At 41.4% G+C, this 144179-nt stretch overlaps 4 protein-coding genes and 2 long non-coding RNA genes across 8 annotated transcripts; 5 read left to right on the forward strand and 1 right to left on the reverse strand.

Annotated features, from left to right (window-relative positions):
- Positions 1-535: 535 nt before the first annotated feature.
- anos1a (anosmin 1a) lies at positions 536-23605 on the forward strand. Its single transcript, XM_028571444.1, has 14 exons — positions 536-730; positions 4191-4244; positions 8305-8370; positions 9492-9714; positions 12593-12777; positions 15275-15404; positions 15860-16063; positions 17874-18008; positions 18359-18466; positions 19417-19505; positions 20093-20264; positions 20837-21063; positions 21801-21942; positions 22525-23605. Exons 1-14 carry the CDS (start codon positions 536-538, stop codon positions 22575-22577), a joined length of 1983 nt encoding a protein of 660 aa, XP_028427245.1. The 3' UTR covers positions 22578-23605.
- A 12631-nt stretch (positions 23606-36236) lies between these two features.
- Positions 36237-51074, forward strand: sts (steroid sulfatase (microsomal), isozyme S). Its single transcript, XM_028571879.1, has 10 exons — positions 36237-36260; positions 37668-37828; positions 38357-38478; positions 39275-39397; positions 40097-40508; positions 41805-41941; positions 42580-42717; positions 48558-48717; positions 49442-49563; positions 50084-51074. The coding sequence occupies exons 2-10, from the start codon at positions 37689-37691 to the stop codon at positions 50434-50436; spliced, it is 1707 nt and encodes a 568-aa protein (XP_028427680.1). The 5' UTR covers positions 36237-36260; positions 37668-37688; the 3' UTR covers positions 50437-51074.
- Positions 51075-52985: 1911 nt separating this feature from the next.
- On the forward strand, positions 52986-54486 carry LOC114550685 (tripartite motif-containing protein 16-like). Its single transcript, XM_028571445.1, has 2 exons — positions 52986-54374; positions 54466-54486. Exons 1-2 carry the CDS (start codon positions 52986-52988, stop codon positions 54484-54486), a joined length of 1410 nt encoding a protein of 469 aa, XP_028427246.1.
- A 13841-nt stretch (positions 54487-68327) lies between these two features.
- On the reverse strand, positions 68328-81340 carry pnpla4 (patatin-like phospholipase domain containing 4). Of its 2 annotated transcripts, none has more exons than XM_028572400.1 (7): positions 81215-81340; positions 80047-80235; positions 74051-74145; positions 72787-72922; positions 72309-72374; positions 71497-71649; positions 68328-68834 (listed from the first exon to the last, which is right to left on the reverse strand). In XM_028572400.1, exons 2-7 carry the CDS (start codon positions 80224-80226, stop codon positions 68700-68702), a joined length of 765 nt encoding a protein of 254 aa, XP_028428201.1. In that variant the 5' UTR covers positions 80227-80235; positions 81215-81340; the 3' UTR covers positions 68328-68699. The 2 variants fall into 2 exon arrangements, with proteins under 2 accessions (XP_028428201.1, XP_028428204.1); XM_028572403.1 differs by having other exon boundaries at positions 81166-81340.
- On the forward strand, positions 73563-74242 carry LOC114551233 (uncharacterized). 2 transcript variants are annotated; one of them, XR_003691882.1, is made up of 3 exons: positions 73563-73855; positions 74024-74124; positions 74191-74242. It is a non-coding gene; the product is annotated as an uncharacterized LOC114551233 (long non-coding RNA). The 2 variants fall into 2 exon arrangements; XR_003691883.1 differs by having other exon boundaries at positions 74035-74124.
- LOC114551232 (uncharacterized) lies at positions 75607-78727 on the forward strand. The gene is made up of 4 exons (XR_003691881.1): positions 75607-75699; positions 76581-76710; positions 77232-77380; positions 78495-78727. It is a non-coding gene; the product is annotated as an uncharacterized LOC114551232 (long non-coding RNA).
- Positions 81341-144179: the final 62839 nt, after the last annotated feature.

Below are 144179 nucleotides of genomic sequence, written 5' to 3' on the forward strand. Positions count from 1 at the left end.
GGGTGATTCTAGGATCAGACCTTTAGGGGGGCTCAGCCCCTAATGAGAATGTGACACGGATACATAGTGCCTTGCTAAAGTGTTAAGAAATTTAAAAAAATGACATCTATTGGGGCTTGAGCCCCCCTTAAAAGGGGCTAAAAGACCACACAGAATAACAAAGTGAACAGACAAATACTATCAAATTACACTGAGTATGCCAGTATGAGTATGTATATGTTGTGTACGTGTATATATCTGTTACTGTATTTATTGTTTATTTCATATTTATGTTTAATATATGTTTGTTTTTGTATGCATGCAACATTCACCGAGGCAAATTCCACGAGAGTAACTTATTGTGGTGATTCTGATTCTTTGTGACTCTGCTGCCTGGGATGAAAGCCTCTGAACATCCTGACCCTAATTGTGTCCGCCTATATTCCCTAGCTCCTCCTTCGGCTATATAAACTCTAGTTTAAACTGGACTTCCATCAGATTGCTCCCCACTGCATCCTCTTGTTTCCCAACCCTGAGAAAAAGAAGAAGAAAAAAGATGATGGGCACCACAGGCAGCGCTGCAGTTCCCAGCCTTTCTCTGTGGATTATTTTCCTCCTGGGCTCCGGTGTGTGCGCCAGGAAGCAGCACAATGATGCCGAAGATGAGGAGTCGGAGAGTGTTGCCAGGGCGACGTGCTCGGCGCGGTGCCTCAGATTGCACAGCGTGGTGGCGCTCTCCACCCCGCTGCTGGTGAGTAGTTTGGTTTAGGGTAAGGGTTAGGGTTAGGGTATGGGGGTCAGCAACCTTTACACACTTAAAAATAACAAAAAGAAATGTGTCTGGTAAGTTAAGTCATAACCATAACCCCACTGCCGGTGAGTAGTTGGGTATAAACTAGGGTTGCATGATGTGAGGAAAATATGCAATATGCGATTACGTTGAATATCGCGATAACAATATAACTTGTGATTAATAAACAGATATTAAAGTGTCCTCAGTTCTGCTGCTTTCAGTGTTCTGCTAAAATACATTTCTAGTTGAATTTAAAACAAATGAAAGGAAATTATTTCCATATTGAACATTGAATTGAATATAAAGGCAGCTCTAAAAAAGAACATTACATAAGTGCAGTTTTCTGCTGATATTTTTTTTCAACTAACACAAAATACCTCTGAGTGTTTTTCCCGATATATAGCCTTTCGCAATGTGTTTATTGCAGCAGTTGATATTGCAATGACAATAAAAAACTATATATTGTGCAGCCCTAGTATAAAGCGTCAGTATATAGTATAAACGGGTCAGCAACCTTTACTATCAACAAATCCGAAAAAAACCCGAATCTGTCTATCTGAGCCACCAAACTTATTTTAGCCTTCCATTTTTTGGGGACTTTATCCAGTTCTTAAATGTTCTTCTTCACAGCAGTTCAGAAATCGCTCTCTTTCTTTCATCCCCATCTGGGTTCTTTTCAGAAAATGCAGTGTGCTTGTTCTGGAAATATCTTCCAAATACTGTTTTTTTGTTTGCCAATTTCTCGCCGCAGACCAAACATAAAGGCTGGCTAGCAGCGTAGGCGTTTGAAGCAAACAAATCAGTCCACTCACCATTAAATTCTCAGTTTTCCTCCCATAAGTATGTATATATATATATATATATATATATATATATCTCTACTTATTTTTTTTTTTTTTATGTGGAATCCATTGCCAGTCTAGCAGGGGTTTTGGTCTGTTTGGGAAAAGAGAAATGAAGCTGGTGACATCCATAGTCTATGATGCAATAACTGTTGACCCTTTAAAACATTACCATCTTTATTTTTTGGAGAGGAGCTGAAGAAGAGCAGAGCTTAATATTAGAATGCAGCGAAGACTCCCAAAGTGTCAGTTGACTTTTTTTTTGTTACGTAGGTTCTTAACTAAAGCCACAAATGTTATTATTCTAACCCAAACTAGAGCTGCTAGATTATGGAAACAATCATAATCACTGTTATTTTGGTCAATATTGAAAATCACGATTATGTAACAGGATTACTCCTTAACTTCTGGAAAAGATTTTTTTTATTGAACTTAAAAAACAGTAAGTCTCCATCTGTCATCTTCAGAAAACAGGAGTGCAGATTAGACACCAGTGCACAGTAATGTAACTAAGTACATTTACTCCAGCACTGTACTCCAGTCCAAATGTTGAGGTATTTGTACTTTACTTGAGTCTTTTCTTTTCATGCCACTTTCTACTTCTTACTCCGCTACATTTCAGAGAGAAATATCATACGTTTTACTCCACTACATTCATCTGTTACAGCTTTACTTACTAGTTACTTCAGTTACTCCACTACATTCATCTGTTCCAGCTTTACTTACTAGTTACTTTAGTTACTCCACTACATTCATCTGTTCCAGCTTTAGCTACTAGTTACTTTAGTTACTCCACTACATTCATCTGTTCCAGCTTTAGCTACTAGTTACTTTACACATTAAGATTCCTGCACACAAAACACATGTAGTTTATAAAATCTGATGTTTGATTCTAAAATAAACTAGCCGACAATATAACGGATAATTGGATCCTTTACACTTCCTCCAATGGTGTAATACTTTAACTACATTTTCCTGATGATACTTACAGACTTTTACTGAAGTAACATTTTCACTGCAGGACTTTTACTGTAACAGAGTACAGTGTGTGATTGTTACTTTTACTGCAGTAAAAGATCTGAATACTTCTTCCATCACTGCACCAGTGTGCCTCTGGCGTCACACTGAAAATATAAATCAACTGTACTAGCATCTCCTGTGACCTGACCAGTGATCCTGGATCTGCCCTCATTATTTTTCAGCAAACGGCCTCAGGCTCCCAGCATGGAGCCGTGAAGGACATCAAGCCCCACAAACCGGGGAGGAGAAACTACAGAAGCAAATAAGAGAGATTAGTATTTGACTTTTAACAGCCACTGACTGAGTTTTCAGTGGCTGTTAACATTTTTTTATTTTTTATACTTATGTCTCTTATTTGCTTCGGTAAGAAATTTGTCTTCATACAGAAAAACAAAACAGTTATGTGAACTCTGGAGCTCCGTGTTCTCTTGACAAACTAATTATATTGCCTGTCTCCAGGGACCAATTTGCCAGGGGGGATGCGTGGTATTTCCCTCTTTCTGGTCTACATATCTTTGCCTCTGCTGAGTTTTTTTTTTTTTTTCCCAACTTTTTTATTTAAATTTTCACAACAAGCAACATATAGCACAGGCCATGGTGAACAAAGCGTAGCTGAGTTATTTTTTATCCCTGATGGTGACAAAATGTATTCCCCCCCTCAGAGTGATCATCTACTTAACCAATAGACCATATATTATACACCTAAAATAGGAGTATTTTAAACTAAGTGTAGCGCTGTAACTAGAACACATCCGATCAGCAGTTGCTGGCTGTATTTAGCCGCTACAGAGCTCCGGGACGCCGGCTATCAGCGGCAGTTGTTTAGCTGCCAATAGGTGACTGTGAGTCGGCTACAGGCTGCCAGATGACGTGTTTTCAGGGGCCGTGGATGGTAGTGGAGTTTAGCCAGAAAAAGTGAGCGTCATGGGCGACGGCAGTTAAGTTTAGGCACCAAAATGACTCGTTAAGTTTAGGAAAAAGATGGAGGTTTGGGTTAAAACACTCCTGAGGAACGAACGAGCGTTTCCTGGATGAAAGTATTTTGCGAACTCCACTCTCCAGCTTGAAAGCGGTGTGTTTTATGTTGACACCACGATGTGCTATTTCATTTTCCATTGGATATTGAAGTGCATACGTGTTTTGGTATGGCTGGCCGTGTATCACTATATCCAGGGTTTCAGAAGGGGGATTTTGTTTTGTTGTGCATGATCAAAAAAGCTCAGCTATGGGCGCCCAGATAGCTCAGTTGGTAGAGTGGGCGCCCATATACAGAGGTTTACTCCTTGATGCAGCGGACCAGGGTTTGACTCCGACCTGCAGCCCTTTGCTGCATGTCATTCCCCCCTCTCTCTCCCCTTTCATGTCTTCAGCTGTCCTGTCAATAAAGGCCTAAAAATGGCCAAAAAATAACCTTAACAAAAAACTCAAATCACACAAATCTCACCCTGCCTGTTTCTACTATGACATCACTGTAATTAGGGCATTACAATTATTCTTCTTCAATGAAATTCACCTGTGCATCTCTCTTTGTCTCCCTTTTTTCCTCTCCTCTTCAGAATGGCTTTAATGGATCCCTGGGCTGGTGTCGTAGTCATAACCAATGTGCAAAGGTAGGTAGCCAGGGTTTTCCAAAACCTTTTAAAGCTTGTACATATATCATGCAACCCTAACCCTATCCCCACCCACCATCTTTTCCATGACCTAACTGTCCCGTTCTCATGCCTCATGTCAGTTAGACGTACGTCCTGACCCAGAGTGTCAAAAATTGACGCCAAGAGTCCCGGCCCAGAGCGTCTAAATGCTGAATGAGACCTTTACCGTCAATTGCTTTCCGACGTGGTGGGAGTGAGAATGTGTTGGTGCAGAAAAAGTGTGTTGGTGTGAGAAAAAAGCCTTTGCTTAACGTCTGCTCTTGCTCATCCACAGATTATTTTGTTTGTACGCCTTCTGATGTTTCGGAGAATACTGCAACGAACAATGCATTGTGCATAAACGTCTCCGTGCATGCTCGTAGTGCACACACTACCTACGGAGGCCCACACACGGTGCCGCTCCCAAGCATAACCAAGCCTCTATCCCCATTGTTTTCAGATATTCAACATCCCCCACGAGGAATATTGCCTCCTCATTGAGCACTGGAGATATTAACACGCCTGAGCAGCCTCTGACTTTGGTACCCGTGCGATCCAAGTGATGGGTAATTGTTCTGACATGTTAGCGCATGAGACATCTCCCCATGCAGCTGCATTATTAAAAGCTTCTAAAGTGAGATATCCAGACCTTTTAATGCATGATCACAGGGAGAAAATTGTTAAATTATTCCATGATAGGATCTTACTCTTTAACAAAAAGGTCTATCTCTGTAGGGATCCTGTCCATAATGTTGTCAGACACTTAGAATAATAATCTGAGTCTGTCAGCAGCAAAAACAGAACTTTAGTGGATGTAGACTGATGCTGAATATTAGTCCTGTAGGGTTACATCACAGCCCGGTTCATGGCTGACGGTCACAGCGTTCTTCCTAAATACTGGACCAATTTCAAAGATTGTTGTTCCCATCAGTCACTTAGACACAAAAACATGGGAACATGGGAAAAAAACGGTAGTTACCCTTTAAGGAGCATCAGCGTTGGCTTCACTTTTTAGACCCGGAAGATGTCGCTTGGCTCATTCATACATAAGTAGATTTAATGAACAATAAACCATACATGGAAAGAAAAGTATAACTTTTTTTCTGGACACTTTGCTGTCACTATCAATAAGTATTTCTGATGCTTTATTTCAGACCTGAAACTCTCCATAATGTGGCAATCCCAGTCCTGATACATTCTTCATTTAAGCTACCGTAACATTTTAGTTTAACTAAAATCTGCATCACAGCATACGTACAACAGGGCCATAAAAATGGTTACAAACCATCATATTATTAACTGCTGATTTAGACTTAATATGCTGTTATGTTCATTATGCTACTGAAATATGTTTCGCGGCTCCAGACAGATTTCCTTTAAGATTTTGGGGCAAAAAATGGCTCTTTTCATAGTAAAGGTTCCTGACTTCTGGGCTTGTTGAAGCTTGTTGATGCGAGACAGCCCATCCCTTTTGGCTCGAGATCATTTTGGCCCTCATGTCGTCCTTGCGGACCCTGGTGGTAATGAGTGCTTGTTAATCCTTCTGTCACTATCTCCTCCAGGCAGACAGCCATTTTGCAAAGTGCCCGAGTTGATTAGCGACACACTCCCACACAGTCTGGTTAAAAGAGCTCAAGATGGCACTACTGTACAGCATCTAGTTCACAACGACGTCTATCAGTCGCTCTTGGCAGCCATCGCTGGACCTCAAAACTGCCTACAGCCTTGTTGTGATGTTTTGACTGAGAGCCAGACATCCATTTCTTTTAGCCCTCCTCGCACTATACTCCCATTTTCAAATGTATAAAAAGTACTTGTGAAACAAATTTGCTCGCCGTTTGTTCCTTGGGAAAAGCCCAGGTCTTTGTCTGTGGAAGTTAAAAGTCTGGAACGCTTTCAAAGACAAGCATGAGTTGTTGGAAAAAGGAAGCCTGGGACAAACATGAGGCCTGTTCTGTTTCCTCTCAGAGGAGTTTGTCTGGGCAGTGAATCAAACCGTGTCGAGCACCGAAAGAGCAGCATTTTTACACGGTCAGCAGAGAAGTTGTTGGCTCCATTATCTCTGGTTGGTCACGGAGGAGTGCTGTGAGACACACATACACACAGCTTTACAGCGCAGCCAAATAAACACAAGTCACGTTCTGTGACCTCAAAGAACAGCTAGGATCCAATTTGGTTCTAAATTCTGCAGCCGAGACAAAAATATCTGTTGTCTTGGCTACCACTTGGGACTGACACCGCTAAGTTTTGGTTTTTAAGTGTTAAGTTTTGAGCCAAAAGTGATCTCTGTGTTTTTATCTCCAGTACAAGAACTAATCTCTGTTTAAACTAACACACCCAAACCTCATACCTCATCAACATTCTGGTATAGTGGATAGGAGGCAGTGTGGAGACTCAGCCCGCTGCTGGTAGTTGCCATGGTAACGTTAGTAGCTTTAGTCTCAGAGAACGGGACATTGTGACCAATAAGACCCAATCAGGAGGAGAAACGTTGGCGTCAGTGTCGGCGTTGCCAAAGGTCTCTGTTTGAAACACAACCCCGCAGATTCAGAACCAAAACGGGTCAGAAGTGTTTCCAAATGTCTCCGGTTTAGGGGCTCGGAAACACCAGAGCAGGGAGAATGAGAGGGGGAAACACCAGAGCAGGGAGAATGAGAGGAGGAAACACCAGAGCAGGGGGAATGAGAGGGGGAAACACCAGAGCAGGGGGAATGAGAGGAAGAAACACCAGAGCAGGGGGAATGAGAGGAGGAAACACCAGAGCAGGGGGAATGAGAGGGGGAAACACCAGAACAGGGGGAATGAGAGGGGGGAACGTAGCAGAAGATATTCCTTTTTAAATCAGAATGTAGCAGTGTAAATGTCGCCTTAGGTGCTTTTACATCACAAAGTTCCCCGCAGTCAGCTTTATTTCCGACATAGTGGAATTCAATGCTTGATTTGAGTTTGAAATGGGGCGGAAAACTGAGTGACGCCGGGCACGAGAGTGGGGACGTCAGTCTGGATTAGTGGACAAGTTGTCCAGTGGAGAGTGGAGAGTGGAGAGGGGAGATGGGAGATGGGAGATGGCAGGGCTGGCACAGGGCTATCAGACATGCTTCACAGAGTCTTCATCGCAAAGCAGGAAGAGCTGTGTACAGTGTGGTCCATTTGGCAGCAACTTTTCCCCCCTTTGTAGACAATATATAAAAGTATCCAAACTCCTGGGACATACATCAGACATCAATCAACACAAGTTTGTTCAGAGTTTACAGTATTCTCTAGCAGCGTTCTTGTGTTGCTCTCCTCCCCGCTGTTTCTCACTACAGCATGAAATTACAATAAATGTACACTAGCTCCCCTGGGCAGCCTCTGCTAACTGGTGCAGGATGCAGCTTTATGGTGTAGAGGTTGATGCTTTTACTTGGTGACACACTCCAGAAACAGCTTAAGAAAGCCAGAAAACTTCAGCTTTTTCTTCACGTCTTTCTCCCCTCCAGGAGTGCTGTGTGGACTAGCTAGTAGACCTTCCTTGAGGAGAAAGATCTGGCAACGCGAGACTAGCGTTTACATGATGGGTATTGAATGAAGTAGAAAGGATACCCAGCCCTAGTTAACACCCAGGATGTGTTATTGGTTAAAGGTGCAGTAGGTAAGACTTATAAAACTAACGTTCTGTCATATCTGCTGAAACTGTTCCAGTAGAACTACATGAAGCAGGTAATAAAAAACAAAAGCAGGCTCCTCTGGCTCCACCTACAGCCTGGAGTGAGATTTGAAAATCCACCGCTCCCTGTTCAGATGCACCAATCTGACTGGCAAAGGCAAACCCCTTACCTCAGGCTTTAATAATATAACTCACAGTCTGAATGATTTGTGTCAGCATACTAGAGGAGTTATTGTTACCTGTAATAGAGGTCTTTGAAGGAAATTATCCAACACTGACTCAATTCTGTGGTAAGAGAAGCTGTCTGCCAGTGACACATTTTACTCTTAATCTAGAGAGAATTTAATTATTCTATTATATCATTGTTCACTCTTGCTGTGTTCTCGTCCACAGTGCCTGGAGCCCTGCAAAGATTCCTGGGAGATGAAGAGGAAAAGTGATTGCAGAGAGCTGTGTGAGGTACACTGCAACGCTGTATTCTTTCTGTGCACTAGTATTATGGGATCAGGAACTATTGATTTAACTTGAAATCAGAAAGTCTGTAAAACATGCGCGTGTTTTCCCGGGGTAGAGCTGAATCAGAACAAACAATCAATCACAGGGAATATGGTTAGACAATCTGTATCAACAATCACCCTTTCATTTATATACTGTCAATAGTTTAGTGTTTTGGATCCAGAGTGAAAGTGGCTAGAGTTTTAGCAAAGATCAGGTAAATTGAACTGGTCAATTAAATCTGATTTAAATGTAGTAATCTAGGGTTGTTGTATTGTCCTTGCTTTAAAACCTAGAATGATTCTAAATGTTCAAACCATCCAAATCATTTAGTTTTCTTATCTTGATAAATCTTTAATGATGTTGTGTATCCCTAACAGTCTTTGTGTGATTATTAGATTTGAATGTATAACATTCTTATACTTATATTTCTGTTATTTTTATATAATAAATATACTACAATCAATTACAGGCATCTAAGCAAAGAGATATAGGATTAAAGAAAGGCTTGGCTTTGTCAAAACATTCAAATAATTCATTTGATGAATGCGTAATAGTGGACGCCCTGAGAGCAAAATCAGTCCACATCACCATGTAAACAGTTAAAGTAGAGATGGTTCCATAGCATTTTTTGCTTCCAGATACCGATGCCTGAACTTTCCTATCGGCTGATACCGAGTACCGATCCGATACCAGTGTGTCATATATTTGATCATGTTTTAACAGTTGTGTACTAGTAATAATAGAGTGGATGTGATATGATTTCTATCTTGGTTCTAGCTCAGATTAAACTCTTTGTGAAACATGAACAAACACAAACAATAAATGCCGCAGAACTTTCTTTTATTATCCAGTTTGACAGTGAGAAAAGAACATAAATAAATTACTTTAAAGTAGAGTTTCTTCTGGTCTGAATTAGGTGTTATCTGATAGGTGCATGAACTCTAGTACTTTCTGATATGAATACCAGCATTTTAGGCAGTATCTGAGGCTTTTCTGATACTGTATCAGTATCTCTATTAAAAATGTAAATACATTACCTGTCCTATGATGCTAACCGCCCGGCCTCCTTTCAACCCATCTAGCGGGTGTTTCCCAAGAAGCACTGGGAGTGTGTGACCAGCTGTGAGTTCCTTCAGTCAGTGTTGGCAGTGAAGCAAGGCAGCTGTCCGCCTCCGGAAAGAGCCAGCGGTTTTGCAGCGGCCTGCGTAGAGAGTTGTGATAATGACCGAGAATGCCCCGCTCAGAAGAAATGCTGCTCCAATGGCTGCGGCCATACCTGCCAGTCTCCCAAAGACCTTTACAAAGGTAAGTAGAGCCAGAAGAACTGCAATTTAGCACGTCATTGATCTACTTAGGAGTAAGTGCATTTAAACGGGTCATTTTGTTTTCGTTTTTCAACCTGGATCCTATTTTCCCAATGCATTGGTGTCTAAGTAACACTGTGTGAACAAAAATCTTTGAAATTGGTCCAGTATTGAGCTAGAACGCAGTAACCGGCAGCTGTGAACCAGGCTGTAATGTAACCCTACAGGACTAATGTTCAGCATCAGTTAGAGTCCACTAAAAGTTCTGTTGTTGCTGCTGACAGACTCAGGTTATTGGTCTAAGTGTCTGACAACATTATGGGATGGATCCCTACAGAGATAGACCTTTTAGTTAAAGAGTAAGATCCTTTTAGTTTAACATGAAACAGCTCAGAAACTGACATCGCAGTTAAATAATCACTACTTTTAGCTTGTATAGAGCCAACACATTTTCACATGTAAATCTGTAAACTATTGGCGCTACCCACTGCTAGTAACTGCTTGGCTCAACTCGACTCGATGCCCTGTCCTCCATTTTCCATTGCAGATTTAATACCGCCTTGTGCGTGAGGCGAGCATGGCTGGTCGTCATAGCGACGCCGCAAAAAAAACAACGCTGGCTAAACTATTTAAAATTGGCTGGTTTGTTGTTAATGAAGTGTGTTTTACGATGATAAAAGTCCTGATTATTTACATAGAGTCTAGTGGGTGGGGTGATGGTGATTTTGGGGCTGTTTCATGTGAAAGCTGTGGTGTGTAACTTTTTGATATTAATAAATGTATTAATGAGTTGCTACAAAGCTAATTAAAACTATCAGCTCCACACAACTCAGGATTTGTCAGTATGACTATGTTCAGAAAATTGTGTCGTCTGGCGACTTTCACATGCAGAAACTCGAGTGAAGATAATGAGGAGAGTCCATCATGTTCTTTTAATCCTCCATGTCTCCTTGGTTACTAGCAACTGTGTGGAGGAATGGGGGGGCGTGCTTGTATCATGTGGATGTGCCGACATTTTCGATGTCATTAGAATTCCTCAAACTACGCACTATAGTTTTAAACAAAAAGGATCTTACTCTTACCAAAAATGTCTATATCTGTAGGAATCCATAATGTTGTCAGACACAGAGTTTGTCCAGTTTATGTAGTGATGTCCAAATAAAGCTTCATGAACCATTTTCTTCATTTTCTGAGGCCACTAGAAGGCGCTCTTGGTAAATAAAAAGGCTCAAAGAATGGTAATTCAGCGTGCTTTCAACCCTTTGTTGAACAGAGAGCGTCATCTAGTGGGCTCAGAAAATTAAGAAAATGATTCACGAAGCTTCATGAAGCTTCATTTGGATATTAGATCACTAATTTAATGCCAAGATGAGCACCAAAAATTGCACAGCACCAATAAATCAATACATTTCAAATCTTCCTGTTTAATTTAAAGATGTTTTCTATTATAGAGCTAAATTTGTCAGAAAAGTGCTGTTATTATTCTTATTATTTTTAAGCATTTTTTACTGTGGCACACTTAAACTGTCATAAACGTCTTGTCAACCTAAAACAAATGTCATCCCAGCCTCCCTTGGGCCTGTACTCAGATAAATGAGGTAATTCCAGGTGGAAAATCTCTCGCTAACAAAGTCTGTGCCGCTGTGCTGCTCTGAGTCAGGTGGAGCTTGCCCTACTTAGGCTTCATTGTCAAAAGAGGGGTAGGGTAAAAAACGATCCTGTGAGCTTGCAGCAGTGTGTTCAGGCCACACTGATGCCAACACACACGATAGGAGAGAAATGTGTGGAACTCATTTTGCCGTCTCACGCCGTGACACTGAGTGAAGCTGTGAGTCGCTACAGCCCCGGGGGACGCCGACTGACCCGGCTGACAACTCAATGTCCTCTCTGCTAGGACACAGACACTATGTGCTGAGAATAACAATAGATGGTGGGGAGGGATGTAGAAACCCTAATCACAAGAGTTTGACAAATGTCAGGTCAGATCCGACCAGGCAATCTAATTGGTCAACTATACATTTAGAACGTGCTTAAAGCGCCATTGAAACCATACCCAACACATCCTACCCAGCTCCACCCTCTTGTCAGAAAAAGTCACATCTGCTTCCGAAAACCAAGATGGCGATGGCCGTATTGCCAAAGTCAAGGCTTCAAAACGTCCAGTCCACAAACCACTATTTTTACAGTCTATGATATATGTAGTAACAAGATAAATTATTCTTGTACGCTCACAAAATATCCCCTCAATTTTATTCTGTTTGACTTTTGGTGGAATGAATGAATGGATGAATAAATATTTTTTTATTGTGTCATGCACAGAAAAAGTATGGCCAGCCCAAACAGACTTCCAAGACACCATTATTTATAGCAACGGACCAGATACCAGAATAGCAACATAAATCTTGTCTTTTTTTGTCAAATGCAATTTCCCCAGACATTTTGTGTCTCTTTGTAGTCGTGTTGTGTCTCTTTGTGGTAGTTTTGCGTCTCTTTTTCACATCACTTTGGACCATTATTATCACCATATCTATATATAATAAATAAATACCATTAAAAAAGCTTAAAGAAAAAACTTGCTAAAGAATTCCGACTACAATTATTACATCTGAGAAAAGTTTTTTAGTCACATTTGGCTTAGGTACTGCCCAAAACGGCTCGGTGCTGCAACTAAACCTTACATGGTGGGAAATAAAATGGGACTCATTCTCAACTTCTCCTGATTCACATAGTTGGCACAACCTTTTATCTTCTTGGATGCTTTTAAATCTACCAACTTTAAGGGCAAGGAGAAGGATTCCTGTTCTCAACCGAGCCACGAACGACTTCTGACTCCTCGATACGTTTGCTGTAACATAAAGTTCAGGATGTTTGTATTCCAGGTGTTCCTCTGAAGCCGAGGAAGGAGCTGGGCTTTGAAGAACTCTCGTCTGGTCAGCTGACGGTGCGTTGGTCTTCCCGCTTCAACATCTCGGCTGAGCCGGTGGTCTACATCCTGCAGAGGAGGTGGAACTTTGGCATCCAGCCCAGCGAAGACACTGCCACTAACTGGCAGGTGGTTGCACAGGTTAGTTTAGGGGTTTGTAACAGAGATGCTCCGATACCATTTTTTGATTTATATCTTTGTTGTAACAAATACAAACACTAAACGCCCCAGAACCTTTTTTGGTTATCATCCAGATGACAGTGATTTATGATGGAAAAGAACACAAATAAACTATTTTAAAGTAGATTTCATGGGTCACCGTTAATTGACAGATACGTTTAGGCACCTAAAGGAAGTAATCGCCAAATGAAGCTTGAACCATTTCTTTTTTTTCTGAGCCCACTAGATGCCACTCTTGGTTTACAGAAAAAGGCTCAAGGAAATTCAGCGTGCTTTCAACCTTTTGTGGAACAGAGTGCCATCTAGTGGGCTCAGAAAATAAAGACAATGCTTCCTTTGGACATTACTACATTTTGGTCGTTACATCTTGGTTTTTTGGAGCCAGAAGTGACCATATTTGGACGAGAGGGTGAAGCTGGAGAGCACATTTTGTTTCTAAGGATAGCGACTGAATTTTTTACCTAGACCACACCCCAAACTAACTACTACTAATAAACAAATTTTTTTTACTAGTGATGGCACTTTTTCTTAATTTTCTGAGCACACTAGGTGGCGCTCTCTGTTCAAAAAAAAGGGTTGAAAGCACACTGAATTGCCATTCCTTGAGCCTTTTCTTTAAAAAAAGAAAATTAAGAAAATAAAAAAAAAGCTTCCTGAAGCTCATGAGGTGTCTTTTGTTCATCACTACCAAAAGGTGACGATTAAGATTAGTGTTAAGTTTGTGGTTTGGGTTAAAATAAGTACTTCCAATATTTTGGATTGCTATTTTAAAGCAAACATCAATGTGGTGCATACAGTCATAAATATGTGGAATACATACAAATAATGCCTTTCCATTGATGAGGACAGCTTGCCCAATGTGTGTGGCCTGGTGTTCAAGATTAAAATCTTGGGACATATTCAAGTACTCACAACTGCAATCATGGTACTGTAGTTCCAAACTGGACAAACTAAAACTAATGGGTGAGTCTGTCCTTATTTATGACTCCCACATAGAAGCCTCCTAAAAACTTAGTTCAGAAGACTTCTAAACCTCTGCTGCTGACAGCCTTGTAATTGGGCTTTTAAAAGGCTTAATGGCATTTGGCTTAGAAAACTATTGCTTTAAATGAGTATTTTGATTGAGGGTAAAGGTAATTATGCTACACTGATGAACAGAGGAAGATCTCAGTCGTCCGTGGGTGGATTACATACGTCATCATTAACATTGTTATACCATTAAATACCCTCTCTTAAATCCCATAGTCCCACAATACATTTTTATGGCTCTGCGCTGGCGATAGCTGTGGGCATAATGTTTCTGGGACGTCTGTCTGTCCCAGACATTGTAAACATTCAGGGCTGTTGTTGAGGATGACTCAATAACTTTTGCTTCCTGCCACCTAAAGAGAGGCAGAATCTGTCAGATGTTTTTAAGTTCCATAACGTAGGTAGGGTGGCTGAATTCATTTTCCGGTCCAGTCAGAGAGACTCAGGGGAAATTACACAAAGTTGAAGTTATTTTAAAAACGTTAAAGATTTGGCTCTTTTGAGGAAACATTCAGGGCTGGAGCTCCAGAAGCTCCGCCCCTGGGCCGACCCATTCTTGCAAATATGATATCTCAGGAAACCTTCAAACGTCCATTTGGACTGAAGGAGGAACATATTGACTGATTTTGGTGGTCAGACGTCACTGTGACCACACAGAAGTGCATTTTTTCACTTCTGTGATTATTCTGACAAAATTTCTCACAAATGTCTAATAGGATAAAATAATGAAGTGATGACATTTCATATCCAAAAGGTCAAAGATCAACTTCACTGTGAAATCATAATGTTCTGCAAAAATGCTTTTCTAGGAGTTATTCAACGCCATAACTCAGGAACAGAAAGGAAGACATTTGGTCAGACACTGAGTTCTTGAAGCTGGTGATTCTTCACTACAGGTGTTATATAGGTCTGGACAGACATGGAGGCAAATACCGCAATGCGGTAATTCTAGTTTGATTGTGGTTTTTAGGTTTTGGCCAACCACATCAAATTACAGAAGAATAAAATAGATGAAATATAATATAAAAGATGCAGAGACAGCCTCATGCACATCACTGTAATACCTGTTGAGTTCAAGATGGGGATGAAGACACAGCAACACTGACGCTACAATAGTCTAAATATGGCATTCACCTGAACTGATATAGATGTTCCACCACACTTCAAAACATCCAAAGTATCCCTTAAACCAGTTGAGACTTAGCAGCAAAAACACCTTTCCGTCCCACTGCTGAAAATGTTTTAATTTAACTAGGTGCACTTTGGTTTTTAGTGCGTAAATGCCAAATTTATTGCTAATTTTCTGTTTGTGTTTGTCTTGAGTTTGAAAACCAACATTCTCTTCTGAGATTGTAAGAAGACCAACAGGAAAAGAATGCAAACATCAGTGGGTTCATGTTTGCTTTATCCCAACTCTGATTCATCGTAGACCACAGAGCAGGGAGCGAGGCTCTCTGACATCCGGCCGGGTCGCTGGTACCAGTTCAGAGTGGCAGCCGTCAACACCCACGGCACCAGAGGTTTCACCACGCCCAGCAAACACATCCACTCCAGCAGAGGTAAGACAGCTAGCCTGTGTTTCTGTTTGTTGTTGAGTCACTTTAAGTATAACAGCCTGAAGCCCAGTTCAGACCAGTTTGGGAACGAAATAAATAAGTGGTGGCCACGTGTGTATTAAGGCGTGGGAATGAAAAGTGGCATTGTCTATGGTATTATGTATTGATTTGGCTGGAGCAAAAGTCTGTTGTTCTGGCTCCTTTCAGATACAATTATCTGGTCCCCACGCCTTATTAACGCGTGGCTACGACTTATTTATCTAGTTCCAAGGCAAGAATAATTAGTGGCCATAAACACAAGCCTCCCAGGCCTCTGGCCACACGTCGTGTCCCTGAGCAAGACACTGAACCCCAAGTTGCTCCTCGGACGCTGTATGTATAGCTGTCCACTGCTCCTAATAATAAGTGTCCTATTAAGGAATACAGTTTAAAGTTTAAAAGCATCCCCTCACCCGCAGACCCCTCCAATCCTCCGGCTCCCACTGAGCTCAGCGTGGCCAACATGAGCTTTGGCAGTGGCAGGACGGTGTCGGCCAGGCTCCGGTGGAGCATGCCTGCTGACCTGGATGTTCCCGTCCACCACTACAAGGTCAGCTGGAGCTGGACTGCAGTCGGACAGCCCTATGCTTCATCCCTGACCAAGAGGAGGAAGATAGTCCGAGAGGTGAGGACGAACACTGAAAGTCTCCTGATGCAGAGGTGGAAAGAGTAAAAAACTCATTTTCTTTTCTTGTGTGCAGACAATATGTTTTTGTAAAAACAGTTTACAGCTTATAACTATTTCAACTGTTAGCTAATTATTTCTAACCGTCAGCTTACTTTTTCAACCGTTGGCTAACTATTTCAACCGTTATTATTTCAACTTTACTTTAGCTAAACATATGAACTGTTTAGCCATTACTCTTCACAAGGCTTCATCTGGCCATCACTACTCCTTTGGGAGACTGAAAATGCAGTTGAGAACAATGGTCCTTATTCACCAATATCTTCCTAAGTTTTCTCTTAAATATGTTCTTAAGAAGGTTCCTAAGAAAAATCTACGTCGGATTCATGACGTGTTCTTAAACAGCAGATTTGTTCCCACCTGTGTTCTTAGGATTGATGAATCCCACGTCTTCCTAACTGAAAGCGCGTGCCAGTTGTTCCTAATTAGCTTAACAAAACGCCCCGCAAATTCCCATATAAGGACATGACACTTCCTGTGCACCTCCTGGGAGGCAGGTTTTCGGAGATTGTCGGCGCCGCGGTGGAGGAAGTAGCCTACTGAATCTCAGTACTTAAATAAAAGTACAAATAACCAGAAACATATTTACTTTAGTAAAAGTAGAAGATGTCCACTACTACAAACAAGGCCTGGCTTTTAAAAGAAGTTCCTATCCTAACCAGCATAAAACGGAAATGTGTTGTTAGAATCGGAATGCGGTTGGTTTTATTCATGGATGTATTTTATTTTCTTTAACCATGCAAGTAAGCAAATAAAGTGTGTGAAGCAGCGGACATGGGGAGATGTGAAGAGGTCCAGCAAAATGAATAAGATATGAACGCGTCTTATGCAGCCTGGCGGATGAGAAAACAACGCTGTGGAGAGAAATAGATATAGCAACTTTGATTTAAAAACGGGAATAATAAAAACAAACATTTTCATTTTCACTTTTACCGGAGGCTGTATTACCGAGGGTCAGCGGTGCTGCGCCCGGGCTCTGGAGCACCGGAGCAGGCTTGGATCGGCAGTGCCCCATATATACAGTATCTATGGCAACCCATATATACAGTATCTATGGCAACCAAACTTCACTGGTGAGACAAACGTGTGACGGTCTGGGAGACGTTTTGGCGGGGGGGGAAACTGATCAGAAAATGTAACGGAACATTGTAGAAATGTAGTGGAGTAGAAAGTATAGATAATTGCTGCAAAATGTAACAAAGTAAAAGTCAAAAGTAGGCTATGCACTATTGAGTCTACTTAAGTAAAGTACAGATACGTGAAAAATGTACTTAAGTACAGTTAGGACGAATTTGTACTTTGTTACATTCTACCACTGTATTTTGGCCATATTAATAGCGATCAATCACCAAATAACACAGGATTTAATCAGTTTAATTGCTGATGTAAATTGCAGTGTTAGTGTTTTTTTTGCATAATATGATTTTTTTTTCAACAAATGATCAGAAATACATTACAGTACAATACTATCATTGTAAACGACTGTAGAATTAAATAAAATGCAGTAAGCAATCATTTGGAGCAAATTGTCATCACTCAAATGTGCGTAAGAGTGCTTTTCAGTGTTCGTAGATTTTGTTCTTAGCTAAGAACAAATCCAAGTTAAGAAAACATTAGTGAGTGCCAGAATCTTCGTAAAAAGTGCGTAAGAAGGGTTTAAGAACACATTTCTTTGTAAGAACGGTTGGTGAATGAGGCCCAATATGTTTTTATGAAAACAGTCAGCTTGACTGCCATTTTCTTTTCTTGTGTGCAGAGCCAGGTGGAGCTGGACAGCATGCGGTCTAACAGGAGCTACAGTGTGGAGGTCCAGGCTGTGTCCTATTGGGGACAAACTCAGCTCAAAGGACCCCGAGCTGTCCTCCACTTCCCCACACAGCACAGTATGTCTTATATTACATCATCATAAAGGATCATTTTCATAACCTTGTCAGACACTTAAAATAATAATCTGAGCCTGTCAACGGCAAAAACAGAACTTTTAGTGGACGCTAACTGATGCTGAACATTTGCCCATTAACGTTAGATTGTAGCTTCTTTTGTCTTGTCTCCAATTTCAAAGATTATTGTTCCCATCAATCCCTTAGACACAAGAACATGGGAAAAGAGGGTCTGGGTTGAAAAGACCCGAAGTCACCCTTTAACACTCTCTATAGCTGAGTTTAGTGTAGCAGTAGTTATGTGTTGCTCCAACAGGCCAGTCCTCAACCATTACATTTTGTCTGTTTTATAGGCACCAGTACTACTCTAAGAAACCCTACAGGTGACAGTCTGGATGTGGGGACACCATTCTACCAGGACGGACAGCTCCGTGTTCATGTTTACTGGCAGAGCAGCTCGGGTATGTACAGTTTATACATGAGAGAATGTGAGCGTCTGCCATCAAGATAAATGAGGCAAACACTTGCTGACATGTGGCAAAATGAGGCAAACACTTCCTCTGACATAGCTTTACTCTTTACTCACTGGGCTCTGCTGGTTTTTCGGGGTATTTACTGTATTAACAAATCGCCCAAATTAACATCAATGCTGTCAACAAACCTAGAACCGTACATTCAATTAAATTCAAATCAATTTTATCTATAGTATCAAATCATAACACGAGTTATCTCGAGACACTTTACAGATAGAGTAGGTCCAGACCACACTCTATAATTTACAAAGCCCCAACAATTACAGTAATTCTCTCAAGAGCAAGCAGTGCGACAGTGGTGAGGAAAAACTCCCTCTTGGGAAGAAACCTGGGACAGACCCAGGCTCTTGGTAGGCGGTATCTGACGGGCCGGTTGGGGATGTGATGAACAGTGATGTGTATAAATTATTTATATTTGCACTTTGGGAGCGATCTGCAGGTTCCTAGCATTTTGGATGATGTACACCACTTCTATGTAGCATTTACTGTTGACTTGTTGTCTCCCCCTGAACATCCCCTGTCCCCCATGCTTCTAAAAAGGGGGGTGCTTAGAGTTTAAAGCAACAGTCCAATTTGTGGGGTAATATGTTTTTTTTGCCATCTTACTCTATTGTAGAAGAGAGGAATCAATATCAACTTCATCTCTGTTTGTTGACTGCAGTGATAGGTCTGGGATGTTTTTAGCTTTGAGAAAATTCTAGTCTTAGGTAGAGGTTACAAGATGTGTGCTGTGGATTTATTAGAGGATGTTGCTCTTTTAATAGAGCTACATGTCCAAGACCTTTCTCCGTATGGAATATCAAACTTATTTTCTGACTCTGGGTAAGACAGGGAGAAGCATTAGGACACTGTTGTAAAAGCGCTCGTTGTGTTTATAGATTCCTCAGCTGAATTCTACAGAATCCAGTGGGGACCAGAGTATTGTGGACACAACCAGACGAGACCCATGGAGAAGACCAGCACATGGGTAACCTATAAAAATAAAACATTGTCACTGTGAACATAAATAGGGCACCATAAACTGCGTTGTCATTCGGTCCGGTAAAAGGCTGGGTCCCGAATTCAATACTTTTTAGGCACTGACGGAATTGTCTCCAAAGTGCCGCGTATTGAAAAATTCCTCGTCATGCAATACCTAATTTCAATACCTAAGGACTAAATCTCATCAGCGTCAATGAGCCAATAAACACGCAGCATTTTTATAACAATATCTAATAATGTTTGTGATTGGCTGTCTAATGTTACGTTAACGCAGAGAAACGCAGGAAAAACTCTACGGTCTCACGTAGTCGGAGCTGGAAAATGAATAAAAAGATTTGTGCCATAATGTTGTAAGTTTTTTAGGAAGTCGTTTAGGAACCAATATCAAAGTCACGGTATTGGTATCTGTACCAGTATCGAACATTTTTTAACGATACCCAGCCCTGGTCCGGTATATACCGGCTGTTAAGGAACCGGTGTCATATTGGCACAGGGTTTCAATACCCAAACCTAGTAATAACGCACGTAGAGAGCAGATCTTCATGATCATTTTCTGCCTCTGTCTGATTTTAGGAGAGTTTTGTGAGCCTGCGGGGCTTGCTCTTTTCCTGTAAGTATAAAGTCATTCTGCAGCCAGTCGGCAAGAAGAGTCATCTTCCGTCAGAAAGCACCAGCTTTTTCACGCCTTCCTGTGCCACCATCCAGGCCAAGAGTCCGAAACCCATCACCTGTCCTGGAGAAACAGGTGAGGCAACCGGTACCTCAGGTCTTGAAAATACTATTACGGTACAGCATACCGTAAAGGACCTATTAGATAGAAATCAATGCATTTTCCTGTTATTTCTGACAATTTGATAAACAAAAATGTATGTTATGCTTGAGTAAATGAAACACCAATTAATAAAACTGCCATCCCTTTCCTTGCTAGCAAAATGACTGAAATGCATTGTTTTCCCCGGAGACCTCCTCCCCCACAGCCACCACTTATTACTCATAATTACTTTGATGTTAAAAACATACAATATGTGCAATTAACTGTTGTATACTACCAACACTTTTACTTTGATCCTACTCAAAGTAATTGAGGAAACATTTTACAAATCAAGTTTAAGTATGTTTAGTGAACTCCTTAAGGTATTTTGAGTCCGACAAACACAATACTACACAGTAACTGTAAGAACAAAAAGCAGCTTTGGGTTTCACCACTGATTTCCTGAATCGATTTGATTCCAATACACAAGGTTGTGTGGACAATGCGAGACTAGAAAACCAATGCCAGAATTTTCATGTAACCTCTGGCTGTGCTTCCTCCAGCAGTGTCCCCTCAGAAAGTACTGGTGAAGGCAGCCAACCTGACGGCGTCCTTTCAAGTCTGGGCCGGAAACGTGACGGCCATTTTTAGCTGGGATTTGTCCACAGCCCCACCGCACCAGCAGCTGACGGGTTACCAGGTAACCTGGGCGGAGGTGATCTCCACCAACCACCACAATAACAACAACAAGCGGCCGCACAGCCTCATCTCCCAGTCCCAGATCCTGCCCCCGGTTAGTGCTCGAATAAACTGTCATAAATCTTGAGTTTGGCTATAAACCAGTGGTACTTTGAGTTATGCATAAATTAAAGACAGGGCTGTAGTTACTAATCAGGAAACTGAAGTCATGCCCTCTATATTTCTTCTAGGAATTTAAGAGTTTTATAGGAGTTTGTAATAATTTACTTTGCAGGTACGTGATTCCCTAATCATTTTCTAGGTCTAAGTCTATGAAAAATAAGTGTGTAATATTTTTTGTATAGGGGACAGTAAAAATTGACTTAGGGCAAGTACAATTTTTTCACTTCAGAGCTGAGAATAAATCAGCAGTTTTCTTGTTAAGTGGTAGTAAATGTACAGCATAAGTTTCAGTTTGTCTCTGAATAAATGCTGCAGCTGTAAAGTTCATCCCAACAAAACAAAAAGAGCCGCGGCAGCACAGGGAGAGCAGCGGTCAGTTGGAAACACTCTGACACAGAGAGAGGAGATGAGAGGACGGGGAAGCCCGTCTACCAACCAATCAGTTACAACTGTCGGGAGACGCAGCTTATGTATGTTATAACAACAGGATGTAGTTTTGTCACGTAGAGATCTTAAGGGCGCTTGCATAACTGCAGTGTACGTTGGTCCGGACCTTGGTTCGGACTTTCAGGTGTGAAAGCCCCCTTAAAGGCCGGTTGGACACTCTGAGCATATTAAACTTTGTCTTCTGCCTCCTCCTCTCACTGAGTCCTTTCTCGTCTCTTTCAGGATGGAAATGTCCTGGTGGTGCCAGGCCTGCATCCGGCCGGTCTGTATCGGCTGGAGGTCCAGGCCATCACAGCAGAGGGTGAAGGTCCTGCAACCAGCCGCACCTTTCAGACCCCTGGCCACCAAAGCACCGTGAAGCACAGTAAGGCTACTTTTATATTGCTACGTTTTGGTTTTTAAGCATCAAGTTTTGAGCCAAAAGTGATCTCCGTGCACACAAGTGTTTTTATCTTCAGTAGAAGTTAAGAAGAACTAATCTCTGTTTAAACTAACACGCCCAAACCTCTTACCTCATCAACATTCTGGTATACTGGACATAAACAGGAGGCAGCATGGAGACTCCGCCCGCTGCTGGTAGTTGCCATCAGAAATAGAGGCAGTTTGCTGAAAAAAGCATAAAAAAATTAAAACAAAAGCCAAAAATAGCGACAAAACCATCAAAAAACGATCAAAAATCTGTTTGTTCCCGAAACAGAAACAGCTCTGGAACAAAGTTAATTTTCTCCTGATGTGTCCGTCTGAAAAATTCCAGTTCATTGTCCGAATGTTCTGGAGATACGTGGCCTGTGAAAAAAAATGGGTCCAATATGTACTTTGGTGACTACCTGGAGAAAGAATTGCTCAAAATCGTGAGCCAGATACAGGAAGTTACTCTGAGCTGGGGCGTCTCGTTTCCAAACCATCTTTGAGTTTACTAACAAATGCCTTGTCTTCCCTCATTCAGGAACCAGGCTGAGGAAGCAGCACCATAAACAGCCAATCATTGAGAGGCACTGAGCCCAGACAGCCAATCAGCATGCATGAACCAAGTCTCCCAAACTCAGGATGATCAGGAATCCACAGAACAGGAATCAGTAGTGAAGAAACGTAGCCTCGCCAGCTTTATGATCCAGATGAATTCTCCCAAACAACTAGCAACCATTTGAATATCTTCCGGTGGACTGACCGCATTACTCTGAAACAGCAGTAAAGTTGTGAGGAACTTCCTTTTGACTCCCAGCTGAGAGTACATCTCAGCACTTGTTTGTAATATGTGGGTGTACATCATCATAGCATGTAGATGCAGTAGCTATACAAATTGTGTTACCTGTAGGGCTGGGTATGATTACATTCAGGGCTTTTAAAATGGCACCCGCCAAATGCGGGTGAAAATTAACTTTGGTGGGTAACATTGTAAAGTTATTAGCCAGTTTGGCTGGTGATAAAAGAAGCAAAAAACACTGCGTCTGTTGTAATCGGCTGGCTGCAGAAACAATGTGACAGGTTACCAGTTTAGTCTGTTTTCCACCAAGAAATTTGGGCGGTTTTGTGTGTGTTTGGCTTGGAAATGTAATCTTTATCTGGCAACACTACTCGTAGTACTAATCCTACATTTCCCATAAACACTATGTCGTGACCATCGGCTACATGCTAAGCGTGCAGTACCGATTACGAGCTACGCTGAAACGGAGAAGACAAACCGTAAAGTAAAATTAGTTAGGAAACAACAAACAAACATGGCTAGTGGAAAATCTGATTGGCTACTAACTTAAAAGATCTACTAGCCGTGTTGGCTGGTGATCAAAGAAGTTAATTTAAAGCCCTGATTACGTTACATTAATACATAAACCAACTTTTATTACCAAAACCTAAAGAATGAAAGCTTGTTATTACATAAAAACTAGTTTTCTTAGGAGGGCTATTGGAACTAATACTGGAAGTCCACAAATTCCATCTCTGGCCAACAAGCGCTTGGACATCTTTCCAAACAAGACTTCTCCATGAGTGAGACTTGGTTAGACACAACAACAAAGTGAAAGGTGAAGAAAAAAGTTTTATATGTCTGTAGGGATCCTTTCCATAATGTTGTCAGACACTTAGAATAATAATCTGAGTCTGTCAGCGGCACTTTTAGTGGACGCTAACTGAAGTTGCGTAATGACCCCAAAGGATTAAATTACGTTGTTGTTGCCTGCAGCATTCTTTTTCAATACTGGATGAATAAATAATCGACAGATTAATTGACAATGAAATCATCAGTTGCAGGCCTACAATTTAAGTCAGTTCTTTATTCTGCTGACACAATTTGTTCTCTCCTCCAGAAGTATTACGGTTTGATACCCAGCCCTAATTCCCTACTGTACCTTTACAAAATCCCTTTGATGGAATTGCATGCAAACACCCGAATGTTAAAAGTGTTGTCGTCAGCACAGAGTGCTATCTTCTACATTTTAAAACCTGAGAAATAATTTCCTGCGACTAATTCCCTGATGAGATTTGTTGCTTTGACATGTAGCTCCCCTGTAACTCTGTAAATGCTGTATATAGTGTTTGTCTGTATTTATTTGTGACTGGACGAGTGTGAAACACGTCTACTGTGTGTGTGTGTGTGTGTGTGCTTAGTCGTTATAAACCTCCAGAGACGCTGTACAAAGTTGTTTTTCCAACTGAAGATAAATCCCATGTCGATATGTGTCGACTTTGCACGTGAGCTGTTTTTAATTTAATATTATTTGATCTTTTGTCTTTCTGCTCCCTCATCAGCAATTTTTTTTGCAGTATCCAGCAGTGACCTTTGTCCGTTTAGAGAATTTCTAATGATGGTGTAACCGAGGCTGTATTCCTGCGAGGAAAAGCAAAGCCATGAGAAAACAAAGATCTGCACTTTAATTCTACCTCCATTATTCTTGTGTTGGTGCGCAAACAAAAGGATTAAAGAACCCCCCAGGCATACAGTATGTGGTAAAGGATGTGTGCTCTTCCACACACACACACACACACACACACACACACACACACACACACACACACACACACAGAGCTGGGAAACTCAAGGCTCAGAAATGATTGCATCATGCGTCATTCCTATGCATATCCATACACTGATGGTCTTTGTTATTGTGTGTGTATGTGTGTGTGTGTGTTTGATAGGTACAGGTTTAACGCATTCTCATGAACGGGTTTATATAATATCGTACGAAAATCTTATTATATCCTACAAAATTAGGCAACCGGTCACGTGACAGTTAAGTTTAGCGGTCTTTACAGTTACATTTAGCTGGAAAAAAGGTGACTGTGAGCCTTTCCGGGCCCTTTACAGTTGAGTTTAGCCGACAAAAAGTGACATTGCCTAGCTGCCATGTTGGTACTCCTGCCTGCTTCTCCAAACTGGGGGCATCCTGACCGCCATCTTCTGTAGGTAACACACATTCATTTCCGGGATTGCTCCGGTGCCGCCGGAAATTCCTTCGGATATCCCTCATTTGGGCCGGATGTAGGTCACCTTCCTCTTTCTTTGTGTTGGTGTTCTAACCTCCGGTGGATTTGTGAGGACTATGGTTAACTGCTCCTCAGATCTCTGCAGGGTAAATCCAGACAGCTAGCTAGACTATCTGTCCAATCTGAGTTTTCTGTTGCACGACTAAAACTACGTTAGAACGTCCACATGTTCCACCAAAACAAGTTCCTTCCTGAGACTATTTAGCAGAGGCACCGTGGCTCCGTCTGGAGCTTAGCCCCGCCCACGATGATTGCGATTGGTTTAAAGAAATGCCAATAAACCAGAGCACGTTTTTCTCCCATCCAGGAATGCTGTGTGCACCAGCCAGACCCTCCTCCACAGTACTGTGGATAAAGGTCTGGCTATGGGAGACTACTAACACTCTGATGGAGAAGTAGCTCACACTAACATCTGAACTATCCCTTTAATACTCCTCACACATTGTCCACAGAAAAAAAACCTGTGTACCTCCCATAGACATAAAGAACATAAATCCATATCAGAGGGTTAGGAGCAGCTATTTGGTCTCCTTAATGCTCTGCATATGTTAATGAAGTCCCGATCATCTCTATGATGGAATATCATCTGAAACACTTGGCTGCAACATGACAGAAGATGGAGGTGCTGCATACAGAACAAACTGTGCAGGGAGTCCATTTGGAGAAGGAATAGCTCAGCCTGGAGCGTGAAAAAAACATCTTTACCAAAGGATTTATGACCATTTCAAGATTCTTTTCCCCAGCCGGCCTAAACATGTTTACCACGCTGCAGGGAGGGACTCGGAGAGGAGGAACTGCAGATACAAGAAACCAGAATAACTATTCTTTGTTACAGTAAAGTCACTCTGAAGAGAGAGTGTAGATGAAATGTTAAAGATAAATGAAATGACAATGTGCTTTTTGTGTAATGTCTTCTGTACAACAATAAGCAATCAGGGAATAAAGCCCTGATACAGACTATTGTTAGCCTCTGCATACTAACACACTTTTATGACCCGTGGTGCACACAAAGGAAGTCTTGTTGAGGAACTTTAGAATTTTGATGGAACCATTTGATCGTTTTCCCCCCAGAAATCTCACAAGGGACGGCTAAATCCGGGGTCAAAAAGAATCGAAAGACCCACAATACCAGTACTGATGTACGTGTGGGTGTGTAACATTGTTGACGGTAACTTTCTGGGTAAGAAATGTGCATTTAATTTTCTGCCTCCTGAAATTATTGCACACCAGAGAGTTTGCAGATTCCACTGGGTGTTTTTCAAAGATTGCAAAATATCTCATGCATGGTGTGAGCTCAGAAGAGTGTGACCTCTCTTTCGCGAACACTCACAGAAGTTGGCCTGGGTCGAAAGGACTCGTTTAGGAAGAAAAAAAAATTGACTTTTGATGTTTTAAACATCAAAGTTCTTCCTTGAAATGGACCGTATGGGAGAGGAATTTAAAGGAAATTGGAATGAGATGGTGGCCCGCTGCGTTCTATGTCTATATGTTTGTTAGAAATGCATTATTTTGATCATGACTGCACTTTAATCTGATCACACACATCTGTTGGACACACACACATCCCTCCTTTCTCTGTGAGGCGTTCATTGAGTGTTTCGTGTTCACATGGAGAACCATGATTAATTGAAAACAGCATCCAAAATGGTGCTCCATTCGTCATGAAGTTATTGAATATAAGAAATGCAGGCGGCGACTTGGTGCTACTGTTACTTATTTAGTAGTGGTGTGAATAGTTTACAAGGAGAGAGGGGGACGATGAAAAGGCGACAAAAAAGGCAACAAAAAAGGCAACAAAAAAAAAATTGTTGGGAAACATATGTACAGGTAAGAAGGATATATACATACACGTTTTGAGCCCACTGAACGGTTATTTTTAGCTCTTTGGGGGGGTCTACTTTTTGAGGGGGGACAAATCCCCCCTGAAATCTACGCCTATGGATAACCGGACTCATACACTGGCTTTATAATAAGGCTGGACACTGATATTTACTGGAAACCAGAGGCTTTGGCAGCGCAGGGGTTTGGTCTGTGAATAAATGTTGACCTCTGTCCGTCTGTGTTTACCTCCAATCAATATAAAACTGCTGTAGAAAACACACCGCCTCTTCATTTGCATGCCCTCCAGGTAACTCGGAGGGGGGGCAGCTTTTGTTCGGGAGCCTTGGGTCTTTGTGTGAGTCCTTGGCCAGCAGAGTGAGCCACAGCGCTGAGAACAAAACCCTGGATTCATTGCATTTCTCCTCACATAAATGCAGGCTGGTGTATGTCAAAGGCTATGATTTCACTGCATTACACACACAGCATTCTCCAGAGTTACAGGTTGAAATAATAAGTCCTATTTAGAAAAGACAACATAAATAGGTTAATAAGAATATATTATATTATTTTGCATAGCACCTTTCATACATTACATGCAGCTAAAATTTCTTCACAGTATGGATTTGAAAACAAAACACAATAGAGGAATGCAGCCGGTCCTCCAAACCATGCGAGGATAACGGTTGCTTGTTCCAAACCCTCTAATCCGACCCTCAGGAGCGCTTTCCGTCCTCAACCAGAGCAGGTCGCGGTTTTAAACACGTGGTTAACGTTGTGAAACGGTCCCAGTGTGGTTAGGTTTAGTTACGTTGATGAAAATATGGAGGTTTGGGTTCAAATCAGATGTGACATCACTTCCTGAATATTACAACGTGAAGCAGAACGTGACGTAGCTCCGTTTGATCCCTAAAAGTTTCCTTTTCTCTTCTGACGGGACCTGAACCCTGGTCTCCTGGGTCAAAGTCCTGTGTTTGTTTGACCCAAGTTGGGTTATTTTGGTAACCCAGCAGCTCTAAGAGTGAACCAAGCCTTTTTACTTCCTGATTTGGGCTACTTAACACAGTCCCCAAGCCTATTAAAAAGTCTCTCTCTCTTGAACTTAGGTTCTAGTATCTCTGTTTTGTCTCAAAATCTGTTTTAGAAAAGCGGTAACTGTAGAAAATGAAAAGTTGTACGCCCCTGTTGGCTCTCTCCATCTTGCCACCATTGCACACAGAAACCCCAAATCGCTGAAGAGACGCTAACTGAAATAAATGGTGACACTCAATTCTTCATTTCCCATCCTGCGCCTCCTCCTCACCGGCTGCTTCCTCCACACCGGGCTCAAGTGTTAAGCAGATGGACTGTGAGAAATAGCTGGGAGTGTGTGGAGCAAGCACAAAAGAGGAAGGTGCAATCTAACGTATGTGCAAATGTGCGCACATAAGCAACTACATGCCGCTGTTGTGTGCAGTAATCCCCCAAAGATCCAAACAATGGGGTCTTTGAAGTAGTGCTGTCTGGCAGTTTTTCCTAATTGATTTCCTGATTTGTGTTTCCGTGGCGGATCCATCGCGGCTTCAGGTCCTCTGGGATCCACAGATTCACTTGCCGGCTGTAAGAGGGAGGGAAGAGGGGACTCGGACTGAAATTGATTGTTCTCAGGCTGAACTGCTCCGCCATTAGAAAATGCTTCAAAGTACTACGGTGTTACAGGAAGAGCAGCACCAATTGTTCTTGTTAATGAAACATACTAGTTGTGTTGGAAACCGTTCCCTATCACCAATCAGTGCACTATATATATATATATATATATATATATATATATATATATATATATATATATATATATATATATATATGTATATAGAGTTCAAACTCTCAGCAGTTCATTTCATTCACTAGAAAATACCCACAATGCCCAGCTATTTTGAGCGTATATATGATGTACCCCACATTTTACTAAACACACTAAACACTATATAGGGAATAGTAAGTGAATGGTTTGAATCTGAGAGGGGGGAGCTAAGCCAGTGGTGTTTATGGTTACATTATGCTAAAGAGGGAAAGTTGACGATTTTTTACCTTTCTGAAGCGAGTCATCCAACGGAGATTTACCGGCGGGTAAACACAGATTTTTTGCTGCTTTTTTACGCTTTTTTCTAAACTTTTTTGATATTACATTTTTTTAAAGCTTTTTGGACACTTTCTTTTTGTGACACGTTTAAAGGAGAATTCCGGCCAATTTTTACGTTAATCTTGATCGCTATAGCTACGCGAGTACTTTCGATAGAAAAAACCCCGACCCAAATCAGTGCAGGTAACACGGAGAAGCTGCAGCTACGTACTACAAGCGTCCCCTGAGCTAAAACGGCAGTGCTTGGGGGAAGTTTTAGAGTGCCTTTGTGCCTCTTAACAGACACAATATGCAATTAATATGTCTGTGCCACATGAACAGGGCCCTTATGTGTCAACAAGATGTGTTTTCAACTCAGACATTGTTTAAATTCACCTACCCTGGTCCCTGTCTCGATCCTGCCAGTAGCTAGCTTGCCCTGCTAGCTGATAGCCGTTAGCTGCCGTTTGGTGAGTGTATTCAGACAGGCTTCTGTGATAATCATCCCAATAACAATCCACGGAGCGGTGGTGGTGTGGCTACGTCCTACAGAGGACAGGTCATGTCATGTCTTGAAGTGTATTCCCCCCTAAAAAAAACAATAGTGCTGTAGTAGCTGTTAGCTGCTAGCTGCCCTCCGGTGAGTGTGTACAGCCAGATAGCTGTTAGCCGTTAGCTGCTAGCTGCCGTCCGGTGAGTGTATTCAGCCAGGCATCTGTGATAATCATCCCAATAAAAATCCACGGAGCGCCCGGTGGTGTGGCTATGTCCCCCAGTTACTGAAGGCTACCTTTAGCTTGTGCTTGGAGCAGCAAGTTCATCTGCCTGTTTCCCCTCTGTCTGTCAGTCTCGTTCTTTCCAACTCTTGAGGCTAGTTCTTCGTCTGTATACTCTGGTTCGAATAAATAAGGATGACCATCAAATGCAAAAGGCTCTTCCGTGTGTTGCATATCTGCTATATTCTTCATACTCCAAGCTTCTTCCGTTATAAACAACTCCGCTTTTCACTCTTCACACACTCTACGCTCCAATCTGCAAATTACTGTTTACCTTTTTCTGCTACAACTGACTTCCCAGGAGACCGCGCGATGCAACAGCTAGGCTTCAGTAACGCTATTACTGTGCAAGCCACAGACATCGTTTATCCCGTTTCCATGTAGTTACATAGTCACTGATATGGTCATAACCACTACAGTGCTCAATTACCTATTTTGAGGGGGAAATAATCTAAACCTTTCGTTGCAAAGGCATGATCTGTCCTATGCAGGATATCCACCAACCCACCGGGCGCTCCGTGGATTTTTATTGGGATGATTAGCACAGATGCCTGGCTGAATACACTCTCCGGACGGCAGCTAGCAGCTAACGGCTAACAGCTATCTGGCTGTACACACTCACCGGAGGGCAGCTAGCAGCTAACAGCTACTACCGCACTATTGTTTTTTTTAGGGGGAATACACTTCAAGACGTGACATGACCTGTCCTCTGGAGGACATAGCCACACCACCACCGCTCCGTGGATTGTTTTTGGGATGATTATCACAGAAGCCTGTCTGAATACACTCAATTTAAACAATGTCTGAGTTGAAAACGCATCTTGTTGACACGTAAGGGCCCTGTTCATGTGGCACAGACATATTAATTGCATTTTGTGTCTGTTAAGAGGCACAAAGGCACTCTAAAACTTGCCCCGAGCACTGCCGTTTTAGCTCAGGGGACGCTTGTAGTACGTAGCTGCAGCTTCTCAGTGTTACCTGCACTGATTTGGGTTGGGGTTTTTTCTATCGAAAGTACTCGCGTAGCTATAGCGATCAAGATTAACATAAAAATTGGCCGGAATTCTCCTTTAACTGTTTTGTGGTTCTGTTGACTTGAAAGCAACAAGCTGAGATGAAGGAAAGAAGAGCTGCAAAGATGAATTAGTTGTCGATTATTAAAGGAATCCCCAACTATTTTGATAATCCATTAATCATTTTGAGTCATTTTTTATGAAAGCAACTTGTGTGATGTCAGCTTGTTAATTGTGAGTATGTTCTAGTTCCTTCTCTCCTCTGGGACAGGGAACTGAAGATCTGGACAAAACAAGAATTTTGAGGACGTCATATTGGGCTTTTGGGAAACACTTTTTAAAGAACAAACTACTCATCCAGATGATAACCCATTAATCCACAGTGACAATAGCCGTTAACAGTTGCAGCCCTAGTTATGAATGCATCAGAACGGGTAAGGAAGAGACAGCTACCCTCATTTCCCAGCTTCTCTTCCCCAGAAAAAAACGTTGATTTTCTGGTGTGGAAGTCTGCTTCATTTAGCAGTACACCGGTTTATATTGGCTCAATTAGAGTGTCAGGGCTTTGAGCTTTGATTTCCATCGAATCTAAAAAGCCAGAAATACCCAGCAGCCATATTATAGTTGTGTCTCAGTCTTTGATCAAAAGCTGGCTGGCTCGACAACTTGCTGCTGCTGCCGGAGGATGATTAGGAGTAATTGATGTTTCTGACATACTGCTGACACCATACATCAGCTCTCCCTACGAGCATTGGTAGGGAGAGGGGGGGTTATTGATATATATTAATGATTAACTGGTGATATTATGGCAAAACCTTAATTCACTTTGAGCCATGCAGTATTACGACTGATGGTCTCCATCAAACTGCATTCACCAATCAAAAAAGACCTTTTCAGTGATTAAGAGGAAGTAATGATGATGTCTATAGCCCCGTCTACTCTCGCATGTCCTGCTCTATGTCCACAATGCTGTGGCTACACCACAGATGCATTCTGGGATAGGAGAAAAATTATCCGCTCTGGGTTGTTTGCATGCCAACAGTCTTGGGCAGTGCTAAACTCCAGACGCAGCGACGGTGGCTCTGCTAAATAGTCTCAGGAAGGACCTGGTTCCGGTGGAACATTTGCACCTCGCAAAAGAAAACTGCTCATACAATATTAAATGAAGTTAACTGTTGACACAACACAGTAACGTGATCTATTTAAATGAGCTGTTAAAAATGTTAAACATCATTGACTCTTACCAGTGTATCTCCGTGTGCACCTGGTCCACAGCAATCCCACCAATCAGTCCCAAAACCTCCCAGTTAGAGAGGAAATGATCTAAACATATTCTTTATAAAACCTCCCAGTTAGAGAGGAAATTATCTAAACATATTCTTTGTTAATCTTTATAATCATTCCCTAAAAGAACCAAGCAGGCCTGACTTGTTGCACCATCCACATTTTCTTCTAAACTTGACATTTTCAGCGAGTAGCTCGCTAGCTCAAAGTTTGTTGTTTCCTGAAACCAACGGAGTTCTGCGAGGCGACCGACATCTGGCGGAAGATATGGTGACGGCGGCTGGACGGTCAATGAACTGTCGTCGATCCAGATTTATCGCCACCTCAGAAAACTAGCTTCAAGAAAGTAACATGACTGCAACAGTTCTGACCTCTCATGAAGTTAATACCTGAACATATCTGATGATAGGTTCAAGTTGAGCCGTGGCTTTCGTTTTAATCAACTCTAAGTAAAACTACAAGTTTACAAGCTCCTTAGCTACAAGTTTGTTGTTTCCCAGAAAAGACACAGATACAGACGGGTCGAGAACGGGACATGAACCCAGGTCTCTTGGGTGAAAGTCCTGTGAAATAAGTGTGTGTTTATGTGGGATATGAAATGTATGTAGTTAGAATTTTATTGGGGGAGCTTAGCAAAAAAACTTAAAAAAACTAGTCTTTAGCACGTTCTGGGCTCAATTGACAACAAATTGAAGTTTTAAATATTATAATATAAAAAGTAAATGCAATTACATGTAATATTTTACTGATTTTTTAAAAGTAATCACTAAAACATTTGATAGAAAGTTCGTAGAGCCTTGGAACCAAAACCCGCCTCCCCTTTTCAAGGGACGGGCTTTTCAATGGTACCACCCGTGTTTACGCCACTTCCTGTCCCACGGAGTAGCTAAATCTAAGGAACGGAGGGTCTAATCACCTGCCGGTTTCTTTTCCAGTTTCCAAAGATGGCTTCTCAGATGGTTGCGTGTTAACAAACCATCTGGCGTGTCAGGTTCAGTCCAAATGAACCGAACATCGGTTGAATTAGTCTGATTGTGGCTGTCTCCTGTGATCTCTGCAATCTACAAACACTGGCAGACACTAATCTGAAATCAAAAGCCATACACACCATCAGAGAAAACAAACTACCGTGAAGATTGACTTTATTTCTGTCAACAAAGAAAGATATTTTCAGTTTTATTAGATCTTGGCGTCGCAGTGAAGTTTCCTTTGAAAGACAGAACTCAAACTGATTCTCTCCGTGTGAGTGAAAACCCAGAGGCTCCAAGTTTTGATCAAGTCTGTTTTTCTTTTTCTTTTTCTTTTTGTGTTACTGACTCACGTGCACACGTACATCTGCATCTCCCCGCTATCACACGCACGCTCTGCCCTAATTCTGTGCTCCGACACACACACACACACACACACACACACACACACACACACACACACACACACACACACACACACACAGGGGTACATGCGAGCTCTCCCAAAGTGCTGCAGGCTGCAGATGCCTTTCATCGCTCTGACCTGAAATGTGCATATTTGTGTGTGTTTGTGTGTGTTTCCAGCTCTCAGCTCAGCTTTAATGAAGCAAAAACCACAATATGGCCTCAGATATCACTCTCGAAATAAGAGTTTCTCATGAAATATATATCGGGACGACTTCACAGCGACATGCGACTCATACCGCAATCTCTACAGGAATGCTGTCTCATAATTCCATTTTTTTTATATTTTATTGAGTGTTTTGATATAGCGTGTGAGGGAAATCAAAGCCGTCAGCCATCTGCTGCGGTTCAGACCGCCTCTCTACAGTGCAACAGCAAAAGAATTGCGTTTTGAAAGTATCAACTGAAGAGAAGAATCTCAATTTCAGTCATTACGTTCACAGAAATATCTGTGTAGCAACAGCTGTATGACTGTATATTTTAACAGAAATTGTCTGTAGAACTTAGTTCCCAGTTGTATTTCTGTTTATTTACATTTGAATTGCATTATGGGATCTTTATCTGTGCTTCGACAACTTTTGGCACCAAGGGCGTAGTGGACACGGGCTACGCGGGGGACATGTCCCCCCCACACTTTACATGATGGTGCCCTCCGTCCCCCACACTTAGAACACGCCTGAGTTGATTTGAACGCACCATAAGTAGTACTCAGGTTATCTCATTACCCTGTGTATTTAGTCTGTGTTCTGTCTTTGTATCTTGTCGGATTATTGTTTTCTGTTCAGTGTTCGCGTTGGTCTCAGTCAGTGGGTTGCTTGCCACTGTTCTGTGTTTTTGCCTGTTCCTGTTTTTTGGGGATTCTGCTTGTTTCCATTTTTTGGATTTACAATTAAACCTTTTAACACTACACTGCCTGCTGTCTCTGCAATTGGGTCCACCACTTTCTCTGAAGACTCTGACAACAAGTACCTCAACATTTGGACTAAAGTACGGTACGGGTGTAAACGTACTTAGTTCCATTCCAGCGCTGCCTGTTGGATGATGTCCCTGTCCAGTGAGTGTCCTACTGTTGTATTTTGAATTGCGATGCTGTGGTGATGTGTGGAGAGGAAATCCGCTTGACACTGTACTTTTTATTACATGAAGTTTCCAGCATCAATGACGGGTCTTGCAAAACCTGGAGAATATGAAGCCAATATGTACCCTGACTTGCTGCAGCAAGAACATGGTTTGTAAGGGGTACGTTTAGGTAACATGTTAGATAAAGTAAACAGTTGTGAGTTGGCAAGTAAAGGTCTGAGTCCCTTTGAGGTCAGAGTCTCTTTTAGTGGGGGGGCTCCAACACTACATATAAAATCATTGATCTCACTCAGCCAACTAATCACAGAATCAAATAGAACATCCTCTTCAACACATCACTCTGCTGAGAGGAAAATCATTAAACTTACATCACTAATACAATGCTCAGCACATATGAGCTTTATACAGACTTTAACCTTTATAGGCTCTTCAGATACTACACTACTAATACTGTATTTTCTATCCACCGACCAGCCCTGTTGCCTGTAGTGCTGTTTTAATTCAAAGTGCTTCAAAACAAAATGTCTCTGCGTCTTCTCGTGTCCAAGCTACCCAAACCTGTGAGCCTTTTTTGTTAGAGACCGCCTCACAGGGAAGCAGTCTTTGAAGAGGTCTTGAAAGAAGAGCGAGCCTTTAATGCATCAGATAGTACCGACAAGAGAGCCGTGTCGCGGGGGAATGGGACTCGACTTTACTGTCCCTGTTCTTTGAGGCGATGCTTCTTAACTTCATACTATGCTTAACATCCTTCTGTACTGTATACATCTTGTTTGTAGCACTGACTGCACACAACACTCTGTGTAGTCCGATAGCACCGCTCATAGGTGTCATTTCCAGGACGGATAATCCATTATGGGCTTTTCCCTAAGTTTTTGGACAATTTTGTTGCTTCTTTCAGAAGTTTTTGTCACTTTTATTTTTATTTTTTTTAATGAAGGTGTTTTTTGTTTTGTTTTTTTTTATAGTATAAAAAAAGTATAACACGCCTTTTCTGACATTTGTCGCCTTTGACATTGAGTTATTTTTGTGACAATTCTTTTTTCTTTGTTTTTGTTGCTTTTCTCAACACATGCAGACATGTTCCGGGAACACCCAAAACTTTTTGATGCTTTTTCCAACACTCTTTGGTCCACTCCTCCCTTTGTTTCTTTGCAGATTTAGATTATTAAAACTAACTATAATCAGCTAATAACTGATGTATTATTATAGATGAATCTACACATATGTAGATCTCTCAGGAAGAGAAGAAGAACAGATTGCTCTGAAAACATCATCCGTTAAATCCCTGAAATGAATAAACTCCAAATGTACCAAATATCTCTATATGTTGCAAAAAAAAAGATCTGACCAATAAAATATCTTGAAACTAACAATTACTGTGTCCATCCTTTTTTATTTGTTTATTCATATTTATAGTATGGTTTAATCCATTTAAAATGTATACACCTTTTTGTTTTGTCTGTAAAGGTTTTATGTCTCATGTGGTGTCTGTTCAATGTAGAGGATGATCATTCTTTAACTGTAATGATTGCCTTACTGTTTGTAAATGTATCTTGTGAATAAGAACAAATATTAAAACCAAATTATTTTGAAACCTAAGACCAAGCTGTGATTGACATAACCAACTCAAACTTGACGTATCATGGGATTTGCAACTCGCTGTTCCGGAAAGTTGGAATAGTTGGCGATGTGGGGCGAAGGTAAGTCAACATCTGTCTTCTCCGCGTCAATAACGGTTACCGACATTTTACACATTTATCGCTTTTAAAGACGATTCCGCTCATTACGGTTAATGTTAGCGTTAACGTTACTCAGGTCCTTTACTTATTTATTGACAATTGCGCACCCACCAGACATGTAAATAATCACTACTTTTATCATCGTAAAACACACTTCACTCAAAGTGGACAAACTAAAAACTACCAAAAGCCGTGTGGGTTCATCTTTCCACTGTTCCAACAATCACCACTCTGGTTTGGTTGAAATAAACCCTTAATTCACCCATTTACATGTGGAGATACGCTGGCTCTATACACGCTAAAAGTCCTGATTATTTACATGGAGTCTGGTGGAGATATGCTGGCTCTATACACGCTAAAAGTCCTGATTATTTACATGGAGTCTGGTGGAGATATGCTGGCTCTATACACGCTAAAAGTCCTGATTATTTACATGGAGTCTGGTGGAGATATGCTGGCTCTATACACGCTAAAAGTCCTGATTATTTACATGGAGTCTGGTGGAAATATGCTGGCTCTATACACGCTAAAAGTCCTGATTATTTACATGGAGTCTGGTGGAGATATGCTGGCTCTATACACGCTAAAAGTCCTGATTATTTACATGGAGTCTGGTGGAGATATGCTGGCTCTATACACGCTAAAAGTCCTGATTATTTACATGGAGTCTGGTGGAGATATGCTGGCTCTATACACACTAAAAGTCCTGATTATTTACATGGAGTCTGGTGGAGATATGCTGGCTCTATACACGCTAAAAGTACTGATTATGGAGTCAGATTTTTTTTTTTTTGGGGGGGCTGTTTCATTTTAAACTAAAAGAATCTTACTCTAACTAAAAAGTCTCTCTGTAGGGATCCTTTCCTTAATGTTGTCATTTTAAAGCAGCACTTTTAGTACGTTGACCCCCTCCCCCCAATAACCCTTTAAGTACAGTATTTGAGTAAATGTAGCCTTAGTACTTAGTTACTTTCCACCACTGCTTAAACCTTGATCCCAAAATGTCAGATCAAGTAGAACATCCCGTCCTGTTCCTGTATACATCTAATAACTCAGTTATACTGTCTAGGTCAGAGTCGTGTTTGTAGGCTGCTACTTCATCAGTGGTGAAAGGGTTTGCCCTATTCTGAGACTTCACTTCAGTAAAAATATGTAAAAATACTACATTATTATTATTATTAATAAACTGTTTGGATCCTTTCCACTTTCTAAAATGGGAGGATAGTTCTTTACTTTTAATACTTTAACTACATTTCCCTGGTGATACTTACAGACTTTTACTGAAGGAACATTGTCCCTGCAGGACTTTTTACAGTGTGTTAGTACTTTTACTGCAGTAAAGCATCTGACTACTTGTTTCTCCTCGAGAGTCTCTCTGTTTCTGACAACATGAAGTCTGCGTGGCTGCTGCTGCTCCTGGACATCAGCTGCGTGTCTCTTCAGGAGAGCAGGAGGCCTAACTTTGTCCTGATGATGGTGGACGACCTGGGGATCGGAGACCTGGGTTGCTACGGCAACACAACACTGAGGTAAAGACGTGGCGCTGGACGGCTACGGTGCAGTGTTTCTCCTGGGTTCACTCTTACTCTGAGTAAATATTAAATGAGTTGCTTTTACGAGTAGATTTTTATGCCGGTTATTTTACTTGCACTTAGGTAAAAGTTCATCAGAGGAATAGTACTTGAGTAGAATGTTTGTACTCTTTCCACCTCTGAACGTGATTGACACAAGTTAAGGTTGAATTGATTTATTTTTTATACCACATCTTTGGACAAAAGTTTGGGCCTTGAGCGCAATGGAGCATTCTTGCAGGTTTCACATTTAGGCATGACAGGGACACACAGACGTGTTGTTAAGACAAAAGGCATTGATTTGTTGAGTTGCATTCCACTATTATCGTGTGTGTCAGTCAGAGTGAGATTATTCCCTGCAGGGTATAATCAGGAGACACACAGTTGTTCCTTGGTCTCTCAGTGGTGATCATGTTTGGTTCTCGAGGCTCTTTCAGCCTCTACTGGCTGATTTCTTAGATCTGTAGATGAATTGTGATTTTGCAGGACCCCCAACATTGACCAGTTGGCGCAGGAGGGAGTGAAGCTGACGCACCACATCGCTGCAGCCAGCCTCTGCTCTCCCAGCAGGGCAGCGTTTCTCACCGGACGATACCCGATACGATCAGGCCAGTTCAAAGACACACACACACACACACACACACACAAAATCAACGTTACTGACGGACACGGTGCTAAATGTTGCTCCGTCAGCGTGTTAGTAGTCTGGCATGTCTAGACCTTCCTCCACAGCGCTGCGGAGGAAGGTCTGGCTAGTCCAGACAGCATTCCTGGATGGGAGAAAAACATGCTCTGGTTTATTGGCATTTCTCTAAACCAATCACCATCAGCTTTGGCCGCGCTAAGAGCCGGACGGAGCCACGGTGCCTCTGCTAAATAGTCTCTGGAAGGAACTGGTTTTGGTGGAACATGTGGACGTTCTAAAGTAGTTTTAGTCGTGCAACAGAAAACTCAGATTGGACAGATAGTCTAGCTAGCTGTCTGGATTTACCCTGCAGAGATCTGAGGAGCAGTTAACCATAGTCCTCACAAATCCACCGGAGGTTAGAACGCCAACACAAAGAAAGAGGAAGGGGACGGACATCAGCAAAAGTTCCGTGCGGCACCTGAACAATCCTGGAAATAAAACGTTGTGGATCTAGACTAGTCTGCAGGCTACGATGTCGGATAATACAACTGTTAAACCCTTCGTTAAAACTCTGGGCCCATTGAGGAAGACCCTCGTTGTCAGTGTGGCTGAGTGCACAGTATGCATTTCAGCAATTAGACAGTAACATTTCAGTTACAAAAGACAAAAACAATCTTTTTTGCAAAAAAGAGTTTTTGAAAATCACACGCTATGTGATTTTCAAATGAACCCTAAAGTGTTGTGTGGTTTATAATATTTAGTTTCCTCTCTAACAGGTATAGCGGGTGATGGCAGAAACTGTGTCTTTACCTTCATCGCTGCGTCTGGAGGACTCCCCAGCCAGGAGGTGACCTTTGCTAAAATTGCCAAACGGCAGGGCTACGAGACGGCTCTCATCGGTACACATATCCCAAATATTACAAGTGTGGCTCTCAACTGCATTTACACTCGGTGTGTAAAAAGCTGACACAGGCGCTGTCTTTCATTATGTTCTTCTTATATTCTTTAGGCTTTTACTTGTTCACAACGCATGGACTTTGTAAAATTCTTCACTCTAATGTTAAGGATCAAGGACATGGATTATGTTATTGTATTTTATGGTGTGATATCAATATTGTTACATAGTAATCAGTGGGTTTTTTCAGTTTTTGACATTTAGTCACTTTTTCTGACACTTTTTTTTTCTAAGCTTTTGGTGCTTTTTTTCCCAAGGGTTTTTTTCGGGCATTTTATACGCTTATTAAGTGTTGTCATTGTCAATTTGTCAAACTTGTTTCCCATTTCTTTTATCAAATGTCTTACTGTTTTGTCGCTTTTTCTGATGCATTTTGTCATTATTTTTGGTGTTTTTTTTTTATATAGCTTATTAAGTGTTGTCATTGTCACCTTAACTTTACATTGCAGCTTGTTTCTTGCTTAATACTGGACCAATCAGTCACTTAGACACCAATGCTTGGGGAAAAAGGGTCCAGGTTGAGAAAAAAATAAAACATAGTGCCCTTTTAAAATAACATTTTCTTGCCTCAGTTTTTTTCTCTTTCATTACTTTCAGTATCTTTTTTATTTATTTTTTAAATCAAATGTCTTCTCTCTCCCAGGAAAATGGCACCTGGGACTGAACTGTGAGAGCAGCGAGGATCACTGCCACCACCCCAGCGTCCACGGCTTTGACTACTTCTTTGGGATCCCGCTGACCAACCTGCGGGACTGCCAGGCGGGACATGGCACCGTCTTCATGATCTATAAGTATTTACCGTACAGGACGCTGGGCATCGTCTGCCTCACTGTGGCTGTACTCCACTACGGCGGCGGCTTCATCCTCCGCCGACGGCTGCTTCTGAGCCTGCTGACCCTGGCGGCTGCCGCCGCAGGTCTGATAGCGGCGCTCATCGTGATCATGCCGTACATCAACTGCGTTCTCATGAGGGACCACAGAGTTGTGGAGCAGCCGTTCACGTCTGAAAACCTGACGCAGAGGATGACTCAGGAGGCCGTGGACTTCATAGAGAAGTACATACTACATACTGAGTACTGTGACATTTTTAGACTTCATAGAGAAGTAAATACTACATACTGGATACTGTGACCTTTTTTATGTACGGAATACTGGGATTGGTTTGAAGGTCCCATATCATGCTCATTTTCAGGTTCATACTTGTGTTTTGGGTGTCTACTAGAACATGTTAACATGTTTTAATGTTAAAGTCATTCTTTTTCTCCTTCTCTCCGTCTGAATATATTCACCCTTTGTCTGAAACACTCCGTTTCTTTAAGCCCCCCTTCCCCGAAAGACAAGCCCAGTCTGCTCTGATTGGTCAGTGTTTCTGGGTCTTTTGCATCTGTGTACTCTGCAGTTATTGCAGCCGGGGAATGACTGTAACGTCACTGTAACGGCCCTTTCTACCTATATACAGTTTATATATAGTCTAGTTGTGACGTACAGGAAGTCCTGACGGCTCGTTTAAAGTCTCTGAATACGGCGGTGGGCATTTCTCTGTGGATTCAGTGTGTTTTGATACTTTCATAGTATTTATGTATAACCTTTTTGATTTTCTTTGCTTTATTACAACCCTGCTTTTTACAGCTTTTTTTACGATATACTATGATTTTATTTTAAATCAAACTATCACTTTTTATGTTTTGTTGTGGCTAACCATCACGTTTTTTTACATTTATTTTTTCACGTTCTATAACATACTATGGCTTTTTGACTTTTTTTAGGGCAAAAACCGAACTACAACATAAGAAACATAGATAGACACTAAAACATTCTGAATTGGAAAAATTATGACGTATTAAATTAGGATAATATGGATACAAAAGAACAACTATGTAAAGTAGAAGTTTGGAGGTTTAAAACCAGATTTTTTTTTAAGAAAGCGTTGTAATGTTATTTAGTTCCAGGAGTCTAAAACTAAAAGCAGTTTAGTTTTAGGTACATGTCGGATTTTTGCATACTATGATTTGTTACAACATACTGAAGTTTCTTTGACGACGTACTATGACTATTTTTTTGAAATTTTACAAGACTGCTTCCCTAATCCACATTTATCAGAGAAATCTTGTTTAATACTCTCCGAAACATTTGGAATCTACGTCAGGTCACATGGGGGGGGATTTTAAAGAATTTGACGCTAAAACATTCGTACTTCTACCAAAACAATGAATCCATCAGACACACTTTACTGAGGAGCTACAGGATGATATAAAAACCTCAAAACTAAACAATGGACTTGCCCTTTCAAGAAAAGGGTTTATTGATTTCTTTTCATGCTGGTGATAAATCACTATCTTCTGTTTCTGCAGGAACTCGGCGAGGCCTTTCCTGCTGTTCTTCTCTTTCCTCCAGGTGCACACGGCCATGTTTGCTTCAGCGGCGTTCAGAGGAACGAGCCGCCACGGCATCTACGGAGACGCCGTCCACGAGGTGGACTGGAGTGTAGGTACGTCGGCGGAGCCTGGTGGGGTTCTGGGTTTCTGTGATTTTACAACCAATCAAACAAAACGACATAACCGACTATAAATGACTTCCTGTCTCTGGCTGTGGCTCCAAGGCTCCATCGCCACCGCTACATTTGATTTAATAAGGAATATCTTCTGCTACGTTTCCCCTCTCATTCCCCCTGCTCTTGGGTTTTCCCCCTCTCATTCCCCCTGCTCTGGCTTTTCCCCCTCTCATTCCCCCTGCTCTTTTATTTTATTCTTCAATTAATACAGGTTGCACACCCAATGTTACCCTTAGAAAGAATGTTAAATAACCATACAGACTAACAGACGAAAGACAAGATGAGGGGGAAAATAAAGGTACATAAATCATCGTCCTCCAAATTATAACTACGGTAACACTTTTGAATTTAAAAAAAACCTTGAAATATGATTTCAGTATAGTCTTCTCCTCTAAAATCTATTTGCTTCTGTTAAAATAATCCTGAGAAATTGTGAATCGAATTGTGAGTTGAGTGTACCGTTAGATCCCTAAAACTCAGTCATCGTTTCATTTCAGTTTCAGCAGAGTTCCAAAGAAAAGAAGAGATTGTGTCCAAACACTTGCATGCTCTGTGTATATTATGTCTGTTCTCAGGTGAGATTGTGCAGACTCTGGACAGACTCCGACTGAGTGAAAACACTCTGGTTTACCTGACGTCAGACCAGGGCGCTCACCTGGAGGAGATTTCGGCCAAAGGAGAAGTCCACAGAGGATGGAATGGAATATATAAAGGTACAGGGATTACCTCTGGGCCTGCACTCACACTGCAATCATTACAGTCAGGGCCAGAGCACGCTTACAAATCAAATCTAGCTTTCTTTGTCATTGCGTGAATACAGTGTATTAGAACAACTCAAGGTGCCACTCCAGATCAGTGTTTAAAAAACAAAAGATAAATAATTAATGAAATATGTAACAAACAAACACCCTCCCCATCCCCTACATACATTCCACTCTCTCCTTTCTCTCTCCCGCACACACACACACACACACTCACCCACTCACATATACATCCCTCCCAGACAACACACACCCTCCTGCACACATACTACTGTATGTATAAGATAGCAGCAGGTTTCAGCATAAGAAGAAAGTTCACAGATGAGATAATGTCCAGAGGTAGTGTGGTTGGTCATGGCAGGGGATGGGAAATGGGTTGGGGTGGGAACTGGCCATTATTGCACAGGGTTATTGTTCAGTGAACGTATGGCCCAGGGGAAAAAGCTGTTTGTTAGTCTGGCAGTGCGTGCTTTCATTGACTTATAGTGCCTGCCAGAGGGAACAGGTGGTGAGCAGGGTGGGCAGAGTCTTTGAGAATGGATCTGGTTCTGTTGAGGCAGCGGGAGTTGGCGAGCTCTTCCAGGGAGGGCAGAGGGCAGCCTATGGTCTTTTGGGCTGTGCCTATGACCCTCTGCAGAGCCTTCCTGTCTGCTGCCGAACACCCCGTATACCATGCTGTGATGCAAAAAGTGAGTAGACTTTCAATGATTGAGTGGTAGAAGGACACCGGCAGCTTCTGTTTAAGATAGTTTTTTCCTGAGAATTCTCAGGAAGTGTAGTCTGGGCCTTCTTTGTCATTTCTTAAGCGTTAGTGGACCAAGAGTGATCTTCAGAAAGGTGTACACCCAGAAATTGAAAGATTGAGCCCTTTCCCCACAGATGGCGTTGAGGTGGAGTGGGGCGTGGGCTGTGCTGTTAGGTCTATGATGAGCTCCTTGGTTTTTCTTGTGTTCAGCAGTAGGTTGTTTGATGAGCACCAGGTTGACCGTTGCTGGACCTCCTCTGTACTCTGTCTCAGCTCCACCTGAAATGAGACCAACCACCATGGTGTCATCTACAAATTTTCTGATGAGGTTGGAGGGGTGAGAGGGGGGAGCAGTCAGATGTGTAAAGTGTGTACAGGAGTGGGCTAAACACACAGCCTTGGGGGGGAGCCAGTGCCGAGTGTAAGGGGGGAGGAGAGATGGTGTCTGAGTCTCACTTGTTGTGGTCTGTTGGAGAGGAAGTCTTTAATCCAAGCGCAGGTGGAGGGGGGGGTAAGCCCGAGAGTTTTTTAATCAGAATGTCCGGGATTATTGTGTTGAAGGCTGAGCTAAAATCTATGAAGAGAAGTCTTGCATAGCTAGCTGGGTGTTAGAGAGGTGGCTCAGCGTTGAGGGGAGGGTAGTGGTGATGGCATCCTCAGTGGAGGTTTGCCCTGTAGGCAAACTGGTGAGGGTCAAATGATGGTGGGAGGCAGGCCTCGATGTGCTGGGCAACCAGCCTTTCCAGGCACTTCATCATCACCACTGATGTGAGTGCGATGGGCCTAAAGTCGTTTAGTCTTTTACAAGCTGATGTTTTTGGAACTGGGATGATGATGGTGGATTTCCAGCAGGATGGGACGATGGCTTGGGTCAGGGAGATTTTGAAGATCTCCGTGAGAATCCCCGTTAGTTGGTCTGCACAGGCCCTAAGTACTTTCCCTGGTACTCAGTCGGGTCCAGCCGCCTTCCTCGGGTTCACTTCCCTCAGTGCTCTCCTCACCTGATGTTCCTGGAGGGATAGCGAAGTGTTGGTGAAGGCTGGGGGAGGCGCTGATTGTCCGTTCACCTCAAACCGGGCTAAGAAGTGGTTTAATTCCTCTGCCACTGTAGCATCAGGGGAGGTAGATGTGATGTTGTGGCCCTTGTAGCTGGAGACGTGTTGTAATCCCTGCCACACTTGAAGTGGGTTGTTGTCCATGATGTATCCCTCTATTTTCCTTTTTGTCTGCTACCTTAGCAGCTCTAATGCCCTTCTTTAGGTTAGCTCTGGCTGAGCTGTACTGTCCCCTGTCTCCTGACCTGAATGCTGAGTTGCGGTCCCTGATAAGGAGCCGCACTTCACTTGTCATCCAGGGTTTTTGGTTTGGAAAGACCCTGATCAGTTTTGTGATGGAGGATAGGACAGTCTCTGTATACATCATTACATTCTTCTGTATGGTAACAACCAGACCCGGGCACGTTTAGACCAAGCAAACCGAGCCCTGGCCCGCCTCTTGTAATGGTGCCAGGGCTCGGTACGGAGCGATCACACTAGTCAAACCAACGGGACTTTGGTGGCAAACATGCTCGGATGCGGTTTTACAGCACCAAGTGTGAGGACACCCTTATATACTTTTATTTTTTTAAGCAACGTTTTTGACTCTTCCAAAGAAAATTCCGCTTTGTCGGGCAATGCAAATGTGGGTCTACTCCCGTCTTTGAATTGACTTTGTATGTAATTGCACCACACAATTCCAGGAAAACCAATCGTTTTTTTTTTGTGTGCAGCCGAACAGCTTCCCTCAGTTTGTTAGTCTGACGTTTATTTCTCTGATTGATTCTCCGTTGCTTTTTGTTTTGCTGTTTGGAGATCAGACATGCAGAGTTCCATCCATCCATCCATCCATCTTCGTCTGCTTATCCGGTGTCGGGTCGCGGTGGGAGCAGCTCCAGCAGGGGACCCCAAACTTCCCTTTCCCGAGCAACATTAACCAGCTCCGACTGGGGGATCCCGAGGCGTTCCCAGGCCAGGTTGGAGATATAATCCCTCCACCTAGTCCTGGGTCTTCCCCGAGGCCTCCTCCCAGCTGGACGTGCCTGGAACACCTCCCTAGGGAGGCGCCCAGGGGGCATCCTTACCAGATGCCCGAACCACCTCAACTGGCTCCTTTCGACGCAAAGAGCAGCGGCTCTACTCCGAGCTCCTCACGGATGACTGAGCTCTCACCCTATCTCTAAGGGAGACGCCAGCCACCCTCCTGAGGAAACCCATTTCAGCCGCTTGTACCCTGGATCTCGTTCTTTCGGTCATGACCCAGCCTTCATGACCATAGGTGAGGGTAGGAACAAAAACTGACCGGTAGATCGAGAGCTTTGCCTTCTGGCTAAGCTCTCTTTTAAATCAACGGTGCGATAGATTGAATGCAATACCGCACCCGCTGCGCCGATTCTCCCCACCAATCTCCCGCTCCATTGTCCCCTCACTGCAAACACAACCCCAAGGTACTTGAACTCCTTCACTGGGGGTAAGGACTCATTCCCTACCTGGAGAAGGCATTCCATCGGTTTCCTGCTGAGAACCATGGCCTCAGATTTAGAGGTGCTGATCCTCATCCCAACCGCTTCACACTCGGTTGCAAACCGATCCAGTGAGTGCTGAAGGTCGCAGGCCGATGATGCCATCAGGACCACATCATCTGCAAAGAGCAGCGATGAGATCCCCAGCCCACCAAACTGCAACCCCCCCCCCACCCCGACTACGCCTCGATATCCTGTCCATAAATATTACAAACAGGATTGGTGACAAAGCGCAGCCCTGGCGGAGGCCAACCCTCACCTGAAACGAGTCCGACTTACTACCGAGAACCCGGACACAGCTCTCACTTTGGTCATACAGAGATTGGATGGCTCTGAGTAGAGACCCCCTCACCCCATACTCCCGCAGCACCTCCCACAGTATCTCCCGGGGACCCGGGTCATACGCCTTCTCCAAATCCACAAAACACATGTAGACCGGTTGGGCATACTCCCAGGCTCCCTCCAGGATCCTTGCGAGAGTGAAGAGCTGGTCCGTTGTTCCACGACCAGGACGGAATCCGCATTGTTCCTCCTCAACCCGAGGTTCGACTATCGGCCGAACCCTCCTTTCCAGCACCTTGGAGTAGACTTTACCAGGGAGGCTGAGAAGTGTGATACCCCTATAATTGGCACACACCCTCTGGTCCCCCTTTTTAAAAAGGGGAACCACCACCCCAGTCTGCCACTCCTTTGGCACCGTCCCAGACTTCCACGCAATGTTGAAAAGGCGTGTCAACCAGGACAGCCCCTCCACACCCAGAGCCTTGAGCATTTCTGGACGGATCTCATCAATCCCGGGCTTTGCCACTGTGTAGTTGTTTGACTACATCAGTGACTTCCGCCTGGGAAATCGACGACAATCCCCCATTATCCTCCAGCTCTGCCTCTAACATAGAGGGCGTATTAGTCGGATTCAGGAGTTCCTCAAAGTGCTCCTTCCACCACCCTATTACCTCCTCAGTTGAGGTCAACAGTGTCCCATCCTTACTGTACACAGCTTGGATGGTTCCCCTTCCCCCTCCTGAGGTGGCGAACAGTTTTCCAGAAGCACTTTGGTGCTGACCGAAAGTCCTTCTCCATGTCTTCTCCAAACTTCTCCCACACCCGCTGCTTTGCCTCTTTCACGGCAGAGGCTGCAGCCCTTCGGGCCCTTCGGTACCCTGCAACTGCCTCCGGAGTCCTCCGGGATAACATATCCCGGAAAGACTCCTTCTTCAGTCGGACGGCTTCCCTGACCACCGGTGTCCACCACGGTGTTCGTGGGTTACCGCCCCTTGAGGCACCTAAGACCCTAAGACCACAGCTCCTCGCCGCAGCTTCAGCAATGGAAACTTTGAACATTGTCCACTCGGGTTCAATGCCCCCAACCTCCACAGGGATGCACGAAAAGCTCCGCCGGAGGTGTGAGTTGAAAGTCTGTTGGACAGGGGCCTCCTCCAGACGTTCCCAATTTACCCGCACTACACGTTTGGACTTACCAGGTCTGTCCAGAGTCTTCCCCCACCCTCTGACCCAACTCACCACCAGATGGTGATCGGTTGACAGCTCTACCCCTCTCTTCACCCGAGTGTCCAAAACATACGGCCTCAGATCAGATGAAACGATTATGAAATCGATCATTGACCTTCGGCCTAGGGTGCTCTGGTACCAGGTACACTTATGAGCATCCCTATGTTTGAACATGGTGTTTGTTATAGACAATCCATGACTAGCACAGAAGTCCAACAACAAACAACCACTCTGGTTTAGATCAGGGAGGCCGTTCCTCCCAATCACGCCTCTCCAGGTGTCTCCATCATTGCCCACGTGTGCGTTGAAGTCCCCCAGCAGAACAATGGAGTCCCCACTGGAGCCCCATGCAGGACTCCAGTCAAGGTCTCCAAGAAGGCCGAATACTCCGAACTCCTGTTTGGTGCATATGCACAAACAACAGTCAGAGTTTTGCCCCCCACAACCCGCAGGCGTAGGGAGGCGACCCTCTCGTCCACCGGGGTAAACTCCAACACAGCGGCGCTCAGCCGGGGGCTGGTCCGTCGAGGCCCCTGACCTTCACTGCCACCCATGTGGCATCGCACCCGACCCCAACGGTTCCTCCCACAGGTGGTGGGCCCATGGGATGGAGAGGGAGTTGCCACGTAGCTTGTTCGGGCTGTGCCCGGCCGGGCTCCGTGGCAAACCCGCCACCAGGCGCTCGCCGACGAGCCCGCCCGCCTGGGCCTGGCTCCAGACGGGGCCCCGGCTTCCTCCGGGCAGGGTCACTCCATCTCTGCTTAGCTTTTTCATTGGGGTTTTTGAACCATTCTTTGTCTGGCCCCTCACCTGAGACCACTTGGCCTTGGGAGACCCTACCAGGAGCACAAAGCTCCAGACAACACAGCCCTCAGGTTCACAGAGACACACAAACCTCTCCACCACGATAAGGTGATGGTTCACAGAGAGGACATGCAGAGTTCTGCTTTTTAAAGACTTTCTCTTCTCTCCTCTGAGCAGCAGGGAAGTCCACAAATTTTGAGGGCGGGATCCGCGTCCCGGGAATCCTGCGCTGGCCGGGGAACATCCCCAGCGGCAGACAGATAGACGAGCCCACCAGCAACATGGACCTGTTTCCAACGGTGGTGCAGCTGAGCGGAGCGACAGTCCCACAGGACAGGTTAGGCTTCGACATGTCCGTCAAACTAACGCAGCCTGAAATCTCAGAGTGAGAGAGAGAGAAAACCCTTGTTGTCCTTGGCTCAAATTACCAGTTCACTACTTTAATTGAATTTGGGTGTTTTATTCTAATGTGTCCTAAAAAGCTTCAAAATTGTGGGAAAACGTCAAAGGTGCAGCACAAAAATCAACATTGGAAAGAAAACCTGAATGAAAGTGACAAACATCAGAGGAAAAGCAACAAAAGTGTCAAAAGACGTTTTTGAATTTTAAATTTTGACCCAGAAAAACAAGAAGTTGTGAAGACAGCACAAGGGTTAAAGCTGCGTTCGCTCTCATTTCCAGCAGAACAACGTAGTCTCTCTGTCTCACTAGAACTTGTTTTCGATTTGGATTTTTTGTACCTTTTGCGTGTTTTTTCCAACTTTTTTGTCACTTGTTTTTGGTCGCTTTTTCTGTCTTTTGTCACTTTTCCAATCCCCCCCCGCGCTTTTTCCAGTCTCTGTGACAAAAGCAAAAAAAGTTGAATTAATAAAAAAGTCAAAAGGTGAGACTCCTGGCTGTAAAACGTCAGTCCACAAACAACGTCACTGATGCTACGTGCATTATTTTTACATTCTATAAATAATCCAGAGTCTTTAATAATAATAATAATAATAATAATAATAATAATAATGTAATGCAGAGGTGGTTTTAAAGTTTCCTCCCCGTCCTCTGGTCTGCAGGCAGATAGATGGTCGGGACCTCATGGATCTGCTTCAGGGGACAGTTGAACGTTCCAACCACGAGTTTCTCTTCCATTACTGCAACGCCTACTTGAACGCAGTCAGATGGCATCCCAAAAACAGTAAGTCCAAACAATCACCCAGTCAAATGTATCCAAATATCTATCTATAGAACCATACCATCACTTTTACATTTAGCCACTAGATGGCGCTCTCTGTCCAACAAAGGGTCGAAAGCAAACTGAGTTGGGCCTTCTTGGTTAAACCAAGAGCGCCATCTAGTGGGCTTAGGAAATGAAGAACATGCTTCATGAAGCTTCACTAGTAGAAAGCAACCTGTTCCATACCCGTTCCCCATGGGTTTCGGAGCTTCTTTGCTACTTTTTAGAGCTTCTTCAACATTTTTGGCACTTATGTTGCTTCTTCTGTTTTTGTCTGGGTTGTTTATGCATTTTTATGCGCTATTTTTCAATCGTCGTTTTTTATAGGTTTTTTTCTTCTTTTTTTCTTTTTTTTTAGGCACATGTTGCTTTTTTGAGATTTTTTACATTTCTTTTTCAATGCTTTTTTCAATGTTTTTGTCGCTCCTTTCCATCCTGTTTAGTATCTAACTATTGACTTTATGCGTGATGTTTTCTGCAGGCAGCTCGGTGTGGAAAGCCTTTTTCTTCACCCCAAACTTCTACCCAGAGAACGAGACGGCGTGTTTCCACACGCATGTCTGCTTCTGCACGCCGGACTACGTGACGTACCACGACCCTCCGCTGCTCTTCGACGTGTTCAGGGACCCGTCGGAGACGACACCGCTGACTCCCGACACCGAGCCGGCCTTCCACGCCGTGCTGGCTACGATGGAGGCGGCGGCCGAGACGCATCGCAGATCGGTGGAGCCGGTGGAGAGCCAGATATCGCCGGGGAACGTGATGTGGAAGCCCTGGCTGCAGCCGTGCTGCTCCACACTCACACAGCTCTGTCAGTGCCCGCAGGACGCTTAACTATCTTCACACTCATTCCTAACAGGAAACTCCAGGAGACTTTCACTTAGAACTAATCTTCTCATATTTCTATAAAAAAATAATCCTAATATGTTGGTCTATGTCTGTGGAGCCAAAGTGGGTCTTCAAGGTATTAATAAAGTCTTCATTTAATATTCTAAAGAGGCCATGAAAGTCTTAAATGAATGATGTCTTGTCCTTTGGTAGGATTAAATAAAGGTGTTTTGTGTGCGACTTTTTTTGTGGTTTGAATGGAGGTGACATCACACCATTAGTAATAACTGTAGCCATTGGCTCTGTATATACTAGCTGTAACCACTGCCTAAAAAGGATGGACCGAACCCAAATTTCTCCAATGTTTGAAAGAGGAAAGCAAATTCAACTTTATCTAAAGCCTTCTCCACATCTAGGGAGAAGGCAACTACGGGGTCTATATCATTCCTGGTTTTCCACATTATGTGTAATGGAGTTTATTGTAAAGATATATTCATACTGTTTTATTTTAGTTTTCTATGTCAGTGTCCTAAGCCACTGCCGTATGTTTTGGATAATTTTGTGTTAATTATTCTTTTGGTTTAGGCCTTTCTGCCAAATTGAAAATATTGCCAATATAACTGAAATAAACTAACCCCGAAGAAGTTATTGTGTCCTGTGTGGGTCTTAGTTCAGCAGGCTACATTACAATTCTTATGTACTCACAATATTCCTCACTATTTAGTAATAGATTATTGAAGCGCCGCCTCATCGTAGATTTTGTGTTTTCTGTAATAGATACGGCTATATCCACTGGAGCATGGTCAGTTAGAACTATGTTACCAATCGTGGCACTAAGAGTCTGACTCACCAGCGAGCGGGAGATCAGGAAATAATCAATTGTGGAATAGGTCGAATGCGGACCAGAGTAAAATGTATAATCTTTTTCTTGGGGATAGAGTAGTCTCCACACATCCACCAATCCCAGCTCTTCAATCATCACATCTACAGCAGCGCATGCTGGGTCATGAACTGGCCTAGGTTGGGAGGATTTATCCAAATGCACATCCCTAACCTGGTTAAAGTCTCCTCCAATTATGATGTTAGCATTCCCTATACTCCTTACTATATTGCAGACTTCATGAAAAAAACTCTGGTTGTGATGTGTTAGGCACATAGACATTTACAAAGGTTATTTTCTGACCCTCTAACAAAGCATCCACAATTAGCCATCTACATTCCTGATGAGAGTAATGTTTCAGTACTCAAAAATCTATGTTCTTCCTAACCAAAATGATCACTCCTCTTTTCCTATAGGAATAGGCGCTAAAATAAACTTGACCCACCCAATCCCTTTTGAATTTTACGGATTCATCCTCATTTAAATGCGTCTCCTGAATAAAAGCGAGGTCAGTTTTCTTCTGTTTCAAATAGATGAGGATCTTTTTCCTTTTCACACCATTGTGGCAACTTGCTATATTCCACGACACTATTTTAAACATAGTCATCTGGCAGTGTTTTATTATATCTGTCTAAATAGGCAGCAACGCCCACAGAGCTCTGTCTGCCCAATCCACGTAGTGTTATATCTAGTTTCCTGGTAAAAATCATTGGTAAAAATGTTACAACATTGTAGGCACAATAAAACAAACAGAAAAGAAAAGAACAGCATGGACAGCTGGAACCGTTGGGTTAAACTATAACTCAATAAACAAGGTTTCTGCAGGTCAGCAGTACTCAAGGATCCCATTTGTGGCTCCCTTCCTCTAACTCGCCCATTCCAATCCCTCACTCATTCGCATCATACAGATTATTAAATTCGTTGAGTTTACTTAGATCACCCTCAAACTGTGGGAGAACTAGAGCTAGGTCTCAGTCCGAAAACACTCCACCCTTAAAACATACATTGACACCTTCACACATACAATATATTATTGTTGGAGTTACATGGGGGTAGAAAGTAAATTAAATCATATCTTACCCATTCAGTGAAGAACAAACTAACAAAAAGCAAAAAAAAAAAAAACAAAGGGAAAACCCTCAGACAAAATCGAGCGCATTGCACACAATTAACTTCAGTCTCAGCTGATCATTAACACATCAGTGGGCCATGAGTGTATCCCAACAGAAAAAAAAAGAAAAAGCGCTCATCCAAAATCCAAAATCAGACCATCTGAGTCCAGTTGTCCCCTGCATTGTAGGCGGTGATCATAAATCAGATTATATATTTAGATTAATCCACACCAGACAGATTCAGCCTTTTTTCGCCCATGTTGAGTGGCACCTGTCCCCCGCCGTCCTCTGCTGGACAATCCAATGCTTCCTGACGTTGTCCCACACTGTTACACTTTCTGTTTTCATTCAAAATATCAACTGAGTTAAAATCTCATGTTTATCTCTCTCTCTCTCTCTCTCTCTCTCTCTCTCTCTCTCTCACCCCCCCCTGTATCTGACGCTGAGAGCCACTGCCCAAGCCAAGTCAGTATTTGACTAGTTGGGAGTGAGAACAGGTTGATAAGATACCTGAAATAGTTGCTTATAACTGATCTTATGCCTCCTAAATCCCAACAGGTTAAATGGCGCAGAAAGGAGTTCAACTGGATCGGGAAACCTTCTCTTGCTCCATCTGTCTGGATCTACTGAAGGATCCGGTGACTACTTCCTGTGGACACAACTACTGCATGAACTGTATTAAAGCCCACTGGGATGAAGAGGATCGTAAGTACATCCACAGCTGTCCTCAATGCAGGAAGACATTCACACCAAGGCCTGTCCTGCTGAAAAACACCATGTTAGCAGATTTAGTGGAGGAACTGAAGAAGACAGGACTCCAAGCTGCTCCTGCTGATCACTGCTATGCTGGAGCTGAAGATGTGGCCTGTGATGTCTGCATTGGGAGAAAACTCAAAGCACACAAGTCCTGTCTGGTGTGTCTGGCCTCTTACTGTGATCCACACCTCCAGCCTCATTATGATTCACCAACATTTAAAAAACACAAGCTGGTGGAGCCGTCCAAGAATCTCCAGGAGAACATCTGCTCTCGTCATGAGCAGGTGATGAAGATTTTCTGCCGTACTGATCAGCAGCTTATCTGTTCTCTTTGCCTAATGGATGAACATAAAGGCCACGACACAGTCTCAGCTGCAGCAGAAAGGACTGAGAGGCAGAAAAAGCTCGAGGGGAGTCGACTGAACATCCAGCAGAGAATCCAGGACAGAGAGAAAAATATGAAGACACTTCAACAGGAGGTGGAGGCGATCAATGGCTCTGCTGATAAAGCAGTGGAGGACAGCGAGAAGATCTTCTCTGAGCTGATCCGTCTCATGGACAAAAGAAGCTCTGATGTGAAGCAGCAGCTCAGATCCCAGCAGAGAAGTGAAGTGAGTCGAGTCAAAGAGCTTCAGGAGAAGCTGGAGCAGGAGATCACTGAGCTGAAGAGGAAAGACGCCGAGCTGAAGAAGCTCTCACACACAGAGGATCACAACCAGTTTCTACACAACTACCCCTCACCGTCCCCACTCAGTGAAGCTACATCCAGCATTGATAGCTGTCCTCGGCGCTACTTTGAGAACGTAACAGCAGCCGTGTCACAAGTCCGAGATAAACTACAGCTCGTTCTGAGAGAGGAATGGACAAAAGTTTCACTGGCAGTGACTAAAGTGGATGTTTTACTGCAACAACCAGAGCCAAAGACCAGAGCTGACTTCTTAAAGTATTCACGTGAAATCACACTGGATCCAAACACAGTCGATACATGGCTGTTATTATCTGAGGGGAACAGGAAAGCAACAGTAATGAGTCAACAACAGTCTTATTCTAGTCACCCAGACAGATTCAGTGACAGGTGGCAGGTCCTGAGTACAGAGAGTCTGACTGGACATTGTTACTGGGAGGTGGAGAGGAGAGGATACAGAGTTTATGTAGCAGTCACATACAAGAACATCAGCAGAGCAGGGAGTGAAAGTGTATTTGTACAAAATGACAAATCTTGGGCGTTGTATTCTTATCAAAACAGTTATAAATTTTGTTACAACGATGTCCTGATTCGCGTCTCAGGTCCTCGGTCCTTCAGAATAGGAGTGTACCTGGATCACAGTGCAGGTATTCTCTCCTTCTTCAGTGTCTCTGAAACCATGACTCTCCTCCACAGAGTCCAGACCACATTCACTCAGCCTCTCTGTGCCGGACTTTGGCTTTCTAGTGATGCTGAGTTGTGTAAACTGAAATAGACAGAAGTCATTAAGGGTTCAACTCTGTGTTTTAACTCAACTTATTTAGTCTCCATGTTTTTTGCTCAGAGTTGATTGTTTTGGTGTTTCTTCACTACACAGAGATCAGCTGTCAATCAACATTCTGGGATGTCGTTTCACATCTTGTCATCACTTGTTGTAAATGTTTGACACTCCTTCCTTCATCTGTTTAGTCACTTCTCATCATGATTTCTATCTGGAGAACGTGAACTCAAAATGAAAACTTTTCTGGGCTCTACATGTTTGATTTTTATCCTTCATACTTTATTCTCTCTGTGGACATTTGTAACCAAATATAGAATCACATTTATATAAGTTTGTATTTCTACTTTTACTTCAATGAATTGTTTACATGTAATGAAGTTAGTTCACTGTAATATTACATACATTATACATTATTAGGGGCCAAAATTACACATCCAGGGGTAATATTTCTAGATTGAAGTTGTACATTTTCGAGAAACATGTACAAGTGTAACGTGTAAAGTGCTGCTCCTCGTCCTGGAATGTAGAAGAGCGGTACAACCCCTCCCTGTATTGTGTAACAACAATAAAGCTGAACCTTGAACCTTAAACATAACTTAAGATAAGACCGTCGTCACTGATAATGAAGCCGACTGTTCAGCAATAACGCCTCCAATTTATATCACAAATGATCAGAGTGACATTTGAAGGAAATACGGATCATTTCATTTGGCTGTAAATTTGAAAAAAACATTTGAAGTAGGAGGCTTTTCGTTTTGGGGGATATTTTGGCCATTAGGGTGGTCCGTGAGTTTATTGTGTAGAGGCCAGTAGATATTTGACAAAGACTGCTCTTTAAAGTATATACACACGTACAGAACACAGCAGTGTTTCCCCTCGGTTTGTGGAAGACTTAGGTGGACGTATTTGGCGGGGGGGTTTAGGAGTCCTTCCTCAAGAAAAGGTTACATTTTTCAACAAAAAATCCTTTTAGCCCATACATTCTGGGTCTCTTTGTAGTTGCTTTGTGTCTTTGTGGTAGTTTTGCATCTCTTTTTCACATCATTTTGGAGCATAATTATCACCATATCTGTCTGGTATAGTGGTGGTGCACGTGCTTAACACTAAGTCGGCCTACTCTGAGTTGATTGAACCAACTCAAATCAGCTGTTCTGGAACCGAAAACTCAGAGTTTCCCATCTCAGTGTAAATCAACTCAGAGATCAGGGTTAGACTCAGAGTTTGTTAAACCTCCTTCCTGGAACGGGGCCCAGACCTCCATCCTCAAAACAATGAAACACAAAAGAAGACAGCTTTGCTTCAGTCCCAGAGAGTCCATCCCTGTCTCCCAGGGCGTTTCCCAATCTGTGTTCCTCTATTGACTTGTGTTCTTGTGTCCCTGTGAAACGTCATCTCATGTTGCCAAAGTACTGTCCCAATCATAGACAGTATATAATGGACCAATAGACCCCGTTGCTCTGGACGGAGACCAGTGAAGGCTATTAGAAGCACTTTTCCGGTGATGGCCAGCTTTACTGCGCAGCCTCCAACTGAGAGAATGTGACGTGAGCAACGTGTCTGAAAGTTGTAAGTCTTCTGGTAGCTGTGCCAAGAGAAATCTCAATCATTCCCAATCTTACAGATACGGAGAGTGTAGGTGTATGTAAGGAGATAACATGGGCACAGGCTAATTATTGATCACTAACATGCTAGTTAACATTAGTAATTAAACCTAAACATCTCATGTAAGTCGAAACTGCCTCAAGAGCTTCTCCTGTACTATACGGTAATTCCTCTACTATGCGACAGTAAGTCACTTGGTTATGACACAATCGTTAGCTTATTTTTACAAAAACGTCTGCTACGGAGCCATAACGTGAGGTACAAGGTAATGAAGCCTTTTATACATTGTCGTGTTTCTTTGGAACTAAACAACGGACAAATAGAGTCTCTAAACGCTTCAGATGTAAAGTTATTCGCAGTCAAGTGACGTAAAAAAAAAATGGCGGTCAGCGGAATGATAACAGGAGGTGATGGCCAGTTAGCAACAAAATGGCGCCATGATGGCTCGAGTTCTGAAGCGAAGCTTACCCCCTTGGTCCCAATACACAAGTTCCCATTTCGCCAAGAACAGTTAAAATTCTTGTATGGTAACTTGTATGAACTTCGCAGCACCTGTATCCCAACATTCATTTCGGCATTCAATGATGGTTGGATTTCCAGTACATAGACAGCCCAAAAACGGGATAATTTTAACAATTTTCGCCATCTTATTCATCACTAAATTCACTTCTGAGAACATTTTAGGCGAGAAATGAATGGTTTATATTTTGAATATAGGCAGTCTTGCGAAAATCTACAGTACAGCGATTTTTCGCAGCTCCATAAAATGACGCGGCCGCCAGCTTGCACCGGCCGGGGCCGCTTGCTCGGCGCTCGGACAGTCACACTCGGAGATCCCGCTGTAAGATGGAGGTCTTTTAGACCGGTCCCGTAAATAAGAGGCTTTTATTTCGCCGTTTCGGATCGTTTGTGTAAATATCACAACACATGTGGTTAACTGTCTTTTCGGAGTTAAACTCAACAAACAAACACAAACACACACACACAAACACACACACACACACACACAGAGGAGAGATATACCATAGATAGACTGTATATTATTAGTCTATGAGATACACCCGTTTCTTTTCGGGAGACTTGTTTAAATTATGCCATATGCTATAGCCTACATTATATTTTGTAGTTAGTTCATATTTTTGGTGTATTTGTTTTCTGATTTATTAGAAGTTGAGTTTCAGTCTTTATGATAAATGAACAGTTGTACATAAAGTGGTAACATCTTATGTAGACTTAAGGGGAGACACCAACCTTTATAATTTGAATTTCTAATTTCCATCTCCCTGGGCATATACAGTGCACTACAATAATATAGAAATGATAATTCCACATAACACTAATAGGAACACATAGGACACACCAGTGCATATGCCTATTTATTTGTTTAATTTAAACTGACTTAAACTGATATGCTAATAATAGTAGGGATCACGTTCCACTCTTTTTAATAATTAAGGGGTGTTTGAGCTAAACCATAAACAATAAAATTAAAGCTCAATTACTTTTATTTTTCAATATTATTGATTATATATATATTCAATAGTTGTAGCATTATAAGGTTTTCTTGTCCGGAGATTGTTTTAATACAAAGTGGTTCTATTGTTGTGGTTTTTATTTCTAGCTGGTATTTTGGAGCCTTGCAGGTAGCCTTTGTGCTGGCAGTGTTGAGCAATAACAGGAAGAAGGCATCGTCTCAAACTGTTAACAGCGTTTTCTGTGCTTGTGAACTTGCGAGTTAATTCTTCCAAGAACAACCAGCAAGAACGTTCTCCCCAAGAACACAAGTCCACAAGTCCGTAGCTTGCATTCTTGGTATTGAGAAACGCCCAGAGTTTGTTAAACCTCCTTCCTGGAACGGGGCCCAGACCTCCATCCTCAAAGCAATGAAACACAAAAGAAGACAGCTTTGCTTCAGTCCCAGAGAGTCCATCCCTGTCTCCCAGCCTTCCTTATATACAGGGGGCGGGGCCACACTGACAATCAGGAACACCTGACATGAACAGAGAGGAAGAAGAGAGCAGAACAGGGCTGCACCTAAACCTTCTAATGGCACCGTGTATTAAATACTCATTAAGTCTCTTTAATGCTTCCGAGTAAAGCCCTTAGGAAACAGGTTTGTTTTTCCAGTAAAGGATGGATCTCCCAGCAGCGCCATGGCTCAGCAGGAACCTCCACTGTGGTAGAAATTAGATCACAGGCCGCAATCACATTCCCTAAAACGAGTTAAGACGTGGGCAGAAGCACAACACGTGAATGTTAGTGCCCTGCATACAGTATAGACCTGAGAGGATTTAGTTTGATTCAGTCCACGCTCTGTGGAAATCACTTTGTGCTGCATTTATTTCTGATGTTCTCTGCTCCTCAGTGGTTTCAACATGCCAATCAGGGTTAACGTTCTGCAGGTGTGTGCAGTTTTGCAGTGAAGTCAGCAGCTGAATAATTAGGCTAATAAACGGGTTACTTCAGCTAGCTTGTTTCCAGACAGCAGCCCCTTCAGCGTTTCATTACGGAGGGTGAAATTTCTGACAAATCGAGCTGAAACAAAAATATATAAAAACCAAAAGCTGGGGAAGCTTTTCGCCCGGGGTGGAAACTGTAGTTTAAGGGAAGCCTTAATTGAGCCTCATTACCAGAACCAGCAGGTGGGCTTACATAATACCATTGGGGAAACTGTGTGTGTGTGTGTGTGTGTGTGTGTGTTTGTGTGTATATACACTTATTTTAAATATGAAAGCTGTTTTAGATATTTAGATGTAATGCATTTAAGATGCTTCACAGTCAAAACAGGCCTGAGTATCATTTGACATGTTTTGATACTAGAGCAGAGATTATTATTATTATTATTTTCATGATGGATTAATGTGTGGATTATTGTCTGGATGAATGGATTAGTTGTTAGGTCTCTAAAATGCAGATCAGTGTTTCCCAAAACCCAAGATGACGTCCTTTGATGTCTTGTTTTGTCCACAACTCAAATATATTATGGCAAAAAAAAGTCAAATAAGCATTGAAAAAAACATGTAAATGCTTTGAGTCTCCTAAAGTGGGTAGGAGTCCCTCGGGACTGTTTGACAAAGAAAGGAACACCAAAGTACAATGTCCAATCCAAAGCCCTACAGTTGTCCCGCTGTACAGCTGTGCTGTAGTAAATTAAAGAATTGATTGATTGATTGAAAACTTTGAGGTGTTCAAAAGGATAAAAACCCAATAAAACCCAAAGGCTTGTTTCCATTGTGGTCCTTAAGATGGAAGGGGAGTAACACCACATGGACTAAAACACTGAGGACAAAGGGGAAAGGGGTCAACTAATAATCAAAACCAATAAAGTAAAACAGATCAAAAACACAATAAAAAAACAAGGACTAAATTCCCAGACAGACAAGCAGACACACAAACAGACAATACAGTACAGATAACCGTACAATATTCCTAGTACTTCAAGGATCTTTTGATTTTGTTTATGGGTTTGATAACCATTTTTTTTATTGAAGATTTAAAATGAAAGTAGGAGGAGCTCAACAATTTAAGGTTGGAAGGTAAGCCATTCCACAACACAGCTGCCGAATACAGCTCTTAAAACGGCTGTAATCTGTGGAACTCCCCCTGGTGGAATAGCTGTGCCTATCACTAATTTTAGAAAAGTAATTAAATAAATACTTGCCAGGTTATTTCTTATCTTATAAACTAAACACCGTGTAAGTTGGGAAACTCTCTCCTCCACTCTGAGCCACCTAAGACTGGAGAAATGGTCAGGGAGAAGATGAGTTCACACGCCGATTTATTGGGAATTTAGCTTATTAACCGTAACTCCCAGAGTTAGACAAGTCGATACATACCCATCTCATCTCCGTGTGTGTTGTAACGCTGTCTGACGGCTCCAGCGGCATCAGGCCAGCACAGAACATGCAGGTGAATGGTTCCAGTAATCCTACTGCTCCCAATAAGTGACAAAATAACTCCAACATGTTCCTATTTACATGTCGTGATTTATAGAGTCACAGCGTGTACAAAAAACAACGTAACATGAGACACAGCCATCTTCTAACAGTAAACAAACTGGGAACTATATTCTCAGGTGGAAGAATATAGTACTTGGGCGGAGTGATATGCTCGCAGCAAGCCTGTCTGAGAATATAGTTCCCGGTTTGTTTACTGTTAGAAGACGGCTGTGTCTCATGTTACGTTGTTTTTTGTACACGCTGTGACTCTATAAATCACAACATGTAAATAGGAACATGTTGGCATTATTTTGTCACTTTTGTCACAATTCGGAGCAGTAGGCTAGTTGGAACCAGTTACCTGCAGGATCTGTGTTAAGCTAAGCTAATGCTGGAACCGTCAGACAGTGTTACAGCACGCACGGAGATGAGAAGGGTATGTATCGACTTGTCTTACTCTGGGGGTTACGGTGAATAAGCTAAAGTCCCAGTAAGTCGGCGTGTTCCTTTAAGGATCACTCTGATCAGTTTATTTTGACAGATCTGTAGCTTGTCTTTGAGGCCTTTAGTAGTGCCCGTGTACCAAGATGTACAGGCATAGTCAAGATGGCATTGAACAAGAGCATCGGCCAGGATTTTCAAGATCTTACTATCTAAGAGGCTGGGTATTCTTGCCAGGAACTTAGTCCTTTGGCTTACCTTTGAGATAATTTTTCGGGCCATAAACTCCCCTGATAGTTTGTTGTCCAGTTTACAGCCCAAGTAAGTGACAGCTTCCTTGGCCATAATTTCAACATCACCTACAACTACCCTAAACCCCATAGACTTTTTCAGTTTAACTCTGGACCCAAAAAGAATCAACACAAAGGTAAAGGAGATCTATACTAAGCAACCTTTCCACCTCTGATTTCTCTTTATGAGAGACTAAGAATTGCTGAATCATCTGCAAATAAAAACAAATTACAATTAATGGCTGACGGTATGTCATTGACATATAACAAAAAAAGGAGAGGACCTAAAATGCTCCCCTGGGTAACTCCACAAGTTAATTTAAGTGGTGAGGACAAGGTCCCTTCCACATCCACCACCTGTTCTCTGCCAACCAGGTATGACCTCACCCACTGAAGAGATGTATGAGAAAATCCCAGAGCTCTGAGTTTGTTCAAAAGGATATCATACTGAACCGTATCAAAGGCTTTTTGAAGGTCTATTAACACCATGCCACAAACGTTCCCCTTATCTACCTCTTTCCTAATAAAGTCTGAAAGATAAAGCAGGCAGATATCAGTGGAATGGGCTTTTCTAAAGCCTGATTGGAAGTAAAATAAAAGGTTCTGCCCTGCTAATTAACTGTCTATTTGCTCATAAATGATAATTTCAACAATTTTTGATATTGAAGAAAGGATAGATGCAGGGCAGAAATTTCCAGGATCAGATTTGGGCCCCTTTTAATATAAAGGTATCACTCTTGCCACCTTAAATTTATTTGGAAAATGGTTATTTTCAATGGATAAATTAATAAGATAGGTTATGACAGGAGTTATTATTTCAGCAGCATCCCTTAGAAACCTGGGAGGGGTGTTGTCAAAACCGGTAGCCTTGGAAGGATTCAGGCCTTTGAGTTTTTTTAGTACCAGCTCCTCTGTTACTTGTTTGAAATAAAAAGTGTTTGGCTGGACTCCCTTTTCTTCATAAAACATATGCACCCTCTGTGGATCACTAAAAACACCAGAAGTAGATGGAAGCTTCTGCACCAGATTTCTTGCAATTGTTGTGAAGAAACTATTAAAAGTATCTGCCACCAACTTTTTATCATACAATATGGACCCATTAATATCTAGGCCTATTTTACCTTGTTTTTGCTTAGGGTTCTCTTTCGTCCCCAAAGGCCTAAGAGTTGCCCACAATTTCTTGGGATCCTTTTTATGTTCCTCAATTTTAGACATAAAGAAATTATGTTTCGCCTCATCCACCATTTGCTGTACCTTATGTGTGTATATATATATATATATATATATATATATATATATATATATATATATATATATATATATATATATAAATATAAGTATTTTATATTCATTAAAAAGAGCAGGCAGTTTGGTTCTTTTAAACTCACTTACAATTTTATTCCTCAAGTAAATGGTGTCCATGATATCATTATTTATCCAAGGCTGAGATCTCTGTTTAATCCTGGTCTCTTTTAATGGGGCTATCTTGCCAAGTACTTCCAAGAAAATAGATTGAAAGCGATCCCAAGCTATATCAACTTCACATACAGTACAGGCCAAAAGTTTGGACACACCTTCTCATTCAATGCGTTTCCTTTATTTTCATGACTATTTGCATCGTAGATTCTCACTGAAGGCATCAAAACTATGAATGAACACATATGGAATTATGTACTTAACAAAAAAGTGTGAAATAACTGAAAACATGTCTTATATTTTAGATTCTTCAAAGTAGCCACCCTTTGCTTTTTTTGATAACTCTGCAAACCCTTGGTGTTCTCTCAATGAGCTTCATGAGGTAGTCACCTGAAATGGTTTTACCTTCTTTGTCAGGGTTCATTAGTGGAATTATTTCCCTTTCTTAATAAAAAAGCAAAGGGTGGCTACTTTGAAGAATCTAAAATATAAGACATGTTTTCAGTTATTTCACACTTTTTTGTTAAGTACATAATTCCATATGTGTTCATTCATAGTTTTGATGCCTTCAGTGAGAATCTACAATGTAAATAGTCATGAAAATAAAAAGGAAACGCATTGAATGAGAAGGTGTGTCCAAACTTTTGGCCTGTACTGTATGTTGGTAATTTCCATCCAGTTGATATTATTAAGTATGTCCTGAAAGTTAACATCATACCCCCTTTAACCAAACTTCTGCTCTTCACAGATTTGTGACATTTAATCTGAGCTCTCTTAACTTTCCTGGTACAGTAGGTTAAAAAAATGGTCACTAATTCCATACACAATGACACCTCTTTGTAGGATTTTACATGTGTCAGATACTGTGATATGGTCAATAGCAAAAGAAAAAGAAAGCTATTGAGCATCAGCATCAGTTCTGGTAGGCCAGGTAGTCAAGACGCTGCTAACGCTATTGGCCAACAACATGGTCTCATCAGCTGATCTGCTCCAGCTGAGCTGCATCAGCTGATGTGCATCAGCACATCAGCTGGTCTGCATCAGCACATCAGCTGGTCAACTCCCCTTGCTGCTTAATGGCTACGCTCAAAACAGGGCGCCCTATTTAAAGAGGATTCAGTTTGCTCCTAACTGCTTGCTGCTCACTTCTCTGCAACACACCACCTCCCCTGCTCCACCTTGTCGTGTATAACGTGGCATTGGCTTTTATGTCATCGTTGCTGCTCTGTTCATATGGGGGGGGATAGTTCAGCTCTCCCAGTCCTAAGCTGCTGCTGCTGTCCTCTCTGCTATTTCATGGTGCTCGTGAAAGGTCACAGGACTCCATGAACAGAGCCATACCGGTCCGCCAACATTTAATTCGGAATGTATCAACTTTTTGTATCAAATTTATTCAATAAAATTTTCCTAAATCATTTTATTGTCATGTATGTTCTTGACTTAATGGACCTGACAGAACTTATTTAATGTTCCAAGTGCTGCCTTTAGGGCCTGAACAGCCTGACTGGGCAGATTATACAACATAATCTGGATAATCTTGTACAACAAACCTTGTAAAACTCCCCTCAGTGAAGCACGTCTTAACTCGGTCTTGAAGTGTTTATAAAAAAAAAGCACCAGAAATAATGGTCATAAATGTGTTATAAAAAGTGTCAAAAAAAGCAGCAAAAATTTGAAAAACCATGTTGAAAAAGCATAATTTTTTTTGTTGTTGAAAGCCATCAAAAAACATAAAGCATCAGAACAAATTGAAAGAAAAAGTATTTAAAAACAGTCCAAAATAACGTTACAACAAAGCAGCAAAATGTCCAAAAATCTGAAAAAGTGTTGAAAGCAAAAAAAAAAAAAAAAAAAAAAAAAAAAAAAAAAACATACAAAAAGCATCGGAAAATGCAGCAGAAAAAAACAATAAGAGTGTCAAAAAGGTATTTAAAGTGTTCAAAAATGCGTTGGAAGAAAGCAGTGTTGAAAAAAGCTTTACATTTTAAAAGTGCTACAAAAAGCACTAAAAACTAAACATCTTTCACACAGCAATTTAAAAATTTGTAAATGCATATCAGATCAACCTATCACACTTTTTGGGCCCGACCGTGCAGATTGTACAACACAATCCCTCCGTCCTGAAGGTGGAGCAGCTCTCACGCACCGATAGGGAACCTGCTCACGCAGAGAAACCCAGCACAAACTTCACAGACCACGCTCCATCTCTCCGTCCTGAGGGAGTTCCTAACATCCTTAACGGCAGCGTGAACTGTGCTCAATATCCAATATCTTTTTTTCTTTCCCCGCTCACTGCTTCAAGCTAGGGGGAATTAAATGCCTTCTTGGAAAATTGATGAAGAATCCGTGTTCATATCTTTTTCAGCTGCGGTCACATTAAGCGGAAGAAAAAGCCCCAGGGACGTGTGTTATAATTCTTTCATGCTCTGCTTTTTACACTGATCCCAGAGAAAAAAAAAAAAAAAGGCGTCTTAATAATTTTGCCAAAACAAACTAACACACAAAAAGACTCAATCATGTTTTATTCCTTTTAAAACCAACACAGGAACAGAGGTGGAAAGAGTACGAACATTCAACTTAAGTAAAAGTAGTACTACTTTGATGAACTTTTACTTAAGTACAGACCGGCCAAAATCTACGTGAACCTAAATTGATATGCGGGCCGTCATCTTCTTCTTCTTCTTCTAACTACACAGCTGCCTGTCACTAGCACAACTCAATTGTTGATTGGCCAATGGCACCTTCAAATCAAATCCTTCAACAAGCATTCTCCGACAATGGCAGGAGAACGATAACGTAGTTTATGATACGATGATGATCGGGAAAAAAGGATTGAAACGTTTCTTGTTGTTCAACAACTTTATTAATCCCACAAGGGGCAATTAGTTAACAGCTACAGACAACACACAGACATAACAGCACACACACTTACACCCTACAGACAGCGGCGGCTGGTGATCATTATTTTTTGGGGGGGCAAATAGATACAAAGCAGTACTTTGAAACTGGGCAAAACAACCAGCACAACTTTATTTAAACAACCAAGTATTTAAAAAGAGCTTTCAAGATTCAAGTTACAAACATAAGATAGTGATATTGGGTGATGATTCAGAAATGATGTTGGGAGACCTCAAAGATGACGACCAGTCCGAGGATTACAAATCAAGCGCAGCTTTATTCAAACAGTGAACAAACTTTCATGACACTGGAACAACCATGAGCATACAGACACGTCTGCCCAAGGATGAACAACATGTACATCAGAATGAATACCTTTTAAACACTTTTTGTGCTTACACAGCATGAGACATCTATTTCAGTTGGAACAGTTTACTTCTTAAACTACACCTTTTATGGCACGTGCTCCTAATAGATTCTCACATTCCTGGCTCCAATTCCTCTATGTGAAAGTTGTGCCCAAACTCATAATAGATTCTACATTCCTGTGGGTGAAGGTTGTCCCCAGACTAACCTTGTGTAGTACCCTACATACAACACATAAAATACACTTGAAACATATATAGGCAGAAATATCCAACCTATCAGATAGTGACTCAGAGTTTTTTTTAACTCACAACAGAGTAACTTGACTTAACTGTAGTGTTATTTTTTTCCTGTCTTCATTTAACTCGTAGCTTGGGCATGAAACAAATTGCACCCACGACCAGTACTACTTTAAAACTTGAGATTATGCAAAATAATCTTTTACCAGAAGTCTAGCATGGCTAAACTAAATGATTCAGTATGGTAATCAAAATCAGTTTGGTAGATAGGCCAATTAGGTTCAAACCCAATGTACTCAAACCACAACTTAAATATCAAAAACCTGACAAAGAAAATAAAAAATATAAAACCAAATTAACCAAAAACTGAGATCTCTTATTTCATAGAGATAACCAGGGGAATACCAAATCAGTCTTTGTTTGTTCAACCCTGTTTCATTAGTTTGAGTGCACTCAAGTTGCTACCACCACCCTTAGCAGGTAAAACTGTCCATCTGGCTCCTCAGAGAGTAGAGTAGGGAAACAATGGGAAAATCCTGTGAGTAGTGGAGATGATGATGATGATGGCGAAGATGTAGTGAGCGGTAAGAAGATGGTGGTGATGAAGTTGAAACCCAGGAGGCAGTATGACGGCGGTGACTTGAGCAGCACAGTTCTGTCTCCCAGTAGAGTCTCACCAAAAAACCAGCCTGCACAAAACGTGAAGAATAATCACTCAGTTGCCCATAGTAACAGTTCACTTGTGTTTCTCCTCAAGATACAACATTCTTACATACTACACATTTTAACCACATTTCACTTAAACAGTTAGCTTGAACTCAATGTTATTTGTCCATCTTAATTGACTAGCTTACAGAAAACATAGCAGTCACAACTAAAGGACGGAAAATACCTACGTGTCTAGCTGAATTAACCAACAGCTAAGTTAAAATTTACAACAACAATTTCAATATTAACCATACCCTTTTATCAGGTTCATCAGGTTAGTAGCCAATTCCGACTGGCTTTAAAACACAAATCAAGCAACAATTCTCAAGGTTATCAACACCAATAGTAGTAATTTGCTGTTAGCTAGCTAGCAGCTAAGATAACTCACCGGAATATTCAATTCACACGCCGTTTGGACGGGGTCGGCAGCTCCACGACGTTGTAGAACTTCTCTTTCACGAATCTCTCCTTGTTTATTGTTGCTAGTTTCCTACTTTAATCAAAGTGGTTAGACCATTTCAGCAACACAAGAGCTACCTGCTGGCGCTACTATTGTGTCCACCTTCTCTCTCCAGTAGCGGCTGGGGGAAGAGTTGAATGACAGGTGTTGAGAACCAATCAGATTGGATAAAATAACCTGTCTCCAATTCTGATTCGCCAGGGACGCAGCAAGGTGCGTCCGGAGGAGAATATTTAAGAAACCAATTAGAGACCAGCTTCAGGTCACATGCTGGCCGAAAGTTTAAGGACTCACATACACATCCATTTGGCCGGCGTCCCTGCAGACAAGAAACCGGAGGAAACATTGAAACAGAGAAAATAGTTAACCGATTAAAGCCAGTTTGTATTAAATGCTGAGGCTCTTACTACCAGTTATGAGTAAACTATTTTATTTTTAATTTTTTATTTCATTTTTATATCATTTTTGTATACATTTATATTTATGGAATTTTGATGGGGGCGGCGCCCCAGCGCCCTCTATTGACAAGCCGCCACTGCCTACAGAGTAGATGAATAATAATCCAAAAATAGATTTGATCCATTTAAAAGTTGAATAGCCGAAGGGATAAAAGAAGTAGAGTGGTGATTAGTTCAGGTTACATATAACAACATATTCACTCTCAAGAAGATGATCTACAGAAGACTAAGTGCTCGCTGCTCCTCGCTGCTCCCCGCTGCTCCTCGCTGCTCCTCGGACTTGCTTCCTTTGCTGCATTTTGGCTCCTCCACATTTTTGTTTCATATTCAGGGTGTGAGATGCACAATGGATGTCGCACAAAAGCAAAGTCGCGTAACAACTTTTCGAGGCTGGAAGAAGTATTCAGATCCTTTACTGCAGTAAAAGTATTAATACCACACTGTTAAAATACTCTGTATACTACATACTACAAGTACAAGTCCTGCAGTGAAAATGTTACTTCAGTAAAAGTCTGTAAGTATCATCAGGAAAATGTAGTTAAAGTATTAAAAGTAAAGAACTCTCCTCCCATTGTAGAAAGAGTAAAGGATCCAACCAGTTGTGTGTTTAATGGTCTCATCATCTCAGCTGGACTTGTAGCCGTTATATTGTCGGCTAGTTTACTTTAGAATCAAACATCAGATTTTATAAACTACATGTGTTTTGTGTGCAGGAATCTTAATGTGTAAAGTAACTAGTAGCTAAAGCTGGAACAGATGAATGTAGTGGAGTAACTAAAGTAACTAGTAATTAAAGCTGGAACAGATGAATGTAGTGGAGTAAAAAGTCCAATAGTTCTCTCTGAAATGTAGCGGCATGAAAAGACTCAAGTAAAGTACAAGTACCTCAACATTTGGACTGAAGTACAGTACTGGAGTAAATGTACTTAGTTACTTTCCATCACTGCAACTTTTCATCCGCAAATTTGGCGAGAGCTTAAAACTAAATGTGCCCTTGGCCATCTAAATTCTTAATTGGCCAGCGGCACAATCAAATCATTCAACAAACCCTCCTCCAACATGGGCGATAGTGATGAAGTCATTTATAATACGATGATCGGAAGAAATTATTCAAACTTTGGTTGTTATATTTCACCCTTATTGTTGAACCCTGAGAGGATATAAATCCATAAAATCCATTGTCACATTTCCGTGAAAGGTACTTGGCTTCATGCTTGTTCGTAGAATAAAAAATGAGCGTCATGAGCTCATCCAGTCCTCTCTCTTGAGGAAGCCCACCGCGTCTCTGAAACCTTCTTCACACAGCGCCTGCATGCCGCCGCTGGACGGAGGGAACAGAGCCTGGTTCACACGCTTGATGTTTTCCACAGAGAGCTGAGGAAACACCACATTTACATCAAACCTTCAAGAAAATCTGACAGGCAACTGCAACTGCGAGACAAAGCTTCCACTTAAAGGGTAACTATCGTTTTTGTTCAACCATGACCCTATGTTCCCGTGTTGTTGTGTCTGAGTGACTGATCAACAACAATCTTTTGACATTGGTTTTGCAGCTAGATGTACGTACGTGTGTAATTACCCAGCTTGCATTTACCTTCACGAAAGTTCTGTTCATGCCGATGACAGGCTCAGATTATTATTCTAAGTGCCTGATAACATTGACTAGATTTAAGCCTTAAAATGCAACATGGCATCATGACTTTGCGTAAACATACACGCCACTTTCCTAAAGCCAAATGGCCCACCACGTGGAGTCACCACGTTGCGTGTTACCGCGAGAACGTGACGTACTATCACGAGAACGTGACGTACTATCACGAGAACGTCACGAGTGTAAAAAAGTTTGAGTTTAGGAAAAGAACACAGGGAAAGGCTTTAGTAACACAAAAAAGCTACAAAAACACGCTTAAGAAAACAAACGGTTGGGTTTAGGAAAGAAACATTGGGGAAGGCTTAAAAAACAAACAAACAAAAAAAAAAACGGCTGAAAATGGCCACACACGGGATGCAATCCCAGCTCTCCTGGGTGAAAGTCCTGTGTTTTACCCATCCACCACCCCAACCTTTTACCCATCCACCACCACAACCCATAGGCGCGGGAAGTAGGGGTGCTGGGGTAGCTGCAGCACCCCCTGTTGGTGGCAGCACCCCTTGTTGGCAAACTGCGATCAAGCCCGTATTACCCAATGGGCATTAATCATTATGGTGATAATTATCCAATCAGAATAAAATAAAAGTTGTTTAATGTAATGATTGGGAGAAGGCCGCATGCACTGTGTAGATTGGCTAAAGATAAAGGTGGGTGGGCATAGAGCAGGTTGTTTACATCGCACTGATCCAAGATCAGCTTTCTAAGAACGAGTTGAGATTGAAAGAGTGGAATTAATTAGTAACTGATCCCCGGTCAGATTGGGTTGTATCAGCGAGTGAAAGTGTGGAAAACGGAGAGAAAGCGGCTACTATAAAAATGTCCCGCGAATAAATTTAAAAAGAGCTGGGAATGACGAAGAGGAGGATGTCGAGGAGCTAGCCAACGTTAGCTTGGAAGAATCGCTGCCTTCTACAGCTACACTCAGCCACAGCTAACGGTGGCTAACGTTAACTTTAGCGAAGTTGTTGTGGAAAAAGACAGAGATGAGGCCGGCGGTCATCAGCATTACAGAACAAGGTAATGGCCCCTCAGGTACCATCATCTCTGAAGGCCCTGCACTACGGGGACCGATTACAGAGACCGTCCGGGAGGAAGTTATACCCAGAGGGATATTAGCCTTTCAGAATTGGCGGCTAAATGTCCAGCATCTCGGAGGGGGGACGAGGCTGGCGGCAGAAAGACCCGCTCTCTCACTAACGAGGCACTGACCCGACATCTTCCCAACGGTGAAACGGTACCACGGGAGTGGGTTCTATATTCACTGTCCACCGGAGACATTTGTTGCGTTGCCTGTAAAGTGCTCCCAACACACAGCAGCGCATGTGTAGTAGGGTTAGCGAGCTGCTGAGGGAGCTGGACTTTGAGGATTTGATCTGCGACTTTGCAAAGAAAAAGACAAGAAATTAGAACTTCTAAAGGTAAGAGCTATTATGCTATCTGTAAATTGAGTAGGTTAATATAATCTGTTGTGACCGTGTGACCAGATAATGTACATATTTTGTTTAGTTTATTGAAATGCCATGCATATCAGACGTATTGCATCATTATTTTGTGATGCTGCTATAGGCCTGTATGAGACAGTTGTATATGTTGGCTTTTGCAGTTTGTGAAGTTGCAGCTGACTAAGTGACTGTTATTTTACAACCTGCACTCAGCTGTGTTGTGTGATGGCATTGTTGTATCTTCAGTCAATCACGTTTCAGAATTACTATTGTGCTTTCTGCTTGGGTGATTTTTAGTGAATACTATATCGCCATAGTCTTGAGCCATACAACACTTTGGTATGATTTAATTCATTGTAACATTGTCTTGTGATGTGTGAGTCAGATGGCAGTACTTGGTTTATTGAACTGGAAAGGCCTATTTGATGCTCAGCTGGACTAGTCATTCATCGTTTTTTTTTGTTATTTTTTTATTCGATAGTGACAGTGGATAGACAGGAACGGGGGAGAGAGAGGGAATGACACGCAGCAAAGGGCCGCAGGTCGGATTTAAACCCGGGCAGCTGCAAAGGAATGTTTTGACCAGTAGTGATTGGCATGTGATTTAGTGCCCATTTAGTTCGCACCGTATGTAGCCTACTTCATGGAGGGGGAGGGGAGGCAGAGGTAGAGTCGTTCTGCGCACCCCCCCCAACAGCACCCCGCACCCCCTGCTGAAAATGACTTCCCGCACCTCTGCCCCAACCTACCTCCTTACTACTCGCGAAAATTCACTCGTAATGTAGGTCAATGGCGGGTGAATTGCGTTGATAAACACGCTAAAAAGCGATTATGCGTCTTGATAACACGCCAAAATGGCATACGAATTGGCGTGTCATACATACGCCACTTCATGAGATCAGTCTGTAAAATTTATGTCTTCATCAAATGATCCAGTCCTCACCATTATGTTCATGTTGGCCAGTGTGAGTTGAGTGTTGAAGCGCCCCCTGTGGACGGGACACACATCCTGCAGTCCAGCAAACGGAGACACAGTGATGGTTCGTCCCACCGGCAGAATAGGCAGGCTGTCGGAGAAGCCTCCGTCCATCCATTTCTAAAACAACAAGCATTACATGGAACTGTATCTGACACTTTTTGCTGAACGTTTTTGTCTCTTGTTTTAAAAAAAAAAATATGTTTAACTTCTTGCCGCTTTTTGACACTTGTTCAAAAAGCTTGTTCGTTCAACAGAACCAAAATCAAAAAAGCATCAAAATAGTCAAAAGAAGCACGGAAATGTCGGAAAAAGCAACAAAAATGTCAGAAAAGGCTACTTTACAGTCAGATAAAATGACAAAAAATTTCAAAACCAATAAAAGTGAACCGTCAGCGGCCGTTAAGTTTATACGGCAAGACTTGTTTGTTTCTTCTTTAATCTGCATTTTTAAATTATTCCTACTTTTTCCTTTCCAAATTTTGTTAACAGTTTTTTATGAATGGGTTTGTATGATGTTATCCTTAAACTTGATTTCTTATTTCCGATACAGTTGAGTTTAGCAGATCAAAAAGGTGACCGTCGTACGCCGACGACAGCTAAGTTTTAGGCACCAAAACCATTGCTTTGATTGGGAAATCAAAACTACATATCAACGTTTAATGTAAAATAAAGGGACAAACTGGTTTAAACTCGCCCAATTAGTATCTTGAAATACAAAGTCATGATATTTTTAGGCAGTAAGGGTTTCCTGTTCCCTGCAGGGTCAAAGACATTACCTGTCCTCGTAATTCCACGGGTTTGAGTCCTGCGTAGAACGGCACAAAGCTGCTGGCCAGCAGAGCCTGGAAAAGTTACAAAATATGTTACAATCACAATGAATAAGCACCCCCTCCTTTATGTTTGAGCTGAGCCTGGAATGGTTATAACATCTGGCTCCGCCCCGAATGTTAACAAGATGTCAAACAAATTGACAAAAACGTCAACATGTTGAAAACGTAGCGAGAAAAAAAGCAGACAAAAACATAAAAAAAAAAGAAAATTGAGAAAAACGTTGCCACAAGCGAGAAGAATCTCCTAAAAAACGATCATGTTTTTCCCAAATGATGTTCAGATTTGACAGATTCTGTTTATCAAATATCTTTAATAATAGTTCATATATAACTGCTCTAGAGCTGAGTCCCGACTGTTTACGCCTGGCTCCGCCCCCTGGGATGAAGTAAACCAATCATAGACATTCATGTTCAGAGTGGATACCTGTACGAGTTCCTCCCTGGAGGAGAACCGGGACAGGATGTGGTTGCGGCCGCTTGTGGAGTTAGTGACGGAGACGTGGAGGCGGCCGGCGGCCAGACGGTGAGCCTCGCTGGGCAGAATCTCTTCTATCCCCTCCCTGGAGACGCCCCACACACACACACACACACACACACACACACACACACACACACACACACACACACACACACCTGTCAGCTTTTACAATCCTAATAACACCGTGCTCTTTAGATAAATATGACTATCTGAGCAATATTTAGAGACGATGCGGAATCAAACAATAACATTTAGGCTAAAGCAAGTTTTTTTCTCCGTTTTAGTTCCTTTGTTCGACGCTGTTGATGTTTTTTTCCCTAAGTTTTCTTCAATCTTTGTGAAGTCTTTTCCCAATGTTTTTAGCCGTCTTTTTCTATGTTTGAGTCATTGTTTTCGACATAGTTTTGACATTTTTAATCATTTTTTAACGCTTTTGTAGCTTTTTTCCGATGTTTTTTTTTAGTTTTTCAATGTTTTAAGTTTGTAGGAATGAAAGAGGAACGCTGAGTTCACACGCTCCAACAAGTCTGGAAACATCCTGTTAAACACGGCTGCATGGAAACGGGAATATTAGTGGAATATTCTCTTTCATTAGCCATGGAAACAGCTTTTAGGAAGAAACTGGAATATAATGTGCATGTAAACGTAGTCAGTGTGTGCCATCACGAGGATGTGTGGTCCAGCTTCTTTAATTACCTTCATGTGTTTCAGCTGCAGTTTGCACCTGATTACCCTCATGTCACCTGTCCCTCGTTACCGCCTTCCTTTCTTGTGTGTACAAGCCCAGCTGAAATCTTGCCTGGGGCTTCACCTTGCTCTGAGAGCTGCGAGGGGAATAATTGTCTGCAAATACAAGTGCTGAAAAGATGGAGGAAGAGTTCTTTATGAGGAACGGTGAACAAAGTTTTGATGACTTGCTGATGTGTATTTGTAGCTTTTTTCAGATGTTTTTTTGTTGCTCGTTTTTGGTCTCCAAGTTGCACAATGAAAGTACAGTTAATTTCGTAGAATAAAGGTATATAGTTTTTAATGTTTTGGACATTTTCTTGTTGTTTTACTCAAAGTTTCAGGCACTTTTTTTTTTTTTTTTCAACATTTTTGTCACTTTTCCTGACACTTTGAACACGTTTGTTTACCTTGTAAAGCTGTGGTCGTAGAATGATTATTCGGTGATTTAACCCAGCTGTTTTGCAGTGTACTGTGTACTTACCGCAGTGTGAGCATGAAGTCGTATCCCGGCGTGGTGGCTCCAAACGGCTGCCGTCTCACGCTGTCAGCGAACCGGTACGTGAACTCTTTACAGTTCTGGAAGAGAAGGAAACCTTCAGCTTATTGATTTCATCTCTTCAGCCTCATTTACAGATACAGACGTGAACTTGTATCAGACATCTGACCATTCTGCCTCCTTTTTTTTCATGCTAAACAGCTATTAGTACATGTTTGTTTCTGTATTCATTTATTTGTTCTTATTAATGTTTAATATTTGAGTTTGTTTGTGTATGTATGCACCTTTCACCAAGCCAAAGTGGAACTTACTTTTCATGGAAACCACAATCTTCCCCACCCGCCACGTTATCTTAATTTCTTTTCCTTGTTTTTCTCTCTTTTATGACCGCCATGCTATATTTTCTGGTTTCTTTGTTTTGTTTATTCTTATGTAAAGCACTCTGTGTCTGAACTGTGCTATATGGAATAAATAGTCTTACTAACGGGCAAACCATAACACATTTTATTTTTTTAAATAAGAGCTGTGAGGTGGATCTAATTCATGCCGAAGTGAAGAGTGGTTCATGTGGATTTTCTTTTAAAGGGTAACCGATTAAATATTTAAAGAAACCGAGCAATAAAACATGGAGCTATCCCTGTCTTCTCCTAAATATTATGATCTTTGGATGTTGCTTATAATTATTTTAAGAGCCAGTGAGTGTTAAATATTAAAAAGAGATGTCGAATGTTTGATGTAGAGTATCGGAGAAGTGTTTTCTTTTACTAAATTACATTTAAATCTCTAGAACAACCTGGACACTACTTTCCCAAAAAGATGGAATATTTTGAGACCAGAGTTGTTGAATAACCCCTATTATTAAAAAGCGTCAAACTGCAAAATAAAAGCGCCAGAAGACATTGAAAAAACTAAAATATATATATATATATATATATATATATATATATATATTTTTTTTTTTTTTTTTTTTTTTTTAAAGAAACGTTAAAAAAGGTGACAAAATCATTGAAAAAGGAATAAAAATCCTTAAAGGTCCCATATAGTGAAAATGGGTTTTTATGGGATTCTGTGTGTCATATAGGCTCGGGGGTGTAAAGTAAAAGCTGTGAAAATGTGAAATCGCTCACTGCCGCCATTTGTCCACCCCCCCACAGAACTAGACCGCCTCCCAGCTAAACGGGCCAGTTAGAATTTGATGTATTTGCTACGTAGAAACCGGGTAACCAATGGGTGTCGTGTTCCAAAATCGACTAGGACCCGCCCCCTTTTCTAACGTTCGCTTCGTGCTGCTGAGAAGAATCGGAAGATGCGGGAGTCATGTCTTCCCAGAAAACGGGCCATGAGAAATGCATCATTCCAGGGTGGGAGTATCAAATACATCACTGCACCGCCTTCCAAAAGAAAAAGATGTCGCTGACAGGTGGATGGATTTTATTTTTGGAGACTTGCCTCAACCTGTGCCGAGTCAGGCTTTTCAGCTAGCTAGCTACTGTATGTAGCTAGCTAGCTACTGAACTGCACATTTCTCACCGCAGTTCATACTGAATCAGGGGCTATATGATGTCGTATCAAAACTACTGTTGATGAAAGGATCCATTCCCACTATTCAGGACCCTCTCCCAAGCATTGAAACTGTGAGTAGAAAACTATTTCATAACGTAGATTACTAACAGAGTTGATAATTTCGTTTTTCCTAATGGTTGGTTAGCTGGCTGGTTAGCACCACTAGCTAACATACGGTTTATCCCTGTGTGTGTGTGGGGGGGGCTGACTGTGCACATTATAACTATATAACCTAGTTTGCTACTGAACTAACTAACGTTAGTGCTGTAGCTAAGTTAACTGTATAGTAACGTTTGCTACAGCAAACAGTGATGTCGTCTACTGTTATAGTTTGTTTGTTAATCAAGGGGCAGGAGGAAACTAGAGATATTGTTGGTGCTCTCGCCGGGTTCAAGTCCGTTTTTTAGGGGCAAAAGCGCCCCCAAGTCCCCGTGAGGCGCCAGCAGCTTTTTTGCTCCACCCTGCTATGAGACAGGACGCGCCACGGCTAGCCATTTGTAGCGTATGATATACAGTATTTTCTTGGTGAGGGAATCTGGCAAGAAAGTACATTAATACTATGTTATAAACGATATAAATAAATTATTACCTTATTGATATACATGACCGATTCTGTGCAATGCGTCCCCTGCTTGCCAACCCTTTTGATTTTTCTTTCTCTCTCCCTTCTGTCTTTGCAATATATGTTATAAGCTCTACATGTGATTAACCTAGGTAGTTACCTATTATTTATTATATTCACATATATATGTATTGCATCTAACTTGTTAAATACCTTCTTATACTGCACTGTTTGCACTGCCACTGTTTAGTGTTATTTGCCTCATCCAAGTGCCTTTATTTGTCATTTATGTTATAGTAGATAGAGGATGCTACCTTATCATATATATATATATATATATATATATATATATATATATATATATCCTAACATATGTGAATGTATTCTTAGGGAGCCATTAGACCTGTTTCCCAGGCCAATACCTCCCGGAGTATTGGCTGCCAGACTGACCCCCTTCCTAAAAGATCTGTTGGAACCCAACTATCAAAGGACACTCCTAAGACTCGCGTCAGAAGCAGAGGTTTGTGAAATTGAATTTTTGTAAATGTTAGTTTACCTGTTGTTGTATTTTATTTACATTTGTATTTATAAGCTGATAAGTCAAAAGTACCGTAATCATTTGAATGATTACTGGTAATAGTTATTCCAAAATTATATATCTATGGACCTTACAGTATATTCCCATTGCAGTTGAAAGAGGAGAAGAAAAAAAGAGGAAACAAATATGGGAACCTTATCAGACAGTACATAATGTGGGCAGACATATGACATTGATCTTAGAGAGTGTATACCGATATATTGTCCTACGCACTACATGATATGTATTTATGTATCATGTTTGTTATTACTGCTATTTCAAATGAGCAACAGTCTACATACTATCTGACTTATCTATTATTTAAAAAACTACAAAAATAGGTTTTGATCTGTGCCATTTGCTCAGGTAACTTAGCAAAGTGTGTAGACTTCTCTTTCTTTGTACAATGTATTGGAGTAATAAAATACACACCCATTACATAATTTGCATTGTTGTTGTTGCAGACTCTATCTCTCAGCATCCCACTTCAATGAGAATGCCAACCGGCCACAGTCAACAAGTGCTCTGGGAGATCCTGCCTTTAAACTGGCCTTCCCTAAAGCGAAGAAAGGGGGATAAAGCCTTAAAGGAAGGAAAATTGAGCCAACATTCTGTAAGTAAATTATCACAACAACATGCAACATTAATTCAATTTTATTTTATTGATAGTGTCAAATCATAAGAAGTTTTCTCAGGGCACTTCATGTAGAGCAGGTACAATCACAAACATCTACCAGAGCCGCATATTTTACATCAGAAGAGCAAACTATAATTCTACATAAATATGAAGAACACAGACACTATTTTACAGGCAAAACACAATACAGTCACTGCTTCCTAAAACAGGAAGACAGCTGACAAAAAAAAGCAGATGCTGTAAACACGCAAATCACAACGCTTATTAATATCACTCAGTCAGGATCTGACCATAATTACACTGTGCTTTCCATAAACTGCTTGCAACTATTATTTTAGTTGCAACCCCAACAGTGGTAAGATATCGTGAGAGCAAATAAATTATATAACAACATAATTCAAACCGCAACACACGGCTCAAGAAGCCGACAAATAGCCCTGTACGTAATTACCTCCGCTGAAAATCTATATCTTTCATAACAAGTGATCCACCGCCGTGATACACTAAACCCTGGGTTGAACCTGGAGTTACCTCGTTAATGCCAAATCTTGCGTTGTATTGCTATTGTTTTTATTAGTCATATTTCTATTATTATCTATTCCTTTCTTGTTGATGAAAGTTTCTCTCTGCAAAATAATTAATTCGTATGTTAAAATTATTTTACATTAAACATTTATTTCTGTAAAAATACAGATACAGTTCAGGTCAGGATCACTCTCTGTAGCGTACACACTTAAACTCGTTCATCGCGTACTGGCGATGACTTCTACTGTCAGCATTAGCTACTGATGCCCAGTGTATTGTAAAGCCTAGAGCGCCCTCTGCTGACATGCTGAGCTTAGCAGGAACAACCTCACCCATTCAAACACATGTACTCAAATGAGCCTGTGACCAGACAGAGATACAGAGAAGTAATAAAATAGTTTATTTATGTTTTGAGTCCTTGGGTTCTAATCAGTTAATTAAAACGGGGGCTAATATTTGTCTGTCTCGTACAACACACCGGGTCACACATACATTTAGTAAATTGCTATTAAACATTACATGTTAATAAATAAATAAATAAAAACATAATTCTTTCATTCCACAGGCTATGTGTTGTCCCTGACCCAGCACCTTTTACTGAAGAGCTGCAGAAGATCACCATTCCAGAGGATCTCAGCGCTGAGCCAGTCAGAGCTCAGGTTCTTGTTATTATCAGACTACTTCTACTACAGTTCATATCACTACTGAACAGTAGGTTCTGTCCCAGCTTTCTGCCTGTTAAAAAGGAAGTTTTTCCTCGCCACTGTCACACCAAATGCTTGCTCTTGGGGTAATTGTTGGGTCTCTTTAAATAAAATTGAATTGAACATTTGTAAGCTTCTGTTGCCAATTGCTTCTCTGCTGTGGCCCTCACACGTCTTGGTGTTGTAAAACAGGAATTCAACCTCGGGCGGCATCCACTCACAATGTCCACATGTGCACCTGTAGTAACATGAAACATCAACTGAAGCATGAAACAGGAAAAGTATGTCATTTGGTTTAATTCAATGAAAACAATTTTAATGCATTTGTAAACAAAAAATCACTTTAATACTTGATCTGGGTGTTTTCAAATATTTAGTACTGACTGGAGAATGTATATGAACATTATGTTTGAACATTACATATGAACAACATTGCGACGACCGAGGTAAGAACATTAATATCTGTAGTAATTTCTTTCATATTCGTAAATTCTGGTACATTTTATGAAACTACAAATAAGGTCGTACTATATGGTCTACCGGCGGTCCCAGGGGACCTTCATGCTGCTGACACCGCTGCCGCTGGTGCACAGAGAGCCGGGGATAAGAGTAGGTGGGCGTGTGTCAGGTAACAGCGACTGTATGATGATAATAACATGAAAACACATCATTCACTCTAAGTGGTTTCTGTGACTTTCAAAGGTTTAAAACCCAAAAGAGCCCAAAATACACAGCCACCATATAACGTTAGCCTTAGCCACATCACTCAAGACACACTTTTCTAACGTTAGCTGACTTTGTCTAAAGCCTTACATACTAAAATAAAAACACAATCTACTTACCACTCTGAAACGTCCTGCTGACCTCTTCTAAAAGAAATGAATTGGTCCTCTTTGCCTGAATCCTCTGAACTTGAGTATTCAGGCTCTAACTGGGGAGGTCTTGCAGATCCTGCAGCCATGTTTATAGTAGGATTCTGATTCCAGGCCGCATTCTATGTTTATCTGTGCTTAGCCAATCAGAGCGTTCTATGTTTATCCGTGCTTAGCCAATCAGAGCGTTCTATGTTTATATGTGCTTAGCCAATCAGAGTGTTCTGCTCTTTAGTTGTGGACTGAACATTCCATCCAGCAGGGAATCCAAGCGTGTGTGGGAGGGGAGAAAAAGGGCTCTCAGAAAAGTTTGGGAAAATCAACCCAACTCTTTTTTTGGGGTAACACTATTAAATTAATGTTTAATAGACACATATAAACGGTACAAATATAAGTTTAAGTGTCACCATATGGGACCTTTAAAATGCCCAAAAGGTTAACCTAACCCCCACTGAAGAGGCAAACACTGTCCCTCCTACTCTTAAATAAAGTAGCTGAACTTCACGTTGAAATGTTCTCCTCATATGGTGGAACACTGTACCTCCAACTTGTCGGGCGCGGTGATCATCACGGCAGCCACCAGGGCGCCGGCCGATGCCCCGGCGCAGGCCCCCAGTGATCCCAGCAGCCGGTCTCCGTGGCGGAGGAAAGCTCCCACTGCTCCTAGCTGGTAGATCCCCAAAAAACCACACGCAGCGAAGGACAAGTTCAGGACCGGCATCCTCCACACCTGCACAGACACCAATCATGAGGAAAAATTACACACATCCAGCAGTGGAACAAGTATTCAGATCCTTTACTGCAGTAAAAGTACAGGGTTTTAACACTAACCAAACAACGGTTGAACAAGCAGAACATATGAGAGCTAATCTCAGTTTTAGCGTCCAGATTGAGTCAGGCTGTATCAGACTCTCTTAAATATTAAAGAAATACCAAAGGCCCATTCTGAGGCAGGAAAAACCCTGAAGTACTAATACCACAAGTCTGGTGGCTTTGAAGAGCGTAACCGCTGTCTGTCTGACAGCACGGCAAAGCTGAAAATCTTCGAAATACTGCGTACACTTGAACTGATATTTCATTTTCTTTATGTAGACCGCCTACTGTAGTAATACACAGAGTATTGATACATATCCTCACTTCAAAACATCTGAACTGTCCCTTTAACCCAAATCTAAACTAACCATAACTGTTTCCTGCGGTTTGAATGTCTGTACCTAATTCAGATAACAAACTAACGTTAACAGGCTACTTATGTAGTAATGATAATTATAAATATGACACCAGTGATACATTTGTAGCGTTACATTTTTATTTTAGTATAATTCCAAGCAAGCTGTATTTATTAGCATGGATGTATTAAGAGAACGGTATTTAGTAATAAATTCGGTTGATATATGTGACATTTAAAAATAAATAAACTGACAAATATTAAGCGTTGTTTTTATGTGAAAAGTTGAGTAAGGTTAAGACTCCCATAGATGTGACTTACTGTAACCTTACTGTACATGAAGAGACTACTTTAGCCTATATTGTTAGCCTAAATGTCTATTAAAACGTCAGTTATCATCATAGTTCAGCATGGATTTTCTTTTTAAGTCGTTAACGTGAAAGAAAAACAAAGCTAGCCAACGTTAGTGATAACGATCAAATCCTCTCTTACGGTCAGGCTGAAGACAAGAAGGAGAGGAAGAAGAAACTTTTCCCGTTACCTCGTTTGGTCTCGGTTTTATTTACCGGTAACGGCAAAACAACAACTCGTTATTGCTCCATGGAAACGTAAGCACGGAAGGTTAGCATGTGTTTCCTATGTGTGTTTCCAAACGGCCGCTGCACCGGATACACTAAACACTAAACTCCTTCCGCTCATGATTTTCAAAATAAAACCAACACCGCCTCATAACATAGATAACAATGCGACAGGACCGCATTTCCACCAAAAAATATCAGAAGAGCACGTCAAGCCACGTGTGAGAAACATTACTGATTGTGAATAATGCTATTTTTTATTATTTGTTTTACGCTTACAGTGGAAACAGTTGGTGTCTTGAATTGGACAGTAAAGGAACTAACGTTAAAGTTCCTAACTTTAGCTCATGATAGCTTGCTAACTGTTAGCCTAAGTATTTGTTTAATGAAAACCGTAACGACAATATTAAGGGTCAGGAAAAATCAAATGCTAATGAAATGTAATTTCTATTGTTTTCTTGCATCTCTCAAAAGCAGGGCTGGACTGGGACAAAAAATTGGCCCTTGCATTTTTGGGCCAGGCGGCCCACACCCACCGTGATTGGTCAGACACATTCCCTGCAGACAGTCCTCTAAAATATGCGTGCGTTCCATTAAATGAGTTGTCTAGTGTTCAGCGTTCATGTGATCGTTTTGGATCCTTCAAGAGTGGTCTCAAGACTTATCTGTTGATCTTACACTTAAATAATTCATTCATTCTTTATGATTTGTATATTTATGGTATTTATATATTTTTTTTATTATTGGTATTTGATATTGTATTGCCATTATTGTTATTATTACTATTTTGCTTAATATAGGCTTAGCCATTCAAGGAACACTGATGCTTGTATCAACACTGATTTTATAGATCACACAGACTTTTCAGCTAGCCAACAGGCTAACCGCTAGCATTTTCAATGTAAGCTTAAAGAGATAGGTTACCTGACAGCCACTAACTTTAATGTTACAGCCACACTGCTTGTTATCGTTATGACGTCACACATACACACACACACACACACACACACACACACACACCCCCCCTCCCTTCCTGAGAGTCCCTGTTAATTTGCCTACTCCTTACCACATAGTCCTCTACTCTCTCTTCCATCTTTTCCTCACTCGCTCACATGGCCCTGTCATGGTCACTCTCCTTATGTTGTTTCTGCTTCTCTGTATAGCCAGCCAGCCACCTCTCCTCCTCGGTTTCAGGTAATGCTGATGTTGAAGCAGCTATTACAGCCCCAAACATGTCTGAAATTTTGGCACATTTTGAGGAATCTTTTTCTCCTGTAATTTCTCTGCACCTCCCTTGCACTTTAGTAGTCGTTTGTCCATTTTAACGTGGATGCTAAACTTCCAGCATAACTGTTACAGCTTGTGTGTCGGCCCAAAAGTGCGTCGGCCCACCGGGAAAATGCCAGGTATGCCAGATGGCCAATCCAGCCCTGCTCAAAAGAAAAGTTGACTTGATGAAATGATAAGATCTTTTTTTAAAGCATATCTACTTAAAAAAGCCACAAAAACGTTGAAAAAATCCAGACAGAAATGATGATAAAGCGTCAGACGTTATTAAAGCGCCAACTTCTTAAAAAATGTTGACAAAAGGATGCAATAAAAATGTCAAATAAGCGATAAAATCTTAGAACCATGGCTGTCCATCAGCTGTCGCTGTCCGTGGTGCTAAAACATTTGAACTTGACTGGCAAACCGTTTTCTTTGTTCTTCAATACAAAGTTGTTCAAAACTGTGGCTTTTCTTTGTGTTTTATTTGACTTATAGGCTTACTTACTCAACAAGTTACATATTAGAATTATTATTATTACATATTAGAATTATTATTACATATTAGAATTATTAACATTATGCATTCATCAGCTATTTAACCGTTTCTTTTAACGGTTTTAACTTTAAAATGACTTGGTAGCAGAGGGGCCCTTGATGAAGTTCCGCCCCCACTGTACTGAGAGTCTAGCTCCGCCCCTGCCTGCAGTGAAAATGATACTTAAGTAAAAGTCTGTAAGTATCATCAGGAGGCTACTTAATACTGGACCAATTTTAAAGATTGCTGCCATCAGTCACTTAGACACAAAAACATGAGACAATAGGGGGAAAAAACGAATTACCCTCTAATTACAAGTTTTATGTTTAGATGTTATTACCCTGCGATTGTATCTAGATACAGATCACAGAAAAAATTATAGAATAAAAAACAAAAACGTAGATTAAAAACCCCGACAAGAATGTTAAAAAGTCAAAAAAGAGACAAAAATATTGGGAAAAAAGCAATAAAAACAGAAAAAACTAGAAGTTGACTTTGAGGCGAACAAACAAACCAAAGCAGAGACTGTGTTTTGGGGATTTGTTGTCGGTCCAAAGTGAAGCTCAGATTTGTGACGCTGCAGTCTTGTTGGATGGGAAGTTGTTACAGCAATGCCCCGAAACTTTTAGCTCTTTTTCTTTCAGTGTAAACTTGTCCCATTGCAGAAAGCGATTGAGTTTCGACTTCAGGCTTAAATGTGATACAGCACAGTTAGTTTTCTTCTTCCTCCCCCCCGCCCGCCTGAGCATCCGCTCTTAGAATCACAATCACTGTTTTCTTCTTCTAAAGGATATCCAATTTTCCCTTCCTGAAATAGTTTGTCCTCCACTTTCCTCAGGAGACACAGGACGGTTTCAGAAACCAGGCGGCGGGCTGCTGCTGCTGCTGCCTCTGAATGTTAACGTTGTCTCACAGAATCTGGGCTCTGTGATGAAAACGCCTCCAATACTGCGCCGACATCATGATGATTCATGTTCCAGGTGAGTAAATCCGAGACTGTCAAAAGTGTCGGCAAAAGTGACAAAAACTTGAAAAAGTGACAGTGAAAATGTATTGTGAACCTAAATTGATATGCGGGCCGGATCAAAATTTAGAAGGGGCCACATCTGGCCCGTGGGCCTCGAGTTTGACACGTGTGCTTTAAGGCAATGTTTACACTTAGTGTCTTTTTAAAGGTTTATACAGGTTTCATTATTCCCTGCATAACACGCATCAAACGTCCCTTCTTTCACTGATAAATTCTATACATTTTCTTAATGGGGATAGTGCATTTACTTCTACTAATGTCAAAGAAAGCAACAAAACTGTCAAAAAGTAAATTACAAATATGTGTCAGGTGGCAAACTCCAGACTTGTAGGGAATATAGAGTACTTCTATGACTTTCTTTATTCCCTGCATGACACACATCGAACGTCCTGTCTTTCACTGATGATACAATTACAAACATCAAACAGAAACGGAGATTAATTATTGCTGCTTTGCCTCTGAGCCAGAAACTAAGGCTGTGTCCTCACGCTGTGGGTTTCTCAGACTGATTAAATATTTATCATCTGATCCAAAAATAAAGCTGAGAATCCATCTCTGAACTGGAAGAAAAAGACACCGGGGCTTTTTGTATCATTATCAGCCTCTGTTTCATGATGTTACGTTCCACTACAGCACAGATCTTGTTACAGATCTAATGAAAGATTAAACTCCAGCTAGATGGGCTTCATATCAGCTATTTTTGTTTCACGTTGCACCTGCTTTTAAAAATTTACACTTGCTCTCACAGAGAGCAAAAGGCTGACCTTAGATGTACCAACATTTATTAATAAACCAATCCCGGATCTGTCCTCCTTACAGGTAAGCTTTTTAAAATGTAGATTAACATACCAATATCCGACATTGCATTCTGTACAGATGGATTACTGTTTGTGCCCACACACAGGATTATCAAAGTTGAAGGGCAAAACATTTCCCATAATCAGTCCTTCCAGAAAAATTTGGAGTTTTTTTTGTGATTGTTGCGGGCAAAAATCCTTAATTATGTGGCACATTTTCTTAAAAAAATGCAATGGAATATGCGGGATATTTATGCAATTTTATGTGACGAAATTGCAGGAACTTGCAAAAATTGCGGGAACTTGCTAAAACTGCGGTTTGATGAAAAAGAGAAAAAAAAGTGATTTGATGACACAATTACGTTACTTCATAACGTTCCCATGGCAACAAGGGAAAATGGCTGCTCTTGTGTGAAGTAAACACAACATTTTTCTTTTCATTTTTCTTCCTGCTAAGATATATGTGACTTTCTTTGCAACGAAAATGCGGGGATTATGAAATCATGCAAGCTCTGCATATTTTGCGTGGAAATCTATGCGGCGAAAGTGCGGCATATTTGAAAAAATGCGGGCCCCGCATAAATATGCAGACTTTGGCTGAGTATGCATTGAATTATGCGATCGCATAATCGCGTTTTTCTGGAGGGACAGCATAATGCAACTAATAGCATATTTACATTAGACTTTCACTGCCTGGTAAATGCACACAGCGATGCAGGGTAAGGTCGGGCTACAACACAGATACATTCTGGGATAGGCCGTGTACTTACGTTTCTGGAGAGGTGCACGTCAGGCTACGGCACACGTTCCGTATACACATACTTATGTACGTACCTACGGCATAGGGTCTCTATCTACTCGTTGCTACGTACAAACCTACGGTGTAGGGTCTGTATCTACACGTACCTACGCATGTACCCATGTACATACCAGCGCACGTACCTACGTATGTACCTACGGCATAGGTTCTGTATCTACGCGTTGCTACGTACGTACCTACGGCGTGGGCATTGTGATTTCTACTAGTGTAATGGCGTAACGACTTTGTGTATTAGCTTACCTCAGACTTCAGACATACAGCTCGTCTATAACTAACATTTGGATGTTTGACTTGGTAAGAAAATGTTTCCTGCAAATGTAATGTTGAAAATATTGGTAGCTTAGTGTCAGGATCCCACAGTCTCTCCATTCTCCCTGCTGATTCCTCACGTTTTTAGGGTCGGCAGCTTATAAAAACTTCTTTACATTGTTGGTAGTGAATATCACCACACAACAGCTTTAAGGCATGTTTCTGTTGTTTGCTATTAGATGGAATAAAAAGGAGGAAACCTTCACACAGTACAAGTGAATGGATAGCACAGAGATATTTTTCCCTCCGGTGGGGTTCCCTCCATCTGACAAGATGTGCTCTTTCTCTATGTCGTCGCAAAGTGCTGTCCCGTTCCTGTTTATACCAATTCAAGCCCCAGGCTGTGTGTCGAAACGCCTCAGCGTTAATTTATTATAATGTGAGCCTTATTAAATAAGTGAAATGACAGTAATTTGTCCTCCTTAACTCGGGAACTTGAGATGCGCTACATTTTCTTCACTAATGTAAAAGGTGTCTTGTTTTTTTGTCCTCCTACTGAGTATATTTTTTAGCCGAGGGCCAAGAGTCATCTCTGAGTTTTGACATTGCTCTGTCAGAGCAGAACTACTTTCTCTCCGGCACACTGAGCAGAATGCAGATGCCCTTTCTTTCTCTTACTTACTCCTTTTTCCCTGTGGAACTGACCTGAAAAGGTTAGGCTATTTTCCCGTAAAAGTCAAGCTGTAGTTTTCTTTTAAAAAATGACATTTGGCTTGACATGGTTTCTTTTTTTTGGTCCCCGGCAGTTCATATACTCCCATATCTACCCAGCAGAAAAACTGTGTTTGTGTTTGTCTCGGGTGGGTTTATTAACATTGGAAAGCAGAGTATTTTCCTTCACTCTGACCAGAAACAATTATGAAATATTCTGTGTCTGTGGAGGGCAATTTGCTCTGTAATTAGCTGTCACATTATTGTGTTTTAAACTCCATAATAAAAGTGTCAACACAGCTTTACTTAGCTTTTCAGCTCAGATCAGTATCAGTGAGGGAAACTGTTCAGTGCAACAAGGTTTGTATGGCTTTGTAAGAGCTGAGGAGAGGCCAAAATTAGGGATAACTGATGATCCTGCAGCATTCACACAAAGTGTACATTTTAAGGGGTAATTTTTAAGGGGACACAAACAATACAGCCACAATTGTAATTGTATAAGATATGTATGGAACTCCAGTAAGTAAAGCTGTTTTATTCACTTTAAACATCTTTTCTCTAATACAGATGATGATGAACTGAGAACTGAGTCTCCTAGAAAAGGTAGCTAGCTAACTAACTAGCCAGCCAACCGGCCACTAAATTAGTAAAATTTAACAGCTTAATGTTTTATTCACACACTCTTGTCACAGCGTAGGAAAGCACAGGGCTATCAAACAACGTTTGACGATGAACAACTTTGTTCAGCTCATTTTCTGTAACCAGTGAAAGCACAGTGGGTAGAGTTAGCAAGCTAGCTCACCAACTATCCAATAAGCTTTTAAACAAGCTACCAAACAAGCTAGCTTACTAACTACTAAAAGCAAAACATTGGAAAAAGCACCAAAAATGTCTTAAAAACAATAAAAGCATCGTACTAAACCGCGAAAGAAGCGTAAAAAACGTTGAAAAGAAATAAGGACGTTATAACTATGATGTACAGATTTTTAGGCATTCTGTTATCAAGTTATCAAAGATGTTTTATCAATATTAATAAAGTTATGAATATGGTTATTAATAACTGTATCAAATCGACAAACAATCAAAACGGGGCACCACCCTGCAAGTCAGGGACCAATAATCAAACTGTGGAACAGTCTCATTTCTGTGGTAATCCTTTAAAAGGAAACAAAGGAAGGGGTGATTTCGAGCACAGACCTTTTTAGACAGCAATTATTACAACAAGTACACAAATAATCACAAGCAACTGCTAATTAAGTATAATAAGATTTATTAACATCGCAATTATCAGTAGCTAATCAATAATCCTTCCATAATAAACTTCTATACCTTTTTCAGTATCACAACCCAAAAACAAAGCAAAAACAAAACAGCATGTGTTGTGGACACGTGCCTGTTTGTGTGTGTGTGTGTGTGTGTGTGTGTGTGTGTGTGTGTGTGTGTGTGAGAGAATGAGTGAGTGAGTGAAGAGGAGGGGCGGTGTCGAAATGTAGTTCTAACACAAAACTACAAACTCCAAAAATGGCTAATCCTGTGAGCTGCACAAAACTATTTAGCCTCAAGAGGGGCTGAAGAAGCCGAGGTGGGGGTTGCTAGGCAACGTGCACGTTTATACCATATGCTAGGTCACCTATTAGCGCTATACAAACTCCACGTGGTTAAGATAGCAGCGTTAGCTCGGGAGCTACGTGGCTAGCTTATATGTCCGTGTGTGTGTTAGTAAAAGGAACAGAATAAAGGAGGAAAAGAAAAGACACACTCTGATCTTAGATATTGATAACGGCCAGCTCAGTGGCTAACAGCTGATTCATCGCGATTATCTCGCGGACAGTAACTAAACTCCGTTAAAGGAGTGATTTAGCAGGTAGCGATTACAGTTATACCCAGCTACTTAACACAACATAATCAACGGTATCTATTGATACATTCACAGAAAACAGATTAATAATCATATATGGACAATTACAAGATTACAATCAGATCACATTAATGGCACAAGCGGTAGCGAACCCTTTGCTCATTAATAAACCAAAACGCACTAGCTCTAACGTCTGCCCAGAACTGTGTACAGCCTTACTGTGCGTTGTTTGTCAGTTAATCTCTTGCCAGAGCTTAACGATCCGTTTCGTCCAGAGCAGGGGACGATACGTGATCCAGGTCAACAAGCAAGAAACAGAACGCCGTCCTTTTCTTGAATCCAGGCTGATTAAACCCGCTGCAGATGAGGGAATACTCGGCCAGTATTTCCTCGGATCCCCTTTGTATATCAGACAGATAGAAAATTGTCCCAGCTCAAAACTTGATCAGTGAGATGATGCTGGCTAGCTAGCCCGGACTAGTGCTTCCTGTCAGCAACCTGGGTCACCGTGGAAAGCGAAGAAACACAAACGCGGACAGCTTTTATCCTTCCTCCGCCTCCTGGTGGCGGGGTGGTGCATTCAAAGGCCCGACAGCCAATGGGAAAACTGCAACTTTGTCACAGGTGTGAAGCAGTTCTTTGTCTCACCACCAGTCTGCCTTGTCCCACACGTGTTGAAGGTAGATTTTCCATCTTGGCGACTCTGCCTGTAGGAGTTTGGTGAAACTGGCTTTGGGATTTTAGGATTCTCGTAGGGTACAGATTTGATCATTGGCAAATTATCAAAGATGTTTTATCAATATTAATAAAGTTATGAATATGGTTATTAATAACTGTATCAAATCGACAAACCATCAAAACGGGGCACCACCCTGCAAGTCAGGGACCAATAATCAAACTGTGGAACAGTCTCATTCTGTGGTAATCCTTTAAAAAGGAAATAAAGGAAAGGGGTAAATCCAAGCACGGACCTGATCGACCAGCAATTATTACAAAAAGTACACAAATAATCACAAGCAACTGCTAATTAAACATAATAAGATTTATTAACGTCACAATTATCAGTAGCTAATCAATAATCCTTCAATAATAAACTCATATACCTCTTTACAATATCACAACCAAAAACAAAGCAAAAACAAAGCAGCATGGGCGGACATGTCTGTGTCCGTGTGTGAGTGTGTGTGTGAGAGAGAGTGAGTAAAAGGGGGGAGGCGGTGTCGGAGTGTAGTTCTAACACGAAAACAAACTCCCAAAATGGCTACTCCTGTGAGCTGCACAAAACTATTTAGCCTCAAGAGGGCGGTAGTGGTGCTGGGTGCACGGGCAGGGGCTGAAGAAGCCGGGGGTTGCTAGGCAACGCGCACGCTTAGCCGGTATGGTAGCTAGTTCCTGTGTTAGCTCTGTACGAACGTAAGCCGATTCCACGTGTGAAGCTAGCCTACAGCGTTAGCTCGGGAGCTACGCGGCTAGCCTGTGTCGTGTGTGTGTGTGTGCTGGAGAGAGAGAAGAAAGAGAAGAAGAGTAAAGAAAAGAGGCACTCTGATCTTTAGTTATCGATAATGACCCAGTTCCCCTCAGCCACTCAGGTCTGGGCTAACGTGTGGTTTAGGACAGACTGAGACTTTTGTTTTGCTGAGGAGAACGTCACTATAACCACTTCAGTGGCTAACAACAGATTCTATCGCAGACAGTAACTAGTAACTCCGTGAAAGGAGTGATTAAGCAGGTAGCGATTACAGTTATACCCAGCTACTTAACACAACATAAATCAACGGTATAATTGATATATTTATACATTCACAGCACAGATTAATAATCACATATGGACCAGTACATGATTAAATCAGATCACATTAATGGCAACAAGTGGTAGCGAACCCCTTTTGCTCATTAATAAACACACTACTTATCTCTGCCCAGACGTAAGCCTTCTCACGGTGTGTTCAGTCCGTTTGTTTCTGTCCATAGATTTCCACAGAAATCAAACAGAGCGGGTCCCTGGCGCTCGTCAGCGGCCACTCAGAAACTTCCCTCCAAAAAAGCAGCAAGGGGGCAAGTTTAGTCGACTTGGAGAAGAAAAACGTTGTTTCCTTCTCACTGCAGATATGAAAACACTGGTGTGTTTTCAAGGATCCACCGAAATAAAATCCACTTTCTCCAGAAAATGGAAGTTCAGCACAAGCGCTTGCGCGCCTCCTTTCAGCAACAGAGTTGCAGGTGAAGACGAGGGAGTTTCCTAGGGTCAGGTTATTTATAGGTTAAGACCCACCTGCTGTGTTTATGGTCCCGCTGAACCAATAGGAAGACTCGAAACTCTTGAAAGGGTGAAAACTACACTTTTGTAGTCCTTTGACTTCCTGCCAGTTGTGAGGAGTTTCCCTTCTGGCTGGCACTTCGCATAGAGGTGTGAATTATCCCGGCTTTGGGGTTTACATGCAGGCCAAGATTCCTTTGTCTCTGAGCACATGTGAGTCCTGTACCCAGAGGTCAGTTTAATCTGAGGCCTTTTGGTTAAAATCACGTTTAACCAGACTCTTGGTCCCCAACATAGGTCTAGACCACACTCTATAATTTACAAAGCCCCAACAATTCTAATAATTCCCCCAAGAGCAAGCAGTGCGACAGTGGCGAGGAAAAACTCCCTTTTAGGAAGAAACCTGGGACAGACCCAGGCTCTTGGTAGGCGGTGTCTGACGATGCCAGTTGGGGATGTGATGAACAGTGGTGATAATAGTCACATTAATAATGGAACAGTGACTTCAAATGGTAGTCGTAGTAGTTCATGTCATATCAGGGCGCTGCAGGGCATTACAGGATGTAGCGTGGCCCAGCAGAGCATGGATGGACGTAACAGGAAGCAGCAGGGTTCAGCAGGAAGCTGCAGGGTTCAGCAGAAAGCTGCAGGGTTCAGCAGGAAGCAGCAGGGTTCAGCAGGAAGCTGCAGGGTTCAGCAGGAAGCAGCATGACATTGCAGGGCACCGCTGAGCTCAGCAGGGAGTGCAGCAGGACCACGGCGACAGCTGCAACCAGGATCTTGGTGCCAATGTTCTCCAAGGAAATACGCTGGGGGAAAAAACATAAGGACTCCGGGGAGGAAACTCCTCAGTGCTAGGTTAGTAACAAGCATTTCTGGGACTGGATGCACACAAATGGAAAGGGAGAGGAGAGAGCAGCTTACTGTGTCAAAGGAAGGAAGGAAGTCCCCCGGCAGTCTAGAACTATAACAGCGTAACTAAGAGAGACAGGCAGTTTAAGGAGAGGAGCTTGGTCGGGCTAGAACTCTCTCCTGCCAGATTGGGCTGTACTGGCCTGCTTCCCTCTATTTTTTTATATTATCAGTCTGACGACTATAAAGAGAAGCAGTTGGCCGGGCTAGGCGGACTCTGCAACTCCTCACTCCTTAACTATAAGCTTTATCAAAGAGGAGAGTTTTAAGTTCATTCTTAAATGCGGTGACAGTTTCTGTCCCCCGAACCCAGACTGGGAGCTGGTTCCACAGGAGAGGAGCCTGGTAGCTGAAGGCTCTTGCTCCCATTCTACTTTTAGAGACTCTAGGTACCACCAGTAACTCTGCATTCTGGGAGCGAAGTGCTCTAGTGGGACAATAAGGTACTAAGAGCTCTTCTAGATAGGATGGAGAAGGACATGAGGAGAAGGACTTTAAAGTCAATCCTGTATTTTACAGGAAGCCAATGCAGAGAAGCTAATACAGGAGAAATATGATCTCTTCTCTTAGTTCTTGTCAGAACACGTGCTGCAGCATTCTGGATCAGCTGGAGAGTCTTAAGGGACTTATTTGAGCAACCTGACAGTAGGGAATTACAATAGTCCAGCCTGGAAGTAACAAATGCATGGACTAGTTTTTCAGCATTGTTTTGAGACAGGATATTCCTAATTTTGGCAATGTTACGAAGATGAAAAAAGGCTGTTCTTGAGGTTTGTTTTAGATGGCAAAAATAACTCCTAGATTTATTACAGTAGTGCTGGAGGCCAGGGCAATACCATGCAGAGTAGCTTTATCTTTAGATAATGAGGTTCGGAGGTGTTTAGGGCCCAGCACAATAACTTTAGTTTTGTTAGGGTTTAACATCAGAAAGTTGTAGGTCATCCAGGATTTTATATCTTTAATGCACGCTTGAAGTTTAGCTAACTGACTGGTATCGTCTGGTTTGATTGACAAGTATAATTGGGTGTCATCCGCGTAACAGTGAAAGTTAATTGTTTCCTAATAATATTACCAAGAGGAAACATATATAAGGAGAATAGAATTGGTCCAAGCACTGAGCTTTGTGGAACGCCATGGCTAACTTTAGCGTACTTGGAGAATTTATCATTAACAATAACAAATTGAGATGGATCAGAGAAATAGGACTTAAACCAGCATAGTACGATTCCTTTAATGCCAACTAAGTGTTCCAATCTCTGTAACAGGATGGTATGGTCAATAGTGTCAAACGCAGCACTAAGATCTAGTAAAAGTATGGAGACAAGTCCTTTGTCTGCAGCAGTTAGAAGGTCCGTTAGTAATTTTCACCAGTGCCGTCTCTGTGCTATGATGCTTTCTAAATCCTGATTGAAAGTCATCAAATAAACTATTGCTATGTAGAAAATCACATAACTGATTAGCAACCACCTTCTCAAGGATCTTGGATAGAAAGGGAAGGTTAGATATAGGTCTATAGTTTGCTAAGACCTCAGGATCGAGGGTGGGTTTTTTCAGAAGAGGTTTTATCACAGCTACTTTAAATGACTGCGGTACATAACCTGTTAATAGAGACATATTGATCATATCTAGTAGAGAGGTGTTAACCACAGGTAATGCTTCTTTGAGTAATCTCGTTGGGATGGGGTCTAAGAGAAAGGTAGATGGCTTTGCTGAAGATACCTTTACCATTAGTTGTTGAAGGTCTATAGGATAAAAACAGTCTTAAGTAAATGTCAGGTCTAGTCGTTCTTTCTAGCAGTCCTGCGTTGAAAGGTGAACCATTAGAAGTTGAGGGCAAAAGATGATGAATTTTATCTCTAATTGTTGTAATTTTATCATTAAAGAAGCTCATGAAGTCATCACTACTAGCTAGAGGAATAGATGGCTCAGTAGAGCTGTGGCTATCTGTCAGCCTGGTTACAGTGCTGAAAAGAAACCTTGGGTTGTTCTTATTTTCTTCTATTAACGATGAGTAATAGTCTGATCTGGCATTTCTGAGGGCCTTCCTATAGGTTTTGAGACTGTCTTGCCAATCCAAACGAGATTCTTCCAGTTTGGTGGAACACCATTTACTTTCAAGGTTTTGGGAGATTTGTTTTAATTTGTGAGTTTGGGAGTTATACCAAGGTGCTAATTTCCTTTTCTTCATCATCTTCTTTTTGAGGGGAGCAACAGAGTCTAAAGTTGTCCGTAGGCAGGCCGTAGCACCGTCTACAAATGTATCAATTTGAGAGGGACTAAGGTTAACATAAAGGTCCTCTGTTATATTAAAGCATGACATAGAGTTAAATGCTGTTGGAATATCTTCCTTAAATTTAGCTATAGCACTGTCAGATAGGCATCTAGTGTTGATCTTTTATCTAATTTAGTATAGTCAGGTAGTAAGAATTCGAACGTAATTAACGAATGATCTGATAATACCGGATTCTGCGGAAATATTAAATCCTCAATTATAATACCATTTGCCAGCACAAGGTGGAGGGTGTGGTTAAAACAGTGAGTGGCCTTATGCACACTCTGACTGAAACCGATTGAATCTAAAAATGAGTTGAAAGCAGTACTAAGGCTATCACTGTCAACATCCACATGGATATCAAAATCACCTACAATAAGTACTTTGTCTGATTTTAGGACTACACATGATAAAAACTCTGAGAATTCAGATAAAAGTTAAGAATACGGACCTGGAGCTCGGTAAATAACGACGAATATAATTGGCTGTAATGTTTTCCATTTTGGATGTTGAAGATTAAGAACAAGACTTTCAAACGAGTCATAATTTAATTTAGGTTTAGGATTAATTAACAGGCATGAATCAAAGATGGCTGCAACTGCCCCTCCTCGGCCTGAGCCTCTAGGAATTTGAGTATTAATATGACTGGGAGGAGTGGCTTCATTTAGACTGACATATTCTTCATGGCCGAGCCAGGTTTCAGTAAGACAAAATAAATCAATTTGATTATCTGATATCAAATTGTTTACCAATACTGCTTTAGAAGACAGAGATCTAATATTTAGTCGTCCACATCTAATTTTTCTATTTTGTTCTATTGTTGCAGTGGTTGTTTTAATTACAATGAGGTTGTTAAGTATAGCGCATCTTTTGTTTACCTTTGATTTAACCGATGTCAGTCGGGAGAAAGACACCGTGGTTATTAGACTACTTTCTCCTAGGGGCCTCAACTTCACGACGTCTCGTTCTCTGAGACTAAAGCTAATGTCTCCACGCTGTCTCCTGTTTATGTCCAGTATACCAGAATGTTGATGAGATATGAGGTTTGGGTGTGTTAGATTAACCGAGATTAGTTCTTCTACTGGAACTAAAAATGGCAGAAAACTTGCTTAAAAACCAAAACGTAGCAATGTAAATGTAGCCTAAGATAGTTCATATAGCTGCTGGAAATGGAGCATGCCCCCAGACCCCCCCTCCCCTACATCTGGCTTTGCCCCTGTTAAAAACCTTTTTGCACACAGCTCCACGGTATCAACATCCTTTCAGCCAGCCACAGCCAGACACTCGGCTGCTTTTGTCGTTCTTTCTTCTTTGTTTCTTTTATATTTTGCTGTGGACATGAGTGAGACACATTTGTCTGTGTGTGGGAGTGTTTGTGCGTGTGCAGGTCAGCTGTTTCTCTCATGCTGAGCAGAGTGTGTGAGCACCCTGAATTACATCTGATGCGTAGGTGTGTCCTCGGAGACTGCAAGCATCCCTTCAAGGAGGGGAGGCAGTGGATGCGGAGTACCAGCTGCTGCCATTTGGGGGAGCTCTGGTTGCTCTGCAGCTGCGCTTGGATCTGCTTTTATTTATTTAATTATGTATTTATTTATTCAGCTCTCTAACACAATCCAAAGGAACCTTGCTCTGAAATAGATGTGCTTTAGTCCCGTCAGCCGCTGTAATGCAATCACTTACCTAAGAGATGTTACAGATATCCATCTATGCGGCGGATAGGCGGCTGATTTTGCAGCCCGACAATAAAACATCCCGCTGTTTCTGTTGCTATAGTGATCCTCCACATCTCTAGCCGGATCCCTGAACGCTCCCAGAGCACACTTTGTCAAGGTGGATGGATTTCCAAATGGGGAAAAAAGGGATGAGTGTAAAAAGGTGGTTATGTCGAATAAATGTATGAAGGAAAAAGGGGACATTATTTCACTCGGTGTAGCAGTGCAGTGAGGACAAAGCTTTCTTCGAGGAATTAAAGCTCTTTTTATTCACCAAATGTGAACAATTTATGATAGATGTGTCTTTTGTCACATATGTTAAAGTGTAACTTTGTTTTGTTTTTCAACCTGGACCCTATTTTCCTATATTTTTGTGTGACTGATGGGAAGAACAAACATTGAAACTGGTCCAGTATTAAGCAATACTAAACAAGCTGTAATGTAACCCTACAGGACTAATGTTCAGCCTCAGTTAGAGTCCACTAAAAGTTCTGTTGTTGCTGCTGACAGACTCAGATTGTTATTCTAAATGTCTGACATTATGGAAAGGATCCCTACAGAGATAGACCTTTTAGTTAAAGAGTAAGATCCTTTTAGTTTAACAAGAAAATCACCGTCACCAAACCCACCAGACTCCATGTAAATAATCACTACTTTTATCATTATAAAACACACTTCATTTAAAGTGGACAGAAACAAAATAAAACTAACAGAAGCTGTCTTGATTCATCTTCCCACTGTTCCAACAATCACCACTCTGGTTTGGTTGAAATAAACCCTTAATTCACCCATTTACATGTGGAGATATGCTGGCTCTATACACGCTAAAAGTACTGATTATTTACATAGAGTCTGGTGGAAATATGTTGGCTCTATACACGCTAAAAGTACTGATTATTTACATGGAGTCTGGTGTGTTTGGTCATAGTGATTTGGGGGCTGTTTCATGTTAAACTAAAAGGATCTTTAACAAAAAGGTCTAGTGGGCGGAAACTGAAGGTGAACATATGTGCTATAGGGTTACAATGCACCCTCGTGTGTACATATGAAATGTCTTTGTCTGAGACGTTTTGTCTGTTAGAATTTTTGTTTCCATCACCAAAAAAAAAGCCGGTCATGTCAGATGTTTTGGGGGTTTACCAGGCTGCTGCTGCATCATGCTCATGATCCCTTTAAAGGAGGTCATCTTTCTTTTTTGTTTCCTGGCTTCTATTTTCAGCCCTCCGCGCTGATCACCCAGGGATTATACAGCAACTTTATCCATTATTCATGACTCAGCAAAAGTAATAACACTTTCTCCCAGGGCAAAGCAACCAATTCCTTTTTTTCAGGGTGTTTATATTCCCAGAGGTCTCCATTTATGAGTTATGAACCATAATGGACTGTAAAGGGTAAAAGCTCTGCACACCGTGATGAATTCCAGCCGCTTGCCACTGGGTTGGAGTGGTTTGCATTCTGGTTAGCAATCACTTCAGGCGTACAACTCACCACTGATAGAGGACCTATTTGTTGTGCACTGTGGTGTGAAACAAGCTTTTACACCTTCAGGAAAAATGCCCCTTTCCATTTTAAGATCTCCGCCTGAAATCTCAGGACGCTGAAGAAGGGGAAGTTTGACCCACCAAAATGTGTCTAATCAGATTAGTTTTATCAGACTGCCGCAGAGGATTTGACAGCGTATTTATTAAAAGAAATATTGATACTGTGCTCACAATTAGGCCTGCGGCGACGCTTTTATCTCAATTTGATTCTTTCACGATACATAGGCTTATTTTAAGCCAATCCATGATCTTTTTCTAACCCTAACCAAGTATTTTTGTTGCCTAAACATAAGTAGAACACATGTGTCATGAGGCATTTTTCATTCAATATTACTTAATTTGCATAAAACCGTGTGGATGGAAACATGGATAGTGTCTCCAGCAGAAGCTGTGTAAAGTCTTGTGTGAAGTCTGTCATTATAGTGCCACCATCTGGCCAAATTGCACAAACATTCGACATGAAGCACGTCATTGGGTCACCCGAAATAGCTCCACCATGCGTGAAGTAGATCGGATGAACGGTTCTTAAAATATGCAATGGACACACGGACAGCCATGTTCCTCGCTTTGGAAGGATAATATGTTGGACAACTGCTTTGTAAATATGAAAGGAGCGTGTGTGTCAAAGACAAAACCACCACTTGCTTTGATGGTACTGTGTTGGACGACATTCATCATGGCTCCTTGGGTGGAATATCAGCGGTGCTATCAGAATACACAGAGTCAGTGCTACAAACGGAGGAGATCCTAACAACAAGATGTATATAAGGATGTTAAGCATAGTATGAATTTGAGAAAGATCGCCTCTAGAGAATTCAAAGCTTGTAGAAACCGATTTTAAGGGGGAAATGGTGAGAGGCAAAGAGGGCAGACTAGCTACGACTAGAAAAGGCTTTTAAAAGCAACAATATCAAACACTAATGGGACATTAGGGAAGGGGACCTCAACCACTCGGCAAGCATTAGTGGCAGACACTGAGGCAGAGTTTTCAAATGAACTGAACAACTTTGTCTCTAGGTTTTGTAAAAAGGGAAAAATTCACATTAAGGACTGTTCGTTTTTTTATTTGAGGGGCTACCGGAGGAGTTTCGGGATCTTTAGTCAAAATAGACTTGACCCTCCCTTCGCCAGAAATACATTTTTCTATGACCCTCCAAAATGATTGGAAAAAGAGACATGACCCTCCCCAACAATTTATTGATGCCTTCTGTACTGGTTAGCGCTTGGCAAAGATGTAGCCTACAGATAGCCACTGTTTTTTTTCTTAACCTCTGCTTTCTCACACACATCACACTCCACCAAGATGGTGGCCATTTCAGTAGATTTACTCACTATAAGTCAAAAATGAACTGCAGTTGTATTTTACAAACTAGAACTAAAACCTGACCTTTCTGGCTTTCCTTGATGCAAAATCATCAGTGATGTTATCGTATGAAATCTGCTCCCCTATTGAATGATTCATACAGACAGAAAGGCCACTGAGCCGTTCCTGGGACATGGTTGACCTCAGGTATGATTTGATCAGCTTTAGTTTTGAAAAGCTCCTCTCTGCTGGAGCCACAGTGACTGGCAGAGTAAGTGCAATTCTGAGAGCAGTCCAAAAGTTGGGATAGATCTCCGATAGATCCTTATCATGCATAAAAGTGATGAGCTCAAGAAGGCTCATGGTTCCCTGTTCCCCCCCTTGTCCGGACCATTCCATTTGGGAGACCAAGCATCATCTAGACACCGATTTATATTTTCCTCCGTGGGTGCTCACGGACGCACGGCCTTTAAAAAAAAAAAGTAGTCAAAATTTTTTTGCATTTCAGACAGCCGACATGAACACACATGCCCATCAACTCGATAAAAAAGCCTTAAAATAGGCTCTTTCAACTCAGGATAGGATTGGAGATGAAAAGTTTAACTGACACCTAACCACGATCAGCTTCGTGGGTGCTCAGTTGTTAGGCTGGGCTGTCTGGATTCAAGCGCAGACACGGAAAAAGGTCAGAACAGGTATTGAGGTTTATTGAACACAAAAAAATGAGTGATGCAGGTGCTGGATATCCCCTGGGGCTGAGAGCGGGCAGACAGGTGAGAAGCAGGTTCGAGAGAAGAACAAGGCTCAGACAGGCAGAGTGGGCTTCCAGGGCTGTAGTGGGAATCTGGACACAAAAACACAAAAAGTCAAAACAAGGCTTGCAACAGGTATACGAAAGAAAAGCAGTCTTTGAAACCACTGAGGCTGGCCGTAGCAAGTGTTACCACTTGGGTGAACTGGTTGGAAGGCTGGGGTTTTAAAACAGGAGAGGTGATTGCTGGATGTGAATCAGGTGAACAGGAAGCCACAGGTGTCTTGACGAGGATGGGAGAGAGCCAGGAGCGCCACACCCACTCAGCACATGACAGACAAAAAACAAGGGAGAGGGAAAACAGACAGCACCATGACACTCAGTATTAGTGGAGCACCAACGGTAGCTTATTGGCGACTATGCCCAGCAACCCGTTCGACCCAGAGGTGAACTGTTCCCCGCTCCCCCCTCCCCTTTCCCCTTCACACACAGCTTATCTGTGCACTGTACCTTCTCAGCAAGCAGGGGCGCCAATTTGCCAATTCCCCACACGGTGAAATGATAGATAATACAGTAGAAAACCGCTTTGAGGATATTTTTTTAAGTGCCCCCATGTGTTATGAAAACATTCCGCCCCGGGCAGCTGCCTGCTTTGCCTGTGCCAAAAAACGCTACTGTTTCGGCCTATAAAATCATTTTATTTCATCATATACTTAGGGCCTACTGCTGTAATCTGGTAGTTGTGAAATAATCCTTGAAGTTGTGCGACCCACAGAGACGGGGTGTCTGCTCGGCGGCAGCTGCTGGGCTGTCGCTGCTCAGAGGTCTCGGCTCACACGGTTGATCTCATCAGCAAGCAAGGCGCCAATTTGGAAGTTTTTAGATTTCTCCATGACGGCTTCACTCAGGAGGACTGCAGAGTCTCAAAAAGACAAACGTGTTTTGCAGGTGTGCACCTTTTTTTATACATTCATATTTCCTCACCCGACAGGGTCTGGAGTGAAACTCTTAGGTTTTTGTGCGTCCAGCTAGTGGTCCGCGGTGCCATTTTTGTTGGATCAGACCCATCTGCTAGCGATGGGGGGCAGAGAAATTTTTCTGTTTTCATGAATACAAAAGTTGGGTGACACCCCCATTCCATAAATACCGAACGGTCCCTTACGTTGTTCAGATTCTGAATCGAGTCACGTAGAAGTGATGTTTCTGTAGAGCAGGTGAGGAGCACTTTTACACATTTCAATTCGAGGAATGCCACAGGACCAGATAACCTCAGTGCATTTATTTCAAAACCATTTGCAGCTGAGCTTGTGTCTGTGTGGCAACTTTAGATAAAGATGCGGCACATCAATGAGTTAAACTGGGTGCTACCAGGCCTTCTTCTAGATCTTCTAGATGCAGAGGTGACCCTAAAATGCTTCTTGCGTTCAGCGCGGTCGGTGCTGAGCGGATGGTGATATGACGCAAAGGTGGCCTGGGCAGCAGAGGGTCTGATTGCCAAGATTTGTAACAATGCGGACATGGTTGCATAGACAGTGTTTGGCTACAGGAGAAGAAGACAGAAGTCTGTTCTTTGAGCTGCTCTGACCGCAATCAGTATGAAAGACGGTCCGCAGCACACGGTCTGCGCCGAACGCAACAAGCGTGAAACACCTTTAAAGGTAACCGAACAAATGAAACCCTTGGTTTAAAGAGAAAGGGGGAAGTAATTGCAATTCAGCGTGCTTTCAACCTTTTGTTGAAGAGAGAGTGCCATCTAGTGGGCTTAGAAGACTAAGAAGATGCTTCATGAAGCGTCATTTGGACATTACTAATGAATATACACATTAACCTTATTCAGTTAACTTCCATCGAACTCCGCATGCTGCCCGACTGATCTGTCCAACAGAGTCATAGTCGGCAGCGTTTGGTTCAGTAATGACACATTCAGCATGTCACAGTTTTAATCTTGATATACATTTATACATGTATCGGGCTTTCTGAACAGATCTGGAGTTTTAATTACAGAGCCTACAATGCTTTCATTAGGAGAGGGTGAGAGAGAGAGACAGAGAGCAAGAGAGAGAAAGAGAGGGTGGGACATATACAGAGAGAGAGAGAGAGAGAACGAGAGAGAGAGCTTTACACCCACTCATGATCTGTATGCACACAGACACTTTATTGAGTTGGAGAAAAGGTGACACCGGCATGCTAATTAGAGAGGGGAATGTGCTCTTTAAACTATTATTGATGTTTTAGTAATCATTGTTGTGCTTTGATTTTTGGCCTTGTCAAAAAAAAATAAAAACACGCTGCCGGCGAAGTTTTTTCTTCTTCTTCCCTCCCACTGAACATGAACAGATCCCGCTGAGTGATAATTTATGCAAACTACTCAAACAGCCTTCCTTAATTACTTCTATTTGCCAATTATTATTTTTTTCTCGTTGGTGCAAAAAACTGTATAGAGAGAGCAAGAGATGGAGAAAGACAGAGTGTGATGTTTTCTCCTTCAGGGTTTATATCCCCGGTATATCCAAACATAGATAGCAGACGCAAAGAAATACTGACGGTGAGGAAATTACACACAAAACAGCATCAAAAACCTGACCATTGTTTTGAGAAAACAAAGTCAAACTCGTCAAAAGAAGCGTGAAAAAAAGATCATGGTCTTAGACGGTACTCCACTTCCGGTTACGCACGGAAACTCAAAAAGCGTAAAAAACATTCACAAAAGCATTAAAAAAAAGCATAAAACAAAAAAAAGAGACAAAAGTGTAAAAAAGCGAGTAAAAAAGGCGTTACAAATTGGTTAAAAGAGTGGCAGACTGAAACTACATCAGATATATTGAAAGTGCAAGCGGAATTAGGCTTTTAGGTTTATTAAGTTTAGTTATTAAATTTATTTCAAATATGCATTAAAAAAAAGTACCAAAAAGCAACAAAAAAAGGCGCAAAAAATGTCAGAAAAAGCAGCAACGTCATACAAAACCAACGCTGAAAAACCCCAAAAAGAAAACATCAACAAAAGCAACAAAAACGCCAAAATAGGCAATTAAAGTCAAACTTCCAAAAAATGGACAAAAGCCTTAAAAAAGGCGACAAAAAACATTGAATGCCTTTGCATAAATTAGAGACTGACTGAGAGCCGAGAGTCAGTGAGGAGAGTGTGTTTCTGATTTGTCGTGACGTTTTCCCACCAAGTCGTGTAATGTTTAGTCCGCGTCTACTCATCCTTACCTTCAGTTTGGCGGACTGTAATAAAACTAATCACAGAAAAACAAAGTCTGTGGAGAACTAAACATAAAAAATTAAAAAAAAATAATCTTATTGATACTATGTTTTTTATTTTGCAATGCACATCATCATGGTTGTGGCATGCGTTAGTTTATGGATGGATGGATGGATAGATGGATGGATGGATGGATGGATGGATGGATGGATATGATGATTGTGTTCGTTGGGTGGGGGACTGATTACAATCCTTCAAGTCCTGGGACGTATCACTGACATACAACTGTGGTTTTCTGTAGTTTGTTCCAGTCCTGAGGGAGCGAAGATGAAATCAATACAATCTTCTCTCCCAGGAGTCCTCCATCACTGACTCTCTCTCTCTCTCTCTCTCTCCCCCTCCCTCTCTCTCTCTCTCTCTTTTCTCTCTCCCCCTCTCTCTTGACTCTTTCTCTCTCCGGGCATTCAATCTTTTCTCCACTTTAGTGAATTTCTCCAGTGTTCCCGGCCTTAGAAGCGCTGAGTGTCTCGACCCATTATTACCGGGGAGATCGTCCTGCAGCTTCTCCTTTTCCTGCTAACTTGTAAGTGACATGGCGGTGTGTTCTGTCCGCGAAGAGAGGAGGTAATTTCGCAATGTGCTGCATCGACCCTTAACTTTTAAACTGGTCCACTTAAACTTGACACCAGGTTCTCGTTTTTATTTGAGCGGCTTGGGTCTTTTCTAAAAGGCCTCCCTCTCCCTCCGTTCGACCACTTTTAAATGATAAGGTACTGCGGATGGAGAGACCTGTCTCTACCTCTGCTGCAGCTTTGTGATGTTTAGCAAGCAAACTATTCCCAGGCGCCAGTTAACGACACCAAACGGTTAAGTGGTCCTTCACTGTTGGCTCAGTACTCAGCCACACTGAGCCTCTCTCATCTGTGTTTCCATGGCGCTGTCATAAAGCATTGTCTGAAGTTATAGTCGTTATATTTGGTGCACTTCGGTCTAGAGAGTAGTATGTAGAGAGACAACAGTAGCAAGTATTATGTAGAGAGACAACAGTAGAGAGTAGTATGTAGAGAGACAGCAGTAGAGCATAGTATGTAGAGAGACAACAGTAGAGAGTAGTATGTAGAGAGATAGCAGTAGAGAGTAGTATGTAGAGAGACAAGAGTAGAGCGTAGTATGTAGAGAGACAGCAGTAGAGTAGTATGTAGAGAGACAGCAGTAGAGAGTAGTATGAAGAGAGACAACCGTAGAGAGTAGTATGAAGAGAGACAACAGTAGAGAGTAGTATGTAGAGAGACAACAGTAGAGTAGTATGTAGAGAGACAATCGTAGAGAGTAGTATAAAGAGAGACAACAGTAGAGAGTAGTATGAAGAGAGACAACAGTAGAGTAGTATGTAGAGAGACAACAGTAGAGAGAAGTATGTAGAGAGACAACAGTAGAGAGTAGTATGTAGAGACAACAGTAGAGAGTAGTATGTAGAGAGACAACAGTAGAGAGTAGTATGTAGAGAGACAACAGTAGAGAGTTGTATGTAGAGAGACAACAGTAGAGAGTAGTATGAAGAGAGACAACAGTAGAGAGTAGTATGTAGAGAGACAACAGTAGAGAGAAGTATGTAGAGAGACAACAGTAGAGAGTAGTATGTAGAGACAACAGTAGAGAGTAGTATGTAGAGAGACAACAGTAGAGAGTAGTATGTAGAGAGACAACAGTAGAGAGTAGTATGAAGAGAGACAACAGTAGAGAGTAGTATGAAGAGAGACAACAGTAGAGTAGTATGTAGAGAGACAACATTAGAGAGTAGTATGTAGAGACAACAGTAGAGAGTTGTATGTAGAGAGACAACAGTAGAGAGTAGTATGAAGAGAGACAGCAGTAGAGTAGTATGTAGAGAGACAACAGTAGAGAGTAGTATGTAGAGAGACAACAGTAGAGAGTAGTATGTAGAGAGACAACCGTAGAGAGTAGTATGTAGAGAGACAACAGTAGAGAGTAGTATGTAGAGAGACAACAGTAGAGAGTAGTATGTAGAGAGACAACATTAGAGAGTAGTATGTAGAGACAACAGTAGAGTAGTATGTAGAGAGACAACAGTAGAGAGTAGTATGAAGAGAGACAACAGTAGAGTAGTATGTAGAGAGACAACAGTAGAGAGTAGTATGTAGAGAGACAACAGTAGAGAGTAGTATGTAGAGAGACAACCGTAGAGAGTAGTATGAAGAGAGACAACAGTAGAGAGTAGTATGTAGAGAGACAACAGTAGAGAGTAGTATGTAGAGAGACAACAGTAGAGAGTAGTATGAAGAGAGACAACAGTAGAGAGTAGTATGAAGAGAGACAACAGTAGAGTAGTATGTAGAGAGACAACATTAGAGAGTAGTATGTAGAGACAACAGTAGAGAGTTGTATGTAGAGAGACAACAGTAGAGAGTAGTATGAAGAGAGACAGCAGTAGAGTAGTATGTAGAGAGACAACAGTAGAGAGTAGTATGTAGAGAGACAACAGTAGAGAGTAGTATGTAGAGAGACAACCGGAGAGAGTAGTATGTAGAGAGACAACAGTAGAGAGTAGTATGTAGAGAGACAACAGTAGAGAGTAGTATGTAGAGAGACAACATTAGAGAGTAGTATGTAGAGACAACAGTAGAGAGTAGTATGAAGAGAGACAACAGTAGAGTAGTATGTAGAGAGACAACAGTAGAGAGTAGTATGTAGAGAGACAACAGTAGAGAGTAGTATGTAGAGAGACAACCGTAGAGAGTAGTATGAAGAGAGACAACAGTAGAGAGTAGTATGTAGAGAGACAACAGTAGAGAGTAGTATGTAGAGAGACAACAGTAGAGAGTAGTATGTAGAGAGACAACAGTAGAGAGTAGTATGTAGAGAGACAACAGTAGAGAGTAGTATGTAGAGAGACAACAGTAGAGAGTAGTATGAAAGACCAAAATTCTGCGTCGGGGGGGTGGATGGATCAAACAACATAGGACTTTCACCCAAGAGAATGGGGTTTGTATCCCGCGTGTCACTTTTCCTAAACCCAACTGTCCCGTTCTTGTCCCGTGTGTCATGTAAACGTATAAGCCCCATCATGATCTTTTCCTAAACCTATCTGCATCAAAACACCTATAGTCCCGACCCAGCGCGTTCAGATAAAACACGTTTAGATCTGTCACTAAAGGAGACTTTCAGCGTCAATAACAACGTCAAAAGCACCTGACCAAGCGTCCGTATTTTACGTGATGGGAGTTAGAATGTGTTGGCACGGCACCGTTTTCAAAAGCATCTTTTTAGCAGCGGTATCTGGAAAAACCCAAACGTTACCCAACCCTACTAAATCCCCTGCTCCCCCTGTCCCCATGTCAAAGTGTCTTTTGGGAAAGACACTGAACCCCAAAACCCTGGACGGTCAGCTGGTGAATCGGTTAATTATATGAAGAGTTATAGATGCTGACAAATACCTATAAAACAGCTGCTAAATGCAGATGAGAATGTAATGTAATAAGTCGTAATAAGACATTTTTACACCATTATTTGTGACCACAAACTTTTATTCAAGCGCAATGACTAATTTGTGAATATGAGTTATTATTTCATGGGCACAAATTATTGTTTCAAAGGAAGGACTTAATTATTTAGATAGCATGAATTACTAATATGTGCACACAAGTTATTCTCTCCTCCACTTACACTTGCTGGGCTACAGAGCCTCTCCTGCATTACGTCTCTCTTTCTCTCATCTCTTAAAGAAAACCTATTATGCTTTTCTGTATTTATCTATAATGTTACAATGTCAGATGTTCATGTTAAACGTGGCCATAGCTTCAAATAATAAAGGTAAGCGTATGTAAACAAAATCCCTGTGATCCATAATCGTCAGATTTCAGACCGCCCTTGACACTTCCACTAGTTATTTCTACTCTTCTATTTATTATTTATTTCTTCATATGGTCATCTGCTCTGGGCATGTTACTGCAGTGTTTAAATTACATACACGGCTACATGTAGCTACATGCTAAGTATTCAGGCATTCCATGATGGCTAAGGAACTTTTTTGTTGTTTTTTTTACATTTTTTGTCACTTTTTTACATTCTGTTTTGAATTGAATAATTGTTCAACAGATTTTTAGGGCTTTATTTCAACCAAACTGTAAGGGGAAAGCTATACAAGACATGTATTAAATCAGTCAAAGATATTTGACTTTTTTTAAATAAAAGCATGACAATAAGTTATAAATGTCCGACCCTTGATGTGATTCTTAATTTCTGGTGTGGCCCTTTGTGAAGTTTGACACTCCTGCTCTAAAGAATGGCAAAGCATAAGAAAACATGTGAACACTTGCGACCTAACGGGACATTATGCCATATATTCATAGTCTTTGGGATTTTCTGACCAAATCGACAGCTGTCAGAGCCGCTGATCCACTCCCTCCTCAGTCCAGGTTGACAGAAGATAATCTCGAGTCAAGATAACTCACCTTATCTTACTCCACAGGTAGGCTTAACTTCAGACAGTAACACTTCCATTTTAAACAAAAAGTTGGAACACTGACAATAGCGGCAAAAATGTTGGAAAAAGTGACAGAAACTTCATTTTGCATTTAATTCCCAAACTAAACCCCTTTTTTAATCACACTTTTCATCTTTTAAATGTGTGGGCAGCAGTGAGCGGTAGCCGCAGAAATGTTAAGGAACATTGAGGAATAAAGCCTTTCTAATGACACTTACACGGTGCACACAGCTTTATTTATAGCTGACTGGCTGCAATCTGCAGCCCCCTCAGGGCCGACGGTAGTTTTTACCTCAGCCACGGGCTGTTAGACAGCCCATCAACGGGACTGACAGCTGCCGGGGCTGGAGCCTCGCCAACGGAGGGGGCGGAGGGTGAGTCGTACAAGGACACGAGCTGCACATAACAGCTTCAAATCCAGGTTGTTTCTCTGTTTTTTTAAATCTTAAAGGGTAACTTTCTACACTATTTTCCTGTGTGGTTGTGTCTAAGTGACTGATGGGAAGAACAATCTGTCCAGTATTAAGCGACATCGCTGCAGTCGGCGGCAGTGTAATGGGAAAATTACATTTAAGCACAATTCCTTATATTTTTATGTTTAATTCGTACTTTACTTCTCTCACAAATGCTGAAAGAGTTTATCTCATTTCCCACATGCAGATTTTGATTCTAATTTTGTGAGACATCCAGTCTGGAACATTATGTGAGCTCTGTTAGCCTGAACCAATAAAGGTACAAGGTCACCCCAAAACTATCTCTAGTTTTCTCATGCCAGTTAAGATGTAACTGGGGGATGAAAGTCATACAGGGAGGAGGAGGTGAGATGGCTCCAAGATGTCTCTTGTATTTCTCTGATTGTCTTCACGTGTATCAGATTGCCTGTCAAAATTGTAGCGTCATACTAAGCCAAGTGCGTGTGTGTTTTCACTCTGAAGATGTATATAAGCCTGGTGTTCTGTTCACTTTTTAGAGAAACTGACTCCACACTGGGCTGCGGCCTTTTGTGAAATCATGTTGATCCTATATTTGCAAATATATCTTTTTTAATAAAATACAAAAACCCAATTTGGTTTTAGTCTCAGTCTGTCTTATTTGTTTCAATTTACTAAACTCTGAAAACTCTTCCCCCTGCTGCAAAGGAAACTTCCACTACAAACATGGCGACGAGGATGGGATCATGTGCGGGGGTCAGATAAAAGAGACTCCGTGGTTGACTGAGGACTCGCGATCCGAGATCCAACGATCTTCTCCTCTACCTCGCCCAAAAGCATTCAGAGAGAGAGGATCAGAAACCACGGAGGCCTCTACTGACCCAACACTGATCTGTTAAGACGGAAGCAATTCCACGCAGCAGGGTAAGATCACACTCTAATTTAGATTGAATTAAGAGTAATTTGAATTGGCTGTAGTAAACTTCCAGAAACAAATACTGACGTTGGATACTGAGATAGGATAAACATTTGGGTTGTTTGTATGGATTTTGGTGGTATTGTTTAAAGTTGTTCAGATACATAATTGTGATCACTCCAGCAGTATTTTTGCACCATAAAACTGATCCACGCACGGGTGTGACTTTGCTTTGTAGATTTTCGGGGGACAAATCTAATTAGGTTTTGAAGTAAATCTAATAAACAGTTTTTCAGAAACTGTTAGGTTTTTTTGTGCTTGGGTTTTTCCGAAATAAGATAGAAACCCGGCCTTACAGTGACGATTGTAAGTAGGATAGAAGTACTTCTTCCCAGTAAAATGGGTAACGGATTGGGCAGATCCGGCTCACACGTCCCTACGGGAACCGTGGTGGATGACATGGTGCGAAAATACGGCTCAAAAAGCCTGGGGTGTCTGCCGCATTGGTCCAAAACTTACGTTTTTCTTGAAAATGGGTCTTTTAGCACGTTCAAACTGTTAAGACAGAGGATTTTAAGCTACTGAGTACAGGAAAAACTAAAGGTATGATTCAGGGAAAGATTGCAAAAACACATATACACCAATAACCACCTCATCAGTTCTAACCAAAGCCTATGTTCTGAAGCTTTCTCTAAAAATCAGGAAGACAAGTTGTAAAAATGGAGGGACGAAGAGGACACGGACTCAACTATCGGACAGGACCGACAACATCAGTCACACCTGCATCGTGTGGAAAGACCAAGGAGTACGTGAGAAAACCATGTTTGAAGCGTTTGTCTGTATGTTACAACAGGCTGGTGGGCAACATATGGAGCGCGGACCCGAAAAAGGCCGCTCCCACGAAGGACGTGGTCGAGACAGAGAGGCCCCAGACACAGCAGAAGGTGCCAAGGCGGGTACCGTGGGCAAAATAACGAGCCCTACAACCGAGACCAGTGTTTGTACTGCAAGGACTTTGGACATTGGGTATGTAATTGCCCGAAGAAAAAGCAAAAAACACCTCAGACAGAGAACAACACTAGTCCCTCTGTTTGGGGTTCCACTCACATAACTTGATTATTAGAGCTAAAGATTTGACACTGAAGTGCAGTGGTCATTCTATTTGGTCAATTGGGAATACAGGTTAAACAGTAAAAGAACAATTTTCTGTTCCTTTTCTCATATACATGGGAAACTTTTTTTTTGGTGTCTGATTTATGTCCACTTATTTTGCTCAGGTAGTGATTTAATGTGCACTGTTAACATTGGCTTAACCTCAACACCTGATGGATTGAGAATTTCTCGTCATGATGCATCTAACAAAACCACATTTGTTAATCACGGTGTGGCTAAAATGAGCTCACTGAGGCGGCGTCTGTAATCAGCCCTGCCTCTGACTGCATGAAACCTGACAACCTGCACTACACAGCTCATGTTACTACAGGGCCTGATGAAGAATGGCTTTAGAGACATAATGACAGTTTGACAACCTCACATCTGATTTGGACTGATACTGACTGGGTTGTAGCTGTATGCTTGACTGACAATATAGTTTTTTTTTTAGTGCCCAGCTTGTGTTTTTTCTACATCTCTCAAGGCTGCATCTGCTTTTTCCTTCCTCGAGAGAGTTTTTTGGTACAGTGCTGTTTTCATGTAAAATGAACTTTTCAGTTTAGTGTTAATGATTAGGATTTTGTTTTTACTTGAGTCTGTCACGTAAAAATGCCTGTACACGTTCCTGAGGTCACTGTAAGACTTTTTGCTGCCGAAGCTAATGAAGCGTTCGTGAATATGAAACTGGCTTCCCCGACGCTGGGACTGCCAGATCCCTAAAAACAGTTTATGCAGACCGATGATAAGCACAAGAGCTGCGTGGCTCTGTGTTGCTGCAACACCACGGCGACAAAACTCCGTCCGGTTGCAAATTTCTCTGCTAAACTTGATTCTGCCCCTCGAAGCATTAAATACGCCCTGTTCCACATTATGTGTCACACATTTTGTGGGAACAGAATAAAACTCTCTGTGACCAGGTACCTTAGATATTACTACTCTGTTAGATTGCAAAATGTCACTCTAACAGATTCACTGTTCTTAACCCTGATTTTTTTCTCCACACACCAGTTGACAGAGAGAAACAATGGTGTTGCAGAGCTACAGGTGGTCTGAATACCATGACCGGACCTCTCTGACACACCTCTCACTAACCCCGATTTCATTTTTTTTAGGTTAACAGTTCTTCTTCCAGAGACTCTAGCAGTGGCCTAACCGTGTGGGCTTCTCTGTTGTAGGTGTTTCTGATGCTATCTGATTTGGACCTCTGCCATCTCATCTCTCTGTACAAGCAGTAGAGCTCATTCTTCCTAACAGAAAGCTATCCAGCTTTTTCTTTCCTAAATTTTGCAAAGTTGACACATGGGTTAAAACCAGGTGTAAAAAGTATGATTAGGATGATGGAAATACAATTGAGGGAAAAACAGTTGTTTCACAATGGTGAAGCAACATTGGTTCACAAATGATTTCTTTTTGGATCAAGACTACTGTCAGCTAGTGTAAGAGCCAAAGCCCTACTTGCTGAAATAATTCCAAAATGGTGAATTCCTACCAAAATCTCAAGTATAGTGGTTTGCATTCAAAATGCAACATGCCTACATTTGACAAAAGCTCTGCTTATTGTACTGAGGTATAGAATGTGCACACGCAAGCGACTTAACCTGTCAACCTTTTTGAGATTTTGTTTACAGCACCTCCACACATTGGACTTGGGTGAAGAGGACACCCAGCAGACACACCACTGTGTGAGGACCAACTGGTAACGTATTATGTCTCCTGATGACATGCTAACAACCACAATGAGAGCAGCAGAGCCACTCAGTGAGGTGATTGGTTAACCCTCACTGTAGACTAAGCTTACAGAGCAGCAAGGCCATAGCAACACACACACACACACTCAGAGATAAGAGAAAAACAGGAGTTGTGCATGTAGAGTTCAGCAATTATTTTGATATAGTTTGTCATGAATTATAAGAATGTGATATGTTTCCCATATCAGGTAACAAATTGGATAAATAGAGGTCAATCGGAAGTACTTAGGTTTGTTCTATAGGCCTAAAAACTTTAATTCATAATGATTTTTAGAACTACCAGACAACGGTTAGTATAACTTTGGGTTGCAAACTAAAGATAAAAAGAAAATAAACAACATATTTTTGTTTAATTCATCTTAGTTTATTGGTTATATTAAAAACCAATACAGGTTGATATGAGATTTCAGCCTAAAAACAGTTAATTTAATATTGTACTCTAGCGAGTTTTTTTTTCAGTAAAACTGCACTAAAGACTTTGTTTGTATTTTGATTTGCTATATCAGAAATAGGTTAAAACTAAATTAATTGATGTTGACGTTGAAAACACTTTGGTGAATGGTTTTCTTTTAAAAGAAATGATTTATTGAATTTTGTGTTGCTTTTATTCAGGTTTTGCTGTGTAACACAGGACAGTGTTAATGGCTAAACCACTGAACAGATTATTTATATGTGCTGCGTTGTTTTGAGTCATGAGCTTGTCATGCCTCAAATAGAAAGGATATAGTAGCAATAATAAATTGGGTGTTTAATGAATGGGGTGTTCACATAATTTTTTTAATTTAAAAACTATTCTAAAGAAAATTTAGTTTTGTTTTGATTGACTTTCACTATTTACTGAAACACAACCCTTAAAGTAATCTAAAAGAGAACAATTACAAAAGTTTCCTTTTTAGCACAATTTGTATGGATTTTATAGAGTTAAACCAGCATGAGGGAAAGAAATGCGGTTTTATAATTATTGATATTCATTAAAATAAGTAGACACTTTTCCAAGTGATAATATTGATAAAAGAACAAATAATGCTTGTTGGAGTTCTGTTTTGTGCCACACGGCGCCTCATTTGTGTCAGTCGGGTCCATCTCACTCCCCCTTCAGCTGCAGGACCAGTAAAAACTGTCTGTGAAGTTAAGTAGCACACAGACTCACATTCTGAAAATACAAGCATTATTAGGAGAAGATAATTAGAAGTACTTATTTTTACTTTTAAGATAAGTATTCAGTTATTGTGTCAGGAAATGTTTAAAGTACGTTTCATTGTTCGAATCTGAATTGGATTGATAAAAATTTGATAGAAATAACTTTGGCTTTAGGTAAAATCTGACATAAAACATCTGTAAACTATTTTTGGGTAAATACAGGCATAAATGATCCATTCAAAGACTTCCTAGAAACCTGGTTTGAAAAGGGGAATACCTTAATTTGTATTTTTCTAGACTCTTGCACTTGCTGCATCTTTCCTGGTGACCTGTGTAAGTTGTGTAAGGGTTGTGTGAGTGCTGAGATGGGGTTTGAAACCATGATGATTAAATGTATCAACAACTTGGAGATATGATTAAGACTAAATATCTAAATGAAAATGTTTAATGTTGATGTGACTGCTTAATGATGTACATTATGAGTAATGTACTGAGACAATGGTATACACATATTCATTTAATATTTACTCTCATATTTATGTTTACACGAAAAGTAAAATATAATATAAGTTAAAGATAACTCTTATAAACAGTAAAAGATAATACTTTTATACCATAAAGATAATAATATATAATCTACTAGTATACTTTATAAATAGAAGGGATAACAGTGCACTGGATGACTGGCTCAGGTTACAGCAGGCGTGTCCAGCGAGGAGGAGTCTGACACAAGGCCTCGTGTCTCGGAGCTTTCAGCACACCAACATCAAAACTGGAATTGACTCAAATGCCTAAAAGTTTAGAAAAAACAAGAAGTTGCCTTTCAGGCCAGTTCCTGCTGGTACCAGAGAGCTAAAAGTACTTTTGAATTAGGATAATAGGTTTCCTATTGATGGATTGTATAGGAGTTAAATTTAACTTTTTACTTTCAATCGGAAGTCAATTATATTTGATCTACTTCTTGCTTTTATCTGAGGGAATTTTCCCACTGGGGGCTAAATAAAATCTTTCTTATGTCATATAGGTGATAAACAAACAGTTGGTTTTTGATTTCAAAGACAAATTATGTCATTTTTAGGAATAACTAATTTGGATTTCAAAGACAAAAAAGTTAGTATCAGAATTTTGTCAAATGCTTACAGATGCTATTTGTAATCTGACATATTTGGGTTAAAAAGAATTAGGATTTTTGTACACAAAACTTATGTTTATGAAATATAATGTTTTATTGTCATCAAACTGCCCGACCAATATATAGGCCTACAAGTCCAACTGAAATGATTAGTTGCTAAATCAATTCATTGATAGACAGAAAAACTGCTTTGATCGTTTCCAGTTTCAAAAAATGTGAGGACTTTTCGATATTGCTGTTTCTTTTGTACTTTTGTATTTGCAAATATATATATATATATGTTTTTAATAAAATACAAAAACCCCAACTTGGTTTTAGTCTCAGTCTGTCTTATTTGTTTCAATTTACTAAACTCTGAAAACTCTTCCCCCTGCTGCAAAGGAAACTTCCACGACAGCAGCAAAACCGAAAAACGATGTAAGTTACTGGGCAATTGCGCACCTTGATTTATTTCATTTACGTCCACAAAAGTGCTTGCTTTGCCATTGAAAGGCTCAGATTTAACCACATAGTTAATGTTCCATCCATCCATCCATCGTCATCCGCTTATATAAATAGAATAACTTAAATCTATGCAACAAAAATACTTAGTTAGGTTTAGGCAACGACACACTAGGTCGATTGCCAATCCCAAAACGACATGTATGACTATTCAATGCTGTGAAATGGCTGCATGGTGGCCATTTTAAACTTGTTGCCATAACACGTGGCCCCGGTGGCAGTCTTAATCATTTAATGGTTCTATTTAACGCATCTGTCACAGTTTGAAACACATAGTTAATGTTGTGAAAACGGAATTACTTCTGTTAGGCAACAAAACTGATTGGTTAGAGTTAGGACAAGATCACGGATTGGCTTAAAATGAGTCACGGACACAACTAAGTCTGTAACAAGAAAAACCCCTCTCTGTTCCCTTTTCTTTTCAAATGGGACATAAACCCCAGTCTCCTGGGTGAATGGGTGACCTGTGTTTCTTTGACCCCTCCTTTTTCTAAACCTAACTGTCCCGTTCTTGTGCCGCATGTTAAACGTATGTCCTGACCAAGCGCGTTAAGGTATGACGTCAATAACAATGCCAAAGTCACCTGACCGAGTGTCCGTATTTGACGCGATGGGAGTGATCTTTGGGAGAGATATTCGAGGGAGGACAGTTGTTCGTTCTGGACAGGACGGTGTATTTATTTTAGCTATATTATACTTGTTTGCAGTCTTTTCTGATTTAATTGTTTAATAGTTGTTTCTTGAAAGTAATTCTTAATTATATTAGATACAACAGTAAGACATACAGTACTGTATACCTTGATGAGGTTGGCAGCCGCACTAATAGTCTAATATTACATCACCGAGTTAATCCATTGTGCTCTGACAGCTCCTCAACACATCAGCACGGAGCACTTTACGCCTGCTGTACGGTCAACAGTGTGTAATTAAAGCAGCACTAATGCTTTACATTTAATGACCCAAGATTATACCTGACAGCCCAGGGTCACATTTAGAACGAAGCATTAAGAAATCATTATACAATCATCTTACATTGTATACTTGAGGGCGTTGCAAAGGAACAAAGAGCTACTTAAAGGTCTGTACAGTTTTTATGCTTTTATTATCTTCATGCCTGGGGGAGAGAAGAATGCTTCAATAGTAGAATACTTTCTTACTTTACACACAGCTAGCACAGACTTTTAGCACAGAACTTCTTTTGCTTAACGCTAAAGAAGGTACACAATAACACAAACAAACAAACCGATCGAGACAGAAGTAGACAAGCAGCTAATAGTTTTCTGTGATGTAAAATTGCTGTTTTTGTCAAAGGAGTCTGGTGGCTTTGAAGAGAGCAGAGATACTCTAATATAGAAAAACTATAAAGCTCCTTCTGATTGGAATAATCTTCCTGTGTCTCTGAGATCTATCACCACGTACCGATGCTTCAGGACAACTTTATTTTCTCCTCTTTAAGGATGTGTTGATGACATAAATGAGGAAATATTAGAGGACTTAAGGAGACGTGATGTTGAACTACGGCGGGATTGGACACTCTGGCGGAATCTGGTCTGGGAGTGGCAATGCGCTCCTGATGGAACGGGTGGACGGAGATGGAGTGGGGGGAGGAGGAAGGGGCACAGCAGGAGCAGGTGGTGCGTTTGGAGGCCCATGCTCCATGGCTGCAGCAATCCTCTCCAGACTTGAGGAGATGCGCCCGAGAGGCCGCAGCAACATCGCCACCCGGCCAAGACGGCATTTATTACTTTGCCACCGGAAAAGCCTGTGTTAGTGAGTATCCAGCCAGGTAAAATGAAGCAGGAGATTTCTGTATATAGGCCTAATTGTATTCTAATGTTATCTGCCGTATTTCTGGCTGATACTTGGGCAGGACCATCACAGGAAAGAAGGAAATTAAACGAAGAACAACTAAAAGCAAAAAGGGAAAGTGAAAGACAACGGGCGAAAGCGAGTCACACTCAGTCAGGCTTTCAACAGATGGAGACAATAACAGGATTGTAAATTATTCAAAAATGTCCCCAAATTGGCCCTTAGGCATGTAATATGTCTCTTTCATTCATAAAATAACTTCAGATTGCGCAATGTGGTTGTACGTCAGTAGCCCACATTAAATTACGTCCTCCTTCCATTTAGCACAGACCTTTTAATCCTTTTAGTCCATGTTTGTGTTGGCTTACTATTTTCTTTGCCCTTGTCCCTTTGTACTTGGATAAAGCTTCTGTTGGTTTCATGAAATGCGCTATATTAATCCAAGTTATTATTATGTTGGTTGCTTTAACAATCTCTTAATTTGTTTGCTTCGTGACACAGTGACAGTGATACCTGGTTTAGCTCACCAGACATCCAAAGTAGACTAAGTTACCGTATGCAACACTGGAAATGCAACGAAATGAATTCTTTTCTGTCCGAGCAAACCATTTGCGGTAACGCTAACTCAGTAATCTATAGTGGGTAATACAGCAGCGTAAAGAAAAGAGCTTTACGACAGCAGGTGTGGTATAAACACTACCACTTTAGTCCAAAGCGGCTGCTAGAACCAACACAAACTGAAAGTTACATAACTTATTTTTTGGGGGCTTTTCCCTTTATTTTTATTAAGTGGATAGATATGAAAGGGGGAGAGAGATGGGGGATGACATGCAGCAAAGGGCAGCAGGTTGGATTAGAACCCTGGACTCAGCCAACATTACTGGGTGAGCTAGAGGCCGCTCCACATAAATCCACTTTATGCTACCCGTTTTGTAAGTAGCTTATATATATATATATATATATATATATATATATATATATATATATATATATATATATATGTGTGTGTGTGTGTGTGTGTGTGTGTGTGTGTGTGTGTGTGTGTGTGGCTATGCATGTATGTTTCACCCATTTTTATGATCAAAATATTAATTTAAATGATTAGAGTGCTCTGTTAGTCAAATGACTACAATAGTGTAATTAAAATGCTTTGGCTCTTTTATTTTCCATCTTCGTGGCCCCTTCCCAGTTAGCCAATAAAACGATGTGCCAGTGACAAGACAATTAATCTCTCTGATAAAAGATGCAGCGATGAGGATGAGGACTTTGTAATTTCTAATTACTGGAGTGTAAATATGTGAAGTAATGTTACAAGACTGATCCATTTCTCTCCGGGAAAGCCTAATGAGGCTGACTTTGACTGTTAATCACCCGACGGTACCCTGGTAAAGCTGTGAAAATCAAAGACAAAGACATCATCGGCAGATAAACAGTGTCCTTTTCTGATTGTAAAACACTGGCAGCCAGAGAACACACAACCCCAAAATGTTCTCCTTCTCTGGCAATGTGTGAAAAGATTGTTTTACATAACGCTCTGTTATCACTTAAATGAAATTGACATTCAGGGAAATGTAATTTGTGAATATCAACAAGTCCCCTCCAAGGCAAAAAAAAAATTGAGAGCCAAGACTGAGCAACACTTTCTGGAGCTGTTCCACTGCCAACGAACAAGCTGGCACATGCAGTATCCAAGGTGATTTTGTGGGATATGTGCACATTTTCGGCTTCACGACTTCCAACTACAATAAAATGAAGCTCATTTGGATGTGATGACTTGGACAAACACTCACAGTTTACAGAAGAAGTCTCCCATCTGCTGTGGACTGGGTGTCTTGGTAGCAACATGGATTAAAACAGTAATACATTTTGGGAACTGAGCGCATTCGCTTTCTTTCCTGGAGTGAAATATTAGATGGATAATATACATTATATATCTGATTTGCTTGATCCATTTATACACATAAATATGAAACAGTTTTTAGTTTGAGGTGGAGTTGACATGATGGAAAAATGTCCTCACAAACAACAGTGTTCTTCAACTTCAACATTATTCTTAGAAAACAATCAGTTTTTTAGAAGTGTATTATTCAACTTTTGTTTTTGTTAAAGACAGAAAAGTGAATCCCAATACTCAATACTATCCAATTGCAATGAATGAAAATTGCAAAACAAATCCAATTGGTGCCCATGTATCAGGAACGAATCGAATCGGGACAAAATCCTATCGTCCCAGCTCTAGTTTTCAGTTACCTGTTTTATTTTGTAGGTTCACTTCCCACGTGTCATGTCTTGTTTGACTTCCTGCCTTTTGTGTTTTTCCCGCCTTTGTAATGTGCTGCATCTCATGTCGCTTAAATTGCCTCTTCGACTCCTCCACTTGCCTCCCTTACTCTCGTCTTAGTCCCTCCCACCGAGGAAGCACGGGAGAGACGCGAGGAAATCACGGGAGGAGAGTAAGGCATGGATACCCGACCTGAGCCGGGCCGGGTTTGGACAGATATTTAGAATTTATGGTTGGGTTCTGGTCGTGCTCGGTCACATCAGCGCGATAAGGCATTTGTTGTAAAATGGTGCTGCGTCTCCTTTAAGAGAGCTCAGTGCGTGTGTGTGTGTGTGTGTGTGTGTGGTAAGTGGGCAGAAGAGAGATAGAGAAAGAGGAAGCAGACGTGTTGTATGCGACCGGAGCAGAGTTGGTGGAATAAGTTGAAGTTTTGTACACAGTGTGTGCTGTGTCTGAGATAAACCCCAGACTGAAAGCCAAGCTCATTCATTGTCTCACCAGAAACGTGATTTTAACCCCGATGTTAATCATTTTATAACGTCAGCCCTGGAGGTAACGAGTCTCCCCTGGTGTTCTGACACGGTCTGAAACAAAGCGATCAGGAAAGGTTAACACACTGAACATTTTAACAGCTTATTAATGTGCGCTTGTTGCCCCGTGTGCGCTGATGCCTCACCTGTTGACATTTCTGAATGCCTTACTACAGTTGCTTAATAAAAGCTTTCCACACAAACGTAGCCTACATGTGTCATTAGTATGAGAAAAAAATTAGATTTTAACTGTGTCGGGCTCGGGTCGGGCTCCGACACAAATTTCTTAATGCCCGTCGGGTTCAGGCCTGGTTCGGTCACGGCTCCGTCGACGAGGAAATATGTTTTAGACGGATGAGACGTCCTTTCCTCTGAAGCGTCACATGAATTTGTCAGCTGTTTGGGCGGAGTTAGCAACTCTTTCAGCTGCTCTCTGTATCCTCGCTCATAGCTCCTCCATGATCACTCCTCCATGATCCCTCCTCCATGATCCCTCCTCTGTGATCCCTCCTCCATGATCCCTCCTCGGTCCTCGGGGCAGGCATAAGAGCTTTGAGACGGCCTTCACCGAGGAGGGACAGAACAACTTCCGGTTCAGCCGAGGAGTCAAGAAGTCAAAGAACTATCAAATAAGGGCCATGAGATGCACCCATTGTCTGCGTTGCGCTGATGCGTTTCACCAGTTCATCATGTCATCTGTCTCTCGTTACAACCCTCGTTGCCTTCTGGCAAATGTGAATATCTTCCAGTTTCTTCTCTACTCTGTGACAGTAAACTGAATATCTTATTCAAACAAGACATTTAAGGGTGTCATCTTGGGCTTTGGGAAACACTGATCCACATTTTTCAACATTTTCTGAAATTTTAGAGACCAAACAACTCATCCATTCACCCAGGAACATAACACCTATTTTCTCTAGTTTCCTTCTTGACTTTTGAAACGGTTCTTCAGATTTTCTTGCTGTAAACACTATTCACAGCACTGCCCTTAGGCCTTGTTAGTCACACCCAATTAGGCACACATTATTTCCAGCTTTCCACAGGGTTCAATTTACACAAATGATTATATTTTGTCCCCAAACCCTGAGGCTGTGGTGACTTCCAACCACAGAACGGAATATATTATATCATATATATATTTACTTTGAAGAAGTGGAGGAGGCCAGTGTTTTCTGTAAATAGCAGGGAGAATGTGGAGGGTTGCGGCGTGTCCTGCACAGATATGAATATTTTATTGGACTGCTCAGGGGTCACTGCACGTCAGCCATGACAGCCACATAAATCAGGGGCCGTATCTAAACGGGAAGATGTTCCCGAGGTGCAGCAGACTGTTAATGCAGGGCAACCGTGTGACACCAACACAAAACAGGAATGCAGATAATGGGGCTCATCTATCAACATGTTTGCATGTTTATTTCTGCATAAAATAAATGAACTAAAACACCCAACACATCTCCATCTGGGAACCATGATGGGAATTCTTATACTGCATCGACAACCATTAAATACGTTAATGTTCTCTTTTAAAAGTTTTAACCAGTTATCCATTACTTTTAGCTATTTCAACTGTTTAGTATGTACTTTTAGCTACTATTACAACTGTTTGTTTTGTGTCTGTATGTTTAATACCTCCAATACAGGGTTTAAAAAGAACAGAAGCTCAAAGTAAAACGGGGTCACAGCAGTGAGTGAACATGCTGTTTTGAGCCAAACTCCACAGCAGGATGAGGATTACGCTTTAATGACCCGATACTGGGGTTTGATTTGGCAGAACTACGAACAGTCGAGCTGATTAAAGTTCAGAGCATCTCCAAGCTGGTTTGTGAGTCCCACGGAGGTTAACCTCAGCTCCTTTTGATTCTGTGTTTCCTGCAGTGCAGCTCCTTATTCTCTTCTTCAAAGTGCAACATGAACAGCACTGCCAGAGTCTGCAAATTCAACCAGCACTAAAGTAGTGTCTTACTGCTTCGAGCAGCAATAGGGCAGCCACATTTTCTTTAAAAGGCTATTATTATACACTAGCACTGTCAAAACTGGCCAAAAACAATGTTCAAATATATTCAAATCTCTGTTTTTGCCCATTATGTCCAATAAGAGGGCCAACCAATACATCAGGAGCCATAACATTAGTCCTGTCTCCCTCTCTCTCTCTCTGGAGACATGACTCAGCAGAATACACCACCATCACGGAGCCGTTCCTAATTTAGTGATTAACAACAGAGTCTTTTGCTGTTTCCATGAATTTGTCTCTTTTGCTCCAAAAACAACCACCTCAGTTTTTTCTTCATTTAATTTGAGAAATTTCTGGCACATCCAGTCGTTAATTTGTTCAATGCACTTAGTCAGTTTTTGTATTGAACTATAGTCCCCTGGCGATAAGGTTATGTAAATATGTATGTCGTCCGCATAACTATGGTAATTTATCTTGTTGTTTTCCATAATCTGAGCCAGAGGAAGCATGTAGATATTAAACAGAAGAGGCCCCAGAATGGAGCCTTGGGGAACTCCACACATCATATTTGTATGATCAGATAAATTATTACCTATAGACACAAAATAGTCTCTATTCTTTAAATAGGATTCAAACCAGTTTAGTACTGAGCCAGAAAGGCCAACCAAGTTTTCCAATCAGTCTAGTAATGTGTCATGGTCAACCGTGTTAAGTGCAGCATTGAGATCAAGTAATACTAAGACTGAAGTTTTGCCACTATCTGTGTTTTAGTGGATGTCATTAAATTCTTTAACAAGAGCCGTCTCAGTGCTGTGGTGTGGTCGAAAACCTGACTGGAAGGCATCAAAATTGTTGTTTAGTGATAAGAAAAGGTTGAGCTGTTGAAAAACCATTTTTTCTATTATTTTACTTAAAAATGGAAGGTTTGATATCGGCCTATAGTTGCTCATTAGTGACGGGTCTAGATTGTTCTTTTTTAAGATTGGCTTGATGACTGCAGCTTTCAGGGCCTGTGGGAAGATACCTGAGAGAAGAGACGTGTTTACAATCTGTAGAAGATCTGTAGCCAAACAATTTAAAACATTTTTGAAAAGGCCCGTTGGTAGAATATCAAGGCAACAGGAGGAGGTTTTCAGATGTTGTATTATTTCCTCCAGGTTTTTGTGGTTGATTGTATGAAATTGTGTCATATTGGAATTTGTTTTGCCTGGACACTGTGACAACACATATACTGTATTCAGGGCTCTCAAGTTTTGAACAGAGTTCAGAGTGAGATTTTGGCAGCAGGGGTTTGGGTGGGGACGGAGTCTGAACTGATAAATGACACATTTTCGTACAAATATTTTTTTTTAAATTTAATTCAGTATTTATATTTGTGTGTGTGTGTGTGCAATAATTAATACTATGCATTGTCTGGATAAAATATAATGAAATAGCCTAGGCCAAAGGTTTTCACAATGGGGGCCAGGAGGTTGTGCAGTAAAAATAAAAGGAAAGAAAAAACTAAAAATATTCCAAATTATTATGGGTACTGTTATAAAAGTATTATGGGTAGGCCTATTATAAAATGGGTATCTTTATAAAAATATAAAACTGTCAGAGTAGCCCTGCAGTCGATTCAACATGTAGCTATAATAATAATAATAATAATAATAATAGGCGCAAAAACTACCCAGTGTTTCCTCTATGTTGATTTCTGCCGCAACAGTATCAGAAATAGGGCAGACGCACATGTATGTAGTATATAAAGTCATAATTACACGACTCTACAGAGCCGTGTGCTCTACTGAACTCAAGTGAACTGTCATCCGCTCTCTCTCCCCTCAACTGGAACAGTGACAGGACGTCATCACTCGCGAAGTCATGGCAACCAGATAAACAACAGGGCGAGTACACTTGTCACTAAAGGCAAAGTCCCAAACAGCAATGAAAGCCGCAACTTGAAATTCACACTTACTTAGCTGGTGCGTGGCAGGCACTAGCAGCACCAGGATTTTGATTGTAGGTGGGCCTCCAGAAAACTGGATGGGCCAATTAAAATAAGCAAAAAAAAAAATGTATTCAGCTTACCCCTGCATTCAGACAGCCAGACAGCCAGTAACTCGTCACTTGTAACTGAGTTACTTAAAATGTCCTCCTCCTGCTCCTCGGAGTGTTTCTTGCTGAATTTAAATGAAAACAAGCTGCTTTGCTTCGCTTTGTGTTTCATATTAGCTAGCTAATAGCTACACTCTGTGTCTGTCTCAATGAGCTTGCTTGAAAAGCTTGCGCGCAAACGTCATTCATTTCATTGGATCACTTGCTGGTGACGATGCAGCCTGTGGGCAGGCTTAAGAGTCGTCACACATGGGGTAGAAGCCGCTGATTGGCTGAGAAGCTTTCACTCAAAGCTTTCCTCGGGCTGCTTATTGGATGAACTGCTAGAATTAAAATCACTCACTACTCAATAATAGGCCTGGGTCAAAATGGGCGGGCCCGGACCTAAAATGCCCAATGGTAGCGCCGCTGGTAGTGGCAGGGCGTTCTGAACTCTATGGGGAACTCACTTGATTCCTCGACCTGTTCCACTGTTTAAAAAATAGTGGCGCAACTTGGTGGGCGTTATCCTGGTAGTTTCTCTGCGTGAGAAATACAAGGTGTGGCGTGTGAGCGTGTGAATGGGTTGAACACGCCCAATGCGTGAGACTTGAGAGTCCTGCTGTACTTGATATGGAGGCACTGACTGTCTAATTTTCTGAATTTTATTCTCTGAAGAAGGAGGCAAATTCATTGCAGGCCTCGGTGGATAAAAGTTCAGATACTACTGGAACTGGAGGGTTTGTTGACCTATCGACAGTAGCAAACAGAGAAAGTGAATTATTATTATTGTTTCTGGTGATAATGTCAGAGAGAAGGACCGTCTTGCATTCCTCAGTTGCAAATTATAAATGCAAAGTCTCTCTTTATAGGTTTCATAATGGACCTGGAGATTAGTTTTTAGTTAGTCTTAGTCTTTTATTAGATTTCTTTTCTGTTCTTACTTACTTTTGGGCAGAGAGATAGTGCCGTTAAAGAAAACACAGGAATGATCAGAGAGAGAAGCATCAGTCACCACAACCTTGGAAATGTTCAGACCCTTGGAGATAATCAAGTCCAGAGTGTGCCCCTTATTGTGCGTGGGCTGTGTCACATGCTGAGTCAGTCCATAGCTCTCAAAAACACAACACAGTTCTTTGGTCCCTCGGTCCTGGGGGTTGTCAACATGATAAAATCACCAGCAATAATTACACGGTCAAAGTTAATACAGATTATAGACAGCAGTTCAGTAAAGTCATCAAAGAAGGATGCACAGTATTTTGGTGGCCTGTAGATTTTTAGAAATATAGGTCGGGGGAGGACCTTAGCTGAAGACATATTCGAAAGAAGCAAAATTCCCATATGATATTTGTGTACATTGAAATGAGTCATTAAACAAAATAGTGACTCCACCTCCTTTCTTATTCACTCTATTCTCACTCATAAAACTGAAGTTAGGGGGGGCTGACTCGATGAGAACAGCAGCACTGTTATGGTCCAACCAGGTTTCAGTTAAAAACATAAAAACAAGATTGTGTTTAATAATAAAATCATTGATTAAAAATGATTTTCCGCCAAAGACCTGACGTTTAGTAGGGCTAGTGTTAGTGTGATAAAAGTTTTATCTGTATAATTTTTTGGGACAGGCTGTGGCTGACGAGGAATGGAGGCTAAATTTACTATGTTTGCAGTTAATTGCTTCTTATTACTTAGCGGATTCACCACTTTGAATGGTCTATTATTGATTCTAACTGGAATGGTAGAGCTGGTCTGTGGGCTAGCAGTCAGACAAGAGGGGCCTGCAGGGGGCGCTCTTGAGGAAACCAGATAAAGATATGGGTTGATTTGTAGTGGAAGAAGAGATTGACTGGGGCATGGGGCGTGTGCTTATGGGAGAGTGTGACTGGGAAGTGTGCTTGTGCACATGTTTAAATGTACAACAGTCCTACTGGAATTGTACAACACTGACTTTGTCCCTGTACTTATATAAGTTGATTAATAAGAATAGGAGCGCTGCAGCGATCGTTTTGCTGTCTCCTTTTTATTTCTTCTGTGAGCGAATGGGGAACGTTGCAACTCAGTTTTTTAAAGTGTAACGTGGGTGCGTTGAACATCCTGTTGTTGTGCGCAAGCACTTTGCCTTTTTATTACAATACGTTTACAGACACGTCTCTGCTGATTGTGTATCACCTGTGACATAGTCTCACATTGCCAGACCTTCCTCCACAGCGCTGCAGAGGAGGGTCTGGCTAGTCCACACAGCATTCCTGGATGGGAGAAAAACATGCTCTGGTTTATTGGCATTTCTTTTAACCAATCACGTCTTGGGCGGTGCTAAACTCCGGACGGAACCACGGTGCCTCTGCAAAAGGACATTGACATAGACTACCTGTGACACAGCCGATAAACGAGAGACACACCCACTAAACAAGAGGAAACATATCTCAAAGCTGTTGCACACCGTTCTGAGGAAACATGCCGTTCAATACGGAAACACTGTGGCCACAGTGTAAAGATTGAACGTGCCCCTGGTAGGTAATCAAACACAGGAAGGCCACAGCGCAGCCGGATTTGTTACAAAATAAAACAGATTTCAGGATAAAACACCCAGGTTTGTGGTGATCCGTTCTGTAGAGGGGAGAGGAGCAGGATCGCTTTGTGACCGGTGCGGAGAAAAGAACGTCTCGTGTGAACTGCCAGGCGCCCGATCGGGCACTAATCTACGCTTCGTGGCCAGTAAAAAGACACAGAGCTAAAAGTGAACCACATCAACTAAAAGCCAGTCTGAATAGTTAGGTCTTCAGTTGAATTTTAAAAGAGTCAACAGAGATTTGTAATGGGAAAATTACATTTAAGCACAATTCCTTATATTTTTATGTTTAAATCATACTTTACTTCTCTCACAAATGCTGAAAGAGTTTATCTCATTTCCCACATGCAGATTTTGATTCTAATTTTGTGAGACATCCAGTCTGGAACATTATGTGAGCTCTGTTTGCCTGAACCGATAAAGGTACAAGGTCACCCTAAAACTATCTCTAGTTTTCTCATGCCAGTTAAGATGTAACTGGGGGATGAAAGTCATACAGGGAGGAGGAGGTGAGATGGCTCCAAGATGTCTCTTGTATTTCTCTGATTGTCTTCACGTGTATCAGATTGCCTGTCAAAATTGTAGCGTCATACTAAGCCAAGTGCGTGTGTGTTGTCACTCTGAAGATGTATATAAGCCTGGTGTTCTGTTCACTTTTTAGAGAAACTGACTCCACACTGGGCTGCGGCCTTTTGTGAAATCATGTTGATCCTATATTTGCAAATATATCTTTTTTAATAAAATACAAAAACCCAATTTGGTTTTAGTCTCAGTCTGTCTTATTTGTTTCAATTTACTAAACTCTGAAAACTCTTCCCCCTGCTGCAAAGGAAACTTCCACTACAAACATGGCGACGAGGATGGGATCATGTGCGGGGGTCAGATAAAAGAGACTCCGTGGTTGACTGAGGACTCGCGATCCGAGATCCAACGATCTTCTCCTCTACCTCGCCCAAAAGCATTCAGAGAGAGAGGATCAGAAACCACGGAGGCCTCTACTGACCCAACACTGATCTGTTAAGACGGAAGCAATTCCACGCAGCAGGGTAAGATCACACTCTAATTTAAATTGAATTAAGAGTAATTTGAATTGGCTGTAGTAAACTTCCAGAAACAAATAATGACACTAAAATAGGATAACCACTTTGGGGTTGTTTGTATTAATTTTGGGTAGGCCTAGTCTTTTATGTTTGTGTAAATACATAGGCCTAATTGTCATCATTCTAGCAGTACTTTTGCACCATAAAACTGATCCACGCACGGGTGTGACTTTGCTTTCTAGATTTTCGGGGGACAAATCTAATTAGGTTTTGAAGTAAATCTAATAAATAGTTTTTCAGAAACTGTTAGGTTTTTTTGTGTTTGGTTTTTCCAAAATAAGATAGAAACCTGGCCTTACAGTGACGATTGTAAGTAGGATAGAAGTACTTCTTCCCAGTAAAATGGGTAACGGATCGGGTAGATCCGGCTCACACGTCCCTACGGGAACCGTGGTGGATGACATGGTGCGAAAATACGGCTCAAAAAGCCTGGGGTGTCTGCCGCATTGGTCCAAAACTTACGTTTTTCTTGAAAATTAGTCTTTTAGCACATACAAACTCAAACTGTTAAGACAAGAATTAGAGGAACAAGAAAACAAAATTAAGACGAGTGATTTAGAACAAGTGGAGAAAAATAAGGAGTGTTTTTACTTATGGATAAAAGAATCTAAAGGTATGATTCAGGGAAAGAATGCAACAAGACACATACACCAATCCTCATCAGTTTTCTGAAGCTTTCTCTAAAAATCAGGAAGACAAGTTGGAAAAATGGAGGGACGAAGAGGACACGGACTCAACTATCGGACAGGACCGACAACATCAGTCACACCTGCATCGTGTGGAAAGACCAAGGAGTACGTGAGAAAACCATGTTTGAAGCGTTTGTCTGTATGTTACAACAGGCTGGTGGGCAACATATGGAGCGCGGACCCGAAAAAGGCCGCTCCCACGAAGGACGTGGTCGAGACAGAGAGGCCCCAGACACAGCAGAAGGTGCCAAGGCGGGTACCGTGGGCAAAATAACGAGCCCAGAAAAACAAACACCTCAGACAGAGAACAACACTAGTCCCTCTGTTTGGGGTTCCACTCACATAACTTGATTATTAGAGCTAAAGATTTGACACTGAAGTGCAGTGGTCATTCTATTTGGTCAATTGGGAATACAGGTTAAACAGTAAAAGAACAATTTTCTGTTCCTTTTCTCATATACATGGGAAACTTTTTTTTTGGTGTCTGATTTATGTCCACTTATTTTGCTCAGGTAGTGATTTAATGTGCACTGTTAACATTGGCTTAACCTCAACACCTGATGGATTGAGAATTTCTCGTCATGATGCATCTAACAAAACCACATTTGTTAATCACGGTGTGGCTAAAATGAGCTCACTGAGGCGGCGTCTGTAATCAGCCCTGCCTCTGACTGCATGAAACCTGACAACCTGCACTACACAGCTCATGTTACTACAGGGCCTGATGAAGAATGGCTTTAGAGACATAATGACAGTTTGACAACCTCACATCTGATTTGGACTGATACTGACTGGGTTGTAGCTGTATGCTTGACTGACAATATAGTTTTTTTTTTAGTGCCCAGCTTGTGTTTTTTCTACATCTCTCAAGGCTGCATCTGCTTTTTCCTTCCTCGAGAGAGTTTTTTGGTACAGTGCTGTTTTCATGTAAAATGAACTTTTCAGTTTAGTGTTAATGATTAGGATTTTTTTTTTACTTGAGTCTGTCACGTAAAAATGCCTGTACACGTTCCTGAGGTCACTGTAAGACTTTTTGCTGCGGAGCTAATGAAGCGTTCGTGAATATGAAACTGGCTTCCCCGACGCTCAAGTATCTCAAGTATAGTGGTTTGCATTCAAAATGCAACATGCCTACATTTGACAAAAGCTCTGCTTATTGTACTGAGGTATAGAATGTGCACGCGCAAGCGACTTGACCTGTCACCCTTTAGAGATTTTGTTTACAGCACCTCCACACATTGGACTTGGGTGAAGAGGACACCCAGCAGACACACCACTGTGTGAGGACCAACTGGTAACGTATTATGTCTCCTGATGACATGCTAACAACCACAATGAGAGCAGCAGAGCCACTCAGTGAGGTGATTGGTTAACCCTCACTGTAGACTAAGCTTACAGAGCAGCAAGGCCATAGCAACACACACACACACACTCAGAGATAAGAGAAAAACAGGAGTTGTGCATGTAGAGTTCAGCAATTATTTTGATATAGTTTGTCATGAATTATAAGAATGTGATATGTTTCCCATATCAGGTAACAAATTGGATAAATAGAGGTCAATCGGAAGTACTTAGGTTTGTTCTATAGGCCTAAAAACTTTAATTCATAATGATTTTTAGAACTACCAGACAACGGTTAGTATAACTTTGGGTTGCAAACTAAAGATAAAAAGAAAATAAACAACATATTTTTGTTTAATTCGTCTTAGTTTATTGGTTATATTGAAACCAATACAGGTTGATATGAGATTTCAGCCTAAAAACAGTTAATTTAATATTGTACTCTAGTGAGTTTTTTTTTCAGTAAAACTGCACTAAAGACTTTGTATTTTGATTTGCTATATCACATATCAAAATTCAAAAACCCAATTTGGTTTTAGTCTCAGTCTGTCTTATTTGTTTCAATTTACCAAACTCTGAAAACTCTTCCCCCTGCTGCAAAGGAAACTTCCACTACAGATTGCATTTCTGATTTAGCTGGGCAAGTAAGGGAACATTAACAATAACCAGCATCTTAAACTGCAACATCACAATTGCAGACACTGGGAGTGGGATTACATACGTTTATTCTTCTGCCTCCTTTTCTAATCTTTAAACAAATTGACAAGTGTTTCACAGTTTCCTTTTGCTGTAATTATTATTAATGTATTCATTATCTTTGTTATTTTTTTATTTAATTAGTTTTGTGTTCAATTGTTTCTCTTCTTTACATATTTGAAATAAACACTTTCAATCAATCAGTCAATATATTTCCCATCACATCATTGTTTCCTCTCAGATTATTTCAGCATCCTCCCCCCACACTGGGCGGCAGCTCCAGGGCAGACCAGATCCCGATGGATCATTATACTTCTTTCATTTCTTGCCGTTGCGCTTGGCATTTAACCCTCTGGGGTCTAAGCCATTTTGTTCTCCTATTTTTGGCCCATCTGGTCCTTTTGCAATAATGGATGTAAAATCCTAACCCTGTTTTTCACAATCAAGTTATGAACATCTTTTTATGTCCGCACAACCTGGGCTTTCAGAATATGTATGCTGCAGTGATGTCCAATGAAGGTATTAATAATTATATGACCCATTAAGAAAACAGAAATGTTTTAAAACCACACAAAAAACTATAATATATTAGACTTTTGATGGATGAAAATTATTTTCCAAAGTCTTGGGAATCAGAAAAAACAACAACCTTTTAGGTAAGCTAAACTAAAAGCTACCGTAATTCCTCAAATAAAAACCGGGGCCTTTATTTACCTGAACTGCAAAAGGTACCAGGCCTTTATTTGAAGCAGGCTTTTGTTAGAGGCAGGCCTTTATTTCTAATACCATCTGTTTGGTAAGTATAATTGTCTTAAATAAACAGTTTTAAATGAAAAGGTATAGCATTCCAGTGGACAGGTAGACTGGTAGATTACAACAAAAGCATACAGTGGTTTTGTGAAACACATTGCTGGTTTGCAGCACACCAGTATCTGATTAACGTTACAGACGGTAGCTATAACCAGCATGAACATAACAAAGCCAATTTTTCCACAGAGCTACACATACGTGCGTAGCCTAACGCTACTCCGGATACCGTAACATTAACGTCAAAAGACATTCCTGACAGCACACGCACAGTCAGCTGCCGGTATCTAATAACATTCAGCTTTAATGCTTTAACATCGTTAACATCGTCGCAGCTTACCTTGATAAAGGAAACAGTGTAATTACCCGTAACAATATTTGGTGGTCAGTCCTCCTCCTCAAAATCACCATCATCAAGAACTACAAGTTCATTGTTAAACAGCTCGTCTTCATCTTCCTCCTCCTGAGGAGCTTCGTGCCGGTTCTCCCGGCCCTGCTGTCGGACCTGATCGAGCACCTCCCTTCCAACGGTGAAAGGCTGTCCCTCCCTGAAGCAGAGGATGAGGTCGTCCTTGCTCCCATCAGTTTTCACAGACAGTCCACAAACTTTGAAAGACTTTCTGATCATATCCATGTCCAGTTAGTCCACAAGCAGGCATTGGGCGTGGGCTTTTAAGTTACCTGTGTACTCCTTATCAGCATCCCCAGCCATCCACTGATCGTAGGCATTGTGCAGGCTCACCTTGAAGGGTTGGTTCCACATCAGATCGGGGGCAGTATTTAGTGCAGCCTCCCGGGATCACTGCTGTTGTGACATTTTAGTTCATCTTTGGTGGCGGCAATGATGTAGCAGCGGTATGAGTCCCACGCCAGCAGCCGCGGGGTGAAGTTGAATTTCCCCACCACAGACTTCAGCCAGTCTGCCGTGAGAGCGTCATTCATTCAGCCATTCACAGAAGTGGCGATTACTGTGCTGGAGATCTGCTGCTGCATCGCTTTCACTTCACGAATAGCCCCTTTGAAAACGATATAAGGCTTCAGTTTGGTGCCGTCGGCCTTGCCAGCGAGGACAATGGTAAGATGGCTTTTCTCGTGTCCTGTGGTTTTCAGAGCCACACTCTTTGCTCCTCGTGTGTCAACAGTAGTGGGAGACACCATATCAAACCAAACTGCAGTCTCGTCCATTGCAATGATGTCCTTCTCTAGAATCTTTTTAGAACTGACAGCCTTGCTACCGTAGTCAACGTACGAAACGAGTTTCTCAGTTAGCAGATCTGGGTCTTTCTGCGCCATGGTGGTGCGATGTCGAAGTGAGAAACCATTGCGCTGTAGAAATCTTTGTAGCCAACTCCTGCTAGCCACAAACAAATCTTCTCCATCACTCACCGAATTGTAGATCTCCAACGCTTTATTTTGTATACGTTTTCTTGATACTCGGTTTTTGTTTGTCCCACATGGAGTAGATCCACTCTGGCAGCTTTGTTTCTAGCTCCAGGCTAGGCTTTCCTCCCACCTCCAGCTAGCCGTGCTCTGCTCTTGTCAGCTAATCTTGTCAGCTCATCCTTCTATTTCTTCCAGTATCGGATTCTCCTGGGGTCAATGTCGAAATGTCTCGCAGCTTTTTCACCCGAGTTTTCCTCCGCATACTTTTAAACTCTTTGTTTAAATTTTAAATAAAATTTTCGCCTGGGTGCCATCCTTCGTTTTCAATAAGTTGTTAAAATGTCTGTCACTAGAACTAAATGAGACCCGTGTTACATCCAATGTAGCTACTGCCATCTATTGGCACCTGTACGTTACTACAAACTACACTTGGCTGAGTGTAACACATACAGCCGCATTGACTAAAATACCGGTAGGACAATAATACTTTACATGAGTACCATAATCCAGAAAAACTAAGTGTGGAGAAAAGCATGAATATATTGTTGAATCTGTTAAAATGGTAGAAATGTACATTACGATGCACATATATGAAAGGCATTTAGGAGATTATCCACACTATTTTTTTCCTTTATTTGTCCATGTTGACCACGCCCCCGGCCACTATCAGAGGCCCGGCTTATAATTGACTACCGGTTTTTATTTGAGGAATTATGGTATTTAAATTTTTGCCATTGAAGGCCCCCTAGTTTTTGCCTGTTGTGTTTTTACAAATGTGTTTTGGTGGAACATGTGGTAGTTAACCATAGTCCTCAGAAATCCACCGGAGTTTAGAATGCCAACACAAAGAAAGAGGAAGGGGACGGACATCCGGCGCAATTTCCGATGGCAACGGAGCAATCCTAGATGTTTTTTCTTAAGAGCATTTGATTACGAGTAGAGGCAATCTCTTCTATTGTCTCTGTATGTGTCACATGCTCCTATAGGCTGTACAGATCTTTGAAGAGTTTGACATTTTGTAACAGAAAAAGGTTTCTAACTGTATATGTGCGGCTCTCTTGGTGCGGTCCTCAACAGCTCGACACCGCTGCTTGCTTCACTGTCTCTTCCCCAAGTTAGAGATCCTAGAATAAAAAGTAGCCATGTTTAATTTGCTCAAAGCCCAAAGGAGAATATACACATTCTATTTTATCATTATTTTGGGTGATACCGTTATAGAACAGCGCTAACGGGATATAGGAAGATGTCCATCATCAACGGACCAGTGTCACAACCATAATAATGCACTTCCAGGCTAGATTACAAACCTTCTGAAAGGCCTACGGATTTATGGGAGCACTCTTTGGAAAGAGGAAGCTTTAAGCTTCCAGGTTGAAGAAGAAATTAAGATGCTACCATGACGGGACGCAAAGATATTAATAATACAAACATGATACACTCACTGCAACTATTTAACAATATCCCAATTTCTTTAAGAAGCTCATTTTCAAGCAAAAAAGATTTAGTATGAACACAAAGTAATGGAGAAAGACTTTGTTATCCTAAAGAAAAAAACAGATTGTAGACTTTGAAGTAATAAAAAGACACAAGTCATGTTTGTAGGGAGATGAAGTGAGGCAACAGCACTGATATCTTTTTTCTTTTTAACTGGAGCAACAAACCTGTCAGCTTCAAAGCGCCCTCGGTAAACACGGCAAGCCTTTGTGCATACTGTGTGTCTCTAAATGGATCTGTGCTTCCAAACTTGAGGCTGCTGGAAACCGGGTCTCCTCAGGTTACGTTTGTTTAGCACGTGAACAGAATCAAAATCTGGTTTAATTTGAGTTGAAAGAACTTCTCAGATCTGTCTGTGCAGTTTAGTGTCGGGGTTTTCACAGCAGCATACTTAGCATTCTCAGAGCAGAAATGAATCAGTGTTTAAATTAAAGAGACCACAATGAAAGAATGACACGAAAGAAAGCAAATGAAACAGATAATTGTAAAAAAAAAAAAAAAAGAATACGAAAATAAACCATACCGTATCTCTTTGCATGAGTTAGAAGTAAACGTGACAGTTATAATAAATACTTTTTTTACAACTCACAAATTTATATAATATTTCCTTCATTAACTTTCTCATATCTTCTGTTTTAGATTAGATCAGATTAGATTCAACTTTATTGTCATTGCACACGTCACAAGTACAGAAATGTAGATAGTGTGTAACCAGAAGTGCTTAAGCAGTAATTAAATAAATTAAATAACGTGCTACAGAATGAAAATACGATCCACCTCCTCCCTGTAGGCGGACTCATCGTTGTCTGTGATGGGGCTCATCACATAGCCCTGTGGTACCGTGTGTAGGGTACCACACGGTACCACAGGGCTATGTTACCGTGTGTAGGGTGAGGGTTGAGGACCATTTTTATTTCAGTGACCCACACGCTGTTTCCTCTAGCACCAACCTCAGAATGAAGTAGGGTAGTAAAAAGTAAAATATTTCCCTCTGAAATATAGTGGAGCAGTAATATAAAGTTGCATAAAGTGGTGTAGCATATGTAGGGCTTTAAATTGACTTACATTGATTGGGTAACATTGTAAAGTTAATAGCCAATTTGGCCGGTGATGAATGAAATTAATAACTTGCGTCTGTTTGAATCAGCCGGTTGCAGAAATGATTTTGTTGCCAGATTGGTCTGTTATTTGCCAAGAAATTTGGGCAGTTTGTGTGTGTTATGCTTGGAAATGTAATCTTTATCTGGCAACACTGCTTGTAGTACTAATCCTACATTTCCCATGAACACTATGTGGTGGCAACTATAGACAACATGGACGACTTAAGCAAAATGGTCTACTCCGGATACAGCTATGTGAGTTTACTTTTCTCTCTCTTTCATTTCAAAGTTTTTGTTTTGCATTTGTGTTGAAGCTTTTGTATTTTTATATTTGTGTTATAGCCTTTGCATGTAATCTTTATCTGGCAGCATTGCTTGTAGTACTAATCCTACATTTCCCATGAACACTATGTCGTACAACCGTGGGCTACGTGCCCTGCGTGTGTGATATCGCTCAAGCTATCTACACATGATACGTGATTTGCTCCCGTCATCAAGGGTGGAAAGGAGGCTATTTCCCATTGCTAGGTAACAACATGCTGTTATCTCATTGGTTGTGCCTTTGAAAGGTCAGCAGCAACTAAGTCAAAGTTGAAATAATTTGAACTTTGAGCGCAGCGCAAAGCGGGAAATCTGAGCAGTGTGCAACGCCAGGGTCGCTCTATTCCACAACACATGTAACGTCATCTTTGCAGCTTTCCCTTTGTTGATATAAAGTATTACTTTAATGTAAAATGTGTATTTTGTGTATTAGTGAGTTAAAGGGTAAGATACAGATGTGTCTGACAACATTATGAAAAGGATCACTACAGAGATAGACCTTTTTATAAAAGAGTAAGATCATTTTAGTTTAACATGAAACAGCCCTGAAATCACCCGAACCAAACCCACCAGACTCCATGTAAATAATCAGGACTTTTAGCGTGTATAGAGCCAGCATATCTCCACATGTAAATGGGTGAATTAAGGGTTTATTCAACCAAACCAGAGTGGTGATTGTTGGAACAGTGGAAGGATGAACCAAGACGGGTTTTGATAGTTTTATTTATTGTCTCTCAACTTTGAATAAAGTGTGTTTTACGATGCTAAAATTACTGTTTATTTACATGCAGTCTGGTAGGTAAATAGGTGATAGGGTTTCCGAGCTGTTTCATATAAACTAAAAGGATCTTACTCTTTAACTAAAAGATCTATCTCTGTTGGGATCCATCCCATAATATCAGACACTTAGAATAATAATCTGAGTCTGTCAGCAGCAACAACAGAACTTTTAGTGGACGCTAACCGTTATTATAGTTTTCATTAGTTTTTATTTTTATTTTGTTTTGACTTTTTGTTTTCAAATTCAGTTTAGTTTGAATTAGTTTTTAAAGCGGGTTTGCTAGTTCAATTTAGTTTTTTCTTTTTTAAATGCTTAGTTTTAGTCTAGTTTTATTAGTTTTAGTGTTTGTTTTTATCTTTTTTGTAATTGGGTTATTTGTCGAGGGATTCAAAAAGGTCATAAAAAGTATTGTGTAATAATAACTCAACAAATACATCATACAATTTTTAAAATATGTATTCACAATGTATTCAACAATAACACCAGTACATAAAATTTAGCCTACATATGGTCATAAATATGTAAACAGTCTACACAAGACGCCGCAGTAAGTGCAAAATGTGTGAGTGACGTGTTCCAGGAAAAAAAAAAACTAAATAGCCAACAGACTAAAGAAGACAGACATAAACAGGTGTTTTGAACTTTGGTCGAGTAAAGTGGCGAACTTTTTGAAGTCAATCGACTCACACAGTTGTGTAGACATCCCAGTATCAATCCACATATTAACCCACGCTTCCTGTTCCTGCGTATTTACTAACCAGCAGTTATCGGGTCGCCGGTGAAAGCAGGCCTGTAGTGTTCTGTGTTCTGTAATGCCTCATTTTTATTTGTATTTCAGTTAACGACAATGTTTTTTCCCACCTAGTTTTCGTTATTTCGTTCGTTTTCATTAACGATTATAAGCTTGATGCTAACTGACGCTGAACATTTGCCCTTTAATGTTACATTGCAGCTTGTTTCGTCTTACTTGTTTGTTACCCTTTAAGTTGTTGATATTAAATCTGATCAATCTACACGTCTGCCACTACAGGGCTGAGTGCTGTCTCATCACCTGCCAGACGTCACTATTATTTTGTGTATGATCAGAAGAACTTTACTAAAGCCCAAAGTTACTGCAGAGAGAAACACACAGACCTGGCAACTGTAGACAACATGGACAATGTGAAGACCCTGAACAACATGGCAGATTTAAGCAAAATGGTCTACTTCATATACAGCTATGTGAGTTGACTTTTCTCACTCTTTCATTTCAAAGTTTTCAACACAATGATGTTATTGACAGGTGGTTTATAGTAACTAATAAATAAATGTAAGTATAATATTCCCATTTGACATGTAGTAGGGTAGAAGTCTAAAGTGTTTGAGTGTAAACTTCAGCAGAAAATGTTTCCCTGTTCAGGCTGTGTCTCCTGAACAATTTGTACATAAAGCTAAAGCATAAAGATTTTGTTGCCTTTTCCATGCTTTTTTCAATGTTTTTGACATTATTGTACTTTTTTTGTTGTTTTACGTTTTTGTTGCTTTTTCCGACTTTTTTTTCATCACTTCTTTCTGGGTTTTATAATACTTTTTCTGACTTTTTTTCCCCGACATTTTTTTTTTTTTTTTTATGCTTTCATTAGAATTAGCGCAAGTGTATTTTTTGGTGGAACATGGATCATCACACAGAGCTATCCAATAAATGAGACGCATCTTTTGTATTAGAACGACTTACTAAAGAGTAACAGAAGCCTAACTTCAGAAAAACGGTAAATGTTTCCTATGTGCATCACAAAGGGATCTCTAAATGTTCAGTGTGAACAGCAGAGAGCAAAACCTGTTTTCATGTGGATATTGTTTTAAAACTGACTTGAAAAATTGTGAACCTTTTAACATCTTTTTTACGATATATTTTAAAGCTTTTGATGCTTTTCTTAGGTTTTTTGAAGCTTTGCTTAAGCATTTTAGAAAGCTGTTGATGCTTATTTTGACGCTGTTGAGTCGTAGAGGATCAGACTGATAGTATCAAGACGGTAAATGGAAAGGTTATGTGAAAATACGGCCTCAAACAAAAGCTATATTAAATATTGCTTTCAGCTAGCCTGGATAGGGCTGTACGATGACATGGACAGCTGGGAGTGGTCACTGTCAGAAACAAGTTTCTACAAACCTGGGGAGATGGAGTTCAGACACTGGAAGACAGGAGAACAGAATAATAAATCCGAACGACAACGATTGTGAAGAATATTAGAGGTGAGAATATTAACTTGTAAACTTGACCTTCTCTGCTTCTCTTTTCCTCTTTGTTTTCATTATTTGGGCTTTCATTACACTAAGCTTAACATTTGTGTTTGCCATGCCACTCTGAGGCTCTGGGCCAAATTTGGCGAAGATTGGCCATTAGGGAGCGTTACAAATATGAAACGTCTATATCTCACAAAAGGCTCATCCGATTTTTACAAAATTTGGAGCGTACAATATAGAGCCACTGCTGAGGCGTGGCCTATAACACACAAAAAAATGCTTTTAAAACGCATGTATAAAATGAATGTAAATGGGAAGTTTGCATTTTCAATTCACTACAGATCTTGCAGCTCACACGTTGCAATATTTCCTAATGTTTGCCTTGCCGGCGTCGCGCTTTGGGTTCCACTTTTGCAGCCGCCGGGGAGGCTTGGATCCCGTCATAACTGCTTGCAGTTCTAGTTAATTTAATTTTTTATAAATTCATTAGTTGATTTATGTGGTTCCTTTTATCTCAGTTGTTTTATTTTATATGTTATAATATATAGGCATGAATAATTTCATGCCACATCTGGGAGGCTGTTTGTTGTGGCAGGCTTCGACATTTAGCATGGCCCGATGGCCTGTGGCCACAAAAAGTTACTCTGCGGCCAAAAAATATTTTCCAGTAGGTGGCCACCATGCAGGTCTCTCTTGAGAATGAGACAGGAGAATGCAGCGTTCCTTTCAGCTCAATGACGCTAACGAGAACAGCGCTGTTGTTACCATGTTTCTGATAAAACCATGATGTTGCAATCCATAATCCATTTACAAACGGTGATCCGCAGCCGAAGTTCATCAATTTTGTTTGCTAAGGGACCAAACATTGCAGAGAAAAATGCTGCATAGTGATAGCCGATGAGGAGTTTTGTTTTGTTTTTATACTTTTACATTTGGGCCACCAAAAATTTACTTTGGCCTCCAAATTTAGGGTCTTGGTGGCCCATGGGGCCAGTGCTTGGAAATATTAGCGTCTATCCCTGCCTGTGCTCCATTTCCAGGGCCAAATTTGACTTTTATCCTCAATAACATCTCCATGAAGTGGACCCAGGCCCAGAGCTACTGCAGACAAAACCACACAGACCTGGCCAGCATTAGAAACATGACGGAAAACCAGAAGGTACGTGATGTAGCTGCAGGACACAGCATCTGGATCGGTCTTCTCAGAGAGTCCTGGAAGTGGTCGGATGGAAGTAACTCCTCATTCAGGTACTGGAGTTGGAAAACTAAGGAACCTAACAACAACCAAGGGGCCGAGGCTTGTGTGGCTGCAGACTTTGAAGTCTCTGGGAAATGGGAAGACTGGCCCTGCCACTACAGGAGAGCGTTCATTTGCTACGGTCCAGGTGATTCAAATAGCATTTCAGATTCAGGTTTACTAACTAAAACAATTCAAAACAAAGTTTCAGCACTTCTGATGTGGATCTTTTTTCAGAAGTAGTGCCTGTTTCAAAGAAAGTGGTGAAAGTGAAGTTTGACAACAAGAACAATCTGGATCTAAATGAACCTGCTGTGATGGAGGCCATGTTGAAGCAGGTAAATCATGTCATACTTTTATGCAAAAACAGAACAACCAAAATACTTTTAACCCAAAGTGCGATGCCAGAGTGTGTGATGCATTGTACATCTAATTTGAAGTTGTTAATGTAAGTGGTGAATCCAATAGGCTACATCCATTTTGAGCAATCAGTCCACGATTGTAGGAGTTGCCTCAGGGGTGGTCTTAGATCATATCCTTCAAATTTCCTCCAAAAAAATCACAGGAGCCATTTATGAGAAATAAACTCTTTATATTTATAGTAGCGCCCCCTTATGGCCAGTCATCGCTAAATTTGGTCCAGGTAACAGGAATCTTAAAGGTCCCATGGCATGCAAATTTCACTTTATGAGGTTTTTTAACATTAATGTGAGTTCCCCCAGCCAGTGGCTAGAAATGGTGATAGGTGTAAACCGAGCCCTGGGTATCCTGCTCTGCCTTTGAGAAAATGAAAACTCAGATGGACCAATCAGGAATCTTCTCCTTATGAGGTCATAAGGGGAAAGGTTACCTCCCCTTTCTCTGCTTTGCCCGCCCAGAGAATTTGGCCCACCGATGAGAGAGAGAGAGAGACATCACGGCTTTCAAACGAGCAAAGTGGCAGTTGGTCAAGGCCACACCCCCACTTCAGATACAGTATTAGGGGACCACAAAGGTCTATATAAAAGAGACTTCAGATACAGTATTAGGGGACCACTAAGGTCTATATAAAAGAGACTTCAGATACAGTATTAGGGGACCACTAAGGTCTATATAAAAGAGACTTCAGATACAGTATTAGGGGACCACTAAGGTCTATATAAAAGAGACTTCAGATACAGTATTAGGGGACCACTAAGGTCTATATAAAAGAGACTTCAGATACAGTATTAGGGGACCACTAAGGTCTATATAAAAGAGACTTCAGATACAGTATTAGGGGACCACTAAGGTCAATATAAAAGAGACTTAAGATACAGTATTAGGGGACCACTAAGGCCTATATAAAAGAGACTTCAGATACAGTATTAGAGGACCACTAAGGTCTATATAAAAGAGACGTCAGATACAGTATTAGGGGACCACTAAGGTCTATATAAAAGAGACTTCAGATACAGTATTAGGGGACCACTAAGGTCTATATAAAAGAGACTTCAGATACAGTATTAGAGGACCACTAAGGTCTATATAAAAGAGACGTCAGATACAGTATTAGGGGACCACTAAGACCTATATAAAAGAGACTTCAGATACAGTATTAAGGGACCACTAAGGTCTATATAAAAGAGACTCAGATACAGTATTAGGGGACCACTAAGGCCTATATAAAAGAGACGTCAGATACAGTATTAGGGGACCACTAAGGTCTATATAAAAGAGACTTCAGATACAGTATTAGGGGACCACTAAGACCTATATAAAAGAGACTTCAGATACAGTATTAGGGGACCACTAAGGTCTATATAAAAGAGACGTCAGATACAGTATTAGGGGACCACTAAGGTCCATATAAAAGAGACGTCAGATACAGTATTAGGGGACCACTAAGGTCTATATAAAAGAGACTTCAGATACAGTATTAGGGGACCACTAAGGTCTATATAAAAGAGACTTCAGATACAGTATTAGGGGACCACTAAGGTCTATATAAAAGAGACGTCAGATACAGTATTAGGGGACCACTAAGGTCTATATAAAAGAGACTCAGATACAGTATTAGGGGACCACTAAGGTCTATATAAAAGAGACTTCAGATACAGTATTAGGGGACCACTAAGGCCTATATAAAAGAGACTTCAGATACAGTATTAGGGGACCACTAAGGTCTATATAAAAGAGACTTTAGATACAGTATTAGGGGACCACTAAGGCCTATATAAAAGAGACTTCAGATACAGTATTAGGGGACCACTAAGGTCTATATAAAACCATCCAAAAAGCAGCATGTCATAGGACCTTTAAGTTTTGCGTTGATATAATTTACTTTGTACAAGATATGCAAAAGTTCATGTTTTGGTCGATAGCTACAAATGTGTTTGTTCGTAATTTGCACGTTTTTGAACCAAGCTAAATAATTTTGTTAACTTTTTGTCAGGGCTATCTGCTGTTTCAGGCAGATCGGACGCACGATCTAGGACGAGATTGAAAAAGTAGGCCTCTGATATATTGCCGTTTTGTGAAACAAAATTTTACACAGAATGGGCGTGGCCTTAATCATAATTTTCAGCTACATTTAGGGAACGCATGGATGTAAGGTTTTTTAAAATGCAATGTACGGAATTGTTAGCCTGGGAAAACCCTGACGAAGTTCCGGCAAATTTGAGATTTGTTCTGCAAGTCAGTCTGGCCAAGAGCCCATTCAAGCCCATTTCTAATTTTTCCAAATCGAGGCACCAATCACAACCATTGTGCTTTACACAATGACAATAGCGCAGCGAAGGCAAGCAGCTTTTTGTTTACATTCAACATGGCTGCCACCGAAGCGCAGCAACCGTTGATGCCGCTGTTGCTGCTACGTCACCCAGATCGTTGGTCTGATTGGTTGAAGGACTATCCAATGCGCCCAGAGACATTTGAGCGGCATCCGTTGGTGACGCCCCTTCGGAAATGAGCTGCGAATGAAGCTTGCCCAGACCCACTCCCAGTTACAACTGAGAAGAGTCTGGTGCCAACCAGGCTATGGAATGGTAGTTTTTATTATATTTATTACAGCTCCCCCTGCTGGCAGAAGTGTATTAATGTTTGTGCCTGAGGTCCCTTCAGAGGGGACCAATAAGAATCCCGAATGTGATCTCTGTCTCTCTCTCTCTGTGAGTGATGATGTTGAGGAGTTGTTTTGTGTCTCAGCTCAAACAGAAGCTCAGGGACCAGGGCCTGGACGACAACATCAGACTGAGCTGGAGGAAGCAGGCCGATGGAAAAGTCTTCCACAAGGAAGAGAAAGAGGCAAAGAAGAGGAAGAAGAAAGATGAGCTGTAACGTTGTATTGCTCTATTTTCATCAGAGAAAAGTCTGTTTCTTTCCTCAAAGCCCATAATAATTGTAATTTTTCAACATTTTTGGTACTTTTGACACTTACTATGTTTTTGATGTTTTTTTTAAAGCTTTTATGGCTTTTTACAACATGTTTAACTCTTTGTCATGTAACAGGCCAAAACAGATCTGCAACAATCAACTGATTAATCGCAGGCAGAAATGCTAAATATTCACTTCTCCCAGCTTCTTAAATATGAAGATTTGATGTTTTACTTTGTCATATTTGGTCATGAACTTAAAATCTTTGGGCTTTTGGTCGGGAAAATATAACCGACATGTTTCACTATTTTCTGTGTGGAATCTTTTAAATCTTTATTCAAAAGACAAAAAAACCCATCTTCATTTGAGAATATTGTAAAATAATTATATGTAATATTGTTGTGTTGTGTGCAAACTTTAAAGTAGACCTATTATATACAGCTTTCCGGTTCATTCTTGTATTTTGTGTTTCTACTAGAACATGTTTACATGCTTTAACCAGAATATAATCAAAGTTTGAACCTTTAGGTAAATGCACTGACTAACAGCGAAAACACACTACACGCTGAAGCGCCGCGAAGTGTAGATTTGTGCCCGATCGCGCCTTTCTCTGCAGGTCACCTCTCTGCTCTCTCTCTCTGTCTCTCTCCATTAGAGGATGGATACCCGATCTGAGCCCGGGCCAGGCCGGGCCGGCCTCAGACAGATATTTAGAAATGATGTTTGGTCGGGTTCAGTCACATCGGTGCGATAAGGCATTGAACATTTTAAATTTAAAACAGCTTATTATGTAGGTAAGCCAATGGGCATCTTTCACTTGATGTAAAGGTTTGTTTTTTGTGATTCAAATAAATGTAAAATATTACCCTAACATCCGTCTTCCTGTGTGCAGAAATTTGTTTATGTAGCTGTGACAACGAAACACGTGCATGAGCTGATGCCTCATTTGTTGACATTTCCGAATGTCTTCCTACAGTTGCTTAATAAAAGCTTTCCACACAAACAAACGTGTTATCAGTATGAGAAAAAGATGAGATTTTAACTGTGTCAGGCTTGGGTCGGGCTCGGACACAAATATCTTCATGCTTGTCGGGCTCGGGTTGGGTGCGGTTACTGCTCTGTCAGATGCGGGCTGGGCCAACCCGTTCTCACTCCAAACTCATAAAATACGGACGTCTGGACAGAGGCTGTCAGTGTCGGAAGCGACGAAAAAAGTGCCCTTCAGCGTGTTTGTAGAACGTACCGGGGAGAGCAGCAGCTACACGGGGTTTTGAAGATGACGTAACACTAAGAGCGACTACGGTAGCAAGTAGTATGAAAGGCAAAAATTCTGTGTAGGGAGGTTGGTTGGGGTGGTGAATGGGTCAAACACAGGACCTTCACCCAGGAGACCTGGTTCGTGTCCCATGTGTCACGTTTCCTAAAGTTGCTTTCTTCTTTTCCTAAACGCAACCGCCCCGTTCTTCCTGCGTGTCACAGAAACGTAAGCCCACCCACGAGCTTTTCAATTTTCAATTCAATTCAATTCAATTTTATTTATAGTATCAAATCATAACACAAGTTATCTCAAGACACTTTACAGATAGAGTAGGTCTAGACCACACTCTATAATTTACAAAGCCCCAACAATTACAGCAATTACAGTAATTCCCCCAAGAGCAAGCAGTGCGACAGTGGCGAGGAGAAACCTGGGACAGACCCAGACTCTTGGTAGGCGGTGTCTGACGATGCCAGTTGTGGATGTGATGAACAGTGGTGATAATAGTCACATTAATAATGGAACAGTGACTTCAAATGGTAGTCGTAGTAGTTCATGTCATATCAGGGCGCTGCAGGGCGTTCCAGGATGTAGCGTGGCCCAGCAGAGCATGGATGGATGTAGCAGGAAGCAGCAGGGTTCAGCAGGAAGCAGCAGGGTTCAGCAGGAAGCTGCAGGGTTCAGCAGGAAGCAGCAGGGTTCAGCAGGAAGCTGCAGGGTTCAGCAGGAAGCTGCAGGGTTCAGCAGGAAGCAGCAGGGTTCAGCAGGAAGCAGCAGGGTTCAGCAGGAAGCTGCAGGGTTCAGCAGGAAGCAGCAGGGTTCAGCAGGAAGCAGCAGGGTTCAGCAGGAAGCTGCAGGGTTCAGCAGGAAGCTGCAGGGTTCAGCAGGAAGCAGCAGGGCACCGCTGAGCTCAGCAGGGAGTGCAGCAGGACCACGGCGACAGCTGGAACCAGGATCTTGGTGCCAACATTCTCCAAGGAAATACACTGGGTGAAAAAACATAAGGACTCCGGGGAGTAAACTCCCCAGAAGCTAGGATTAGTAACAAGCATTTCTGGGACGGGATACACACAAATAGTAATAGTAATAGTAATAGAAAGGGAGAGGAGAGAGCAGCTCAGTGTTTTCCTTAACATAACTGCGTCAAAAAGGACGCCAATAGTCCCAACCAAGTGTGTTTAGTTAAAGCGCGTTATAAGACGCTAA

Source organism: Perca flavescens, chromosome 24, assembly GCF_004354835.1.
Source record: "Perca flavescens isolate YP-PL-M2 chromosome 24, PFLA_1.0, whole genome shotgun sequence".
Lineage (NCBI taxonomy): Eukaryota > Metazoa > Chordata > Actinopteri > Perciformes > Percidae > Perca > Perca flavescens.

Coding starts and splice junctions, on each gene's coding strand:
- anos1a (XM_028571444.1), top strand. CDS start 536: ATGATGGGCACCACAGGCAGCGCTGCAGTTCCCAGCCTTTCTCTGTGG. Junction 731..4,190: donor CGCTCTCCACCCCGCTGCTG/GTGAGTAGTTTG, acceptor TCTCCTCTTCAG/AATGGCTTTAATGGATCCCT. Junction 16,064..17,873: donor GAGGAGGAAGATAGTCCGAG/AGGTGAGGACGA, acceptor TTTTCTTTTCTT/GTGTGCAGAGCCAGGTGGAG.
- sts (XM_028571879.1), top strand. CDS start 37,689: ATGAAGTCTGCGTGGCTGCTGCTGCTCCTGGACATCAGCTGCGTGTCT. Junction 39,398..40,096: donor CTACGAGACGGCTCTCATCG/GTACACATATCC, acceptor TCTCTCTCCCAG/GAAAATGGCACCTGGGACTG. Junction 42,718..48,557: donor ATGGAATGGAATATATAAAG/GTACAGGGATTA, acceptor TCCTCTGAGCAG/CAGGGAAGTCCACAAATTTT.
- LOC114550685 (XM_028571445.1), top strand. CDS start 52,986: ATGGCGCAGAAAGGAGTTCAACTGGATCGGGAAACCTTCTCTTGCTCC. Junction 54,375..54,465: donor GCAGAGCAGGGAGTGAAAGT/GTATTTGTACAA, acceptor TTCGCGTCTCAG/GTCCTCGGTCCTTCAGAATA.
- pnpla4 (XM_028572400.1), bottom strand. CDS start 80,226: ATGCCGGTCCTGAACTTGTCCTTCGCTGCGTGTGGTTTTTTGGGGATC. Junction 74,146..80,046: donor CCGCGCCCGACAAGTTGGAG/GTACAGTGTTCC, acceptor CTTCTCTTCCAG/AACTGTAAAGAGTTCACGTA. Junction 72,375..72,786: donor CCAGGGAGGAACTCGTACAG/GTATCCACTCTG, acceptor TAACTTTTCCAG/GCTCTGCTGGCCAGCAGCTT.